Source organism: Pleurodeles waltl, chromosome 3_2 (genome assembly GCF_031143425.1).
Source record: "Pleurodeles waltl isolate 20211129_DDA chromosome 3_2, aPleWal1.hap1.20221129, whole genome shotgun sequence".
Lineage (NCBI taxonomy): Eukaryota > Metazoa > Chordata > Amphibia > Caudata > Salamandridae > Pleurodeles > Pleurodeles waltl.
The window spans coordinates 30,422,303-30,566,481 of NC_090441.1; the positions used below are offsets into that span (position 1 = coordinate 30,422,303).

Here is a 144,179-nt window from a genome sequence, read left to right on the forward strand (position 1 = left end):
CCATTGTGTAGTCTGGATAGGCTGTTACGTTACTGTTTTCTAGACTAATTGTACCTGAGGTTCTGAAGTATTGGAGAACTATATCTCTGGCTCTGTAATTTAGGAACCGCGCTATCAGAGGTCGGGGTGGAGCGCCAGGCCGCGGGGGTCTACCTGGAATTCTATGAGCTCTTTCTATCACTGGGACTTTGGTGATGCCCTGAATTTTCATTATGTTTTTCAGCCAGTTCTCTGTGAATTCCTCAGCTTTGGGTGTCTCTGTACGTTCTGGTATGCCCAGGAATCTGATGTTATTACGTCTGGAGCGACCCTCCGCTTCCTCGGCCCTGCGTTGCAGTTGCGTCAGTTCCATTTCCATTTGTGGAATTTTAGTTCTCATGCTTGTGACCTCGGGTTGGACAGTTTTTAGTGCTGATTTTATGTTGTTAACCCTGTCTGTTAGCTTGCGATGGTCTGCACGGAGTAATGAGACTTCCAAGACTGCAGCATCAACTTTTCCTTCTAGTGATGACTTGATATCCATTATTGCTTGCAAGAGTTTGTCAAATTGCAAGGAGTGTGTGGGCAGCATTTCACTCACCTGAAGAAGTGTTGTGATTTGCGTGTCGGAGTGACTTGCAGGTGGGGGGATGCCACCGTCCATGTGGGTCCCCGGTTTGGGGTGTTTTGGCTTGACCATTGAGTCACAAGGCGATAGTCACTGCTGGGCTGCTCTCTGAGACTGGTTTTGGTCAAAATTGCCAGGGGACGCAGGCTGGTTATTTAAAGTTGCTCACGTCTGAGTGACACATGGGCGTGGGACCTGATTGTGCCCCCCTGGGGAGCTACCGGGATCTTGTTTATATTTGTTTCAAATATCTCACTAGGCGAGAATCCTGAGTAGAGTCTTAGTGCGCTGCAGTATTTTGGTGTGAGCTAGTTTTGCCGGCAGGGGTGGGATAGCTCTCAGCCAACGTCACCGGTGTTTTAGGGAGTCATTGCCATGATGTACTGCATTTAATTGTTTGTCTGTTGGGTGGATGCTTTGTCCAATTTCAGTTGTGGGGGTGTTTTGTGAGGTCCGATTGGGCTTCTTGTCGATTGATTCGCCTTTGTGCTGAGTTCCCTTACTACTTGTTACCCCCTTCAGGCGTATGAGGAGTTTTCAGGTTGGCCTTTGAAATCCGGTGCAGTGCGTTGACAGGGGGAGAGCACTTAATAAATAGCTCTGTCAGCTTGTGAGTTCACACTAGAGCTCCTTTGTAGCTCCGTGTGTGGTGCCCCTGAGGGGTTGTAGGGACCTTGCTTGCTTTTAATCTTGAGTTGTTTATCACTGCGCGCTAGTGTGTTAATTATATTCCTTTTGCTATCAGCTTCATATGTATTCCACGTTCCTCTTTGATGGCCGATGCGCGTGCTAGCTCCCTGAGTCATGTCTTATTTGTGACCCCCCTATTTATTTTGCTTTCTTTTTTTCCCTTTTGTTTTTTCTTTTTCTTTTCCTTTTTTTTTGCTTCACAGATGGCCTTGAATCTGACTTCTGCACCGTCTGTGCGCTGTTTTCCACGGGCTATCGCCCGCCCGGCTCAGTCCGGCTTCCGGTTCTGCCCGGCAAGGCCTAAAGCCCAACTAGGTGGGCTGAGTCCAAATAGACACGTGGCAAGCCGACGCCTCTGGGCCCGCGCGCCCGGACCAGGCCACGCCCCACACGGCGACTAACCCTGGGGGCCCAGGTCCAGGCGCCCGTGGTGGGAAGGCCCAGCACGATTCACCCCGGTGGCGGGGGCAGATCCAGGCAGAGGACCGAGGGGTAAGCGCCCGGCAGCGGTCCACGCTCACCTGTTCACTGGTGCACACAGCCCCAGCTCCTCCAGCATGGGCGCGTCCGGAGTCAGCTGCGGCTCCCGTGGCACCCCACCACAGAGGGCCCGGCCTGGGTGCCCGCGGCAGGGAGGCTCGGTCACATTCGCCAAAGTGCCGAGAGAAGGTCCGGCACGGGACCCAGGAAGGCCGCGTCTGGCAGCAAGCGGCACCCACCTCCTTCACGGCGCGCGCGGCCAGATCCCTCCATTCCAGGTGTCAGCCACGTCGCTCACTCATGGCCGCAGGAGTCGCATCCCCCAGGCCCACACTCGTACGCCTCGCGGCTCCGGAGCACCCCTGTCACGGAGGGGGGCCTCCTCACGTCGTAAGCGCGGGTGAAAGGCATCGCAGGGATCAGGATTACAGCTGATTTTGGTGGGCTGTGAGCGGAGCTCCTGATTCAAGCGTCCGCTCCGGCCGCCATCTTAGCCACACCCCTCTTATGGTCTACTTAGCCGGTTTTCACTGTTGATTTCCCTGATAGTAAAAAATGTTGCCTGCAGCAAGCTCAAATTTGGTCTTCCATACATTGGAAAACACTTTTACAGCGTTTGTTTAGTAGTTCAAACCTGCTTCAGTTTGTGAACATGGGCTACTTTTTTAGCATTCTAATTCACTAATGGGGGTGTGGGCACTTTTATTTTGGTGCCCAAAACTATTTTCTGTATCACTCATCCCTGGCTGCCTCTACAAAGGTGCCTGCAACAGGGGGGCGAAGAGGGCTGGCACCTTTCCCTTTCCCAAAGAACAATTCAGGCCATTTGTTCACTTTTTAAGATTCTGCAAAGACCAAGACATTAAACGTAAAAAGGAACTTTTAGAAAAAGTATGTTTTATTTTTACCATGGTCCTTCTGTCTTTGTTTACTTTATCAGTCAAGGATCAGTTTGGCAACTCTGGAACACATACAAAAGTGCTTCCTTCATACATTGACTGTTTTACATATGTACTGACGAGATGAAAAATGCCAGAATTAGGTGAATTTCCTAATTTTAGCACCTTTTGGGACATTAAAAAACTGGTCATGTTTGTAACACCACAGCCGGGTGGCAATCCTAGGTGCAAAGTATCCTTAGGCTTGCAGGGAGAGCTCATGCATGGATTCTTACAAAGCAAACACCTAGGACAGGAAGTGTTTTTATGAGCAAGACAGGCATTCGGGGTGGGTATTTCCTGGTAGAATATTGAGACTGCCATTTTGCAGAACAGTCTGAAGAGTACTGGTCTCCACACCTAAATGCCCATGTGAGCCACTGGCAACCAGCCACACAAATTAAGTACTGCCCATTACCAACCCCACTATTACCAGTTCCAATAGCTCCTCATCCATCATCCTGGTCTCATTCCTTAGTTACTGAGAATCTGCTTCATGCTCTTAGAAGTTAAGACCCCACAGCCGTCACTATATCCATTTGGCACACTGCACTGAAGGCCATGGGCTGGGAGGGGAGGATGACACTGGTCACGCCCCTGGTGGGACATGACACACTTGGGTGTGAGACCTCATAGGCCTGTCCTGAGTGGGGGACTTCTGGAGGGGCAGCGAGGTAATCCCCTTCCCAGACCTTTAAACTGACTGTCAGCTAGCTCCCACAGCGATATACAGGTATATACAGATACTGCATGCCCTGGATAAAGGGATCCCTGAGGGAATAAATCTCCTGGCGTCCTCTTCTCTTGAAGATAGGCTGCTAGATGACTACCTACCCAAAAAAGCAATCTCCCTCACTTACCGGAAACTGCTCAATAACTCACCTGACACCCTGACCTGCTTGAGGGAGACTTAGGCGGGGTACCTGGGGGGTGTAGAGGAAGAAGAATGGCCTGAAGCCCTGGTCTCTCCTCGGGAGGCTATACAAGCCTGCTTCCGACTGGTACAATTGAAGATCCTTCATAGAAGTTACTATGCAGATACAACACTACTGAATATGGATAGAGTAGATGCAGCGTCTTGTCCAAAATGATATGGGCAGATGGGTACATATTTTCCTATGCTTTGGGACTGCCCAGTGCTGCAGACCTACTGGGCCAAAATGGTGGCATGCATGGCAAATGTCTGTGGGAATGGGCTGGAATTGAGGGTTAAGTAGTGCCTTCTGAATATCTGGGGAGACACAGATCTTACTTGTACGAACCACCCGTGGGTGACCGTGGGATTGATGATAGCGAAACAGAACATAGCTAGGCTCTGGGGAGGTGATAAAGTACTTCGTTTAGGAGAATGGAAAAGGGATATGGATTGGTGTATGCAGGCAGAGACGACAGTCTTTGAAAGTAGAGGTGTTCCAAATAAATGGAACAAAGTGTGGTGGAAATGGAACGAATATCAAAGGAAACTTGCACGCTCCTGTATCGCTTGCCACCTGACATGCTTGGGACAGTGTGGGAAGATAACTGCTGGGGAGGGAGGGGAAGATGGACATGAGTAAGTGCTTGCTGTCTCATTGATGTGTGATGCCACTATATTGAGCATAACTGCCCTCATATTTCATGTCACTGATTTACAAAGTTCTTTCTTGTTTGAAATGCCATGCCAATACAAATAACACATTAAAAAAGAGTGGAAGCCATCATTCCCTAATTCCTGTTGACCTTTTCTGCGAAAGTACTACCCAGACTAGCGGTGAGTTTTTGTTTTTAATATTGCATCAGGATGTTTTTGAGCGATTCTCCATTATCATGCGTGTGAGGTTACTTTGTGTGTAAGAGGACTTATACCTGCAGACCCATATTCGTAATAGTTCGACTGCATTTTCTCACTCCTGCTCTAGGAGCGCAATGTAGAATCAGCATGCATTAGTTTAAGTGGTGGTTATGGCCTGAGAGCAAGAGAAGGTCTGGAACATGAGTTTTGATTAGCCTGACCGCTAATCGATCACAACATCAATCGATCAGTCAAGATTTTTAGAGGGCGGCTAATCACCCACAAGGGTATCCAGGCGCTGCATGGCACCAGTCTTGTGAGATAAGCAGTTGGATCATTGTTCACAAAGCTAGCACCTTTTGATTAGTGTTTTCGTTCTGTAACAGCACTTTGGTAATCTGATTTTACTGTGAGTGGTCTTGTGCTCCGCTTCTATGGAGTGGAAGAAAGGGAAAAAGGAGAGGCACTGAGAAGAGCCTGGTTCTCCTGAAGGGCAGCAAGAGAAGTAGATCATGTCACAGGATCCAACAGTGGGTGGCATCCAGAGAAAGACTGAGGATGCAGTCTGTGCTACATTTAAAGCAAGAGATGGCCCCTCGTCACCCAAGCATCCTAGAGCAGTCGCTTGACCTATACCAGAATATTAGTGAATAAAGAGGTCAAGGGCAGATGTGTGCAAGGGAAGGGGCTAAGGGCCATATGTACTAACACATTTTCCCATAGACATAGAATGGGTAAAACCCTTTGATACATCTGGCCCTAAATGAGATACTGCAGCACCTTCGACAGGACCTGGCTTTCCAAGATGCTGAATTTTCCAATAACAGAGGTAAGAGCAGGAGTCTTTGCCTCTGCATGGGGCTATCAGGAAGGTCATGTCTACTAAGTGGAAGGAGGTAGATATGCACACTTGTTCCCACTTCCTGGAAAAAAGATATTCTCTGGTCGGAATTGCAGAGGAATTTCCACTGGTGGTTAAAGTTGACTCTTTGATGGCGGGATTGTCATTGCAGGGTATGATTACTTTTGAGAATGCTGCATTGACTGAGCCAGGAGATAGGTAGACAGACTGGGCTCTCAAAAGGACCAACGCTGCTTCAAATTTTTCAGTGCGAGCATCACTATAACATTGTGATTACTGGCGCAATATTGTTGTACACAATATCATTGACAAAAGTATTGGGTCAAAAATATCGTTTACCACAATATTATGCTTCTATACTTATAATGGTAAGTAGAAAAATATTGAAAACTATATTTGACACTAATATCATCCTAAAACAACAAAAATATAGATTTTTTTTGTTTAGAGTAGTAAATGTTAAATGTTTTACTATGTAAAATTAATATAATGTACAAGAAATAAATCCCACTACTATTTAATAGTAAATATAAATGTGTACTTATATAAAAACACAACACATGTATGTATGTGTTTGTGTATTATTATTAATATATATTATATTTTTAAATGTATATGTATATATATAGTAAAATAAATAATACAAATATTTGACATTATATATATTTTTTATATCTTACATTTATCACTAATAAAAAAGATATAAAGAAATATAACATAATTATTAATAATACTTATTTTGCATTATATTAATGCTTCATATTCTAAATGTATTAATATGAAAATACAGGTGGATGTTGGTGAGCTGTGTTTGTATTGATCTCTCTCAATATTATGGGCCTTATTACGAGTGTGGCAGCTACAATTGCGTCGACGGTCGTGCCTCCGCACTCAAGGCGGTCCGACCGCCCAATTACAACCCTGGCGGGCGGACCCACCAGGGGACCACCGTCCCCGCCGGGAACATTGTTCCCAACAGGCTGTCTGCGGTCTTGGTTGTAGTCAGCCAGGGTAATGCTAAACTCAGTGTCGCCTGGCTGATTACAACCTTGTTCTCCACCAGCCTTTAAATAGCGGTTTCCCCACCATGAAAAGGCTGGCAGAAAACAAGTGTAGAGGGCCACAGGGGGCCCCTGCATTCCCTATGCCCATGGCATGGGCAGTGCAGGTGCCCCCCTGCCCAGCAGCATCAAAATTTGACCTGTCTGCTTTGCAGACTGTGCACATTCAGAAGGTGCTGGTTGGCCCCCTCTGTGCCACGAGATGGCAAACAGCTCCTTTAAGCCGAGTGCTATCTCATAGCACTGTTCCTTCCGAACTGACTGGTGGGAACGCTCTATTGCAGTAGTTATATCAGACCTCTTTGATGAGTCGTCGAGGCTCTCGCACTAGTTGGCCAGGTCGAGTGGTATGAGGTGGTGGAGATACACTCTGATCGAGCACTTAGAGGGTCATTACAACCCCTACGACCAAAACTGATTGACGAAGGCCAGAGAGAGAGCACAGAATAGACAACCCCACCACACAGAGGCACACAACACCATCACCCACACAACATCCACGCACAAAACACCACACACCACTACACATCACCACACTCATCACCACATACACCACCCCACACAACACCTACACCATCCCATGGCACGGCAAAGACACCCCAGGTTCTCCGAGGAGGAGCTCAGGGTCATGGTGGAGGAAATCGTACGGGTAGAGCCACAGCTATTTGGATCACAGGTGCAGAACACCTCCATAGCTAGGAAGATGGAGCTATGGCGAAGAATAGTCGACAGGGTCAACGCAGTGGGACAGCACCCAAGAAATCGGGACGACATCAGGAAGAGGTGGAACGACCTACGGGGGAAGGTGCATTCCGTGGTCTCCAGGCACAACATCGCAGTACAGTGGACTGGCGGCGGACCCCACCTCTTCCCCCACAACTAACAACATGGGAGGAGCAGGTCTTGACCATTATGCATCCTGAGGGCCTCGGAGGAGTCGGTGGAGGAATGGACACTGGTAAGTCAAATTTTAACTATCATATCCCCCACCCTACCTGCATGCTATCACACACCCCCTCCCCTATCACTCCAACTCCTCACTAATGTACTAATAACACAAGCCACCCATCCCAACACCAAGCCCTGCATGACACAACAAAGCATGGACACCCCTCACTAAAGCATGCCCACTGCACATACCCATAACACCCCCCCCAACCATCATTCCACAAGCCCCCACACAGAAATGCTAGCACTGGGGTACACGCTCACCCACCCATTGCACACCATGACACACACACATGCAATAATCATACTTTTACACCCCTGCAGGACCACTACCTAACGTCACCAGAAAGGAGGGTCCAGACATCTCTACCCCACCCACAGAAGAGGCCCACAGTGATGACAGCAGCTCTGGCCAACTGGATCCAGATGACCAGCCCGGACCATCGTGGGCCTCGGGACAGTCGGTTCCCCTCGCACAGGCACAGCCCAACACAAACCTTCCACCCTCTGGAAACACCAGCACAGCACCCACCCAGCGGGCCCATACCTCCGTACCCAGGACACGTCAATCAGCTGTGTGTCCACCACTACAGGGAACCCAGGATAACCCACCACCCCAACAACAACAGGGACCTGGGGACAGTGGTAGTGGGCACACGGTCCAGGGGACGGAGGCCCAGGAACACAGGGGAACTGGGAGGGCTGCCGTGCGACAGGGGGCGGACAGGCCAAGGGAACCCACTCTCCACGAGGCCCTCTCCTCCATCATGGGAGCATACCACCACTCCCAGGAGACGATGGCTACGGTCCTGGACAAGTTTCAGGAGACCCAGCGCCTGCAGGAGGAACAGTATTTGGGCTTCAGGGAGGAACTCAGAACCATCAGCTCTGCCCTGGGCACCATCATAGGGGTGCTGAAGGACATACAAAAGACCATGAGGGACACCGTGGCACTCCAATGGGCCCCTGACACTAGCCTGGACGATGAACTGCCCACCACCTCCGCCGGCGCTAGTGGACAGGACGCCCCGCCACAGGACCACCACACCAGCACCCCACCCCCTGCAGACGGAGAACCACCCCGCAAGCGGTCCCTGAGATCCAGGAACAGGACAGAGCATGATGGCAAGACCCCCGCCAAGAAATGAGACCACCCTGATTGTCATCCCACTGTCCCACTTTGTAACCCTGTGCATATTGGAACTGCCTCAGCTCCACTTCCTATGCCCATATGGGCAGTGCACCTGTGAGACTAATAGACTGGACTCTGCCATGGACATTCCTCCTCCATCACCCCTCACCATTTTACCACCCCCTCCAATAATTAGCACTTCAATAAACACCCTTGAACCACAAAACAATCTGGAGTCAGTCTGTGATTTAGAAAATGTGTGTTAGCTATGACAGCGACAAAATCCGTTCTCAATAGTAATGTCAACATTCCTATGTCACACATCACAAGTCCATGAAGGATGCAAGCAGATGACACACGTTGGTAACCACACCTGTGAAACCGTAATGGAAATGTACATCTCAGTTACCAAATACTGGTTGAAATTGGCAGACAGGATAGAGGTAGAAGTGTGAAAGTACTTGTAGTAGTCAAGAAAGTGTTCTCACCTGTGTGTCACTGGAAATATTGCTGTATGACTGAGTCCCTGTTGTCAATGTCTTCTTCCTCTGCTTCCTCCTCATCACTGTCCACAGGCTCCTCAGCTGCCACAACACCGTCATCTGGACCATCCTCCTGCAGAAAAGGCACCTGGCGTCGCAAAGCAAGATTGTGAAGCATACAGCAGGCGATGATGATCTGGCACACCTTCCTTGGTGAGTAGAATAAGGAACCACCTGTCATATGGAGGCAGCTGAACCTGGCCTTCAGGAGGCCGAAGGTGTGTTCGATCACCCTCCTAGTCCGCCCATGGGCCTCATTGTAGCGTTCCTCTGCCCTTGTCCTGGGATTCCTCACTGGGGTCAATAGCCATGACAGGTTGGGGTAACCAGAGTCCCCTAATAGCCACACCCGGTGCCTCTGGAGTTGACCCATCACATAAGGGATGCTGCTATTCCGCAGGATGTAGGCGTCATGCACAGAGCCAGGGAACATAGCATTTACCTGGGAGATGTACTGGTCTGCCAAACATACCATCTGTACATTCATCGAATGATAACTCTTCCGGTTCCTGTACACCTGTTCACTCCTGTGGGGTGGGACCAGAGCTACATGGGTCCCATCAATGGCACCTATGATGTTAGGGATATGTCCAAGGGCATAGAAGTCACCTTTAACAGTAACCAAATCCTCCACCTGAGGAAAAACAATGTAGCTCCTCATGTGTTTCAGTAGGGCAGACAACACTCTGGACAACATGTTGGAAAACATAGGCTGGGACATCCCTGATGCCATGGCCACTGTTGTTTGAAATGACCCACTTGCAAGGAAATGGAGCACTGATAGCACCTGCACTTGAGGGGGGATTCCTGTGGGATGGCGGATTGCTGACATCAGGTCTGGCTCCAATTGGGTACACAGTTCCTGGATTGTGGCACGGTCAAACCTGTAGGTGATGATTAAATGTCACTCCTCCATTGTCAACAGGTCCACCAGCGGTCGGTACACCGGAGGATTCCGCCATCTCCTCACATGTCCCAGCTGACGGTGCCTAGGAAGGACAAAAGCGACCACAGAGTCAAGCAACTCAGAGGTATGTACCCACAGCTACACAGAACACGAAACATAATCCAAAAAGTTGTCTGTAAGAGTGTTGAGTCCAGGCCTAGGTATGTGTGACGCAGTTGAAAATGAAGCCATGTGGGCCCCTGAAATGGCGGCTGCCTGACCTCTAAACTGAGACAATTGGATGTGAGGTAACTGCGCTGGCGTTGTACACCGTCGCGGTAGGCGGTCGAAGACCGCTGCGCAATGCTGCATTGGTTAACATTGGACCCTATGGGTCCCAGGAGCCAATGACAAAGTGCGCCGGCGGTGATGATACGCACCGCTGCGGACGTGACCGCCATTTCCTATCTGTTGAATCACTCGATACCTGATGTTCGACAGGAGAGAACCTATACTGCAAGTGCTGCTGTGACCTCGGTCTGGAAGAGACAATGGCACGTGCGTCTGGGGAAAGGGCCCCTGCCTTCACTGCACAGGAGTTGGAAAAGCTCGTGGACGGGGTCCTCCCCCAGTACACGCTACTCTACGGTCCTCCAGACCAACAGGTGAGTACATAGGGTACAAGTTGTATGGGCTATGCCTGGGTGGAGAGGCCTGGTTGTAAGAAGGAAGGGGGCAGAGTTCTGTGAGCATGAAGGACTGTGAATGCATGTGCCACATGGCAAGGGCAGGGATGTGGGCCACTCACTTCGACGGTGCAGTTGGTAATTACTTCTCTTCTTCCCCTGTACAAGTCATGTAGGTCAGCCGCCACCAGAAGAAAGATATTTGGCGTGCCATCGCCAAGGACGTCCAGACCCTGGGGGTCCACCAGAGACGGAGCACCCACTGCCGTAAAAGATGGGAGGACATTCGCCGCTGGAGCAAGAAGACGGCGGAGGCTCAGCTGGGGATGGCCTCCCAACGTGGGAGGGGTGCCCGTCGCACCATGAACCCTCTGAAGTTCCGGATCCTGGCGGTGGCCTACCCTGAGTTGGATGGGCGCTTGAGGGCATCACAGCAGACACAAGGGGGGTGAGTACACTCTCATTCAGCTGACTTTGAGCGCAGTGGAGGGGTCTGGGTGGGGGAGGAGGGCTGTGGCTTTCCCTAGGCCAGGGCGAGTTCCGTAGGCTAGGCCCCTCCGTAATGCAGGCCATGTGCCACTCCACCCCACCTCTGTAGACTGCCAAGTACAGGTATATATGCCCCTGTGTCATCTATGTGTGCAGATGTCCACCACAGCCATGTAGGCCATATCCCAGGAACTGCATCTGTAGAGCCCAACAGCGCGGCATAGTGCAGGGGGCTGCTGTGTCTTTTTTGTCTGCCAACGGTAGCGGTAAGCCATGCACTCAACCTGACTTTCTTCTGTCGCCCCCCCCCCCTTTTGTTCTCTCCCTGTTCTTTTGTGCATCAGCATCATCAGGCGGAGGTACAGTGGCACCGGAGCATGAGGGGGCGGCCTCCCACATGGCCATGGAGGGCCACACCACGGACTCAGAATACACCAGTGGGACGGAGGGCGAGGGGAGCTTCACGGCGGTCACCGGATCAGCAACCAGCGACACAGACTCGTCCTCCGATGGGAGCTCCCTTGTGGTGGCGGCAACATCTGTGCCCTCCACTTCTACAGGTACAGCCGCCATCCCCCCTACCAGCACCGCCCTCCCAGCAGCCCCTCAGCCTTCGCCCCGTGCCCGCTCACTCAGGAGGGTGGGCATCACCTTCGCCCCAGGCACCTCAGCCCCAGCCCCTGTCACCTCTGCTGCCCTCAGTGAGGAGGCCATTGACCTCCTCAGGTCACTCACTGTTGGGCAGTCTACCATTGTGAATGCCATCCAGGGTGTAGAAAGGGAGTTGCAACACACTAAAGCATTCCTGGAGGACATTCATTCTGGTCAGGCTGCCCATCATCGAACCCTGCAATCTCTGGCCTCAGCACTGATGGCAGCCATTGTCCCTGTCTCTAGCCTCCCCCCTCCAACTTCCTCCACCCAGACCCAATCCCCTGTACCTCTGCCTATCCCAAGCACACCATCAGACCAGCCTGCACACACGTCAACACACAAGGGAAGCTCAGGCAAACAAAGGCACCACACATCCCACAGGCACTCACACAAGCATCACCCACATACAGACACAGCAACATCCACTGCCTCCACTGTGTCCCCCTCCTCCTCGTCTCCCTCCTCCCTCCCAGTGTTGTCTACACTCTCACCTGCATGCACTACCACTACAGCCACTAGGACTCGCACCAGCACACCGACCAGCACACCCCGCTCACCTGCACTCACCACCCCCACTACCATTTACACGTCCCCTGTGTCCTCTCCCAGTGTGTCTGTGACGCCCCGTCCCAAAGTACACAAACGCAGGCACACACACACCCCACATCCATCCACCTCACGACAGCCTCCAGAACATGCACCTGCACCCAAATCATCAAAAGTTACACCTCCTACAACCACCTCCTCTTCCTCCACTCCCAGACCCCCTCCAGCTACCCGTCCCAGTGTTCGTCAGAAACGTTTCCTGAGCAACGTTGACCTCTTTCCCACCACCCCTCCCCCTCCAATTCATAGGTCCCGTACTAGCACCTCAGCCAAACAATCTCCAGTACCAGTGGTGCCTGTTAGAGGTATGTGGAGTGCACCGGGCACCAGGGCAGCCAGTGTGACACGGAGACAAAGCACAGCCAGTCTCCCCCCGTGAAGGACCAGAAGTTGGACAGTGCCCGACGGGATAGGGGGAAGACTCCTGCCGGCAAAGCTGCTCACAAGGGTCCCGGGGGGAGTGTCGACTCAGCTGTGACTCCTCCCAAGGTGGGGAAGGGGCAAAAGAAAGCGCCAAAGTCTGGGAAGAGCAGCACGGCGGAGAAGGCCGCCATCATCCCCGCTGCCCAGGAGGCCTCCGCCAGCCCGATCGTCACTGGCCAGGACGCCACCGCCAGAGTCAGTGCCCAGGAGGGCAGTCCCATCGTCACTAGTCAGGAGACCACCGCCAGAGTCAGTGCCCAGGAGGGCAGTCCCATCGTCACTGGTCAGGAGACCACCGCCAGAGTCAGTGCCCAGGAGGGCCCCAGCAGCCACAGCCCTGCTGGGCAATGAGGGACCGCCATGGCAAACACCGCTGCACAGGTCAAAGACAGCAAAGTCAAGCACCGCTGAACAGGGCAAGCACCGCTGAACAGGGCAAAGACCGCCATGGCAAGCACCACTGAACAGGTCAGAAACTGCAAAGTCAAGCACCGCTGAACAGGGCAAGGACCGCTGAACAGGGCAAGCACCGCTGAACAGGGCAAAGACCGCCATGGCAAGCACCGCTGAACGGGGCAAGCACCGCCAACTCAAGCACCGGTAGCCCATGTGCGGCAGGGGCAGTGACGGAACTGGGACCGTCACGGGGAGAGTGATGCACTCTGGGCACCAGTCCCCCTCCAGAACCAGTGGAGAACAGCATCCACTACCTCAGTCCTTAACAGGATGAAGCACTCTGGGCACCAGTCCCCTTCCAGAACCAGTGGAGAACAGCATCCACTACCTCAGTCCTTAACAGGATGAAGCACTCTGGGCACCAGTCCCCCTCCAGAACCAGTGGAGAACAGCATCCACTACCTCAGTCCTTAACAGGATGAAGCACTCTGGGCACCTGTCCCCCTCCAGAACCAGTGGATACTGTCATCCACTTGAGAGACTGTAGCTTTGCACTCCCCAGGATAAAGCAGTGGGCAAACCACCCACTGAAAAGACTTGTAAGACTGTGGCGTTGCACTCCCCAGGATGGTACAGTGGGCAAACCACGCACTGAAAAGACTTGTGAGACTGTGGCTTTGCACTCCCCAGGATAAAGCAGTGGGCAAACCACCCACTATAGAGACTTGTGAGACTGTGGCTGTGCACTCCCCAGGATAAAGCAGTGGGCAAACCACCCACTGAAAGGACTTGTCCGACTGTGGCTTTGCACTCCCCAGGATAAAGCAGTGGGCAAACCACCCACTGAAAAGACTTGTGAGACTGTGGCTTAGCACTCCCCAGGATGGTACAGTGGGCAAACCACCCACTGAAAAGACTTGTGGGACTGTGGCTTTGCACTCCCCAGGATAAAGCAGTGGGCAAACCACCCACTATAGAGACTTGTGAGACTGTGGCTGTGCACTCCCCAGGATAAAGCAGTGGGCAAACCACCCACTGAAAGGACTTGTGAGACTGTGGCTTTGCACTCCCCAGGATAAAGAAGTGGGCAAACCACCCACTATAGAGACTTGTAAGACTGTGGCTTTGCACTCCCTAGGATTTACCATTGGGCAAACCACCCACTGTAGAGACTTGTGAGACTGTGGCTTTGCACTCCCCAGAATTTAGCATTGGGCAACCCACCCACTGTAGAGACTTGTGAGACTGTGGCTTTGCACTCCCCAGGATGGTACAGTGCGCAACCCACCCACTGTAGAGACTTGAGAGACTGTGGCTTTGCACTCCCCAGGATACATCAATGGGTATGGAGCCCCCTCGTGGATCTGGTGTGGTGCTGTCATCCGGCTGAGGTGCCCCCCCTTCCCCCTGAGGTGCCTGTTGTATTTTGATCTGATGCCCCAGCAGTGTTCTCTCCGTTTTGCTCAGGTATCTGATGTGGGCCTCTCCCATGCATTTTGGGGCCAGTGGTCCACGGACATTGAATGGTGCATACCTGCACTACTAATCGTGATGTATATTTTGTTGAATGTGTATATATATCTGTATATATTAGCTTACTGTATTTTTATACATTACAATGGTTGCACTCGTTTCCTTTTGTCTTTGCATTCTTCCGGGGGGGTTGGGGCTTGTTACTGTGATGTTTGGATATGCATTGGTGTGTGTGTTGTAGTGGGTGAGGGTGGGGGTGGGGGTGGGGGTGTTGCGTGTGTGTCCCTGACTTTTGCCTCCCCCCTCCCCTATGTCGTAGGTGCAGTACTCACCGTTGTCTTCGGCGCCGGCGTTGATGATGATCGTACAGGAGCAGGAAGACTATCACAGGGAGTATTTGGAGTTCCGGCTCCATGGTGCCCTCCTTCCTCGTGGAGTGTTTGAGGTGACCGTTTTCCCTTTGAAATGGCCGTTTCCGCCGTGTTTTTATCCACGGTGAATCCGCCCCGGAAAAGGTGGCGGATTGGTAGGTTGTGTACCTGTGGGCGGTACTTTTGTAGTGTGGTCGGGTATATGTATCCTTTGTACGTTTGCTTCAGGCGTTAGGCCTTTGTGCACTTTGCCCTGGGTGTATTTTTATTCCTTTGCTTGCAGCATTGAGCCCCTGTGCACTTTGCTCTAAATGCATTTTATTCAGCTTCGTACTGTTATTTTTCAAATAGACAGTTCTACGGTCTTGTTTTATTTTTCAGTATCATACTGTTTAGCCTACTCCTGCGCTGGAGTTCTCAATAACACATTCTTGCTCACTCTGGGCTCCAGTCAAGGATACAGTCTGGTACATTGCCGATAGAAGTGGTAGGAGTTTAGTCTTTGAATACATTCTTGCGTAGGGACATTTTGTGATCACACTGACATGTTAGTTATAAAAACACTTCCTTGTCCTAATACACGCAAGAGGGAGATTCCGACCAGAGAACCACAACTAGACGCTGACTGCCTCGTTGCAGATGCTGAACCAGATCACAGGCCTTTGCTCAGGTATGAGGGTTGATGGCTTCCCAGGGAATCTAAAAGGCAAGTTAGAAGCTTAACATGCTGTGCTCGAAATAGAACTAACTGAGAGAGAGTAGAATTTATTAACACCATGATAGCGTTGTTTTTATGTTTCACTCTCATAGTGACTATTTCAATCCTACTGTGTTGTATGGTTCTGGTTATTGCGGCTCACGCCTTATCATCTAAAATGCAGTCGTTTTATTAAAAACAATCTATAAAACTTAAACTACCTTTGTCATTTGTATATGAGATCATACTGTAAATGAGAGAGCTGGTTTGGATCTGAGTGACCACGACTTCCCTGAGAAGTTCCCTAGATGTCATGCGCTCGGCTGCCCAATCATCCCTTCCTCATGGGAGGGATAAGGCACTGCTAGTTAGCCGGAGCAAAACCGGATTTAGAGTGACAGAGGTCCTTCCAAGTGGGTCAGACTCAGTCCCCCACAACAGGAACAACTTTGCTACTTAGAAATCCAGTGGTCTCATTTAGGATAATGAGAGCCCACGCGACACTTTGTCTCCCGCCTGTCTGTTGGCGGTGACCGCCGCGCTGCTTGTCTGTACCGCCGTGGCGGTCGGAGTGTTAAAGTGGCTGTTTTTGTTGGCGGTTTCCGCCACGGTCATAATTCCCTTTTTTTTTTCGCCGTCCTGTTTGCGGTCTTACCGCCGCTTTAACACCGTCCGCCAGGGTTGTAATGACCCCCTAAGGGTGTAGGTTCTGATGCTTGCTCTGTCAGGCGGAATTGCCTCATTGAAGATTGCAGGAGCTGAGTAACGTTGAGGTAGGTGCTTGAAATGTGATGAGTATCAGGTGATATTTTTTCTGGGACGTTGGCCCATTACCATGTTTCCTTTTCATATCACCTCCCTCCCAGGTTCGACATCAAACGGAGTATCTGTTTTCCGCTTTTGTTTCTGTTTGACCAGGATCCAGTAATTTTCATCAAAGACTGTTTCCTGAGCTCGTCCTACCGAACAGCTTTCGTCTTCATTTTGCATTTTCGAGAAGTGTCCTGGGCCTGAACCTTATCAGTATTTAAGGATCGATCCACTATCCACTGTGGTGGTTTGGTTTGAATAGCTCTCCCAACCAGTAAGGTGACAGGACTTTCACCAGTTGTGGAATGAGAGGTTGAGCGATAAGCACGGAGGGCTTGGCACAGGGCATGTTTCAGTTCAATTGCCTCCATCACCACTCGCTGAATTCCTTTCTTGAGGATGCCCCTGAATCATTCAATAATGTAATTGGCTTGACGCCACAGAGGTGTGCTCTTTTGATGACTGGCATTCTGTTCAACTAGAAACTCCTTGAAATTTCAACTGTTGAATGGCGGACCATTGCCAGATTTGAAGATGACAGGTGTTAGACATGGCTGTTTTTGCAGGGTCATCTCCAAACTTTTTTTGCCTTCCTCCTTCGATTTTTCTGACCTCTTTTTGTTGACTTTAGAACTCTGAGCATTTTACCATTGCTGATCAGTGCTAAAGTGCATGTGCTCTCCCTTCTAAACTTGGTACATTTAATTTACCTGTATGTACCTTGTACAGTGGTATCCCTATACCCAGGGCCTGTAAATTAAATTCTACTGGTGGGCCTGTAGTGCAGCTTGCCCCACCCACAGAAGTAGCCTTTCAAACCTGTCTCAGGTCTGCCACTGCAGGACCTGCGTGCACAGTTTACTGCCATAGGGACCTGGCATCTAAATGTACTTGCCAGGCTTGGAACTCCCCTTTTACTACATATAAGTCACTCCTGAGGTAGGCCCCATCTAGCCCGATGGGCAGGGTGCTGTGTATGTAAAAGGTATGACATATGAATTTCTGTACTACATGTCCTAGTAGTGACAAACAGCTTATTTGGTTCCCCACTACTGTGAGTGCTGCCTCTCTTATAGGATTGCATTGGAAATGCCCTAACATATGTCTAAGTGGTATAGTCTGATCTATAAGGGGTGGCATAGGCATGCTTGGTCTGGTTGGAAAGGTAGTGGGAAATGCTGCTTAGTGGTGTAGGTGGTTGTTTATTACCATTATAGAAATGCCACTTTTAGAAAGTGAGCATTTCTCTGTGCTTATGACTCTGGTGTTTTGTAGCTTGCCTCCGATGCACGTCTGGGGTAGAATGACAGCTGGGCTCTGTGCATATTTCTCAGACAGCCTGTACACAGGGAAGGTGGAAGTGTCACAAAAGTGCATCTGCATATTGAATAGTCTTCCTGGGCTGGGAGAGGTAGAGGCGGGACACACCTGCATCTGTAAAGGCTGTGCCCTGATCTCACACAAAGGGCTTGTTGCCCCCTGCTGATGTCTGGAGCCAGAGCTGGGGGTGAAAGGGGGCAGTCTTGGAACCGGTCAGTGCTGGTAGGAACTTCTTCCCCTTTTGTGGAGGCTGCTCAAAATGAGTATAAGTACAGGGGGTTTTCCCTCACAGTTTTAGACAGTGCGTGGACCTGCCAGAGGAACCTGTTATGCTGCTGCGAGGAACTGCCATCAGAACTGACCTGTGGCCTGCTGGGTCACAAGGAGACCTGTTGCTGTGCTCCCAGGACCCTAATGTGGTGGCCTACTGCTGCTTTATTTTGCCTTGGACCTTCCCCAGAGATCTCCAGGGGCTGGGTGGTGTGCCCCCTTTCCCCGTTTGTACTACTTCAACACAGAAGGAACGCCTCAGTGTTTTCCTGCTTGAGAGCAGGGAAATCGCTTTGTGTTTTCCAAATTCAGCACGAGGAGAGAGCTTTCTTTCCTTGTGATTCCCATACCTGGAGAGTGCTCACCTGTTGGCTAAAGTGCGTGAAGAATGCTGTAACACTGAGCTACAGCCAGATTTGGGCCCGAAGAAAGCGCCTGTGTTGCATTGTGTGTGCGCCCCTCCCCCTCTTTAGTCACAGGGGAGGGCACGAGGAGTGGGAACACTAGTGGGGACAAGGTGTGCTTTGGGAGGTGCCCCCGGGGCACGGCAAGCACCTGCTTTGGTGCCCACACCATCGTAGCACAAGCTGCAACACAAAACAACGCCCACTCCCCTTAAGGGACCAAGGATGCCACGGACGCCAGACGGTCGGGCAGGAGGAAGGCGCTGCATGCCCCCGAGCCAGGAGGTTCATGCAGCTGAGTCCCAGAGTTCAGAGGAGAGGCGGAGCCGGCTGGGGCCACCCAGCCCTCACCTCGCCACATCACGGACCCTGGATGGCTCTGAGCATGCTCCCTGTACACAGCAGTGTCTTAGGGAAGAGTCCCTGGGGTAATCAGCCACACCGCGTGGACCCGGACGGCTCCCGTGTAAGTTCTATACGCAGTGGGACACGGAGAGATCTCCCTGCCATCGTGGTAGAAGTGTGTGTGCCCCCCATTTTCCCTTATGTGGCATACCTGTGGGGTCATTCGCCAGTGGCTTGCAGGACAGGGAGGGAACTACTGCACAGGTCACATGCCCTCCAGCCCCTTTGTTTTGGAATTGTGTTCACTGAGGCAGCCCCTGTGAGAAGAGTGGGGCTGTTTCCGATGGAGATACCGTATACTAGGTAATGGGAGAACTGGAGCTCCTGGAGTGGGGCCTGTGAATCCCTGTCTACCATGGGACCTGGAAGAGAGATGCAGATCCACTGTCACCTTCGTGAGTGAGGGGTTTGGGTGATTTTCACAGACGATGCATCCTTCCCTATGGTACTCTGCCCCTCACTACAAAGTGCTTGTTCGCATTCTCACCTGAGGGCTTTTAGTGTGCCATACTGGCCGCATGGGAGGGTGTGTCTAGGATGTATGCCGTATTGAAATGTTTTCATGACATGTGCAAATATTTTGTTGAAGATAATAATAATCTGCCAGTTGGGAATGTTTCTCTTTTATGTGCACTGATGATGATGTCTTGGATAACATGTTTATTCTGCCACCTGAATTTTGGGTGACAATGGCAACCTGACTACTGCTTATGTGGTAAAAAGCCCCATAATCTGTATGTTTACCTGGCTACTGCTTATTTGGACAGAGCACTAGTCACCTGTATAATGTTCTAAACTGCTTGTGTAGCAGAGTAGTACTGATACATGTAATTTTTGTTCTAATGATGGTTTATGCAAAACAGTTTATTTTTATATAACTTTTTGTTGTGTTTCCTTTGTGGTGTATTCATTGTGTCACATGTGTTGTGTGTGCTGTGCAAACGCTTTACACATTGCCTCTGGGATAAGCCTGACTGCTCGTGCCAAGCTACCAAGGGGGTGAGCAGGGGTTATCTTGGGTGTGTAACTACCTCGCCCTGACTAGAGAGGTGGTCCCTGCCTGGCTGAGGTGCATACCCTGGCCAACCAGGAACCCCATTTCTAACAGCAGGTATACGCCATGCCTCAAAGATGTCATCGAGCCACTCAATGACCTTGTCATGGGTAGTTGGATGACGTTTCCTCCACTACCAGAAAGCATGAATACTCATCATTGACTACCATGAGATGATGTCATTTCTCTAAGGTCCCAAAGAAATCAACAGTAACTCTTTCCCATGTCTGTGTAGGAAGGTCAGACATTGTCAATTGTTGTTGAGACACTTTAGGGGAAAGATCATTGCAAAAGTGACACCCCTTCAGTTCCCTCTCAACTCATTTGTCTAGGCACAGGAACCACATTCAGTCTCATAGTGCTCTACTGGTGGCTACAGTGCCACAATGCCCTTCATGAGCCAGTTTATTGACTTGCTGTCGAGCCTCTCAGCACAGCACCTTGCTTGGTTACACAGTTCATCCTGTACATTTGTAAACTTTTTTAATTCAATGTCATCCTCCAAAGGTCAAGCATTCTTTTTCCACGACTGAGTTGAAATGAAGTCTCTAAGAATGATCATGTTTTTATCTGCATTGGCAGCAGCAATGACCTGTTCAATGAATAATGCTGCCTGTGTGCTGGACTTTACCATGTATTCTTCAGCTGTTTTTGAGGTCATACTATGTCTGTGTAGAGGTACTGTGAAAGCAGGGGTTTGATCTTTACCCAGCTTGGCATCGTCACATAGTCGTACTCTTGTAGTTGCAATTCCCACCTCTCAATGCATGGGGCGATCTTGGCTTTAAGGTTCCCAAAGGTAGTGAGTAGTGCTTGGTGGTCTGTAATGCGAGTAAAACATTTTCTATTTTGAAAACACATGAAAATGTTTGTATGCCCGGGCAACAGCCAGACTCTCCTTCTCTGGCAAATAATAGGCCTCTTCTGTGTTAGACAGGCTTCAGCTGGCAAAGGCCACAATGTGTCTCTGAGTATTTAGATGACTGTTTTGTTTAGCAAGGATTGTCCCCATCTCCACCGGCCTTGCATCTACAGCAAAGCTGAACAGGTATGCACAGAACGAAGTTCCTGGAAGAAGGTGAATTGGTGCTTTTATGGACACTGCTTTATATTTCATGGTTGCTATGAATGATCCTTGACTCCACAATGGTTTAGAAGCAGCCCACTTGTACACCTTTTTGTTTGAATGGTTTAAGTTATGGCACAGGAGATTGGTTATTAAACTTCTCAAGAGGCATCATGTTAATCAACGCAACACTGTCTATGATGAAGGTTATGGGGCAATCGTTAATTTTTATTGTGATCTTGGGGCAGTGTCCAAAGGGCCTCTGTCGTTCCGTTTGATGATTTTTCTTTGTCATTAGTTCTTCCTTGCATGCAGCCAACCCAAAATGTGCCAGGCATCCTTTGGTTGACATGATCATTGCATCTCCATCTTCCTCTTTGGTGCTCGATAATGACATTGAAGAGTCTTTTCTGGAGGAGATTGATGATGATCAACTTTGTTAGGTTTCTACTTGTCGTAACTGATGATGCTCTTTAGCCTTGAGCAACGCAAAAAGAACAATTGATGGACGGAATGTAGAACAAATCAAACATTCACCCCCAGTCACAGTTCTGGGTTTAATCCATCAGTTGTTTTGCTCACCATGCCATTCCAGTTTGGACCCAGTCATATGCAAATCAGTCTTGACCCTGTTCCCCATGGGAACAGTCCAGCCCGAACTGCCAGACCAGGTCCTCCCTGGACCAGAATCAAGCATCCTGGGACCGATTTCGGGGTATCACCACTCTTCAGCCAGGCTAGCTTGAATCTGGTGGCATAGTGAGCACGGGACCCACGTCTGGGCATACCCTTCCCACTTGGGGTGACAAACGCAAAAAGAACAATTGATGGACGGAATGTAGAACAAATCAAACATTCACCCCCAGTCACAGATCTGGGTTTAATCCATCAGTTTTTTTGCTCACCATGCCATTCAAGTTTGGACCCAGGCATATGCATTCCATCCATCAACTGTTCTTTTTGCATTTGTCACCCCAAGTGGGAAGGGTATGCCCAGACGTGGTTCCCGTGCTCACTGTGCCACTGGATTCAAGCTAGTCAGGCTGATGAAGGGTGATACCCTGAAACCGGACCCAGGATGCTTGTTTCCGGTCCAGGGAGGACTTGGCTTGGCAGTTTGGGCTGGACTGTTCCCTTGAGGAACAGGGTCAAGACTGATTTGCATATAGCTGGGTCCAAACTGGGGTGGCATGGTGAGCAAAAGAACGATGGATTAAACCCAGATCTGTGACTGGGGTGAGTGTTTGCATTGTTCAGCATTCCGTCCATCATCCTTTTGTGTTGCTAAAGTTCAGGTGGTGGCAGCAGCTCGCTGATGGCAACTGCAATTTCTGCAAGCACAGGCCACTTGCTTGCGCTTAGGTCATCCGAGCAGAGGACATAAATCGCCACCCTGTATCTTGATAATAAGTAATGATCTGTTTCTCACACTTGATAACTGTCGTGCTTAGCTTTTTACATCATATCTGGATGTCACAGCCTTCAGCGTTTCGCTTGTATCAATGATGGCTCTGTTTTATGGCACACTACAGTCTCTTCTTTTGCCCTTGCCACTGGATTTTGGTGGGACATTTCAACGCTGTCCCTGCAGGGCCTTCCACTTCCTTGAAGGCCATATCAGGGCTGGAGCAATGCTACAATTCCATACTAACTCTGACCTGCTTCTGTTCGAGGCAAGCACACGTGGAAAACATAAGCAGTCTCCTGGGTTGTTGCAAACACTCAGAGAGAGCAGCTGCGTTTCTTTGGGGCATGTATCCCCTTACTGGTCACCAGTTGTAGCGTCCTCCCTATCCCAGGAGAATACAAAGACCGCGCCATACAGGAAGCTCTTGAGTGGACATCTTTATTCCTCAGCATACAATCACACACTAAATCACTGATTACATCATATTTGTCAAGAACCACACCTTAACATCTCCCAGTAGGTTAGCAATCTCTCTTCTAAGTCCACCCAGAACTGGGAGGGTCCTAGCGCACCTAGTCTCACGACAGCGGATAAAAGAATGGAGGGAGTAGGAAGGGTTACTCTGGGGACATTTAAACCCGTATTATCTTGCAGTTGTAAAACCCTTCTGTCACACTAACCTAACAGCAGGGGAAGGAAAGCTAACAAAATGTATTCCCTTCCTTTCTGATTCCCTCCGTTTCTTGGGTGACGGTTAAACCCTCAATACAGAGCAGCTAAGCCCTTATCTTTATTTTCTTTCTTTTTTTCCCTCTTGATTTAAAGGAAGAAAAACACACTGGAAACGGGCTTTCTGAGGCTGTCTCTTGCAGAGGTACTATTTGCACAGTGAGTTTAAAGCGAAACGAAAAGAGCAAAATAGACAAAAATGAAAAATTTAAAGAGAAAACGATATAAAAATCTTGATGTTCTGAAAACTTATATTCACCTCTGCACATCCATTTGCTTTTGCCCCAGGGGCTTCAGTCCAAGGAACGGCCATACCTTTCGAGGAAATGAGAGACTCAAGGGAATCTCCTGAACAGAAGAAAGAGATTGACAAAATATGACTGTAAAGACAAAGTGCTGCAAACGACTTTTTACTCGGAAGAGCTCACATTTAAATAAAATCTATGCAAGACTAGAACACTGTATTTCCAGTACCTCATTTCCGAATCCCAAATAGACCAAGCCTACACCAAGGTGACAGGCATGTGCAATGCAATCATTTGTGCATCCACCCCCCCCCCCCACACACACTCTAGGAACATTATCAGCTGCATCTGGGGGGGTCTGTCAGCTTACCATGGTTTCGTGGTGCAGCAGGATGTCTCTGTAGAGTAAGAATGGAGTGAATTAAACTTCAGTCTGGTTTGCGATGAGATGAAACTAATATGTTATTGAATGGGTTGATGTAGGAGGCTGGACTGGCTTGTAGTGAGTACCAAGGGGTACTTGCACCTTGCACCAGACCCAGTTATCCCTTATTAGTGTATAGGGTGTCTAGCAGCTTAGGCTGATAGATAATGGTAGCTTAGCAGAGCAGCTTAGGCTGAACTAGGAGACGTGTGAAGCTACTACAGTACCACTTAGTGTCATATGCACAATATCATAAGAAAACACAATACACAGTTATACTAAAAATAAAGGTACTTTATTTTTATGACAATATGCCAAAGTATCTTAGTGTACCCTCAGTGAGAGGATAGGAAATATACACAAGATATATATACACAATAGCAAAAATATGCAGTATAGTCTTAGAAAACAGTGCAAACAATGTATAGTTACAATAGGATGCAATGGGGAAACATAGGGATAGGGGCAACACAAACCATATACTCCAAAAGTGGAATGCGAACCACGAATGGACCCCAAACCTATGTGACCTTGTAGAGGGTCGCTGGGACTATTAGAAAATAGTGAGAGTTAGAAAAATAACCCTCCCCAAGACCCTGAAAAGTGAGTGCAAAGTGCACTAAAGTTCCCCTAAGGACAAAAGAGTCGTGTTAGAGGAATAATGCAGGAAAGACACAAACCAGCAATGCAACAACTGTGGATTTCCAATCTAGGGTACCTGTGGAACAAGGGGACCAAGTCCAAAAGTCACAAGCAAGTCGGAGATGGGCAGATGCCCAGGAAATGCCAGCTGCGGGTGCAAAGAAGCTTCGACTGGACAGAAGAAGCTGAGGTTTCTGCAGGAACGAAAAGGGCTAGAGACTTCCCCTTTGGTGGACGGATCCCTCTCGCCTTGGAGAGTCGTGCAGAAGTGTTTTCCCGCCGGAAGGACGCCAACAAGCCTTGCTACACGCAAATCGTGCGTTTGGCGTTTTTGGACGCTGCTGGGGCCCAGGAGGGACCAGGAGGTCGCAAATTGGACCTGCAGAGAGAGGGGACGTCGAGCAAGACAAAGAGCCCTCACTGAAGCAGGTAGCACCCGGAGAAGTGCCAGAAACCGGCACTACGAGGATGCGTGAAACGGTGCTCGCCGAAGTTGCACAAAGGAGTCCCACGTCGCCGGAGACCAACTTAGAAAGTCGTGCAATGCAGGTTAGAGTGCCGTGGACCCAGGCTTGGCTGTGCACAAAGGATTTCCGCCGGAAGTGCATAGGGGCCGGAGTAGCTGCAAAGTCGCGGTTCCCAGCAATGCAGCCCAGCGAGGTGAGGCAAGGACTTACCTCCACCAAACTTGGGCTGAAGAGTCACTGGACTGTGGGGGTCACTTGGACAGAGTCGCTGGATTCGAGGGACCTCGCTCGTCGTGCTGAGAGGAGACCCAAGGGACCGGTGATGCAGCTTTTTGGTGCCTGCGGTTGCAGGGGGAAGATTCCGTCGACCCACGGGAGATTTCTTCAGAGCTTCTGGTGCAGAGAGGAGGCAGGTTACCCCCACAGCATGCACAAGCAGGAAAACTGTCGAGAAGGCGGCAGGATCAGCGTTACAGAGTTGCAGTAGTCGTCTTTGCTACTATGTTGCAGGTTTGCAGGCTTCCAGCGCGGTCAGCGGTCGTTTCCTTATCAGAAGGTGAAGAGAGAGATGCAGAGGAACTCGGCTGAGCTCATGCATTCGTTTTCTAAAGTTTCCCCAGAGACAGAGACCCTAAATAGCCAGAAAATAGGGTTTGGCTACCTAGGAGAGAGGAAAGGCTACTAACACCTGAAGGAGCCTATCAGCAGGAGTCTCTGACGTCACCTGGTGGCACTGGCCACTCAGAGCAGTCCAGTGTGCCAGCAGCACCTCTGTTTCCAAGATGGCAGAGGTCTGGAGCACACTGGAGGAGCTCTGGACACCTCCCAGGGGAGGTGCAGGTCAGGGGAGTGGTCACTCCCCTTTCCTTTGTCCAGTTTCGCGCCAGAGCAGGGGCTAAGGGGTCCCTGAACCGGTGTAGACTGGCTTATGCAGAATTGGGCACATCTGTGCCCAACAAAGCATTTCCAGAGGCTGGGGGAGGCTACTCCTCCCCTGCCTTCACACCATTTTCCAAAGGGAGAGGGTGTCACACCCTCTCTCAGAGGAAGTTCTTTGTTCTGCCATCCTGGGCCAGGCCTGGCTGGACCCCAGGAGGGCAGCTGCCTGTCTGAGGGGTTGGCAGCAGCAGCAGCTGCAGTGAAACCCCAGGAAGGGCAGTCTGGCAGTACCAGGGTCTGTGCTACAGACCACTGGGATCATGGAATTGTACCAACAATGCCAGGATGGCATAGAGGGGGCAATTCCATGATCATAGACATGTTACATGGCCATATTCGGAGTTACCATGGTGAAGCTACATATAGGTAGTGACCTATATGTAGTGCACGCGTGTAATGGTGTCCCCGCACTCACAAAGTTCAGTGAATTGGCTCTGAACAATGTGGGGGCACATTGGCTAGTGCCAGGGTGCCCTCACACTAAGTAACTTTGCACCTAACCTTTACCAGGTAAAGGTTAGACATATAGGTGACTTATAAGTTACTTAAGTGCAGTGTAAAATGGCTGTGAAATAACGTGGACGTTATTTCACTCAGGCTGCAGTGGCAGGCCTGTGTAAGAATTGTCAGAGCTCCCTATGGGTGGCAAAAGAAATGCTGCAGCCCATAGGGATCTCCTGGAACCCCAATACCCTGGGTACCTCAGTACCATATACTAGGGAATTATAAGGGTGTTCCAGTAAGCCAATGTAAATTGGTAAAAATGGTCACTAGCCTGTCAGTGACAATTTGGAAAGAAATGAGAGAGCATAACCACTGAGGTTCTGGTTAGCAGAGCCTCAGTGAGACAGTTAGGCACCACACAGGGAACATATACATGCACACCTATGAGCACTGGGGCCCTGTGTGACAGGGTCCCAGTGACACATACATATAGGCCACAAACCTATGAGCACTGGGGTCCTGACCAGCAGGATCCCAGTGACACATAACAAACATACTGAAAACATAGTGTTTTCACTATGAGCACTGAGGCCTGGCTATCAGGATCTCAGTGAGACAGTGAAAACAGTGACAAACACCCTGACATACACTCACAAACAGGCCAAAAGTGGGGGTAACAAGGCTAGAAAGAGGCTAACTTCTCACACAACCCCCCCCCCAAACGAAGGACAATAAGGCTAACCTTGGCCAGTTGAGACTTTATTGTCTAAGTGGTGATAAGTAGAGAGTAGCTCTGCAATAGACTGGTTACTCCCTTTATCATCCACTATATGGTTACTTCCCTGTGGGGATGTAAACCACCCTGTTTGAAGTTTTTTAGCTAAGCAACAATGTGAAGATGTATTTTCAGAGTTTCTATCAGTAAGTTTTAGTTTAGAGCAGTGGGAATTGTCCACTGAACCTATTTGTAGTGATGGAAATGCCAGACAGGGATGCTGTCTCAGAAAAGCCGTAGCTGGGCAAAAACTTTGTCCATATGGCTGGAAGAGAGAACAGGGATGCTGTTTCTCTTGGGTTGGAGCAGGGCAGGGATGCTGTCCTATCAGCTCCACACTAGGGCAGGGATGCTGTCCTAAGTGTTGTGAGGCAGTGCAGAGTTTCTGCACTAAAGTTTCTCTGGGAGGGTTGGAGGGATGCTCCATGTTAACTAAAATGGTGCTCTTTTTCTCACCAATGTTAGTTATCCCACAGAGAGGTACTTCCACCTCAGGGAGTACAGTTTTGCCAACTGATGATTCCCTTGGAACAGGTGCCACCCCAGGAGAGGTTTCTCCCACCACAGGAATGGTATCCTGAATGGTAGGGTGGTTAGGGGATACTGTGATACCCGTTTTACCTGTTGATGGAGAGGGTTCCTGAGTTTTCAGGCCTTCTCTCCTTTGCTTTTTCATTTCAGTAGAAATGAGAGGGAACAATTCCTCAGGGATGCCCAGCATGGCTGCATGGGCATAAAACTCTACATCAGCCCAACCTGAGGCCTCTAGGTCATTACCTAAGAGACAGTCTACAGGTAAGCTAGGTGATACCACCACCTGCTTAGGGCCAGTAACTCCACCCCAACTAAACTGAATTATAGCTAAGGGAAGAAACTTAGTGGAGTTATGGACATCAATAATCTTATACTGTTGTCCAATGATGTGTTGATCAGGGTGCACTAGGTTTTCAGTCACCAAAGTGAAACTGACACCTGTGTCCCTGTAGGCCAAGGCCTCAACACCATTTATTGAAACTGTCTGCCTGTACTTATCCATTGTAAGGGGACAAGCAGCCAGTGTGGCAAGGCCAATGCCACTAGGTGTGACAGAAACTGTCTTGGGACTGATGACATCAGTTTCCACTATGGACCCATAAGTGAACCCAGCTACACCCTTAACTTGACTGTTGCCAGCAGTCCCACCACTAGTACCACTACTGCTAGGGGCACTAGAGCTTGATGTATTAGTGGTGGTAGGCTCAGGGGGTTTACCTGGACAGGACTTATCCCCTGGCCTATGGCCTCTGTTTTTACACACAAAGCACCAAGGCTTTTTAATGTGTGCAGGTTGGGAAGAAGAGGAAGAATTTGTTTTATCCCCACCCTCTGAAGAGTGTTTAAGATTTGAAGTGGGATCTTTGGTTTTACCCTTATCCCCATGCTTATCTTGAGATTTTTCACCATCTTTCTTCTTATTGCCATCTTTGTCACCCCCTGTATGAACTTTTCTGTTCACCCTTGTTCTGACCCATTTGTCTGCCTTCTTTCCCAATTCTTGGGGAGAGGTCAGATCAGAGTCTACCAGGTACTGGTGCAACAAATCAGACACACAATTATTAAGAATATGCTCTCTCAGGATTAAGTTATACAGGCTGTCATAATCAGTAACTTTACTGCCATGTAACCACCCCTCCAAGGCCTTCACTGCCTGGTCAATGAAATCAACCCAGTCTTGTGAAGACTCCTTTTTGGTCTCTCTGAACTTTATCCTGTACTGTTCAGTGGTTAAGCCATAACCATCCAGGAGTGCATTCTTAAGAACTTGGAAATTATTAGCATCATTTTCTTTTACAGTAAGGAGCCTATCCCTACCTTTTCCACTAAATGATAGCCATAGGATAGCAGCCCACTGCCTTTGAGGGACATCCTGTACAACACAGGCCCTCTCAAGTGCAGCAAACCACTTGTTAATGTCATCCCCCTCCTTATAAGGGGGAACTATCTTGTGCAGATTCCTGGAATCATGCTCTTTTGCAGGATGACTATGGGGAATACTGCTGCTGCCACCATGGGTATCTAAACCCAACTTCTGTCTTTCCTTCTCTAATTCAAAAGACTGTCTATCCAAATCCAGCTGTTGCTTTTTAAGCTTCAGTCTGGTTTGTTCCACCCTCAACTTATTGAGTTCCCTCTCTAACATTCTGTCATCAGGGTTGGTGGGAGGGACATTTCTAGAAACAGAGCTATGATGGGAATGAACAGAAGGAGACCTGTCCCTTACAGAAGCCAATTTAACAGCTTGGTTTACAGAAACATTACTACCAGTATGGTGAGAATATATGCTTTTGCTATGATGTGAGACAACACTATTTCTATGGTGTGGCTCATCATCATTACCATCTATGCTAGATTGTCTAGTAATGGGCAGGCTAGGAAGTTTCTTTCCTGAATCTTTTCCTGGGGGAGTCCCTGAATCTGATTGGGAACTATTAGGTACTTTTTCAACAGATGGGGCACCTATGGCCTTATCCTGTTCTCTAAGCATGTTAATTAATAGTTCTAAGGCAGGATTCTTCCCTACACTCAAACCTCTCTCTATACAGAGACTCCTTGCTCTTTTCCAGCTAAGGTTGTCATATGCAAGTTTGGACAGATCAACACTTTGGCCTGTGCCAGACATTTTTTAGAGAGAGTTAAAGTGATAGAGAAAGAGACAAAAGTTTTCAGACTTTTTGGAAAGACAGAAAAAAAACTTTTTAAACTTTTAAGAACTTTTTGAAAGTTTAGAAGTACTTTTCAGCACTTAGAAAAGAGTGAAAAGAGGAAATGCAAAACTTTTTGGCTATGTGTATATACACTGACCTTGTTTTGTATATTTTTCTCTTATGAAAAGTACAATGACAAGAGTGGTAAGTAGTCTCAAGCACTTATCCCACCACTGCACAACCAATGTAGGAGGCTGGACTGGCTTGTAGTGAGTACCAAGGGGTACTTGCACCTTGCACCAGACCCAGTTATCCCTTATTAGTGTATAGGGTGTCTAGCAGCTTAGGCTGATAGATAATGGTAGCTTAGCAGAGCAGCTTAGGCTGAACTAGGAGACGTGTGAAGCTACTACAGTACCACTTAGTGTCATATGCACAATATCATAAGAAAACACAATACACAGTTATACTAAAAATAAAGGTACTTTATTTTTATGACAATATGCCAAAGTATCTTAGAGTGTACCCTCAGTGAGAGGATAGGAAATATACACAAGATATATATACACAATAGCAAAAATATGCAGTATAGTCTTAGAAAACAGTGCAAACAATGTATAGTTACAATAGGATGCAATGGGGAAACATAGGGATAGGGGCAACACAAACCATATACTCCAAAAGTGGAATGCGAACCACGAATGGACCCCAAACCTATGTGACCTTGTAGAGGGTCGCTGGGACTATTAGAAAATAGTGAGAGTTAGAAAAATAACCCTCCCCAAGACCCTGAAAAGTGAGTGCAAAGTGCACTAAAGTTCCCCTAAGGACAAAAGAGTCGTGTTAGAGGAATAATGCAGGAAAGACACAAACCAGCAATGCAACAACTGTGGATTTCCAATCTAGGGTACCTGTGGAACAAGGGGACCAAGTCCAAAAGTCACAAGCAAGTCGGAGATGGGCAGATGCCCAGGAAATGCCAGCTGCGGGTGCAAAGAAGCTTCGACTGGACAGAAGAAGCTGAGGTTTCTGCAGGAACGAAAAGGGCTAGAGACTTCCCCTTTGGTGGACGGATCCCTCTCGCCTTGGAGAGTCGTGCAGAAGTGTTTTCCCGCCGGAAGGACGCCAACAAGCCTTGCTACACGCAAATCGTGCGTTTGGCGTTTTTGGACGCTGCTGGGGCCCAGGAGGGACCAGGAGGTCGCAAATTGGACCTGCAGAGAGAGGGGACGTCGAGCAAGACAAAGAGCCCTCACTGAAGCAGGTAGCACCCGGAGAAGTGCCAGAAACAGGCACTACGAGGATGCGTGAAACGGTGCTCGCCAAAGGAGTCCCACGTCGCCGGAGACCAACTTAGAAAGTCGTGCAATGCAGGTTAGAGTGCCGTGGACCCAGGCTTGGCTGTGCACAAAGGATTTCCGCCGGAAGTGCACAGGGGCCGGAGTAGCTGCAAAGTCGCGGTTCCCAGCAATGCAGCCCAGCGAGGTGAGGCAAGGACTTACCTCCACCAAACTTGGGCTGAAGAGTCACTGGACTGTGGGGGTCACTTGGACAGAGTCGCTGGATTCGAGGGACCTCGCTCGTCGTGCTGAGAGGAGACCTAAGGGACCGGTGATGCAGCTTTTTGGTGCCTGCGGTTGCAGGGGGAAGATTCCGTCGACCCACAGGAGATTTCTTCGGAGCTCCTGGTGCAGAGAGGAGGCAGGCTACCCCCACAGCATGCACAAGCAGGAAAACAGTCGAGAAGGCGGCAGGATCAGCGTTACAGAGTTGCAGTAGTCGTCTTTGCTACTATGTTGCAGGTTTGCAGGCTTCCAGCGCGGTCAGCGGTCGTTTCCTTATCAGAAGGTGAAGAGAGAGATGCAGAGGAACTCGGCTGAGCTCATGCATTCGTTATCTAAAGTTTCCCCAGAGACAGAGACCCTAAATAGCCAGAAAAGAGGGTTTGGCTACCTAGGAGAGAGGAAAGGCTACTAACACCTGAAGGAGCCTATCAGCAGGAGTCTCTGACGTCACCTGGTGGCACTGGCCACTCAGAGCAGTCCAGTGTGCCAGCAGCACCTCTGTTTCCAAGATGGCAGAGGTCTGGTGCACACTGGAGGAGCTCTGGACACCTCCCAGGGGAGGTGCAGGTCAGGGGAGTGGTCACTCCCCTTTCCTTTGTCCAGTTTCGCGCCAGAGCAGGGGCTAAGGGGTCCCTGAACCGGTGTAGACTGGCTTATGCAGAATTGGGCACATCTGTGCCCAACAAAGCATTTCCAGAGGCTGGGGGAGGCTACTCCTCCCCTGCCTTCACACCATTTTCCAAAGGGAGAGGGTGTCACACCCTCTCTCAGAGGAAGTTCTTTGTTCTGCCATCCTGGGCCAGGCCTGGCTGGACCCCAGGAGGGCAGCTGCCTGTCTGAGGGGTTGGCAGCAGCAGCAGCTGCAGTGAAACCCCAGGAAGGGCAGTCTGGCAGTACCAGGGTCTGTGCTACAGACCACTGGGATCATGGAATTGTACCAACAATGCCAGGATGGCATAGAGGGGGCAATTCCATGATCATAGACATGTTACATGGCCATATTCGGAGTTACCATGGTGAAGCTACATATAGGTAGTGACCTATATGTAGTGCACGCGTGTAATGGTGTCCCCGCACTCACAAAGTTCAGTGAATTGGCTCTGAACAATGTGGGGGCACCTTGGCTAGTGCCAGGGTGCCCTCACACTAATTAACTTTGCACCTAACCTTTACCAGGTAAAGGTTAGACATATAGGTGACTTATAAGTTACTTAAGTGCAGTGTAAAATGGCTGTGAAATAACGTGGACGTTATTTCACTCAGGCTGCAGTGGCAGGCCTGTGTAAGAATTGTCAGAGCTCCCTATGGGTGGCAAAAGAAATGCTGCAGCCCATAGGGATCTCCTGGAACCCCAATACCCTGGGTACCTCAGTACCATATACTAGGGAATTATAAGGGTGTTCCAGTAAGCCAATGTAAATTGGTAAAAATGGTCACTAGCCTGTCAGTGACAATTTGGAAAGAAATGAGAGAGCATAACCACTGAGGTTCTGGTTAGCAGAGCCTCAGTGAGACAGTTAGGCACCACACAGGGAACATATACCTGCACACCTATGAGCACTGGGTCCCTGTGTGACAGGGTCCCAGTGACACATACATATAGGCCACAAACCTATGAGCACTGGGGTCCTGACCAGCAGGATCCCAGTGACACATAACAAACATACTGAAAACATAGTGTTTTCACTATGAGCACTGAGGCCTGGCTATCAGGATCTCAGTGAGACAGTGAAAACAGTGACAAACACCCTGACATACACTCACAAACAGGCCAAAAGTGGGGGTAACAAGGCTAGAAAGAGGCTACCTTCTCACAGTTGAGGCTCAGTTTCTGACTTGGGTGTCAGCTTAGTAAGTAAGGACTGAGATGAGGCAGACAAATGAGGAATCAATGTTAATTAACCTTTATTACTTCAAGCCTAGTCTTCCTCGTCACAGTCCAGGTTTCCCATCCCACTCCATCCTTCGGAGGTGGAATACAGCTCCAAATTTGTAGAAAATCATGGAACAACAGGAAGTGGGAAACAATAGCTTTGACTCTTAAAGCATCGTGGGAGAAGTGTCAGGAAATCAAAGACATTTTGTGGGTAGGAGCTTTTGGTTTAGCTTGGGGTAAATCTTCTGCAAACAGGGAGCAGATGCTCAGTAAGTGAGGACTATGACAAGGAAGACTAGGACTCCAAGTAATGAAGATTACCAGGAAGAAACTGGGCCAAGATCACAGCATTTGTGCAAGCCTGTGTGTTCATGTTTTACCACATGAAAATCAGACTTATTGTCTTTGCCAATGCTTGTGTGCTTGTTTTATCAAAGTTCTTGACATTGTTGCGGCAATGTCCCTCTCCCTCTTTACTATTTGTTAAGTCAGAGGAAGGCAGTGACATTAATATAATGTACTCCCCTGCCTTACCTTATGGTTACCTGTGTTCTGTTTTTTCAAGAAGAACATTTTAACAGTATTGACATACATGGTGTCAGAGTGAATCAACGTGATAGTTGTATTTATTGGGCATAGTGGACTGATTTAAGGCATGAAATTATTGAATACAAAGCACTATCCGGTAAAAGGGGGAAAGAAGGAGATCTTCCGGTGGCTGAATTCCTCAAGATATCACCACAAAATTCGTGTTCAAATTCCAGGTTCTCTACTCGACTTAATTGTGTGACCCTATGCAAAGCCAAGCAGTCTACTTCATCTTGTCTCGTTTTAGCTGTGTATCAAATCTGAGACCACCTTGAACAAATTCAGTTCAGGGTGTACACTATATAAAAAGCCTCACATACTCATGGTTTAATAAACAATAATGATGCTCCACATGTAACATTGTTGGCAAATATACAATGGACATGACAAACTGACATTTCTTGGTTCGCTCTTGGAAGTGTTGTCAGAGCAATGGAGATGGGGAAGGGTACAGGTTTTGAAACTACTACTTTTTATAGATGTCAGTGCAGTGATAACATCTACGTGTGAAGTGAAACACAAGGTCTCAGGAAATAACACATTTTAATCAGAAAGATTCTTTTTACTAGTCTTGTTTCAGTTACATCCTTAATATTCTGATGTCTTGGCTTTCCCTGTGGCTTTTCTGGTTTGTCACCTTCAGTTTTCCTGCTTTTGCTCCTTGCTCAGCCTGTAGTAAACAAAGCTCACCTCTTTCTCTTAGGCCAGTTCTTTTTTATGTTACCACAGAAGAAGGCCTTCTGTATAAACACATTTCACAGCAGATTCTTCTCCTGCACTGTGTATTATTTATTTTGTATTTCGTTATGATACACACTTCTAGCTGCCAATGAATACTTGAGATATAATGCGTCTTAGCCACTGGCAAGTTATTTGGGCATTATTCAATTCCACTGTTTTAACTCTTCTCTGTCTTTACATAATGGTGTCACTCTTATGCAAAGAAGTTGGAGTTATGCAGCTCATTACCACTCATTGCCATGCATCCATTGTTTCAAAGGAATATTGGTGTCCCCTGTTCTTATTTCAGGTAGCCTACAAGGTGTCTCTGGGATAAGAAAATAGTATCTCTAACCACAGAAGCCCAAAAGGAGATCTCTGAGGTAAAAATACACACTCTTTAAATTAGCACTTCTGATTGCCACTGCCAAATTCTTCTGTGTATATTTTTTTCTAAGGTTGTGCAATGACGTACTTCGGGAGCTTCAGTGATAACTCACAGTAGTTTATCTGTAGACACAGCCCCACCATGCTAAACTGCAGCCCAGTCAGCTTCTCAAATGGCACCACAGAGTTTCCACTGGGTTCTTGAGTGTATAGAGCCTCACATGGTTCCATTGGTTCCTTCAGATTATAAGGTGTCTTTCCTCTAATATTATGAACAACATATTCTTACACTTAAAAACTATAACTCAAGATTAAACGAGAACATTTAAGCCCTTAACATATACTAAGCTTATGGAGAAATATATGCAACAAAGAGAAATAGATGCACAGCACCAAAGAGGTACAAAGGCAACCTAGAATAAAAACACATCTTACGAAGTAATGTATGTACACAGTAAAAGCAAACTTGTTGAACTATCATGGTAGAAATACTTACAACAGGACCAGTCTCAAATGTAACCCTCCAACCTCACTGGAACTCTCCTGGCTCTCCTATGGTCAGCCCTCGCGGGAACAGGCAGCTCCAAGGAAGGCTCTTCGCCCTTTTCCCTCTACTATCTCCTCTACCTAGCCCATATTTGCACCTCCTTCTGGACACATACTCTCTTCTCAACTCTTACGTCCACTCTCAGTTCACTGCCACCTATCTAAATCAGTCTGCTACACAATCGCTCTGTTTCTCTACACTCATACCGTATCTAATATGTCACCACGTACCTTCTGTTACCCTTTTGATAATTCTTGGCAACATTTCCTTTCACCACCTTTACTTTACATGGCTCTGTAAATTTTGAGAAACTGACACCAACCTTTCCCTGCTTCTCTTTTACCCAATCACCCACAAAAGAGCATCTAGTGTCCTTCTGGCATCAATTTCCTACTCACCCATCACATTTCTTTCAGCCACGCTGGAATCAACTTATTATTTACAAAAACAGTGTGCATCCTGTAGATTCATTTATGTACATCACTGCCCTCTTAATTTTCATTCTACTTTTCATTGCCATTGAACACTTCACTAACCTGTTTGCCTGCTCGACAACTCCTTTAGCCTGTGGATTGTATAAGGTGGTCCTACTGTGTTTCAGTCCATATCCCTCAAAGAAATCCCTAATTTCTCGAGAGATTATTTGCATTCTGTTATCCATCATGATGTGTGAGAACAAATCTTCTCTCCTAAATATGTTTCTGTAACTAGTTTTCTTTCTCAAGAACAGCATCTCACCACCTCGATCTATTTGGAATGTACATCCATAATTCCTGCAGCGAGTGTACTGATCCAGACAGACCAATAAACACCACAGTAAAATCAATCTACATTTTGGTCACTTGGACGTGGGCTTCAGTCTGCTAAATTCCCCCTGTTTCTCACACATCCAGTTCATAACCTGTTCGTCAAGATCAAGCACCAGAATTTTTCTTTCACATGTTTCTTTGTCAAATTTTCACCCAAGTGACATTCAGAAACCAACCTAATGGACTTATGCCATGTTTTTTAGGGGGGTATAAAACTCTCACCTCGTAAAATCACTCCTTTGCCACAAATACATAGTTCATTAAGAATTTTGAAATAATGTGTGACACTCACTGAAATGCATCTTTCTCGTATTCACCCATTCCTTACTAAAGTCTTATCTACCCTTAAGACAATGTCTGGCTCAAAAGGTATCAGCCACGCTACCTCGAATCGCATCGCCACACCTATCCTTGATGTCTTGCACATTTGCTAGAACTTCTTCCATCTTCAACACTTCATTATATCCCAGTTTTCTTTCTGGTAGCTTGGAGAGGCAATCAGCCACCCTGTTCTACCACCCCAAAATATACTCTAAGGAGTAACAATAGCCTTGTGGTCTGGCAGCTGGCCTCGCCAGTTTAACCAAACGTTTGACTGACCCACTATGTTTGAACTCTTTAACCAAGGGCTTACGATCAGTTCTGACTCCATATTTCATTTTGGACTTGGACAAAGATTTTAAAGCAAATATAACTGTCTTTTCTTTCCTCTCATGGGAATCCCCATGGTGCTCACATCTAGTGCTACAGACGTTTTCTTTTCTACATCAAAGCGTTTCAAGATGCCATCGCTGACAATGCTTTCTTTAATGTCCTTAGAAACCTGCCACTGGGCATCAGCTCACTCAAATTATTTGTCTTTTCATAGCAAGATCCGTAGATCCTCTGTCTTCTCTGCAAAATCTTTGACAAAATTAGTGTAATATTCTATTAGGCACATGAGAAAATTCAACTCATCTTTGCCTTCCCATGTGATTATCTCCCCTATGGAACCTACTAAGCCAACTTGCAGTCTGAGATCATGTACCTCAAGTATTCCACTTGTTCCTCTAAAAATATACATTTGTTTTTACATAATCTTGTTCCGGCCTTTCCCAACATATCTCACACTTGCTTCAGCACCATGTAGTGTTCTTTGACTGTCCTTCCAAAATCCAAGATGTCATCTTGAAAACCGATAGCCCTATTTTGGTCACTTAACACATCAGCCATCATGTGTTGAAACACAGGAAACAAGTGAATCGGAGCACATCTTCTGTAATAATAAAAGCTGAAAATTAGAAAGGCTGAAGGGAAAATCGATGACATGTAGATACCTAATAAGAACTGTGATTCAGACTAGAAATCAGCCAAGAATAATAGCATAGAGATGTCCTGGAAACACATCAAAAACATCAGTGGACTGCATCACACGTAAGATCGTGAATAGACAGTGGAAAATACACAATACAGACACTACAGAAAACCTTTCTGCAGTCAAACAGGGAAAAGCATAACAGACATGCTGGTCCCCACAGTACCTAAGACAACCTCGCCATTGAACAACAGAGATTATTGGACCTGCTCTCTGTGTGGCAACAGCAATATCTGCATTTTCACTAAGAGTACCAAAGAACTATATACACGATGGGAGTAATATGCGGATACAAACTGTCATAGTGAGTATGTCATTTATTTGATCACCTGACCATGCAATTAGAAATAAACAAAATAAGAAAAGGTGAACATCAAAGCACCATCCAATGCAAACATAAAACAATACAAATGGCAGGCACCACATAGAATTAGAAAACACTGACGATGATATTCAGTGGACTGTAATACATAAAATACAACTGTCACCAACAGCAGGCAGGGTACTGTTTCAAAAGGAACAATGGTGGATCTTTTAACCATGGTCCAACATCACAGACCTGAACAATGAAATTCCTTGGCATCAAGAATAAATGCCATTCCCATTATTGTCCCATACTTCAGTTCTGGGGCCTATATTTCAGTCCCTTAATGTTAGGAATGGGGTTTCTGGTTGGCTAGGCTATGCACCTAAGCCAGGCAGAACCCACCCACTCTAGTCAGGGCAAAGAAGTTACACGTCCAAGATAACCCCTGCTCACCCCCTTGGTAGCTTGGCACGAGCAGTCAGGCCTATCCCAGAGGCAATGTGTAAAGCGTTTGCACAACACACACAACACACGTGACGCACTATCACCACCACAAAGGAAACACAACACCAACTTATATGAAAATATACTGTATAGTACACAACGCAATTATTAGACCAAACACCACATGTCAGTATTATATTGCTGCCTTAGCAGTTGTCAGAATGTTACACATTAGTTACTCTGCAGAACGAGCAGTAGTCACATATAACATGCAGGTTACTTAGTATTCTGCAACATAAGCAGTAGTCAGGAAACACGTTACTACACCAAAGCACTTGTCATAGAAATATCATAAACGCCCATATTAGGAACACTATAAAATGTATGGCAAGTCAGGAAAACATATTAGCAAGTCATGCCCATAAAAGGAACATTAGCATACATATGTGTACTACATCATAAAACAGGTATGCAACATATAAACCAATAATGTCTCTAAAAAGAACTCATGCCATATATATATTGTCCCTTCCAGTGCCAGGAGAATGAAAATGGGGACCCCGGCACTCCTCTATGCCAAACTGGGGCCTCCCAATAGTTCTGGGGTTAAAGGGGGCGGCACGCATCCCTCTGGATTTTAAGACGGGCCCCTCACGTAGGGGGGGAAAGTCCAGAAAACAATCAGGGAAGGAGGGGGGGGCATCACGCACCCCTTCCGGTTTGTAACGGGCTCCTCCTTGGGCCTGCGATCTCTAGGGCCCCCACCCGGGGCTCCACTGGCCCTTCCACACGGGGGCACAACAGTGCATAAGAGCACCAGCCAGAAATCTGGCGGCACGGGGGAGCCTCTGATGAGGCTTCCATCCCGCCCGCCCTGCAAACTATGCCAACCGGCCCCCTCCTGGGCCCGCGATCGTTGGGAGCCAAAAGGAAAGACCGGCAGGACGGGAGAGCCTCTGATGAGGCTTCCTTCCCCGCCTGATCCTCTCTGGCCAGAAGAAAGCAGCTTGACGGTGATCGGCCCTAAGTCATGGCCTTCTGATGCCCCGGGGGCGCTCCTCTTAGCGAACCTCGCCCCGGGGGCACCGATAGGAGCACGCTTGCTCCGAGTTCCTTTCTTGGCATTTTCCTCGTGCCCCGGGAGTACCAAAGCAGCCTGTCTCAGACGCACTCGGATAATTCAGGAGCACGGGTTGCAGCGGTGAAACGGGTCACAGTGATGCACTTTCCCAAATCGCTAGGGCATCGTGATAAGCCCTGGTTGCGGCGGTGAATCCAGGCAACAAAACAAAGCGCTTTCAAAGAGCTAGCTTCTAAGAAGAAGCAGGGTGCCCTTCAGGCACTGGATCATGGAAGGAGCGCTCCTCATGCGCTTCTGAACATGGCACCCTGCCCCTGGGGACAATGTCAAGGGAAAAGGCCCACAGGTGAAAGGGCCCAGCAACAGGCCAGCACAAAGAGAATGTAAGCAAGTGGCAGTTCCTTACAGTGACCATACAGGTCACAGGTCAGCATAGCAGCAGCAGTCCATGGCGGTTCCTGGTGAGTCCTTCCAAATTGTGGGGAAAACTCCCCTGTACTTATACTCAGTTTTTACAGTGTTTTAGAATAGAAGGGGAGAGGAGGTTCCAACCAGTTACAACTGGTTCTGGGAGTGCCCCTCTCTCCTCCAGCACAGACTCCAAACATCAGTTGGGGGTAAATGACCCTATTGTGTGAGGCCAGGGCACAACCTTTACAAATCCAGGTGTGCCCCGCCTCTCCCTTCTATCAGCCCAGGAAGACTATTCAGCAGGCAGATGCATCTCTGTGACACCTCCAATCTCCCTGTGTACAGGCTGTCTGAAAAGTATGCACAAAGCCCAGCTGTCACTCTGCCCAGAAAAGGATTGGAGTCAAACTGCAAAACACTAGAGTCGTAAGCACAGAGACATGCTCAATTTTTGTAATAGTAATAAAAAATACACTTACACCAGTAAGCAGCATTTCTTATTACCATTACAACCATACCAAACATGCCTACGCTACCCCTCATAAATCAGACAATACCCCCTACATATACAGCAGGGCATTTCTAATGCAATCCTATGAGAAGGCAGCACTCACAGCAGTGAGACATCAGGTTGGGTTGTTGGTCACTACAAGGAAAGGCCATGCAACCTGGCACATGTCCTGCCTTCTACATACATAGCACCCTGCCCATAGGGCTAGCTAGGGCCTACCTTAAGGGTGACTTACATGTAGTAAAAAGGGAGTTCTGGGCCTGGCAAGTAAATTTAGATGCCAGGTCCCTGTGGCAGAAAACTACACACACAGGTCTTGCGCTAGCAGGCCTGAGACAGGTTTGAAAGGCTACTTCAGTGGGTGGCGCAAGCAGCTCTGCAGGCCCACTAGTAGCATTTAATTTACATGCCCTGGGTATAGAGATAACACAGTACTAGGGACTTATAGGTAAATTAAATATGCTAATTAGGTATATCATACCAACTTTAGATGGGAGAGCACCTGCACTTTAGCACTGATCAGCAGTTAAAAGGTGCTCAGAGTCCTAGAGCCAACAGCGAGATGTCATAAAGAATAGGCGGAATTAGGCAAAAAGTCAGGGGGTGAACCTGCCACAAGGGCCAGGTCCAACACTTAATCACTCCTAATGTACTTCTGGAAGAACCACCTATGTATTGTAAATTTCAGTTAATCATAACCCGCTATCTTCTGTGAGAGTGGTCCCTCATTACATTGCTCAATGATGGCACAGTAGTGCCCAAATTACTCCACTGTATTATTTATATTTTACATATAATGTATTCCTTCTAAATGCCAAGAATTACTCGCTCCACACTGCTCTTTCTGTTTGTCGTTGTACCAAATTAGATCTTTGATCAGTGCCGAAGCACCATAATTTAATCCATAAATCATACTTTCCATCACATTGTTTATACATGTTTTTATTAGGTATTTTCCTTAAACAGTGACGAATAAAGTACATTAAGTACCACCATGAAAAGGGTATTATTGTCCTTAAATATAGTTTTTGGGATGCACTTACAATAAACAACTTTCAGCAGAGAATTCGAGTGGTTGACTGTAGGGAGAGCAGGCCATCCGCATGCAGTTAGCAGGAGGATATTATACACTAAGGGGAAAAAGCTAAATCACAAATGGAGGTGAGTAATAATGAAGCCACAGCCCAGTGCAGCACATTTGACTACAGGGTGCAGAATCTTCATCGTATTGCACAGGAATCGTCTGATGTGGGCGCACCTCGTAATGTGGCGAAGAGTCCCTCTGCTTGCTGGGTATGCTCATAGTTACCAAGGGCCAGATGTATCAAAAAACGAAATTGCATTTCTTAAATAGCGAATTTTAAGAAATCGCTATTTAAGAAATGCAAAATGAAATGTATGAATTTTGCGATTCGGTAATAGCGATTTCTTAAAATTCACAAATGCTATTACCGAATCGCAAATAGAGAATCCGATCCCATTTGCACCTATGGGCCTATTGCGAATATTTTTGCATTTCCTAAATTGCGAATTCCAGTTAGGAATTCGCAATTAAGGAAATGCAAATGCCAGGGTGCTGGGGGCTTAAGGCCCCCTCTGCTACACCCCAAAAATATTTTTACGGACATGTGAAGCACACACATGCCTTAGGGGCATGTGTGCGCTACATGTCAATTTTAGAAATGCATTTAAAATGCATTTTTAAAATTTGCACATGGTTACCACCAAACTTTTGTTGGTGGTAATTGCATTTCCTAAATGCCCAATTCGCATTTAGGAAATGCTTGATACATGTGCTTAAGAAATCGCAAATAAGGATTCCTTATTTGCAATTTCCTATTTAGAGAATTGCAATTTGCGATTCTCTAAATGGGGTCGCAATTTTAAGGAATCGCTATTTTAGCGATTCCTTAAAATTGCACTGCGAATGCCTTTCATACATTCTGAAAGGCATTATTGCATTCGCAAACGGTCGAATTTTGCGATTCGCACCGTTTGCGAATGCAAAATCGCTTGATACATCTGGCCCCAAGTCCCTTGTAATTATGTAGTCACAATGTTGCCAGTCCAAGCTCAGCGGATTGCCTAACTATGCTGAACTACGTCTGAGCGTGAGGGACTTTGGGGGTTTCCAAGATGTAGCTGTGCACCTTTTGGCCTAAGTTAGGGTTACGTCTACGAATCTACACTCTATGCAGGGGCGCTGCTTGGTCAGTAAGATTATGAGGGTTTTAAGATTCAGATTTTCCAACAATCAAGTTGTCATATAACATCAAAATACATTTTATGACAAGCAGAACGCATGAGAGCGGCTTAAGGGGCAGTAGAAAGGGAGATGAATGCGGTTTGGAATGGATACTTAGGGCCAGATGTATCAAGCGACTTTGCATTCGCAAATGGTGCGAATTGCAAAATTCGGCCGTTTGCGAATGCAAAAATGCCTTTCAGAATGTATGAAAGGCATTCGCAGTGCAATTTTAAGGAATCGCTAAAATAGCGTTTTCTTAAAATTGCGACCCCATTTAGAGATATGCAAATTGCGATTCTCTAAATAGGAAATCGCAAATAAGGAATCCTTATTTGCAGATTTCTTAAGCACATGTATCAAGCATTTCCTAAATGCGAATTGGGCATTTAGGAAATGCAATTACCACCAACAAAAGTTTGGTGGTAACCATGTGCAAATTTTAAAAATTCATTTTAAATGCATTTTTTAAATTGACATGTAGCGCACACATGCCCCTAAGGCATGTGTGTGCTTCACATGTCCGTAAAAATATTTTTGGGGTGCAGCAGAGGGGGCCTTAGGCCCCCAGCACCCTGGGATTTGCATTTCCTAAATTGCTAATTCCTAACTGGAATTCGCAATTTAGGAAATGCAAAACCATTTGCAGCAGGCCCATAGGTGCAAATGGAGTTGGATTCTCTATTTGCGATTCGGTAATAGCATTTGCGAATTTTAAGAAATCACTATTACCGAATCGCACAAATCATACATACCATTTTGCATTTCTTAAATAGCGATTTCTTAAAATTTGCTATTTAAGAAATGCAATTTGGTTTTTTGATACATCTGGCCCTTAGTGAGGTAAAACAAAATATTTTGTAGGATAACAAACATTTTTGAAGACTTTGAAAACCGAGAGAGGAAGAGAGTGTGTGTTTTTGTCTGTGTTCGACAGACACCTCACCATAGACAACCCAAATCACCTTTACCTAACTATTTACCAGATAATACATTTATTGGTGTGGTGTAAACCCCCAAACACCCCCCTTCTCCACCGAAGCTACGCCCCTGATTCTGTGTTCGAGAATACAGGCCTAAAAGCCAACGTTTATAATCCAAAAGTGCTGTCCTGCCAGTTGTTTGCTGAAGTGTATCTTCACTGAAGTCAAAAAGCTCACAGTGTGCTGGCACAACCAACCCATATGATAGAAAACAGCAAACCCTTCGCCGCACGGGCACTGCCTAATCATACTCTGAGTCATTACACCTAGTCATTTGGGGTCAGATTTGCTCTATGCAAGCTTGAGCCTGGGATTTCTGTATACTTGCCTAGGACATTTCAAAATGTTAGCCCATTCTGTGCGTAGGTTCTGTTAAAGCAGTGAAACCTCATTTTTCATGTAGCTTCCATACGATTCTACCAAAAGGGAGAGATAGACCACATAAATCACATTATAATGCATTTCAGACCAGTGGGTTCCTCATGGGGGGATGTACTTTGTGTAAAATACATGTTTGGTAAAAGAAACTGAAAAAATCAATATTAATTAAAGGACAGTGAAGAAAGGCTGTATTTGTACGTGTCAACATTCTTGATCATCCTTAATTGTTTCACCTTCTACCCACCAGTTTATGATACAGGAAATTCTCAGTACACACCAATTCCGAAAACACGTTATCATAAACAGTAATGTTCTTATGCGGCTCTGAGTGAAACACTCCTTGAGGTCAAGGAATATATGACAACAGAGGTAGACTACCAATGCAGAGGAGAACGTACAGCTATTCACCAGGATAAAAGAGAGGACACAAACAAGGTAGGGAATGGGAACAAGACCGAGAAGGCAAGGCAATCCTAGTGTGTAAAGACAGGGAATGGATTCAATAATGGGCAAACACACTGGGTTGCTACTAAGGTTGTACACAGGTAAGACTCAGAATTTCCCACAGCAATAGGGAAACGCAATGTCACTGTGCAGATCACATATATATATATATATATATATATATATATATATATATATATATATATATATATATTCTGGTGACAGGAGAGTTCATTTGCTACGTGGTCAAGTAGCAGCAGCAAAGGAAGGACTTGGGCGATCAGGCCTATGACGGAGATGGAAGGAGGAAAAAATACCTTTGAAACCACCAACTCAGATGTGGAGGTTTTCCCACTGTAGTTATGTCAATGGGAAGGCACATCATGATTGGGCTGGCGGAAATATTGGCTATACTCCCCCCAACAGCCGCTTTTGCCTATTACGCTATCGACATGGGTGGAAAACTCTGGCAGAGATGGCGGAACACGGAGAGACTATAGGTCCATAGACCTGCCAGCATCTAAATAGAGTGGACAGACCACCTAGTAGGTGGACAGATTTACCAAAAGAAAAGTTATGGCGGGACCACATCCACCAAGTTCTAAATCAGACCCCAAGTATGCAAATGAGAAATTGGGGATCACAGATAAAAAACAAAAACAGCTTTTTCCCCAGGCTTCCTGGTTTCGATATATGCCATATTTGTTCATTTTACAAACAGGTAGAGAGCAAGCTTAACTGCAGAAGCACTTATGTAGCCTACTCTATCCCACTCCCATACAACCAATATTATGTTGAAAGTGCAAGCATACCATTAAAACAGCAGATAGGGGATTATTACCATGAGATAAAGAAGTTCTTAGTTGAAAAAACAATATTGGACCACTAAATAGAATTTCTTGAAGATAACAGTGCATCCTGTTTTTTTCACAATTGATCACATAGACAAATCATCACAAGGTGACAACAGAGAGCTAATACTTCACAAAAAAGAAAGTGAGTGCATCACCTGCATAAACAGCTCAAAACATGGGGGCCTATACACAAACTACAGTAGTACTATTCGTAAACGACAAAATAGACCTCCACCTCTGCCTCTCCTATCCTTCCACAGTGGCAGAGATCTCCCTACTCACAAACCTACTTCTTAATTGTGAATATGGGAGGGACAAGGAGGAGTGAATGAAAAATCGGGAATACTTATCATACAAAATAATGAGTGTTTAGGGAAAAGTAAGGGGGAGTTCAAGGAGGGACTAGTTACTACAAACATCCACTCACAAAAAAGTAAGTCCATCGCTATTCACAAACCATACTTCTAAATTTATGAAATGCCTGTGGGTGACAAAGCAGTAGTAAATTTACTGTAGCACAACCTTGGAGTAAGTGAAGCCCCACACATAGCTAATGACAGGTTCTGCAGCATACTTGCATAGAAAATAATGACAGTAGACACTTAAAATTACACCTGATAGGAAATAATGTTAAAAAAGAAACTTATTTTGCAAAGCCAGTCCGGGGGTACCTGTCTGTCCATTAGAGCTCATCTAGTCAGGAGGAGTGTGGAACAGGAAAAAGATTCCAGCAAACTGGGCATATGGCATGGCCTCAGAGACTGAAAAACGATGTGACAAATCATGAATTCTATCACCATTTCTAATTGGCGAGCCAGAAGAGGTCATGAAACCTCTCTGCAACCTCAACTGACCGAAGTCATGGACTACTCCAAATTCATACTGACTGTCGGAGAAAATTGTAACTTTAAGCTGTTCAGAAATACAGCATGCTGTAGTAAGAGCCACTAATTCAGCCACTTGTGCAGAAAATACTCTTTGAGGCCATGAAGCTTTGAGTATAGCAGAAATTGTGCATAAAGCTTATCCAGATTTCAATGTTCCAACATTATCTCTTAGACAGGAACCATCAACAAAAACAATTTGATTGTTTTCCTCTAACGGGGTATCCTGAATATCAGGTCTGGGTTTCGTGCACAATTCAGTAACCTCCAGACAGTCATGTTCAACTTCTTTCAGTTTCCCAATTTTAACAATGTCTATTGGGAGTAAGGTTGCTGGGTTAAGCACTGTACACCTCTTCAAGGTGCCATTCAGAGAGCCTAAAATCAACAGCTCATACCTAGTAAGGCATGTATTTGTCAAATATTGGGTCTTTGTTCGAGTGAGCAAAACTTCCACACAGTCAGGAACCAGGACAGATAAAGAATGTCCCACCACAATATTCTCACACTGTGTGAGTGGCAAACCAACCGCAGCCACTGTCCGCATACAGCCAGGTAAAGCTGCTGCCACTGGGTCCAAAGTAGCAGAAAAACATGCTACAGGGCGATTTACACCACCATGAACCTGGGTGAGGACAGAAAGAGGACAGAAATCACATTAATGACAAAACAACATACATGGTTTTGTGTAGTCAGGCTGCACAAACTCTCTCTCAGCTCAGAAAAAACTTTCATACATGCTTCATCAAAAGGCACTGGGTTAGAAATATCTTTGGGGGTCAGTCTCAGCAATGGCCTTGAAATAAGAGAAAAATTGGGAATCCATTGGCGACAGTAGCTCACCATTCCCAGAAACATCCTGACATCTCTTTGTGTAACTGGAGGATTCATTTGCAATATAGCTGTAACACACTTTATGGAAAATTTCCTTGCACCTTTTACTATATGGTGTCCCAAGTATTTCACTTCTTTCTGACAATACTGTAATTTCGCTGGGGACACTTTGGCCCTCATTATGACTTTGGCGGTCTTTTTCAAAGACTGCCAAAGCTGAGGGCGCCAGAAGACTGCCAGTCCCCCCACCATATTACAAGTAGTGCAGGATTTCTGCCTCATTTTGGGTGGAAATCCTGCAGTAGTCGTGCTGGCGGTTGGAGGCACATGGGCGTTTCTACCACCTGCCCTGCCCCGCTAAAAGGACTACACCAGCCATATTACGATTTGTGAACGGCCTGGCAGTTTCCTGATATAGGGGCACTACCAGCGGTGGAAGCGCCCGTTTCCTGCCAGACGACCTGCTCGCTGGACATGGTAAGTTGGGCGTCCAACAGGGGAGTGGTGTGTCAGGATGAGGGGTGTTATGTATGCATGTGTTTATGGGTGTTTGTATGCGTGTGTATATGCGTGTGTGTATGGGTATTTGTATGCATGTGTATGCGTGTGTGTATGCATGGTTGAATGCATGTATGAATGTTGAAGTGAATGCGTGTATGTATGCATGTGAGTGAACCAAAAGGGGTGGGTGGGGGATTCTGGTATGGAGGGGGGTGAGGGGTATTGGGCTTGCTGGAGGGGTCATCTGCTGGTGACAGGGAAGAAATTCCCTGTCACCGGTAGCCTTTCAACCAGGGTTTTCGTGGTGGTGGTACCACCGCGGAAACCCTGGTGGAAAGCCGACTCCTAATGTTGCCGGCGGTCTTTATTGGACCACCGGGTCGGAGATGCTCATCTCTGGCCCGGCGGGTCCTACCGCCCTGGCGGTATGAGTGAGGATGTGGTGGGTTGGCAGAAGCCAACCCACCGCACTCATAATGTGGCAGGCTTCAAAGCGAGCCTGTTGGCGGTGGGACCACCACCGCGAGTCTGGCAGTCATGAGGCCGCCCAACTCGGAATGAGGCCTTTTTGTCCATTTTCATTGTCCAAATGATTCAGTAAGGCAATAGTATCCTTCGTCTTTGAAGCAACCAAAAGATCATCAATGTACTGAACTAATGCTGATTGGAAAGGCATTTCCAATGATTCCAAATTCTTTTTCAACACCTGATTAAATATGGATGGAGACTCTGAAAAACCTTGTGGTATTTCATGCCTACAGTATACACAAATGCAGAATTTAAAACAGAAAATAAACTGACTGTTAGAAACAGGGTCTTTGGTTGGCAGTCAGGTTACGCCCCGTCCAAGCAAGGACCCTCACTCTAGTCAGGGTAAAGAAGAATCACCCTCAGCTAACCCCCACTCACCCCCTTGGTAGCTTGGCACGAGCAGTAGGCTTAACTTCAGAGTGCTAGGTGTAAAGTATTTGTACCAACACACACAGTAACTTAAGGAAAACACTACAAAATGACACAACACAGGTTCAGAGAAATAGAAAATATTTATCTAAACAAAACAAGACCAAAAGGACAAAAATCCACCATACACAAGTTAAGTAGTCAATTACAAGCCAAAAAGAGCCTTCATGTGATTTTACAAACAACGCTAACGCTGTTAGCGTGGAAATGTACCTGGGCACGTCAAAAATAACCCTGCAAGGATGAGTGTGAGTCAAAAGGGGCTTGCAATGCATCAATATCACTCACGAGTTAGACCGTGCATCATTTCTCCTTCAGTCGGGTCGGCGTGCATAGTTTCTTGGAAAACCTGCCGCACAATGATTTGAAAACCACGCAGCGCGGGTTGCGATCTCACCAGCCTCCGTCAGCGATGCTGCGTGTCATTTCTCCAGCCACGAGCATCGATTTTTCAGCCGCATCTCAGAGTTGCATTGATCTTTTCCCCGCACGGCGGTCTGTGCGTGGATTTCTTACTCTTGTTCTGCCAGCTTCTCCTTTCAGGGTCCCAGGAACTGGATGGGCACCACTTGGCAGGGTAGAAGTCTCAGCAGAGGCTCCAGGTGCTGGCAGAAAGAAGTCTTTGCTGTCCCTGAGACTTCAACAACAGGAGGCAAGTTCATTTTCAAGCCCTTGGAGAGTTCTTCACAAGAAGGAAGGCACACAAAGTCCAGTCTTTGTCCTCTTGCACAGGCAGAAGCAGCAACTGCAGGATAACTCAACAAAGCGCAGTCATAGGCAGGGCAGCTCTTCTTCCTCAGCTCTTCAGCACTTCTCTAGGCAGAGGTTTCTATTGGTTTCCAGAAGTGTTCTAAAGTCTGTGGTTGTGGTTGCCCTTCTTATACCCATTTTGCCCTTTGAAGAAGTAAGCTTACTTCAAAGAAAAGTCTCTCTTGTTTGTGAAATCCTGCCTTGCCCAGGCCAGGCCCCAGACAGGGGGTTGGAGACTACATTGAGTGAGGGCAGGCACAGCCCTTTCAGGTGTGAGAGACCACTCCTCACCTCCCTCCTAGCACAGATGGCTCATCAGGATATGCAGGTTACACCCCAGCTCCCTTTGTGTCACTGTTTCTTGAGAGGTGCAACCAGCCCAACTGCCAAACTGACCCAGACAGGGAATCCACAAACAGGCAGAGTCACAGAAATGGGTTAAGCAAGAAAATGCCCACTCTCACTGCTTTTAATTAGGAGCACCTATATGATAACAAAATAATAAAAAAAGATGCATAATGCAATAAATCACTATTGATATTACAAATATATGTTTGTATACTTAGAATTATTTAATCACTAAATTACCGTGGAAGTCTAGGTTACTTCCTGTCCTGCCATTTGATAAAGTTTTGTTTTGACCAATGACTTTGTGTTTCACCACTGCGCATATTAGTTGCTCAATGTTCACCAGTAGCACATGGTATGTTTTGTTCAGTTTAGCCGCCTATTGGCTTTGACATGGCATTAGCCATTACTTTCTGTATTCAGTTTAGCCGCCTATGGGCTTTGACATTGCATTAGTCTGTATTCTGCCTATTGGCTTTGACATGGCATTAGCCATTACTTTCTGTATTCAGTTGAGCCGCCTATGGGCTTTGACATTGCATTAGTTATTACATTCTGTATTCTGCCTATTGGCTTTGACATGATATTATACCTTGCATTTTGTATTCAGCTCAGCTGCCTATGGGCTTTGACATGATATAAGATATATTGCATTTTATATTCAGCTCAGCTGCCTATTGGCTTTGACATGATATTATATATTGCATTTTGTATTCAGCTCCGCTGCCTATTGGCTTTGACATGATATTATACATTGCATTTTATATTCAGCTCAGCTGCCTATGGGCTTTGACATGATATAAGACATTGCATTTTGTATTCAGCTTAGATGCCTATTGGCTTTGACATGACACTAGACATTGCATTTGATATTTAGGTTAGCTGCCTATTGCCTTTAACATGACATTGCATTTGATATTTAGGTTAGCTGCCCATTGCCTTTAACGTGGAGTTAGACATTGCAGTTGAGAATCCAAGCTGTATTTTTCCAAGCTGTGTTTTTGCACCAGATGAACCAAGATGTTTTGCTCTCACAGTAGACTAGACCTGATAAGAGAGGGTACATGGGCGTTGTTTCTCTTCCCTTGAGCTTGGGAACAGGAGTAGTCTTGGAGACCTGGCCAGTCTCCAAAAGGCTTGCTCAGTTTCCCAGGTCTGAGAGGAGGGGGCACACCTTTGTAACGAATGTAACAGGCTGCAGAGAGTCAGATTCGAATCTGCCGGACCTCGTGCTGGAGCTTGGCGCAGGCTGCCAGCAATCCCGTGTGGGTAGATGAATCTCTCTTTCTCGCGGCTGACAGGGGTCCTCAGCTTGCAGACCTTAGAAAGATGAAGCTGTGAATAGTTCCCACACGGTGAAGTATTTGTTTTGCTTTGCATTCAATATTTTATAAATATAACCTGCTGTGTATATTGCAAACTGATATATTTTGTTTGATTAACGGGGACTTGAAAGCTACTAATTCGTCATTCATAAATATTAAGAATTAACAACAATAAAAGTCATTCTTTGACCTCAGAAGTGCATTTCTGTTGTGTTATGTTAGTGCTTAGAAACTAAATAAGAGAAAAGCACTACACTTCCCCCTTGCATTGACCATTAATTTACTTGCATTTACTACCCTGGTCAAAAGGGTTAGAGGGTACCAGCCTCATTGTTGTTACTCACTTTCTAAAAGTGGCATTTTCAAACACACAATCTTAAAATCAACTTTACTAAAAGATGTATTTTTACATTGTGAGCTCAGAGACCCCAAACTCAATGTCTACCCACTCCCAAAGAGAATCTACACTTTAATCATATTTAAAGATAGCCCCATATTAACCTATGAGAGAGATAGGCCACACAACAGTGAAAACCAAATTTAGCAGTATTTCACTGTCAGGACATATAAAACACATTAGTATGTGTCCTACCTTAAACATACACTGCACCCTGCCCATGGGGCTACCTAGGGCCTACCTTGTAAGAAAAGGGAAGGTTTAGGCCTGGCAAGTGAGTAAAACTACACACACAGGCACTGCAGTTACAGGTCTGAGCCATTTTTACAGAGCTACTATTGTGGGTGGCACAACCAGTGCTGCAGGCCCACTAGTAGCATTTGATTTACAGGCCCTGGGAACCTCTAGTGCACTGTACTAGGGGCTTACCAGTAAATCAAATATGCCAATCATGAATGAACCAATTACATACACATTTTGTATAGGAGCACTTGCACTTTAGCACTGGTTAGCAGTGGTAAAGGGCCCAGAGTAACAAAAACAGCAAAAACAGAGTCCAGTACACATCAACAACCTGTGAAACAGAGGCAAAAAGTTAAGGGAGACCACGCCAAGGATGAAAAGTCTAACACGTGTCCCCCCCAGCTGAAAGTGGGGAGCAACTACCCAACCTCATGGGAGTTCTCATCACTAAGGCGGAAGAATCTGGACAGACCATCAGCATTGGCGTGTTCTGTACCAGGGCGGTGTTCCACCATAAGTCCATCCCCTGTAGGGAAATGGACCACCTCAACAATTTTGGATTCATGAAGAGGCACTGAGAAAAATGCTTGTGATAGGTCCACCACTGTGAACCATTCTGCATCACATGGGATCTGAAACAAAGTCACTGCTGGATTTGGTACCACTGGACAACATTTGATCCCTATATCATTCATTTTTCTCAAATCTTGAACAATTCTAAATTTCCCACTTGGTTTTCGCAAACCCAGAATAGGAGAATTACATGGGTTGCTCAGCACTTGTTTCAGAACTCCATGCTTCACAAAATCTCCAATTACAGGAATTACATCTGGTGACCATATGGGACTGCGGAGTTTGCGGGAAGACTGTAGTAGGCTTGAATATAACTTTAACTGGATCAACTCCTTTGATCAGACCAATGTCTTTCCTAGAAAGATCCCAAACATTTAATGTAACTGTACCTTGTAAATGAGTTGGCAAATCTTGTATTATAAATGAAGGATAGAAACTAATCAATGGAAATATTCATTAACTGAATCAAATTCAATTTGGATAAAGGAATCATCATAATTATCTTCACTATTTGTCTGAATAGCAATTCCATCATCTGTACAGGCAATCAAACATTTTGTTTTGCACAACAGGTCTCTTCCCAGTAAGGAAACTGGACTTGACTCACAGACTACAAATTTGTGCAGTCCTTAAAAATTTCCAATTTTAACAGGAATCAGTTCAGTAATTGGATTCTTCAGGGATTGATTTGAACCCCCAACAATTTGCACTGTTTTCCCAGAAAGTGGCATATTAGGGACATCTGCAGTTCTTACTGTAGAGCATGTAGCCCCTGTATCAGCCAGAAATTAGACCTGATGTCCCATAACTCTCCCAGAAACATAAGGCTCCTTTCTATCCACCTCTAATGAAGCTGCTAACACACATTCTTCTTCATCTGAACTCTCACTCATTAACTCATCATTTGATTCATCCTCACTATGAAGTGTGAATTGTTGCACCATGCGATTATTTTGATTTTACTTTTGGCCTGTGTTCTGCTGATGAAGCATCATCTGCTGCTGTGATGCCATTGGAGCTTGAGGTATTTGCATTTGCTGCAACTGAGGCTGTTGCATTTGCTGTGGTACCTGAAAACGGGGAGCATGCATCTGTTGCATCAGTTAGGGACTTTCCATTTGCTGAGGAATCTGCATCTGGTTACTCATGTTTTAGACATTCAGATTTTGACCTCTTATTCTTGGACCTCTTAAATTTGGGGAAAAGTTGTTATCATTCATCTGTGTAACAACACCTTTTTGTACCACCGTCGGACACTCCTGTTTCCAATGCCCGATACCCCCGCCAACGTGGCAAGGTAACATGCTTTTCATTGTCTGCATATCACCTGGATTAACAATAGTATTCCTATTGACGCAACGGTTTCCATTTCCATTTCCACCACGGCCTCTACTTCTTGCCTGGTTCTGACACACTTTCATGTTTCCCTGTTGTGGAACAATTCCATGCATTCCTGATTGTGCCACTTTAATGTGCATCACCATTGCCTTTTTCTTCAATTTTTTCTGCTTCATTTCAATCTCATCACTACAATATTTAGCAAATTGTAATACTTCATCAACCGGGTTTGCTTGCGAGCATATCAAATTAAGCATCTGGCTAATTTCTGGTCCCAACCCGTCAACAAATCTGAACACAAAATGAATCATGTCTTTGTTTCTGTACAGCTGTAATTTTTAAATGCCTGCAACAATCTCTCATAATAAGCATGTATTGACTCTTTTGCTTCCTGAGCTGTCCTGCTGACTCTCTGCCAATCGATACCTTAAGAAGAAATTCTCATTTTCCAAAATTCAATCACTTTGTCCTAGTATTTCGTTACCTCCGGGGATGGTGCACCTGCAACTGGATCTCGTGGACCCTCTCTAGTTGGCCAGTCAAACTTCTTTTGCACTCGACCCATAAATCAGCTGGGACAACTATTTCTAACAAGGTACTCAGATCTTCGCACAAGCATTTTGCAAGCTTCACAAATCTATCTGTTTGCTGGTACCATTCCACTGGTTTCTCTCTCAGTCTCGGGTAGTCATTTGTAAATGACAAAATATCACTCCTGCTCCAAGGAACATGTACATAATTCCCTCCCGGAATTTCTCTCATTGGTAATATCTTTACTGGATCATCAGTCTGCTGCGCATCAACCTTTGAATTTACCGACCCCTTTTTCTTCTGATCTCTTTTCTTTACCCATCTGCCTTCCCATTTTTCTAATGCTCCCCATGTTTGAATACTCTGAATTAATTTTCTTATGTGAATTTTTATTCCTGGCATTCTCATATTCTCAATATCCTTTGAATCAAATTCAATTTTTTTTTTTTTTTAATCTGTTTATTGCTTTTTTATCACATAACAGTCTGGATATACATCCAGGCACTATAATATTATGCACAAAATTGTGCCAGCACAAGTTAATACAACCTATAGCAAATCCTTTAGTCCAAAGACCAAAAGAAAGAGGAAAGGAAAGTATAGAGTTATACGATAGTGAAATATAGTAATTGCTCATGAGAGATCCCACAAGGAGAGGGGGCAGGGACCTCCCAGCAGGGAGGAAGCACCCATGAGGGGGTAGAGGTGGGAGTGGGGGTGGGGCCACACCCTATCTCCGGTGCAGACAGCTAGCCACACACTCTTCTACGCAGGGTGTAGCGCAATGTGGTGTCCCTGTCACCCTTTAATGTATTTCTCACTTCTAAGGCCTATCGCGCTATTATTGTTGTCCTCGTGAATCAACCCTATGTGAAACTTCAGGGAGCAACTGGGGTTCTTTCAATTTACTTTACACTTTCACCATAATGCCCCGGTCCCAAGTGCCTACGTGTCATGTGTGAACAAATCAGTGGAGGCCTCAAGGTGGCCGAGTGTCATCTTTATTCTCTAATCGAATAATGAGGGAGTCCCACGTATCCACCCCTTTAATTAACACCCCTCTGTCTTGGAGGGAATGCAGTACCTGTGCCTCCGCTCTTGTCCAACGCAATAGGTCCCTCGCCCATTGATGTTCATTCTGCACACTCAGAGCCTTCCAGTACATTGCAAGTAGGTGCTTGAATAACACGAACGCCAAATCTATGCATCTGTTTACCTGTTTCCCCCCTCTGTATCTTGGTCAGATCCCCAGTAAACAGGATTCAGGTGTGGGGGATACAGAGTGGCCCACCCAATCAGCCATCAATGAGGTTATGTCTTGCCACGCCCTCAGCACTAGGGGACATTCCAATGTCATGTGATAGAAAGTGGCATCTGAGGCACCACATCTCGGACACTCCTGGTCAGCCTGCGGGAACATGCGACGGAGCCTATGTGGCGATAAGTATGTTTGGTGTAGGTAATTAAACTGTGTGTATCTGAATCGAGGGTTACGCAAAACTTCATGCATTGTGGTGAGCGCCACACTCCATGCTCGCTGTGTCAACGGCGCAGTCAGTACCCCATCCCATTTAGCCTTTGCCTGAACTTGTATTTGCTCTGGGTATGCTAGCAAGGTTCTGTATAGCCTTGATATACTGAGTTTTGTGTCCCAGCAGTCCAGTAAGTCATGTAGGATAGGGGCTGTCGGGGGTTCGTGGTCCCCGCATTTCCAAGTGGAACGTACTAGCTGGCGCAGTGCGCCATATGCTATGAACCAACCTTGCCCCAGATCATGTGCACTTGCCAATGCCGCGTAAGGCAAGAAGTGCCCCTTCTCAAATATTTTCCGTATTGTCTGTATGCCTTTAGCGGGCCACGCCGTCAGTCTGTGACTTCCAGCCACCGTCCCAATATTCGGTGTGGCCCACAGAGGTATCCTGGGAGAGTACTGCGTGGGCTGGGTCCCCAATGACACATATCAGTGCCAAGCCCAGCGAGCCACATCCAGTAGGGTATTGCATGAGTGCAGTGGGACCTCATGGACAAGTAGCCATCGTAGCACATTAGTGTGTCCCAAAGTATTATGTACCATCTGCGCCTCAGAGCCCAGTGGGTCCTGTAGCCAGCACACCACCCACTGGATCTGCGCAGCTGCATAGTACAACTCGTAGTGCGGAGCGCCCAGACCGCCTATGTCAGCGGCTGGTATATTTTAGTTAGCGCTACACATCGACGTCCATTGCCCCACACCAGGTCAGTCAGCAGGCTCGTCAGGACTCCAAAGAAAGATCGGGGGAGTATCAGAGGTAGTGCAGAAAAATAATACATTAGCCGCAGGAGTATGATCATCTTTGCGATCGCCACTCTACCCAGCAGTGATAACGGGAGAGAGCACCAAAAGGGTAGAAAGCCCCTAACAGACCTAATCACGTGCGCCAAATTGCCCTCTTTAGGGTTATCGGCTTCATGGTATATATTCACCCCAAGGTATTTGAAAGTGCTATAGCACCACAGCAAAGCACAGGCCAAGATGGTTGGGTGTTGAGGTTCCAGAGTCGTGCTCATCCGGAATAGACAAGACTTTGACCAGTTCACCCTCAATCCAGAGAGATCCCCAAATAAGTCCAACAGTCTAAGCAGGTCTGAAAGGGACTCTGTAGTTTCGTAAGTGTATCAATGCGTCATGAGCGTATAGAGAGACAATGCAATATGTGTTTCCATCCTGTATGCCCCAGTCCATGGCCCTGGTCTGCAGCCGCACAGCCAGGGGTTCAATCGCCAGTGCAAACAGTATCGGGGAGAGAGGGCAGCCCTGTCTTGTGCCCCTTTCTATATTCAACCCATGGGATATGATACCGCCCCGTTTTAACCCTTGCCATCGGGCCAGAGTACAGAACCTTTATCCACTTAATGAGTATATTAATGAAGGTGTTACGGCCAGGTATAAAGCCAGATTGGTCTGAGTGCATCAGCAATGGTATCAACAGGAGTAGGTGGTTAGCCAACACCTTCCCCAATAATTTGCAATCCGAGTTCAGCAGAGACAAAGGGCGATACGACCGGACGTCTAGTGGATCACGACCCGGTTTGGGAAGTACCACTATTACCGCCTCCCGCTGTGACTCCGGGAGTCGGCCCACCTCAAAGGCCTCTTTCAACATGTCCAGATATGGCATGAGTGTTTGTGAAGAGAATGTATTATAGTACTCCATAGGCAGGCCATTGCTGCCCGGAGCTTTATTATGGGCTAACTGACTTAGGGCTTGCTGAATTTCTTCTAGGTCAATTGGTTTCTCCAGGTCCTGTACCTGCATTTCATTGAAGCAATTCAGTTGGAGCCCCTCAAAGACATCCTCCATCTGTTGTGATTGTGGGGAGGGACATGCCTGGTGTAGAGCACAATAGTATCCTTTGAAGGCTTCGTTGATTTCTGATTGAGTATTAACTATGACTCCCGAGTCAAGCTGTATAGCCCCTATGGGAGTGTGCTGCTGTTCGCCCTTCAACAGCCAGGCCAACAGTCTGCCAGATCGGTCTCCCTCAGAGTGCGCGCGAACTACATGGTGGCGATAATCATATTGACGCAAACGTGAGTCTACCTCGGTCCAATGTGTGCGTGCCATGTCCAGATTCTCCCATGCCACTGTACCCATTGCAACGCCACATTCCACGGCCCGGAGCTACCTTTCAGACTTCTGAAGATCCTGCATCAATGTACGCCGCACCCTCCCCCCCCGGCCACCGATATGCACAAACCCCGCACCACCACCTTGTGCACGTCCCATTCAGTAGCCCGGGAAGATGTTGTTCCACCATTAAGTGTGAAGTAAGCTGTGATATGATTGGCTAGTTCTTTACGAAAAGGAGGGTCCAGTAACAGGCTTGGTTGTAATCGCCAGAAGGGGACACGCGTGTATGTTTTACCCCATTGGATGGGTGCTATCAGAGGACAATGGTCCAATATGGTTTTTGCACATATGTGGAGCTGGTAAAGGTGTGTGTCAGTTTGCGGGAGCTGAGCAACAAGTCTATTTGAGTGTGGAGACAGTGGACCGGGAAAAAAAAGGAATACTCCCTGTCCAATGGGTGTAAGTACCTCCACACATCATTGAGCCTTCGCTCAGACAACCAAGATTGCAGCATTTGGGAGTTCTTCCTGCAAGGCGCGCCCATGAGAGGGGGGTGAGACCTGTCCATGTCTATGTGTGGTACACAGTTCAGGTCCCGCCCCATATACTAGGTAGCGAGGGATCTCTAAGTAATTGTGAGGTGGTTGTTAAAAAAAATTCCCCTTGCTAAACATTTGGCGCATATAATCCCGCTATAACCAGTGGTCTCCCATCTAGGGACCCCTCGATCAGGACATATCTACCCCCGTCATCTATTGTGCTGTGCGCGACTGTATAGGGGACCCCTGGGGCTATCCACACCAGGAACCCCATAGCAAATGCCGATGTCCCAGTGTCATACACCAGTCCCGACCATTTCCTGCTTACAGTCCTAAGGTCCGCTGAAGTGAGGTGTGTCTCTTGCAATATGGCTATGTGTATTTTGTGGCGTTTCATATATGCATGCACTCTGTTGTGCTTAGTGATGCCAGCCATGCCCCTCACGTTCTATGTTAAGATATTATAAGTAGTCATGTTAGGTGGCGTGAGGGGAAATGAGGCTTGTCATACACCGCTGTGTGGCAAGACCAGGTCGATAAGCAACCCCAGTCACCCCGACCAGTGGCGCCCCCCACCCCTCCCATCCCCCCCACCGAGCAAGAAAAGAGTCACAGATAGAGAAATAGTGTAGTGACAAAGAAAACTTACAGGGCTAAGCCCAACTCGAAACATTGTGGCACAACAGGTGCCAGTATGAACAACTGTTCGAACAGCTCCCTTTTGGAGACCCGTGTGGGTGCGGGGAGGCGTAGTCAGAAGAGATGCGTGAATCCCGAGCCGCGGCACGCGGCAGTCAGAGTGTGTTCCTGCGTGGTCTCAGGTGCTCCTGCGCCTGCAAGGATTAAGGTAACTCGATCTTCCCCGGGGCATGAGTCTGCAATACCACACGCGCAGATCCCCTTCTCGCGTGCAAGAGTACCGTCCATCCTCGACCGCAGTCCGGCGAGCAAGCGCATGTACACCTCGATTACCATGAGTCTCTGGCACAAGAGGTTGCAACTTAATCACAACGGTAGGCGACCTCAGATGTCGTAAGACGCACGCGGGGTGAGTTCCGGGCCGCCCAGCTGCGGGGAGGCAGGTGGGCTAGGACTGCTTTGTGTTGAGGTCGAGTCAGCTGTTCCAGACTCCCGGCAGCCTGAGGCCTGCGCCCCCACGAATAGGCTAGCCACTTTCAAAACTTCTGCCTGATCGTCTGCCGCTTGTGACCTTGACGGGAGCGCCTCCATCCCTGCCCTTTTCCTCCTGCGGGTACGAGGGGTAGACCAACCCTCCTGTCTGGTATTTTCCTTGGTCGGGTCCACTAAGCCCTGGGCATGCAGCCATGTCCAGGCGTCCTCCGGAGTCAGGAAGATAAGAGTTTTCTCTCCATTAATCACACGGAGGCGAGCCGGAAATAGAAGTGAGTAAGTAATGTTACATTTGCGGAGTAATTGTTTAACTCTCACACACGATGCACGTTTACGCTGCACCTTCACAGTATAATCAGGGTACGCAGTAATGACACAATTTTCCATTCGGATGGGGCCTAGAGATCTGAAGCACTGAAGGACCTGATCTCTATCGCAGTAGTTGAGGAAACATGCAATTAGAGGTCTTGTTGGGGCCCCTGGTCACAGTGGTCTACCCGGCACCCGATGCGCCCGTTCTACCACCAGTGCAGAGGGCACATCATGCATCAGAACTGTGTCTCTCAGCCACTGTTCCAAAAACACCTTGGCTTTAGGTGTCTCTATACGTTCTGGGAATCCCAGGAATCTGACATTGTTGCGCCTCGAGCGACCCTCTGCACCTTCAGACCTACGCTGCAGTTGAGTGATTTCCTCCTCCATCTGTTGAATTTGAGTTTTCATGTTAGTAATGTCTGGTTGGACTGTGCTGAGCATCGTCTCAGTATCAGTGACTCTACCAACTAATTTACGGTGATCTGTGCGGAGTAGATTGACCTCTAGTGCAACTGAGTCAATTTTCCCCTCAAATAAGGTTTTAGTGTCCATCACTGCTTGTAGTAGCTTGTCGAACTGTAGGGAATGAGCTTGCAGTGTTTCGCTCACCTGAAGTAGGGTGGTAGCTTGGGCATCAGGAGCGCCCGTTGGGGGAGGTGCGTCGCCATCTGCATTGTGTTGTACTTTGGTCGACTTCGGTTTAACCTGGTTGCTCGCGATGGTGACAGGCAATTAATCTGTACGTTGCTCTTATCCCTCGCCGAGAGGCCAATCCTCGACCTAAGCCGCAGCGAGTTGTGTGTTGGTGGTCACCATGGGCCAGGGCCGTACACTCGTTTTCAGCATGCCACAGGCTGTTCTCAGGATCTATGTGCCCTATGTCCTGGTTAAGCTGCTACCCTCTCTCCGGCCCGTTGCGCTGTGTTGATCCCAGAGGAGGCCCCAAATGTGGCGCGGTACTTCTATAGGACCTCTTGTGGCATAAGGTAAAGCCATCTGCTCACTGTGTGACGTGCAACTCAGCAATTAGCCACAGTGCCCCTGAATCCGCTCGTGCAAGCTATAGTAGCGGCGCCGTTACTCACAGTTTCATGTCCATGTCAACATTCCTGGTCCCAGGTCTGGCAGGAAGGGAGGTGGGTCCCCCGTCATAGCTATTCACTGTGTGCCCCGCTATGAATGTCCAGTGCCCTCCGTTTGTGATAATGCGATCCAATGCAGAGCTTCACTACGGACTGGGCTCTCGGCAAGGTCCTATATTGCCCGTGTGAATCCACTCTCACTCGCCAATGATGTAGCGCGTCAGCCCGCTCTCTCCGTAGTCTTCTCCGAGAAGGAGAGCAGCCGCCAGCCACCGGCCCACTGCTCATCCAACCGCTGGGGCGCAGACCCAGCGCAGCTCGCCTCTCCTTCTGGGTCCCCGAGGGCCGGCGCACCAAAATCAGGCCCTGAACAGTCGCACTCCAGCGCGGATGCCTCCCTCTTTTCTTCTCGGGGCACCGGGCCCTTAACGATCCTTCAATAGCGGCACCCCCACCACCACACAGGCGGCACCTCTCTCACCCAGCCGTGTCTCACTGCTCCACCCAGGGCTTCCATGCGCCGAGGCCCTCATCTCAGGGTCCGCGGCCCGAGGCAGACAGCGCCCTGTCTCCGGGCGCTCGGTCACTTCCTGCGGTCCTGGGGAGCACCGCACACCCCAGGTCTGGTGTCAGGACCACACAGGGCAGGATATTTGCCAAATTTTTATCACCCGTGAGCAGAGCTCTTACATTGCATCCACTCCGGTCATCATCTTGGCCACGCCCCAAATCAAATTCTAATCTGTAACTTTTCCTCAGTGATTTTGATTTCTCAATCTCAATGTCATATGTCACTGTCATATTTGTCTGCCAGTTCTGACAATTTCTCATGTGCAATTCCTGCTCTGTTCGTGACCACTATACACATATCTTAATTCGTCTTCATTATATGAATCAATTCTATTTAATTCTAATGTTCCCTCAATCATTTAACTTAATTCTAATTTAAGTCATTTGTTTTTGCTCCACGGCTTATTTTTTGTATCCAGTCTGTTAAATGTTGGGCTGATAGACCTTGCAATGAAAAATTATTATTTTCATTAGACATCTGGTTAATATTTGGTGTCTCAGGTGTCATTAGGAAAGAATTTCAATTTGCATTTGAATTGTCTGTGAAGACCTGGGATTTGTGGACCTGTCTTGTCAAAGGTCTGTGTTAATATTATCAGAGACTTGAACAATTTGAGAAACAGACAAGATGAACAGATCAACCAAACACTAGAGATTGGACCACACAGACAGTGGCCAACAACAAGTATTCATAAAGCTATTGAATAAGTGCAGAAATGTAGTCATCCTTATTACGTAGATGTATGATGAGGAAGCATGGAGACTACTCAGTGTGTCATACTGCTACAAAAAAAATTGATAGGGACTTATATATCAAGACAGTGTTGTAATATGTTGTGTTGTTGGATGAGTGGAAATTAAGAGGGCTGATTGAATACGAGAAATTGTAATTTCTCAAAAACAAACACTAAATAATATAAGCCATCTATTTCTTCCCCAAAGTCACAAACAAGTCCTCTATACTACATGTCAGACCCATAGTGTCATGCTTTGACAGTCTTTTGGGGGCCACCTCACATTGTATTGATCATTCCCTTGCAAATGATGTAGAGAATCTCACATCTTATGTCAGAGAAAGAATGGAGTTTCTTAATAATATGGAAGATGTCCCATGGCAGGCAGACTACCTCATGATGGGAAAAAATGTGAACTCACTCTGTATTTGCATACTTGTATACTTGCACCTGTTGGCCTCCAATTTATATTTAAGTCAAGCTCAATAAATTATCTTGAGTAGAAATCTACTATTTAGGCTGAATTTGCAAGCAATGATCACATCGAGAAATTGAAATGCCTTGAATGTGTACTGCCAGGAATGTCAGAGTAATGAGAAAACTGCATGAGATTACTGTAGAAATGAGTATACAATGGATGTCATTTTGTAGCATGCAGACCCCTGATGAAGCTCTTCTGTCCAGGAGTGTAACACGTTCTTCTTTCTCTGTTTAACAAGCAATTGAAGTAGCAATAAAGAGATTTTAGTTTATGAGATCGAAAATCATGAAACATTTCTTGGACTTAATAAACATTTTAATTCTGTGATTGACAAATGTGTTGCTTCAGCTTTATTTTGTTATTTTTGATTTATTGTGTCTTGGCCTGCTGACTCAAGGAGGTGGGCAATAATCACATACACTGAGAAGAATGCATTGGTAGTGCGGCTCAATTTACCTTAGCTGACCAATCTTTGACCCTGTCTAGTATATTTGTTTATACACCCACACACACACACAGAGATACCCCATAAAGATGAATGTAAATCGATACCCTACTCATACAATAATACTGCAATTCGTAACAAACAAAATATGAGCTCTTCAAACCCATCTTATCTGTGGCCTTGAACACTGTATGAACTTGGGCTATCCTCAGTCTAATTTTTGTACTAAGAAACACCTTTTTCCCCAAGATAGAATTTGTAATAATTATGAGGTGATGGAACTAAGGGCCTCATTACGAGTTTGGCGGTCCAACCACTGGACTGCCAAACTCACTCACTGGGAGGATGCCACCACCATAGCAGTAACGTTCCCCCCGAGCGTATTACAATTTGCTCACCAGGCTGACAGGCAGGAACATTGTAATATGCGCTCCCGCTGGGCTGACCGGCAGGAACAGTGTTAGGATATTGGCCTCAGCTCCCTTAATGGAGCCGAGGCCGGTATCCTAACACTCCAGTACCTCGGAATGCACCTTTCTGCACAGCACAGCAGACAGTGCACATTCCGAGGGTGCTGGGCAGGTGTGTCTGTGCTGGGCAGGGGGGGCCACTGACCATGTCGTGGGCAGTGCAGGGGTCCCCCTGTGGCCCCCAGCACTTCCATTCTGCCAGCCTTTTCATGGTGGGCTCACTGTCATGAAATGTTTGGTGGAAAGAGGGGTTGTAGTCAGCCAAGCTGCGCTGAGTTCAGGCTTGGCTACAAATTTCTAAATATGTAAAGCTCCCCTCTTGCAGATAAAACACTTTTTTACCTTTGTTCTCTGACTTACCATTTTAGACTGTAGGTCTGTGTAGGAAGCTGGCTCCGTATATACTATGTCAAAATGAGATATAGTGTGCACAGAGTCCAGGGGTTCCCCAAGAGGTTTGACAGAGGCAATAATAGACAATACTAATGCTCTATTTGTGGTAGTGTGGTCGAGCAGTTAGGCTTATCAGAGGGTAGTGTTAAGCATTTGTTGTACACAGACAAGCAATAAGTGAAAACACACACTCAATGACTTAACTCCAGGCCAATAGGTTTTTATATAGAAAATATTATTTTTTAAATTTATTTCTAGAACCACAAGATTCATTTAGCAGATAAGTACATCAAATGAAAGGTACTTTGTATAGTAATACTTAGGATTTTGAATAGATTCAATATTGTACACATTTTTCCTAAAATGGCAAAAAAGCTATTGTAAAAGTGGACACTACAATTTTCAACAGTTCCTGGGAGAGGTAAGTAAAGTACAGTTTCTACCTATGCCCCGGAGTCTGAACTTACGCAACCCCAAGGCAACCCCAAACACCCAGCACCAGAAACACAGGGCCGGTCAGGTGCAGAGGTCAAACAGGAGCCAAAATAACATGGGCGCCTATGGAGACATGGGATACTCTGGTTCCAGTCTGCTTGCAGGTAAGTACCTGCATTGTCGGAGGGCAGAACAGGGGGTTTGGAGGAGTACTGATGGGGCCCCAAGTAGGCACAAAAACCACACCCTCAGCGGCACGGGGCGGCCGGGTGCAGTGTGCCAACAGGGGGTCGGGTTCTCAATAGAACTCTATGAAGGGACCCGGGGGTCACTTAGGTGCTGCAGGCAGGGCACTAGGGGCCTCTCGGGCAAGCCACCAACTGGGCAAGGGTGAGGGCCGCCTGCTGGTTGTTGCTGCACCGGTGGTCAGTTTCTCACGGGCCTGGGGGCTGCGGGTGCAGTACTTCTCCGGGCGTCAGATATCTTCGTCCCTGGCAGTCGTGGTCAGGGGGGTCCTCGGGATTCCCTCTGCAGGTATCATCGTGGGGGTGCAGAGAGGTCAGCCCAGGGTGGACACGTTATCAGAGTCGCCTGGGGGACCTCTCTGGATAGTTGGTTTCTCTGGACATGGGCCGGGGGCATCAGGTGCAGAGTAGTTGGACTCACGCTTCTGGAGTGAGGTGAGAGTCCCTTTAAAGTTGGTTGCTTGCTCTTTTCTTTGGACAGGTCCACTGTCCACGGGAGTTTCTTGGTCTTTGGTGATGCAGGCAGTCGTCCCCTGGAGGCATTTCAGGGGTCACTAGTCCTGCAGAACACGTGGCTTCTTTTCTTGCAGATTTTCGAAGCAGGAGACGGGCTGGTAGGGCTGGGGCCGAGTCAATTGGTGTATCCTTCTCTTCTCTGCGAGATTTTCAGCTCAGCAGTCCTTCTGCTTTCTTGAGGTCATCAGGAATCTGAAGAGCTGGGTTCAGGGTCGCCCCTAAATACTAAATTTAGGGGTGTGTTAGGGTCAGAGGGCAGTAGCCAATGGCTACTGTCCCTGAGGGTGGCAACTCTGGGGAGGGGGCACATCCCTATCCCTATTGGTCCTAATCCTCCAAAACAAGATGGAGGATTTCTCAAGGAGGGGGGCACTTCAGCTCTGGTCACCTTAGGGGAGGATCTGGCTGGAGGGGTGACTCTTCCTTGTTTTTTTTCATTATCCCTCTGGACTTGCCACCAAAAGTGGGGCATTGTCCGGGGGGCGTGCATCTCCACCAACTGGAGTGCCTTGGGGCACTGTAACACCAGACTTGAGCCTTTGAGGCACTGCCATGTGTTACAGTTTCTGCAGGGGGAGGTGTGAAGCACCTCCACCCAAGACAGGCTTTGTTTCTGAAAACAGAGTGCACAAAGGCACTCACTCCATGTGGTCAGAAACTTGTCTGGAAGTGGCAGGCAAGCACAGACCTGTCAGCCTTGCACTAGCAGTTGGGCTCACATACAGGGGGCATCTCTAAGATGCCCTCTCTCTGTGTGCATTTTTCAATAAATCCCACACTGGCATCAGGGTTTATTGTGCTGAGAAGTTTGATACCAAACTTCCCAGTATTCAGTGTAGCCATTATGGTGCTGTGGAGTTTGTAATGACAGACTCCCAAACCATATACTCAGTATGGCTACCCTGCACTTACAATGTCTAAGAATTGACTTAGACACTGTAGGGGCATATGTCTTCTTTAAGTGCTTGACCTGGAAAAGGGACATGAAAATACTGTACTTGACTTACTTTTGCTTGATTCCTTTCACCTAGATTCCTCTCCTTTATATCTTCTTAGTGACCCTCTTCCTCTGCATTCTTTCTATTTCTAAGAATAGCCTCATCTCAGCCTCATGCCTGTCTGCCTTAATCTCTCCTATTGTAGTTCTGCAAAAGGCTCACACCTCATTTAATAGATCACAATCTTGCATGCTTTAAAATCCTATCCCTGCAAACTAACATTACCTAATTTCCATCAACCTGTCTATCTCACCAACCAGTCACCTGAAACCATATAGCTCCCACTAATGATAACACCTAACTGGTATTATTATAATCTATCACAAACAGTGCTTAATGTGTAAATAAAAACGTGCCGATGCCCAAAGCCCTCCTCTTAAACATGCGGCTGCTGCAATTAAATGTGCAAGCATGGAATACTGAGGAGGCGAAATCCTGAAGCCATCTCGGGCCTCTTTAATCCATTTACAGCCACTCCCTGACCCTTCAGCTCACTCTTGCAGCTTTCTGCTTTCTCCCACTGTGACACTTTTTCGTTTTTCTCTTCCTCTGTCTTTTCCACATGTGTCTTTTGCTCGCAGTAAATGCTTGAGGCAGACAAAAAAGTGCCAGCCCTCAAAAATAAGTGCTGGTGCTCCACACCGGAAACAACAAGCACAAATTAAGCACTGATCACAAAGTAACTGGAGTAAATGCATGCAATTTTTTTTCTTTAGAGTACATGACTAATCACATACCCAACATTTAACCACTGGATTAACCACTAACGTTGGGTTCCAAAGTAGCGTGCTACTCCCCGTAAAGTGCTTTAATGCCTCATCAGGGGTAATAAGCGCTATATAAATATACTTACAATTACATTACTGTTGCCAGAATCCACCAGTTTAGTGCCTTCTCTGAGTTTGTTGGGCAACAATTTGTAATGTGAAATCAATACGTGCAGTAGTGGTTGTTCAGCTATTTACCACTAAAGAAAGAGCCTCTTTTAAACCCTGATGAAGGCCTTGATAAAGAAACGGGTCGTATAGGATACCAAATACTCATTTCTTTGTGAAGGGAGAGTAAAGAGGCACGTGTAGATGCCTTCCGTTGTCCTTTACTGGAAAAAGCCGTAAACCGCTGCACAAATGTACTGAAACTCGACAGCAGAGGGCTTTCATTTAGAATTAATCCAATCACCCAGGCTAAAGTGTCCTTGCTTAAGTAAGCTAACATAAAAGTTACCTTATTTTTGCCAAAATTTTTAATTTACATTCAGTCATAAATGCTTGGATGTTATCTGGATCCCAGTGAATTTTTCCATTTTTAAGTCTGGGAACACATAAGGTTCTGCTCCTGTCAGACTTCTAACTATATTACTCCCTTCTGTATCTGGAGTGATACTAATACAATGAGAAGTAGCAGGATCAGTGGAGTAATGCAAAATGATAGGGGCCCGCTGCAGAATGTGTTGACGGGCTCCTCTGAAGCTCCCATGTCTCACAGATATTTATAGGCCTTGGGCTGAATGGGGACCCTTCTGAAGGGTTGTGGGCCCCCTTGTGCCACAGGAGCCTATGATACACCCCTGACCGGTATTTAGTGCTCCCATGGCTGTGCTTTGAGGGTTGATCACTTGATTTTATTTCTCTAGGAGATATACGTGCTGTTGCTGAGTGACTTCAAGATTATGATGGATGTTATGAATCTTTGTCTACTTCCAGATGGACTTTCTTCAAATGCCCAAGTGTAGTGTAACTCATATATGTATGTACTGGTTCTATTCTGTATGTTTTCCAGATGGCCCAAGCCTAGTCCTGCTACCATTCTGGTGTGATTACAGCTGTGAGAAGGCTGATTAGAGATTTCATTGCTAGATTTAGGATCCCCCTTCAGGTAGGAAGTGGCAATGTATTTTGTGTTTACTCTAGTAAAGTAACTGAGCAAGGCCTTACAGATCAAGCAACATGAGTGCCTTTTCCTACAGGGTATTGGCCTCAGACTCCATTTTATATGGGTCTAACAATCTGCCACGAACACAGTAATTTGAGAATTTGGATGTTGAGGTCAATCCCTGGTTCTTCCTCTAGTGGTTACCTTAACCCCTTACACTTGCACAAGGATCTTAAAAAGATCCAGGCTAAGGAGAAAAAGGGGTAAGGAGGGAAAGACAAAGACACACTCCTGCAGGGTGGTGTTCAGAAAACCAGGAATGTATTTCGAAGGTACATCACCAAAGAGCAAAACCATGAAACGTCAAGGTCTCCACCTATGGATGCGAGAACACAATTACCATAAGGCTGACACATGAGGATAGGAATTAGACTTCAAGGTAACAAATTGCTGAACTTACCCAGTGCAAGCAGTGAGGACACTGCAACTAGCCTGCAGCATATAGCAGATGCCACACAGGAGCCGATGATGAAATGCCCGCTCTGCACCAGAAGAGAGGAGGCCTGATCAAACTATAGTGAATAGCAAAGAGTCACAACAACCCCTTTTGCAAGCCAAGAAAACACTATATAGGTGAGGATGAAATGCCTGGTTTGCCCCTATTGACCTGGAAGTGTTTCAGATTGTGCCGGATCTCTAGTATCTAGGGCTGTTTGTGTGAATCTGGGATGCATAGTCTTTTGGCTACAAGTATTTATTTTCCACTGTGTGACTCTTTTTTAAATTCCCAGTCTTGTGTGTCATGGGTTGGGCTGCCCTATAGGAAAATCAGGCAGCACCCGATAGACTTGTCTGACAGGTCAGTGTGTGGACATATTTTTCTTTGCTGTTCGTGAGCCTGTTATATGGTCTACCGGGCCTTTTCGAATTGTTGATTTTTCTGACATTAAAACAAAGATTGCCTGTAGCAAGCTCAAATCCATCCAGACTTCAATGCCTTGCAAAGTGTGTATACAGAGTGCCTTTACTAGTTCAAAACTGCCCCAGTTGGGCCACTTTTTTAGGTATCAAATTTACAAATTGGAGCCACTTTTAGTTTGGTGCCCAGCAGGGATGGTTTCTCCTTTAGGGCTGAGGGGCTGTATCCCTCTGAAGTTCCTACACATTTATATAAAAAAATATTAAAGAGATTAATTTTGTTTCAAGATGCAATTGTGTCTCTACACAAATCCATGCATTTAAGTCTGGGCTGTCTGTCTTAGGTTGCCTGCCCCGCCTCGCTTTGAAGCAGGAGATAGAAGCCAGGCCATAAGGCTTGCCTTTCTAAAGCCCTACGTTTCCATTGTGGTCTCTGGTGGTATCCACTGTAGGCCAGTGATGCTTTTTGCAAAATGGTTTTTGGCGGTTGGAGTCTTCATCCATGCTGAGGGCAGACATCTGTCATTCACAAGCATAGATCCCACCCTTTCCCATTCGTCATGCAGTAGGAGTGGATGCAAGCTGTGTGATTGGTGCCTTGTCCTCAGTAAAGGTAAGTGTTATAATGATAACGTGGGTTATTTATATTGCGCTGAGACCCCTTGTACTCCACTGTGATATCCTAAGCCCTGGCTGCAGATTGCTGGCCTCTTCAGAAGTGGAGTTTTCTATGTTTGTTGCCCCACGAAATTGATCCAAAAGACGAGTAGGGTTTGTGTTCCCTTGTGTAGTTGATACAAATATCCGACTCAATCTCAAAGCAAGAAATCTGTGCTTACAGTAAAGGCAGTTAGTTATCGGTGAAGAAACTGGCCCTATCTTCATGCCCTTAACAACAATGAATGTTAAAAACATTAAGGTAATGTGTGTCAGCAATTCAGATCCTTTCTTATTTCACCTTTTACTTAATGTTGCATTCCCTAAGAGAGTTAGCTGTTTCATCATGCTGTGTTTCTGTATTTTTTTGTGCATCTGATTACTCTTGTATAGTGCATATTTTGACTTGTGCCAGGTGTTTAGGAAAGGGCTTTGGTTGAGAGCGCTGGCGCTGAGGCTGAAGGCCAAGCAAAGTGCCTGTCAGCGGGTTGGGGTCTCTAAAATGCACACAGAAAAATGTTCATGTATTCCAGTTACAACTGAAATTTAGTGTAAATGTGTGTGAAAGGGGTGCACAAAGGTCAAAAGAAGGCAAAAGCAAAAGGAAATAAAGCGCTTAACTTAAATTTGAATGAGTTTAGAGTATGTTTGGAGTGGTAAAATGAGGGAGATGCGAGGAAGTGCATTCAGGGAAGACTGAAAAGAGGGTACTGAAAAGGAAAGCGAGGAGGTGGAAAATGTGCAGATGGATGAGATGTGCAGAGAAAAAGGGAATACATATCAACCTAACATAAAGCACACATAACTGAAGGCCATACTCCTTCCACAGGCCTCAATAATGTTTAATTCACATTTTCACAATTTCAGAATTGAAACATTTCCAATGTTGTTTATTTATAACAAATTATTGTTGTTATTCATTTATCTTAAACAACTAACAACAACTGACAAAGCCAATGGTACTGGCAGGGTTTAGGTGTATGTCAGTTGTGTTATATTTCTGGATGCAATAGCATCTCAGAGAAAAAACAAAATACAGGTCGGGTGGAACACTGTGGAAATCACAGAAATTTATTTTACATGTCCCTTTTAGAGAGCCCCCACTTTTTTCATCCCACTTAAAAACTTGTCTGTGCATATTTCTCTATGACTGATTGCAGCCGTTAGCTGCGTGTGCCTCCCGATAGCTGTTAGAGCATTTTCTTCCAAAGTTGATGCTGCATGTAGCGCAAGACACCGGGCAAACACACACTTTAAAGGGTTGAAGTTGTCACGCTGTACAATTTGCACTTTAAAGTAACTGTTGATCATATTAATGCAGTAAGATATGGGGCAGTTTTTAATGTGTTTAATATTTCAAGACTATAAGTTTGAACTGCTTTATCAACCTTGCTTTCTCACTAAATTAATTTTCTTTCCTTTCCTATGTTTTGTCCATTAAGCTTGTTCGCTTCACTCGCTGCATAAAAGTCATACCCAACTTTTACACTCCACCGCTTTCAAACCTCCCTATTTTCAGTCCAAGTCCAACCCTGCCTTTGCCCGACCTGACAGTGACTCAAAGCTCCCTAATTACCTTCAGTACAGGTTTCATCTCACTGTGATGTTGCTACATTAGTTTCTAGCCCCTGCTGGAGGATTATACTTACTGCTATGCATGCGGGTTGTGCCCTGCTGACTTGCTGGCCTCTCATTATCGCCGAATGTTAGTGGAGTACTTCAGGAGCCATGGTGATGATGAAAAACCACAACGCAACAATGATGAACTGCAGGCCAGCCAGCTTCCCTCAGACCGTCCACGGAGCTCTTGAACACAGAGTGAGAGCATAGGGCCTCGAAGGGTTCCATTGTTCCTTAAAGGTTAAAGGTACATCAGGATTTTACTGCCCCTGAGGCGAATTTCCATTTCTCCCCGTTGTAAAGGGGGCAACTTTTGCCACTTCTGAGGGAAATCTGGCATCTCATCCCCCCTCCCCATTAATTGTTTTTCCTAGCCATGGTTGATTTCTAGCTGAATGAAGAATGGCCAGGAATGTCGGCAACATGTGCTGTTAGGTAACGTATGAATTCATCTTGGGAACCAATAATAATTATTTTACCATATCTGCTTGTTTTCACTCAAAATCATCAGTGTTCAATTCTGCTTGGCAAACCAAGTCATTTGTGGTTATTGCCATCTGCTGGCTCCAACTACGAACTGCACAGTGAAGTCATTTCTACTGACTGCCAGATTGGCACATGCAGATCCACAATGCGGAATTTAGATGAGTGTTATTGTTACTGCCTAGTGTCTGTTTTAATTCTCACTCTATGTCATTAGACATAGCAGCTCCTTTCAGTGGTCCAGGGTATGATTTTTCAAACATTCCAAGCGCCGACCAGCGTTTTATTTGGTTTGTGGATGGAGGAGTGCAGTCAGTAGGGTGTGAGGGCCAGTTTCAAAGAATGGTGAGATTGTTTTGGGTGTGAGAGGAAGGAAGATTAAAGCAAACTTCGTAGATGTTTTCTCAATCAGTTGGTGTGAATACCCACTGACTGCAGGCTTGTATGTGTATTAAATAGCTGTCAGCAGCAAGGGCTGATGGGTGTCTCAATAAATAGCAAGTTAATTGCATATTCGCTCTATGTCTCTAAGTGTTGCATGCATAGAGGGTGGAAAGGGCTATGCCAAGAGTGACAGGAGATGTGGAGGTGCAGTAGTCTTGCTTGAGGTACCTCTGCACCTAATGTTGACTTCACCTGAACCCTAAATGCCCCGGCTACTTACCGGTCCAGGTCTTCCTTGTCACAGTATTTACACTACGAGATTTAGCCCCCATACACAACTCTACAAAGTTTAAGTCAGCCTACTAGCTTCCCAACCCTCCAAGATCTCCAACTTCCTCTTCCCTTAATATCCTGATAAAAGGAAGGCCGGCCCGCCCTCATCCTGTTTCCAAAAGCCACTACTAACAATGAAGCCAAATATTCAGGGCTGGGAGGGATGGGAAACTATACTGTGGCCAGGAAGACCTGGACTCAGAGTAATGAAGATTACCAGTAAGTAACTGGGGCATTACCTCCTTGTCTGCCTTCCTTGTCCCAGTATTTACACTATGAGCTGATACCCAAGTCAACCAGCGTCATTAACAACAGTGCAAAGACAAAAGAAAACACATATACAAGAGCTCAAATGTGACATAAATGTTTTAATGTGCAAAACCCAAAGGACAGTGCAACACCCTGAAGGAATCAGAAACTGGAATTCAACATTGACGTTGCAAATGACATAGAGGCACCATCACTCACGTCAAACCTATAATGCTCCATGAAAAGATTTGGGTAGGGCCAAGTAGCAACTCTGCAAATCTTCTTCATTGACACACCTTTGAAAGCAGCCAAAGAAGTAGCCATGGCCCTAGTCGGTCTGGCCTGAACCTGGCCGACCACTCTTCCCTCCTGGGAGTCATAAGCCAAAATAATAGCCTGCTTAGTCTATCTACTTAGAGTAGAAGTGCAAGGTTTTACACCATTATGTACCGAGCCAGAAGTCGCAAACAGTCTGTCCACCTTCCTGAAAGCCTCCGTCCTGGCCAGATAAATCAACAATGCGCTTTTTACAGCCAACAAATGTAACACATTTTCTTCCATAGAAGCAAGTTCTGGGCAAAGGAACCACTTCCGAGGACCTGTGAAAAAATGAATGAACTTTAGGGGTGAAAGTATGGTCAGGCCTCAAAACCACACTGACACTCAACACCCACAAAAATGGCTCAGATCAGAAAAACAAGCCCAACTCCCCATCCCTTCTAGCAGATACAATAGCCACCAGAAAAATAACTTTAAGGGTCAGGAATTTCAAATCCACTGACTCCAGTGGTTCAAAGGGTGTACCCTGTAAAGCCCTTAAGACTAAAGGTAAATCCCCAGACAGGGCGTCACCAATGGTTTTGGCCTTTTAAAGAAAAAGCATCTGAACAGTCTTGTATTCAAAGGATCTAGATGATCCAACAAAGGAGATTTAAAAGCTTTTAGTGCTGCCCATTGAGACCTGATAGAAACCATCTGAAAGAAAATCTAGAACCCTAATTGAATCCAAATCCATCTTGATTCAATCCCTTTTTTCCACACCATTTGGCAAAATGTAACCAATGACGCTCATATGCCCTCAATGTAGAAGGTCTCCTAGACTGTTGGAATAAGTCACCCACTATAGGGGAACAACATTTAGCCAGTAGATTCACCCTCTTAACAACCAAACCTAAAGACGCAACCTCTGAAGCACTGAGGTCTGAAGCTGGGGCCCCACAAACGGGTACGGATGATGTGCAATTTCCCAACAAGGTTGGACAGCCAATTCCAGCACAAGAGGAAAACATGGCCGCCTCTTCTACTCTGGAATTAGACGAAGCACCAAAACCCCTTCCCTCCTGATCTTCTGCAATACCTTGGGTTTTAAGGAATTGGGGGCAAGGCATACATTGGGCCCTACTGCACCTGATCGACATGGCATACAATTGCCAAGCCTCCTGGCAGGGAATAATTGTGCAGAAGCAGGGCACCTTTGCATTCTCCTTCGAGACCAACAAATCTATCTTTGGTTGCCCAAACTTCTTCCTCAACTGCAGGAACACTTCTTCTTCCAGTGACAAGGACCTCATGGAGGGGAACACCCGACTCAACCTGTCTGCCATCCAATTTTCCTTCACAGGCGAATAGATCGCTGTCAAAGAATCGAGCTCTGCCTCTGCAAATTTCCTGACTCAAGCAACTGCGAGACTGAAGCCTGCATCCCCCCTGGTGATTCAGATAACTCATGACCACTCTGTTGTCCATCCTGGTTTGTACACGGTGACCCAACAATTGAGGAGCAAATGCAGAAAGACCCACTTGGACCACCTTCATCTCCCTCAAATTGGACGAACGGGCAACCTGGATCTGTGACCACCACCCCTGGGCTGTCAGACCATCCATGGTTGCGCCCGAAACTAGCTTGCTGGCATCCGTAGTCACAAATGGCGAAGGTATCACCTGAAAAAGTCCACCTTCCAACAGATTTTGCTCCATCACCCACCAAGACTGGAATTTCCGTGCATAGTCCTGAGAGTTTGCCCCCCAATGAGACAACAAATTATTTATCAGGGTGTACAAATGCAGTCGTGCCCAGGGCAGCACCAAAAGGGAAGCTGACATCAGACCCTAGAGATGCAACCACTGTTTGACTGGTGCCATTGAAAGCAGCAACAACTCCTGAACCTCCGTCATCAAAGTTTGGCGCCTCTCCATTGGAACAAACACCTTCCCTTCCAGTGTCCTGAAATGTGCACCAGTGAATGTCAGCTCCTGAGTCAGCAAGAGACAGGTCTTCTTTAGATTCAACAGGAACCTATGATCCTGTAGTACCATGCAGAACTCCTGCTCATGCATCTCCACCTTAGAAAAAGAAGAAGATGAAATCAGTAAATCATCAAGGTAGGAAAACACCTGAACACCTCTGGCATGCAAGAGCCCTATCAGTGGAGCCAACACTTTAGTAAAGACCCTTAGTGAAGAATTTAAACCAAAAGGCAGTACCTGGAAGTGATAATGCTGACTATGGACACCGAAACAGAGAAACCTCTGAGAGCTTTGATGCACTGGCAGCTATAGACATGTATCCTCCAGGTTCAAAGAGGCCAGAAAGTCCCCCAGATTTATCAAAGGGAGAATGTTCTAAACCTACCAAGAAAAGGCTGATTATTCCTCCCCTATTTTGTAGAACCAAAAACCCTTTTATGTTCAAAAACTTCCTCTTAGCCCACTTCTCTGGAGCCAAAAGTTTATGGTCTTCAGCAGATTTCTTAATCATGTTCTCTAATGGGGGGGGGGGGGGGGGGGGGGGGGGGCAAACAATTTCATACCAGAAAAAAGAACCTTCATCAACCATGATGTCTAAGTAGCATCAGCCTTCCAAGGTTGTAACCATAACTGACGGCTGATACAATGGTAGAACCTACAGTAGACACAGTAGCACCTAATGAGTCAAAGGAAATGTCCAACAACAGGCTAACTTGCTGTTCCATCAATGCCAAGGTAGGAGAAATATCCACCCCCTGACCTAGAAACTCCGCCAGGGACTGAGAATCCTTCATTAAAGATATGGCATATGAGGAATATATTGACACCCTAATAGAAGAGTTAGAAGCAGCAAAAGTACGCTTTACTGCTGCATTCAATCTCTTATCCAAAGGATGAGGTGGTGAAGCATCCTCAAAAATAATTGCACCTTAGATGCCAAACCAGCCGTCAATGAATCCACTTTAACAGCTGCCGAAAACGTATCCGCAAAGTCGTGTGAAGGGTATCTTTTAGCCAGAAATCTGGGAAAAACATGCTTATCCGCTTTCCGCTCTGATTCCAACCCGTTCATAATAGGTAAATGAAGGAATAGGGATTCAGGGTTCTTCTTATGATATTGGGAAAAGAAATCCCCTGACTCATCTAGTGGAACAACGTCAGGAAATTTTATATTGTGCCTAATGTGTTGAAGGACCTTCTTAAATTCTGGACCTTGCACACATCGCCCCTTTCCCTCGTCCTTCTCAGTGTCGGAATTAGCAAGAGCCACATCCAAGCGAGGCTTTTTAGGGGAGGATTGCTGCTCCCTCTCCTGAAAAGCGCCAGCCACTGCTGCTTGAATCATCTCTTGAATACTTGCTAATGATGGCTCAGTCACTGATGGCCCAGGCTCCTCATCATTATCGGTGCTCTCTGCAGCCTTGTCGCCGAATTCTATGTCGCCAAAGAACAAAATGCTCAGTGATAAAAAGCAGACTTCCCGCTTTTATAGTTGCTAGGAGACCTCAATGACACCCACAACGCATCACCATCACCTAGCAACTAACTAGAGACCCAACATGCAAAACGCCCACTGCCAGGCATCTTAACGTACCGCAGCTTGCCGCTCGCGATACACTCACCTGCTACAGCAGTGCCGCCGTGGTAATCAGCCAACAATGCACTTGCCGAGCACAGCGTCTTAGACATGTAAAGCAGCGTGTGGTTAGCTGTGTTACCACAAAAAAAAAAATTTGCTCACTGAGCATTGCGTATAAATCTACCTGCACATCTCCAAGAGCCGCAGAAAATACTTGAGTGCGCTACAGTAGGACAAACAAGCACACCGCACCCAGTGGAAAACCGAGTGCATCTTATCAGTCAAATCTGCCCACCAGAGTATCAGGGCCTGCTAAAGAACAGCCTCTAGACACAGAAAACGTACCTGCATGTCCATTGTACTTCCCGCACCTTGAAGAATTTTACTTCCGAAAACCAAAAAACCAGGATGAGGGCGGGGCCTGCCTTCTTTTAATAAGGATTTTAAGGGAAGAGGAAGTTGGCCATCTTGGAGGGATGGCAAGCTAATAGGTTGACTTTAACTTTATAGAGTTCTGCGTGGAAGGGGGTAAAGATCATAATGTAAATACTGAGGCGAGGAAGGTAATGCAGTCAATACTATGGTTGACAGCGTGAGTGTGTGTGGTTGATGGTGAATGCTGGGCAGTCGTCTAACGATGAATCATTCTCACACCACTCTTACACAGCATGCAACGTTAAGCAACGTATTTTGCAGAGAGCTCAGGGTGAAAAGCCCCTCGACCAGGCAGTGTGTTTGTAGGGCTGGTAAAAATAAAAGCCTGGTATAATAAAAAATACATGCTCTTTACTTAATGCAAGGGTACCCTACACTTTACTGGAGAAGTTTTATGTTATTTTATGGCTTTGCTTAACGGTTTCCAAGCACACCTTACAAAAAAAATGCTGAGCTCCCTAGGACGTTGCACTCAGGCAACCAGAGGCAACAAGTTAAAAAAAAAAATAATTAAAGATAAAAGTGTCCATCCACGAAATGTATACTGTGTGAACATACATAAGACAGACAGATATGCGGAGTGTTCTTGAGATGCCAACGGTAGGTGGACGCTGTCAACACTGATGGGGAGTGCGGGACCGGGATGTTTGGTCCTGAGTGTTAGAGTCACCCACGGCATTTCTGAGATTTAGAAAAACATTTAGGGGCAAATTTATGAAAAGTGGCACATCATGCTATGATTCGCCACTTTTCTTGCACCCCCATTGCGCACCCCCAACGCCACCATGTGTGCGCCATATTTACGATACAGCACACCATGGCGCACGTTAGGGAACTAAATTTTGATGCTAGTTTGGTGCTTTGCAGGATTAGCACCAAAAATATTGACGCTAATCCTGCAAAGTGACAGGAGGCCCGTTGAAAACAATGGGAGCCTCATTTTAACAGCTCCCTTAGGCAGGCATTTAAAATGACACCAGAAATGGAGCAGTGGAATTTCATAGATTCCACTGCGCCATTTTTCTGGGCCTCCTAACGCCAAAACACCCCACTTGTATACATTACGTCTGGTGCAGGCATAATGTGGCGCAAGGGTTTACAAAGTGGCGCAATGCATGAATTGCACCACTTTGTAAATATGCCGCATTTTTTTTGCCACCCTAACTCCACATTAGCATCCAAACAATTATGTTAATTTGGCGCAAGGTGGCGCTAAGGGCCAGCAACCTAACTCCACATTAGCATCCAAACAATTATGTTAATTTGGCGCAAGGTGGCGCTAAGGGCTTCTTAAATCTGGCCCTTAGTTGTCATCCAAAAAAGGTTGCAAAAAGAAGCAACAACGGTTTTAAAGATTTTAAAGACATATAAAACGTCAACTTTGATACTTTAAAACTGCAAAAGCTATTGTAAAAAAACTGTAAAATGAGGCTTTTGAATGGCACAAAGAAGACATACTCACCTTGGCCTCCGCTATGAGTCGCCGGGAGAGAGAAACCACTCCTGGCAACTCCGAGAGGTCTGGCCCTTCCAGGCCCAGCATTATAGGTCAGGAAAACAGACAGGTTTTACAGGGCAGAATTCACACCTGGAAAATCCATGATGACTTGTCCGGCCCCCGCAAGACCAGACATAGCTGGCAAATTATTATGTGTGACATTTTCGACCAGTACTTCCCTTTTAGCCAAAATCTGGTGCATTCTGGGCCCTATAGTACACCTTCAAGGTTGTAAGTTTAGGGTCTATATAACAGCAGTCCGCACTGTATTGGAGTGCTTCTTTACCATTCAAATCTTATCTTTTAAAACATAGGTGTGATATAATAAAGGACAAAGGAGATGTAGCAAAGGGTTTTTTCCTATTCTGTGTCAATGGGAAAATGTGTTTGTACATATGGCCCATAGTGTTGGGTCTCCTGCTAACATAGTTTACAATCCCTAGTCCCAGTATCAGCATCAGACTAATTTCCTCTATCTCCAGCTAGAAGGTGGTCACCTGATTTAAAATGTAAGTGGAATTGGCATACCACTGCCTGTAAAGAGACCATCAAATACATTTTGTTTTCTCCTAAAGTAGATGTAACAAAAATCACTTTACCACTCGTGTCTATACAAGACAGAAGCTACACACCTGTGCATGACCTTACATGGCTTCAATCTATGGTTGGTCCTACTGCTGCTCTGCATCTGTCCCAGAATATTTTTTATTCATTCACCACCATGACCTCCTCTCGGGCATTTATAATGGAAGGTCTTTTATTTCATCCATTTGTAACTGTTCCATTAACCCCTTTGCTGCCAAGCCTTTTCCCCCTCAGGTGCCAAGCCTGTTTTTTGGCTATCTGGGGCAGTTTGCGTTTAGGCCCTTATAACTTTTTGTCCACATAAGCTACCCACTCCAAATTTGCGTCCTTTTTTTCAACATCCTAGGGATTGTACAGGTACCCAGACTTTGTGGGTTCCCCTGAAGGAGACCAAGAAATTAGCCAAAATACAGCGAAAATCTCGTTGTTTTTAAACAAATGGGGAAAAAGGGCTGCAGAAGAAGGCTTGTGGTTTTTTTCCCTGAAAATGGCATCCACCAAGCGTTTGCAGTGCTAAAATCACCAGCTTCCCAGCTTTCAGGAACAGGCAGACCTGAATCAGAAAACCCAATTTTGGCATTTTACTGGGACATACTCCATTTTTACTATTTTTTATGCTTTCAGCCTCCTTCTAGTTATTGACAGAAATGGGTGTGAAACCAATGCTGGATCCCAGACAGTTAAACATTTCTGAAAAGTAGACACAATTTTGAATTCATCAAGGGGTAATTTGTGTAGATCCTACAAGGTTTTCCTACAGAAAATAACAGCTGAAATAAAAAAATCCTGAAATTGAGGTGAAAAAAAACAACCATTTTTCTCCACGTTTTACTCTGTAACTTTTTCCTGCAATGTCAGATTTTTGATCGCAATATACCGTTACATCTGCTGGACTCTTATGGTTGCGGGGATATATAGGGCTTGTAGGTTCATCAAGAACCCTAGGTAACCAGAGCCAATAAGTGAGCTGCACCTTGCAATGGGTTTTCATTCTATACCTGGTATACAGCAATTCATTTGCTGAAAAATAAGTATCAAGAAAACCTTTGTATTTCCAAAATGGGCACAAGATAAGGTGTTGAGAAGCAGTGGTTATTTGCACAGCTCTGAATTTAGGGGTGCCCATACTAGCATGTGAATTACAGGGCATTTATCAAATAGACGTCTTTTTCACACACTGTCTTACATTTGGAAGGCAAAAATGTAGAGAAAGACAAGGGGCAATAACATTTGTTTTGCTATTCTGTGTTCCCCCTAGTCTCCTGATAAAAATGGTACTTCACTTGCATGGGTAGGCCTAATGCTCGCGACAGGAAACGCAACATGGACACATCACATTTTTACATTGAAATCTGACTTGTTTTTTGCAAAGTGCCTAGCTGTAGATTTTGGCCTCTAGCTCAGCCGGCACCTAGGGAAACCTACCAAACCTGTGCATTTTTGAAAATTAGACACCTAGGGGAATCCAAGATGGGTGACTTGTGGTGCTCTCACCAGGTGCTGTTACCCAGAATCCTTTGCAAACCTCAAAAGTTGGCCAAAAAATACTTTTTCCTCATATTTTGGTGACAGAAAGTTCTGGAATCTGAGAGGAGCCACAAATCTCTTTCCACCCAGCGTTCCCCCAAGTCTCCCAATAAAAATGGTACCTTACTTGTGTGGGTAGGCCTAGCGCACGTGACAGGAAATGCCCCAAAACACAACGTGGACACATCACATTTTCCAAATGAAAACAGAGCTGTTTTTTTCAAAGTGTCAAGCTGTGGATTTTGGCCTCTAGCTCAGCCGGCAAATATGGAAACCTACCAAACCTGCGCATTTTTGAAAACCAGACACCTAGGGGAATTCAAGATGGGGTGACTTGTGGGGCTCTCACCAGGTTCTGTTACTCAGAATCCTTTGCACACCTCAAATTCGTACATAAAACACTTTTTCCTCACATTTCAGTGACAGAAAGTTCTGGAATCTGAGAGGAGCCACAAATTTCCTTCCACGGAGCGTTCCCCCAAATCTCCCGATCAAAATGGTACCTCACTTGTGTGGGTAGGTCTAGTGCCCGCAAAAGGAAATGCCCCAAAACCCTATCTGGACACATCAAAATTATCAAATACTAGACTACCAGTTTTTGCGGGAGGGGGGACCTGCGTTTTTGGTCCTGGGCTCAGCAGCCATATAGGGAAACCTACCAAACCCAAACATTTCTGAAAACTACACACCTGAGGGAATCCAGGGAGGTGTGACTTGCGTGGATCCCCCAATGTTTTCTTACTCAGAATCCTTAGCAAACCTCAAATTTAACTAAAAAATCATTTTTTTCCCACATTTCTGTGTGGGAGCACCGCACCGGGACAAATTTCCTACTAACCAACGTTTCCCTTCATCTCCCGGTAAAAATGATACCTCATTTGTGTAGGTGGGCCAAGTGCCTGTGACAGGGAAGAGCCAAAAACATGTCAAAATTGAGAGGGAACCAAAGCGGGTCCAAAAGGGCAGTTTGAAAAAAAACATTTTTTGGCTGACAAGTGGAGCAGACTTTTTATCGGTATAGATGAGACAATGTTGGGTGGTAGGAATTTTGTGGATTCCTGCAGATTCCAGAAGGTTCCATCACAAAAACGTGGAAAAGATGTGTGATTTCCAGCAAACTTGGAGGTTTGCAGGGCATTGTGGGTAAGAAAATGGTGCTGGTGCATGTGAAGCACACCACCCTGGACTCACCCAGATGTTTCGTTTTCAAATGTGTCTAAGTCTTGTGGATTTTTCTACAAGGCAGAGTCCCAAAGTCCAAAAAGTGCAGCCCTCACCATTCCAAGTGGGACGATTTTGAGAGTTAGCCAAGCTCTCATGGCCCAAATGTAAAACCAAACCCCAAACTAATCAAATGTCCTCTTGCTTGCCGTGGGATAAGATGTTTTAGTGTGAAGGGGAGAGCTGAAAGACTGTTACCCCCTTCAGTTGGGGTGGGGGCATAGCCATGCCTATACCGGTTGGCAGCCATCACCATACTATTTTTTTTTTTTTAACTCCTTGGCATCTAGAAGACTTTCTGCCCCGTGTGTGGATCGGAGGTAATTGCCCTATCCACCCACTGGTGGGCAGAACAACTTTGGCCCCATTTATTTGGGGTGGGGGTATGACCATACCCCCACCCTCTTATTTTGAAAAAAAATTCTTCCCTGGTCTCTGGTGGGCTTTCGATGCGCCTTCCAAAAATAGGCCGATCTGCTCCCAAGGGGGGCAGATATGGCCAACAGTAATGTGCCCCCATGGGGAGCGACCCTTGCCCAAGGGGCTGCCCCCCCCAAACAAAAACACACACATACACACACACCAATCCCTAGTGCCTAAGTGGTTTGTGCCCCCCCTGGGGGCAGATCGGCCTAATAGAAATAGGCCGATCTGTCCCGAAGGGGAGGCAGAAATGGTCAAAAAACAATTCCCCCCCCCCGGGGGAGCGACCCTTGCCTAAGAGGTCGTTGCCCTTAACAATATAAATAAAAAATAAAAAATCCCTGGTGTCTAGTGCCTTCTGCCCCCCCTTGGGGCAGCAGAGGCCTAATAAAAAAATTGCCCCCCAGGGAGCGACCCTTGCCTAAGGGGTCACTCCGCTTATCAATCTATATATTTTTTTTAATCCCTGGTGTCTAGTGGTTCTCACCCCCCCCCCCCCGGAAGGCAGATCGGCCTAATTAATATAGGCTGATCTGCCCCCGGGGGGGGGCAGAAAAGACCTAATAAAAAAATGTACCCCTGGGGAGCGACCCTTGCCTAAGGGGTCGTTCCCCTTATCAATATAAATAAAATAAAAAATCCCTGGTGTCTAGTGGCTCTGCCCCCCCCCCCCCGGGGGCAGATCGGCCAAATTGATATAGGCCGATCTGCCCCCAGGGAGGGCAGAAATGCGCCTTAAATAAAATGCGATCGTGCTGCAGGAATGCACAGAGATACATGAAAAGGGAAGGAAAAACCTTTCCTTCCATTTTCATGCCTCTCTGCCTCCCCTGCCCCCCGTACAGAGGAGAAACTAATCAGTTTCTCCTCGGTCGCGCTGGAAGCATTGCTTCCAGCGCAACAGGAGTTGACCTCTGATGAGGTAAGCGTGCGTTGGCGTGCTGACGTCATCAGATGTCACTGGGGGGTTGGGGGGTCGGGGTGGAAGGGGAAACGATTCCCCTTCCAGCCCTGCCCTGGGGGGATGGGAGGGAGGCCCTCAGGGGGAGCTCCAGCGCTTCCCCCGAGGGCCTTTACCAGGACGTAATGATTACGTCTGTGGCGCCTCAGCGCCGCACCACCGGACGTAACCATTATGTCCGTGGTGGGGAAGGGGTTAAAACATATTCTGCTCCTGAACCTTTCCCATTTAATCTTATAATCACAACATCTAGTTATAGGAATGGCAGCTAGGTAGTTCCATTAAATGAGACACCTCCAACCAGTCTTGGATTTGAAGTCAACAGAACCTTGCATCCTGTGGATTTCATCTCTTGCTTGCGATGTTGAAAGTGACATTAACTTTAATTGTAATGAAACGTGGTTGTAGCTAAAATGCCGCAATTTGATGATGGTTTGATACTTGTATATTTTCATACACATTGGTGACCCTTTGAGACAAAATGTGTGAAGCTCCCAGACAAAAGACTAAGTAGAAGTAACAAGGTCTCCTAGGGCCAGGGCGGCCAATGCATTAGCTCTCTTAGTGGACACTGTTTCCAATCTTGGGTTTTTGTGCATCAGTATAATGGCCGCCGGGTGTTGTAGTCTTGGTTTGCTTTCATTAAGCTGTGGAATTTAGAAATATTGCCTTAATGTGTTAATTGATCAACAAATCCTCCCACCGCAGATGGGGAAAAATCACCAAATCACAATGGACCCAGTCCCTCACTACCTCACAACCCGAAACCTCAGCAGTTCTCAACCAGGCTGTCTGGAATTTCACCACCTAGATCTTCAACGACACCGACAAAATCTCCAAGCTGAAACCAGCCAAACATATCAAAAGCTTGAAACAAGCCAGCTGGTTCTCACCAGAGCTGAGGACTTCCAAGCACAGTTCCTACCAACTTGAGAAACATTGGCGAGCCTCCAAAAACCCCTCTGACAGAGCCACATACAAGGCAGCACTCAGCGAGTACCACGGATGCATCAAAGAAGCCCAAAAAACTGCCATCACCAACCGCATCAACTCAGCGGCCAACCACACCAAGGAACTCTGCAAGATCGTCAAGGACTTTGCCAACCCTCATACCTCAAAGAACACCATCCACCCCACCCAGGAACTCTGTGACTCTCTCTCAGACATCTTTCACAGCAAAATAACCACAATCTACAACAACTGCAACCCCTAACTTCCCACCCTCAGTGCCGCCAACCGCGGACAACCAAGAACCACCGACCAAACACTCACCACCTGGATCCCTCTGATGGCACAGAAAACCATTACCATCATGTCGTCTATCCACTCCGTAGCCCCAATCCACTCCGGAGCCCCGACTGACCCTTGCCCCCATCATATCTTCAACCTCAGTGCTGACCCCATCAGTACAGAACTCACCTACATCCTCAACACATCCATCTTCACAGCTACCTTCCCAAACAAGTGGAAACACGCAGAAGTCATACCCCTCCTGAAGAAGCCTTCGACTGACTCCAGCGACCTTGAAATTACCGACTGATCTCCCTCCTTCTTTTCCCCACGAAGATGCTCGAAAAGACCATCAGCAGGCAACTCACCGACTACCTGGAGCTCAACCAACTCCTCGATTCATCCCAATCCAAATTCCGCACAAAACACTGCACGGAGACTGCGCTGATCGCCGCCACAGACAACATAAGGGCTCTTGACGGCAGAGAAGCAGCTGCCCTGATCCTCCCAGACCTCTCCGCCACGTTCAACACTGTCTCCCACCATACCGTCATCGATAGACTCCACGCCATCAGCATATGGGAAAACGCCATCAAATGGATCACCTCATTTCTATCAAGATGATCACAAAGCATCCGACTGACTCCTTTCTCCTCCGCACCCAAGATCATCACCTGCGGTGCACACCAGGGATCCTCCCTCAGCCCCGCCCTGTTCAAAATCTAAATCACTCCCCCCTCGCAGACATCGTCAGAGCCCACGGCATAAACATAAACCCCTATGCCGCCGTCACCCAGTTCATCCTCTCCCTCACTAAAGACTCAACCAATACCAAATCCAACTTCCACAGGGCAATGACTGACGTAACAAATGGATCAGAGACAGCTGTCTCAAGCTCAACACCGATAAAATAGAAGTGCAAATTTTCTGTAATAACTCCCACACTTGGGACCACAACTGGTGGCCTGCTGAACTAGGACCCACACCAACAACCCAGGCGCGCAGCCTCTGCATAATCCTTCATAGACAACTGACCATGAAACACCAAGTTAACACAATCACCTCGACATGCTTCCACATCCTCCATATTCTATGAAACATTTTCAGATGGATCACACAGGCCCTCGTCTCCAGCCGCATCAACTACTGCAACGCCCTCTACACCAGACTGCCCACCCAGCATCTCAGGAGACTCTAGACCATACAGAACACTGCAGCTAGGCACATTCTTGACCTACCCACCTCAGAGACTTTTATTGGCTCTACATCCAGAACAGATGCCTGCTCAAGACCCTCATGCTCGCCTTCAGAGCTCTACATAACCAAGGACCAGCCTATATCAACCTCAGCATCAACTTCCAACAGCCCGAAAGACACCTACGTTCCCCTTCATTGGCCCTCACACACATCCTCTACATCCCCCGCAGGCAGACCTTTCTCCTACACTGCAGCCAAGACCTAGAACTCTCTACCTCTCCACATCCGAACACTACCAACCCTGACAGAGATCCGAAAAAAGCTGAAGACCTGGCTTTTCAATGGAGACAAGGCACCATAGCACCCAGAGACCCTCAGAAGTGATAACACGCGCTCTACAAACTACTGATTGATTGAATGTAACTGTACCAATGCTACCAAGTTGTGCTCATCTTTGACGTGTAAAGATTCACTGTCTTGCCCGGCGCCATAGACGAGAATACTTTAATAGCTTGTTCAGCTCTGAGTTTACATTTTTGTATCAGTGTGACGGTTGAGTGTGCGCTAACCCACGCTTTCAGTTTCTGAACGTGCATAGCCCTTTGCTTTCGGTTTTGTCACATGATTCTCATTGGCGCTCTGTATATGAAAACATATTTTTTTCTTCTCTACATGTGTGTGTTAGCGTTTATGCTCACTGTGTGACAAGGGATCCCCTTAACACCCAGCTCTGTGATTCACATTTTTTTTCTTCTTTTTATAAACAGCCATTTTCAGACTTCTAATTCAGCCTCAGCACAGATTTTTTAAACAGAATGAATTAGACCACCATATCTAATAACACCGTGCAGTCAGGGGGCGAGGGAGGAACTCTGGAAGAAAGTCAATGCAGGAGGGGCTCTTTGCAGACAGTGGCTTGAAGAGGCACATTGTGCGGATAGTGAGCAGAGCAAGGATACTGTGCAGACAATATATGTCGGGTACCTGAAATGCCAAAATAGCTGCTGCAAAATCCCAGTCAGGTTTCTTAAAAGGTAATGGTACTTAGGAAGAATAAATCACAGTGCACTACTGTACCCGTAACCCTAGTAAGGCTTGGTAAGGGTCAGGCATATGTAAGCTTCCGAAAGGATGGTAGTGCTTGGGCACAGCAAGAAACAAGTTAGGCGAGTGGTTCTGATCGGCATGTAGGGTCGGTGCCGTGTCAGCCACAAAGCAGCGCCCTAGGGTTGTGGGTTGAGGAAAATGTAGACTTATTTTTTCATTGTTTGGATATTTATTACCTGCCCTTTAGTGTTCAGTGTCAGGTGTATAAACACCGTGAAACGCTTTGCCAGAACAAATGGAACGTGTACCCTGTTAAGGAAAGCGCATCTAGGGTTATAGCGTGAAGCAAGGCGCTTTAAAACGCGGAAAGTGCAGAAAGACGCCTGGGAATAGCTCTACCGCTAACCCTGCACTTCTTGAAATGTTTGCAGACACCGACAAATAAAGAGACTGGTGGGTTTCCAGCCACAACAACCACGTGCAGACTTCCACTAAGGTGACAGCTGTGAGAGGGGCGGAACACTGGTGCTTAATGTGTGTCGTCAGTAGAGGTGAGCGAGCCACTGAAAGCTTGAGCCAGGCTCGAGCATAAAGGCTGGCTCTGGCTCTGGCTGAGCTCGGAGTCCTTTTGGAACCCTCGAGCCCATAACAAACTAAGGGCCTGAATCACGAAAAGTTAGTGCTGACTTTGCGTAATTCTTTTACGCAAAAGCAGCGCAAACTTACAAAATATAACGCTAACTTTTCATAAATAAGGCCCTAAGTCTGCAAGTGGCTTCTGCCTGCCACCTACCTCTGCCCAGAATGTGATAGTAGAGGGTGTGCCCTCAAGCAGCAACGAAATGATTTAAGTCTTCAATATGCTTGCAGTATTTTGCATTTTATGTAATCCATGTGAGATAATAAATTTGTCATTTTGGGGGGGGCCTGTATAAATTCTTTCATGTTTGACGTGAAGCACAGTATAAAAAACTTTGAAGATCAATGGGTTAGGAAGCGGGAGAGATTCGGACCGTGAAAGCAAGATGGGTTCACAGATTCTTGAACTGAGGGGTGGAAAGAAAGGGCGGAGGGGATTACAGGGGACGAGGTGGGCGGTGCAGCCCCATCACCACGAGATCGAAGAGCACGAGAGAGAGCTGGTTAGACATCACATGCCCCTGGCCACTGGAGCATTTAGTTCCTAGTTCTCACAGTTTGTCTCCACACTATCACAATCTCCCCGTGAAAGATGAATGTGGTCTGGTCTGGAGTGGTGTACAAATGGTGCGCACTTAAAGTGCTGTAATACCTTTGGGTTGAGTTCCTATTATATAAACACTATAACAAATGCAGAAAGTAAAAACAAAGCGTTTAACTAAAAAGGAAATACAGATACCCATTAAGTAGGTAATTTGAAGAAAGTGAAACCAGAAAACCTGGATCAATCTCGGCTTAAATTGTGTGATTTTAGGCAAATATTTTATTTTGGCAAACCTCTCTTTTCTTCATTGTCGGTTAATAAAGCACTTTTAAATATGTGAGTTCATAACACCAGTCATATAAAACCTATTCTGATTGATTTAATAGACTGTAATGCTGCTCTATAACAATCAGGGCCAAGTACAGGGTTTACATGACAGCTGTCTTGCCTCTAAGTTCACTTTTGGTTCATACTTAAAACTACCACTTTTAATAAGTATTTCTTAGTGCAGTGCTGTAATGTGACATACTAATGTCAAAACACTTGTGAACCATTTTTTTTTAATTTTGAAGAGGCGTTGTCATATTTTACGTGACATACATTTCCGTGCCTCGGCTCCTGAAAGTTGCTCAAAGATCCAAGCCAGACTCTTGGCTCGGCTCCGGCTCGTCTTTCCCTATTATTCCTTGTGAATGCAATACGTTTGTAAGCCAAACATACGGCGATAGCCCTACAGCAGACATGGTTTGGGAGCGGCTCCGGTAATGAAGTTTGAAACTATCAGGACGTGGAACTGTGTGCACCTCTTCTAGTTGGTTCTGTAGCCGGTGTTTACTCAGTACATCAGTCCCGCGCGCAAAAGAGGACCCGCCCGGTCACCTCGCCCGAGATCACAACCAGCGTACCCTTATGTCCTGACTCTCGCAGAATTTCAGGTTGGATGAGCCCAACCACCTAGTGGTAGGACTGTTAATTGTGTGTATCCTTCCGCCTAGCTGTGGGACTGTTAATCACTGAGTTACAGGCCCTACGCACCGCCAAGTCAAACATTGTCTTCCATCATCCCAGGAGAGGCTTCTGGACTCACCCATTTACCACCGCCCTCAGCCTTACATTACCTTGATGTAAAACCCATCATTCAATTTTAACGTTGTTGCTGGGGAGGTTGCAGGACACCTAAAAAATGGATAAGAGCATACATATGTGTTTGTCTCAAAAAGCACAAATTTCCAAGGCAGTCCCTGGCATCAAGGGAATACTTTGTGTTTGGCTTAGAGTATTAGTGCTGTTTTTGAAAGATCAAAATGCTGTCACTCACAGTGAGGTTAGCCAATGGCTCAAGTGGACTGACTTTTTGCCCCCTGCTGTAACACTACAGTGGGTGGAAGAAAAATTTGAATGACACAAAACAGACCATTGAATGAAGAGAGCTGGCTGAACGCCTCCGAAGGTAATTACATTACGCCTACAATTTTACTAAAATCAAATGTCTTAGCTAATGCCAGACTTGAAAAATGCATACAGGTTTGATTGGTTTGTTTCTCCTGAAGTGGTTCCCTAGTCCATGTCGGGAACTTCTTCAGAGACAAACACATTAATGACAGAGCGGGCCTGTCATAACACAGCAACTTGATGGACTTGACCTCTCTTACCTTATGGATACTGCTGCACAGATCCACTAGGTTCGAAGCCTGTAACTTTTGTAATTTATCACAGACTTGTAGTCTGCATTTCTAGCTCCTTTTGTGAATGTGGTGCTTTTTAGTTATTTGTAAATTACTCATCTATAGAGGAACAAATAATTTAATTATGTATTATAGCTTAAACCTACTTCTGGACCACATTTAGTGATGCTGGCATGGTGGCTGCTCACCCCGGTAAATTGCTCTACCTTGTTTGTGGTCTGTCACTTAGAGAACTCACCGCCTGTATTGTGCCTTTTTCTAGGCCCTCTCAATATTTGTAATAAGAGAATAAAAGTTAAATTGGTTTGGGGCCTTTTCTCTTGGTCTGTGAGCAATAAGTGCTAACTGCCAGTCTCTGTAGGGGTATTGTTTTCACTACTCGTGTCCCAAAATACTACTTTATTCCAAATAGATAACCAAATGATTTCCTTTGTACTTTTGATTCTTCATGGGGAGCTCTCAAGGCTAGTAGAGGGACTGGAACTCAGATACAGAAAGATATAGTAATCCATTTGATAGCCAGGCAAAGCTATATATTTTAAAAAGACTACAGGTCTTTTTGAGAGGATGTTGGTATGCAATAAAACCACAAAAATGTATATATTTATGCTTATTTATTTATAATGCACTTGTAGTACACCAGACGGGATTCCCGCCACATTTGTGAAGGAGTATCTCATCTCCCAAACTCTAAATAAGAGACTTAGGGACAGATTTTTTTAGGTTCAGGTTTGTGATTACCAAATAGCAATTTTTTGCGACTCGCTATTTGGTAATCGTAAACACCCATGTACAAAAGTATGCTTTACACTTTCTGTGATACCCATGTGGGTAGCAAATAGACCTACCTCATTAATATTCATGAGGTAGGCCTCGCTTTGCGACCCATTGGAAATTGCAAAAATCACAGGGATGGTGGCCTGCTGGGGTCAGCAGACCACCATGTCTGTGTTTCATTTTAAATGAAACAATGTTTTTTTTTTTTTTTAAGTGCAGTTCATTTTCCTTAAAGGAAAATAGGATGCATTTCAAAAAGAAAAATGAAAAGATGTATTTTCATTTTTTTAAGAATAGGCAGTAGTCTGTGAGACCACTGGCCTGTTCTTAAAAAATATTTTTACAACCATTCTCAAAAGGGAAGGGGTCCCCTGATGGGGTCCCCTTCGCATTTACAAATGGGTTACCTTCAATTTGAAGTTGTTGGTAAAATGCAAATGTTTTGCAACAGCACTTTGGTCACCAAACATTTACACATACCACTGCAATTAGGTATCAGGAAGGGACAGCCTGAACATGCCCCTTCCTAATACCGACTTTCAAACCCAATTTGCGATTCAGTAATAGGTTACTGAATCACAAATTGACCCTTTCTACATTGAAAAATGCCCTTTTTCGTTTGCAAACGGCCTGATTCTGTGAATAGAGCCATTTGCAAATGAAAAAAACTTTATATATCTGGCCCTTAGTTTGTTTCCACCAGGCGTTTAATTCTTGCTCCCTTCTGTCCGTTTGCTGTACCAATATCCACTATTTTCCTCCTTATTGTGGACCCTTACAAACTCTTCACTTCAAAGCCAGGGTACTTCCTCGTAAAACACTGCCTCTCCTTCTATCCTTATCCTTGATTCCTCTCTCAGCACTGTCCGTCTCCTCCAACTCTCTCTGTTTAGAGCTGGCCATAGTCATGCCCAATACATTGTGTTCCATGTGCCCTGTTATCTGGAGGATCCTGCACCTCACGCAACATTGTCCTCCATTCCACCAGGTCCCTAAGTCAGTTTGTCAACCCATCTACAGTTTTTCATGTGTTTTTAGGGTCGAGCTTGCAAACGCTCTAGCCTGTTGTAATCTCTCTGTGGGCTTCTAACCACGCCCACTCTTGCTATTCATTCTTTGTTGTGCTTGTCTTAAATGCTTCATTTTTATAGGTGCATTTTGTGAAATGTCCCTCCTTTGTGTGCTGAGTTCCCTCCACAGGCATTTTAACTAAGTGAACATTTCTGTTAGCCCTGACACTACATCATGCTTCCTCCTGTTACAGCGTGTGATGGCCCCTCCTCCAGTTTCGGTTTGCCTTTTTATACCCAGCCGCGATCGTTTGAAGACATTCACACAGGGAGCCAATAACTCTCTCGCTCACGCTCATGGCGGCGGTGGCGCTTTGAATCGGCTCGCTTATGTCAACTGTTTTACTATTAATTTTCAATTTATGTGGTAAGAAAAGTCCAGTTAGGGATTTACAACACGAATAGCTCTAACTCGGGCAAATGCGAGACCTACTGCATTTCAAATGCTTGTTTTCCCTACCTACTGCTCAGTGTTCCATGTCCTTTCCCACAAACGTAGCTGGGCAGTTGCAGTCTGAGCCATTGAATTGCTACCCGTCGCTTCACTTGAACTACTCGTAGTGTTGCGTATTTCATAGTCTCTTTTTTTCACTGATGTATGGACTGATGGGCACTGCTCTAGTCACCAACCACAGCCTCCAAGTTTTACAGGTCCATGCGTGATGTGCTGCTCTACTCCAATTTTTTCCTTTGAGTCCTTGGACTTCTAGTCCTCGATGCCCAAGTAGTTTTGCTACTGTCTCCCACCAAGATCTGTTCAATCGTGAACACAGCTGTGTCATGAGCACAAATCTGCTCTGGACGGTTTATATCTAAGGCACTCTCTTGGCCTAGCTGGGTGGATTTCATTGAATGTCAGTGGTTTTTCGATGCATTTATATAAAACTATAAGAAATGTTGCAAATAGTCATGATTTTCTAAAAATAGCCTTTAGCTCACCCTTTGTGCTTTCAAGGTCTTTTATTCAATAATTACTACATATTAACTATTTACATTACTGTATTTTTGTAGCTTCATGATCAGAGAGTGTAGTGATTTTATGGAATTGTGATAGCATTGAATTATTATTGTTTTGATGTTTCTATATGTTGTGCCATCTTGCCTACTGGTAGGCCCGTTTGTGCTTTAAAATATTTAAATAAACAAATTAAATAAATGTTTCCTTTGAGCTTTTCATATAAAATTGACACTACTGAGCAACCTGCGGCTGTGAGGAGATTGAATTATATAAAAGCAACAGAAAGAAAGTGCACTATCCAGAATTAGCCTTAATTATACTTTGGCCAGCTCCTCGTGGGGGGCAGAATCTCCCATGGGGCCTACTGTACAGGTTAGTCCAGTGTAGCTAAAAGGAAGGGGTGAGCTTTGTAGTTTCAGAAAGACCTGGAAAAGCAGACGAGCAGCACAACGATCTTCATTAGATGTTCAAACAGTGCGAACACTGAAAGAATCCAGACTAGTTTGTTCTTAGTTTTCCATGGCAACGAGTGCCTTTAAGCAACGTTACATTCAGTGGTAGTTGCCGGCTGCAGCAGAATCCATGCTGTATAGAGAATGTGTATTTTCTTATTATTCATATTTTTGTATGCATTAGTTCATGCTCTTTATTGGAACCTTTATCCCATTGATGCAGAGGGTGAGTTATTTAGTGTTTATGGGTGTGATGCTCAAACCCCTTACATTCAAATGCAATCTATAGGTTATTTCAGGGGTGGAAGGGTGCGGAGTTCAAAAGGTGTTTAAAACCAGATGTAAAAGTATGCATGTTTTCCTAAGTAAGACTGTGAAGATGTAGCATACAATCAATCGAAGGGTGCTTGGATTTTCTTCAAAGCACTTGAACCCATTGCTTACTTTGTAAATAAAAACGTGCCAGTTCCCAAAGCCCTCCTCTTAAACCCACAGCTGCTGCAATTAAATGTGCGAGCATGGAATACTGAGGCAGTGTAGTTCTGAAGCCATCTCGGGCCTCTTCAATCCATTTACAGCGACTCCCTGCCCCTTCAGCTCACTCTTGCAGCTTTCTGCTTTCTCCCATTGTGACACTTCTATGTTTTTCTCTTCCTCCATCTTTCCTATATGTGTCTTTTGCTCGCAGTAAATGTTTGAGGCAGAAAAATAAGTGCCGGCCCTCACAAATAAGTACAACAAGCACAAAACCTCATAACTTTTTCTCCACATAAGCTATCCACGCCAAATTTGCGTCCTTTTTTTCCAACATCCCAGGGATTTCGAGAGGTACCCAGACTTTGTGGATTCCCCTGAAGGAGACCAACAAATTAGCCAAAATACAGCAAAAGTGTTATTTTTTTTTTTTTAAATGGGAAAAAAAGGGCTGCAGAAGGCGGCTTGTGGTTTTTTCTCTGAAAATGGCATTAAACAAAGGGTTTGCGGTGCTAAAATCACCATCTTCCCAGCTTTCTGGAACAGGCAGACTTGAATTAGAAAACACAATTTTTCAACACAATTTTGGCATTTTACTGGGACATACCCCATTTTTACTATTTTTTGTGTTTTCAGCCTCCTTCCAGTTAGTGACAGAAATGGGTGTGAAACGAATGCTGGATCCCAGAAAGCTAAACATTTCTGAAATGTAGACAAAATTCTGAATTCAGCAAGGGGTAATTTATGTAGATCCTACAAGGGTTTCCTACAGAAAATAGCAGCTAAAATAAAATAAATATTGAAATTGAGGTGAATAAACAGCCATTTTTCTCCACGTTTTACTCCGTAACTTTTTCCTGCGATGTCAGATTTTTTGAAAGCAATATACCATTACGTCTGCTGGACTCTTCTGGTTGTGGTGATCTATAAGGCTTGTAGGTTCACCAAGAACCCTAGATACCCAGAGCCAATAAATGAGATGCACCTTGCAATGGGTTTTCATTCTATCCTGGGTATATAGCAATTCCTTTGCTGAAATATAAAGAGTGAAAAATAGGTATTAAGAAAACTTTTGTATTTCCAAAATGGGCACAAGATAAGGTGTTGGGAAGCAGTGGTTATTTGCACATCTCCGAATTCCGGGGGGCCCATACTAGCATGTGAATTACAGGGCATTTCTCAAATAGACATCTTTTTTACACAATGTCTTACATTTGGAAGGAAAAAATGTAGAGAAAAACAAGGGGCCATAACACTTGTTTTGCTATTCTGCGTTCCCCCAAGTCTCCCGATAAAAATGGTACCTCACTTGCGTGGGTAGGCCTAATGTTCGCGACAGGAAATGCAACATGGACACATCACATTTTTACTTTAAAATCTGATATGTTTCCTGCAAAGCCCTAGCTGTAGATTTTGTCCTCTAGCTCAGCAGGCACCTAGGGAAAACTACCAAACCTGTGCATTTTTGAAAACTAGACATCTAGGGGAATCCAGGATGGGGTGATTCTCACCAGGTTCTATTACCCAGAATCCTTTCCAAACCTCAAATTTGGCCCAAACAACACTTTTTCCTCGCATTTTGGTGACACAAAGTTCTGAAAACTGAGAGGAGCCACAAATCTCCTTCCACCCAGCGTTCCCCCAAGTCTCCCGATAAAAATGGTTCCTCACTTTTGTGGATAGGCTTAGCGCCCGCAACAGGAAATGCCCCAAAACACAACGTGGACAAATCACATTTTCCCAAAGAAAACAGAGCTGTTTTTTGCAAAGTGCCAAGCTGTGGATTTTGGCCTCTAGCTCAGCCGGCACCTAGGGAAACCTACCAAACCTGTGCATTTGTGAAAACTAGACATATAGGGGAATCCAGGATGGGGTGACTCTCACCAGGTTCTGTTACCCAGAATCCTTTGCAAACCTCAAATTTGGCCCAAAAACCACTTTTTCCTCACATTTTGGTGACAGAAAGTTCTGAAAACTGAGAGGAGCCACAAATCTCCTTCCACCCAGCGTTCCCCCAAGTCTCCCGATAAAAATGGTACCTCACTTGTGTGGATAGGCTTAGCGCCCGCGACAGGACATGCCCCAAAACACAACGTGGACGCATCACATTTTCCCAAAGAAAACAGAGCTGTTTTTTGCAAAGTGCCAAGCTGTGGATTTTGGCCTCTAGCTCAGCCGGCACCTAGGGAAACCTACCAAACCTGTGCATTTGTGAAAACGAGACACCTAGGGGAATCCAGGATGGGGTGACTTGTGGGGCTCTCACCAGGTTCTGTTACTCACAATCCTTTGCAAACCTTAACATTTGGCCAAAAAACACTTTTTCCTCACATTTTGGTGACAGAAAGTTCTAGAATCTGAGAGGAGCCAGAAATTTCCTTCCACCCAGCATTCCCCCAAGTCTCCCAATAAAAAGGGTACCTCATTTGTGTGGGTAGGCCTAGTGCCCACAAAAGAAAATGCCCCAAAACACTATCTGGACACGTCAAAATTATCAACTACAAAACGACCTGTTTTTGCGGGGGCACCTGCGTTTTTGGTCCTGGGCTCAGCAGCCATGCAGGGAAACCTACCAAACCCAGACATTTCTGAAAACTAGACAGCTGAGGGAGTCCAGGGAGGTGTGACTTTCGTGGATCCCCTAGTGTTTTCTTACCCAGAATCCTCAGCAAAATTTAGCTACAAAAACACATTTTTCCCACATTTCTGTGTGGGATCACCGCACTGGGTGACAAATTTCCTACCACCCAACATTCCCCTCAGTCTCCCGGTAAAAATGATACCTCACTTGTGTAGGTGGGCCAAGTGCCTGTGACAGGGAAGAGCCAAAAACATGTCGAAACTGAGGGGGAAGCAAAGCAGGTCCAAAAGGGCAGTTGGAAATAAAACATTTTTAGGCTGACAAGTGGGGCAGAAGTTTTATCGGTATAGATGAGACAATGCTGGGTGGTAGGAATTTTGTGGATTCCTGCAGATTCCAGAAGGTTCCATCACAAAAATGTGGAAAAAATGTGTGATTTCCAGCAAAGTTGGAGATTTGCAGGGCCTTGTGGGTAAGAAAATGGTGGGGGTGCATGTGAAGCGCACCACCCTGGACTCATCCAGATGTTTAGATTTCAAATGTGTCTAGGTCTTGTGGATTTTTCTACATGGCAGCGTCCCAAAGTCCAAAAAGTGCAGCTCTCACCATTCCAATGGGGACGATTTTGAGAGTTAGCCAAGCTCTCATGGCCCACATGTAAAACCAAAACCCCAAATAATCAAATGTCCTCTTGCTTGCCATGGAATAAGATGTTTTAGTGTGCGGGGGAGAGCTGAAAGACTGTTACCCCCTTCAGTTGGGGTGGGAGCATAACCAGGCCCATACTGGTTGGTAGCCACCACCCCACTATTTTTTTTTTTTTTTAATTCCCTGGCATCTAGTAGACTTTCTGCCCCCCTCCCCCGGGGGTGTGGATCAGGGGTAATTGCCCTATCTGCCCACTGGTGGGCAGAACAACTTTGGCCCCAGTTATTTGGGAGTGTGGGTATGGCCATACCCCCACCCTCTTATTTTGGAAAAAAATCTTCCCTGGTCTCTGGTGGGCTTTCTGCGCCCCCCTTGGGGGCAGATGGGCCTTCCAAAAATAGGCCGATCTGCCCCCAAGGGGGGGCAGATATGGCCAAAAGTAGTATGCCCCCATGGGGAGCGACCCTGGCCCACCCAAACAAAACCCACACATACACAGACACCAATCCCTGGTGCCTAAGTGGATTCTGCCCCCCCACCCCCCAGGGGGCAGATCGGCCTAATAGAAATAGGCCTATCTGCCCCCAAGGGGAGCAGAAATGGCCTAAGATAAATTTGTCCCCCACCCCCAGGGGAGTGACTCTTGCCTAAGGGGTCGCTCTCCTTGCGTGAAATTGTCCCAACAAAAAAAATCCCCGGTGCCTCGTGGTTTCTGCCCCCCTTGGGGGAAGATCGGCCTAATAAAAATAGGCTGATCTGCCACCAAGGGGGGCAGAAAAGGCCTAAACTAAATATGCCCCCCTGGGAACGACCCTTGCCTAAGGGGTCGCTCCCCTTGTGTAAAATTGACACAAAAAATAAAAATCCCTAGTGTCTAGTGGTTTCTGCCACCCTTGGGGGCAGATTGGCCTAATAAAAATAGGCCGATCTGCCCCCAAGGGGGCAGAAATGGCCTAAGTACAATTTGCCCCCCAGAGGAGCGACCCTTGCCTAACGGGTCACTCCCCACATATAAAAAAAAAATATATATATATATCCCTGGTATCTAGGGGGTTCTGCCCCCCAGGGGGGCAGAAAGGACCTAAAAGTAATTTGGCCCCCTGCGGAGTGGCCCTTGCCCAAGGGGCCTCTCCCCTCATGTCAATTGCAAAAAAAAATAATCCCTGGTGTCTAGTGGCTTCTGCCTCCCTTGGGGGCAGATTGGCTTCATAAAAATAGGCCGATCTAAAATGGCCTAAAAGTAACTTTGGCCCCCCCCCAGGGAGTGACCCTTGCCTAAGGGGTCACTACCCACATATAAAAAAATTAAAACAAATTATCTCTGGTGTCTAGGGGGGTAAAAATAAGTTGGGCCCCTGGGGAGCACTCCCCTCATGTCAATAACAAACAAAAAACTCCCTGGTGTCTGGTGGGTATTTCTGCTGCCCGGCAGCAGAAATGCTGACAAAGACATCAAAGGAAAGGAAAGGACTTTCCTTTCCTTTGATGCCTTTCTCGGCCCCTCCTCGTGATCGGAGGAGAAATGCAAAAGCATTTCTCCTCCGAGCTTCCAGCGCGGAGGGGCAGGCCTCTGATGAGGTCAGCGTGCAATCACGCTCTGACATCATCAGATGCCACGGGGGGCTAGCGCTCCCCCCAGTAGCCAGTCCAAGGACGTAGCGTTTATGTCCTTGGCACCTCAGCAAAGGATGTAACCATTGCATCCCTGGCTGCTAAGGGTTTGAACGTGTTTTTGATAATGACTGGTACGAGGGCCTGTCAGGGGGTAAAAATTAGGAAAAACTATTTTTATCGGCCTGAGAATTGACCACTTTCTGTCCTTGCATATGATTCACATATATTTAATCAGTACTTGAAATTTAGTGAGGCACAGTCCTGCCTAATTAAATGTTTGAAGACGTGGTGGTAGAACCAGTAGGCAGTGCTTAATCGGAGGGGAGGTTTCCGGTGCATGGCACCGGCAGTTTAATTGGTAACACCAGAACGTGTGACAGTCTGCCACATGGTGTCGCTGTTTGTCTAGTTGTTTATTATTACTACACTAGACATCAAAAGAATGACTAATACCTGGCGCCCAAGCTAATCTTATAGCTCTGGGGCCTGGAATAGTCTGAATTACCATACCTGTAGAAATATGATACTTAGTAGTTGTGTTGGCATTGTCATCAGCAGCGCTGGTAGGGCAATGGGTCGTGCAAATACAGTGGATTCCTGATTTATTTATTTATTTTACATATAAGAACTGGTGTTAGGCATTTTTTTTAATGATCAAGTCTCAATATACATAGTCACAAAGCTATGGAGGGGAATATCCGTAGTATGGTGCGGAATTCAGGGCTCCTGATCCATAATTCCTAAATGAAAATCTCTCCCCAGGGCCAAGATATCATCTGCCCTCCACAAAGTGCACTTGAGCAAGAAGAACCTTAAACATGCAGCAAAGTGACCATTTATTTAAGATGAGATCCTCTGGTAAAATAGCTATGTGTTCCTACTTCTCGCTACCCCCTTAACACAATTACACCTTTCATTATCTTCCTTTATTTCTGTAATTTAGCACTTTCAGCTGACCCCCTTACTCTATAATCTTGGTAAAACCTTTTGAAACATTTAGGGGCAGATTTATGAACAGCGGCGCTGCACTGAGTGCACCGCCACTTTCTCTAGCACCCCTTGGTGCTCCCCCCCCCAACACCACTATGTGTGTGCTGTATTTAATATACGGCGCACCATGGCGCTAGTTAGGGAACTAGTGTCAAACGTTTTGACGCTAGTTCGGCGCATTGCAGGATTAGCATCAACATTTTTGCAAAGCACTCAAATGCCCATTGTAAACAATGGTGTGCCTCCTTTTAACGCCTGCTCTGTGCAGGCAATAAAAGTGCTGAAAAAAATGACCCAAAGAAATCTCTTAGATTTCTTTGCGCCATTTTTTCGGCCTCCCTAATGGGGGTACGCCACATTTGTATACATTATGCCTGGTGCAGGCACAATGTAGCGCAAAGGGTTACAAAGTGGCGCAAAGGTTGCATTGCACCACTTTGTAAATTTGTCGCAGCGATTTTGGCTTCGTTGGGCCACATTAGTGTGAACAAATGGCACTAATGTGGCGAAAGGAGGCGCTAGGGGCCCTTAAATCTGCCCCTTAGTGTCCTACACCTTGCTGTAGCACCGTCACAAGAAGAAATCAGTCGAGGCTCTTCGCCAACGCTCTGCATTTTGAGGCCATGCTCTTCTGTTAATACTTGTTTTGTGTGTTTTTGAAGTACATAAACATACGTGTCTGTTCCTTCTACTAACGTGTCAACACCATTCGGTGGCGCCACATATTGTGTTTTCCTTTTCTCCAGAAATTCCAAGCTGTTTCTTCCATCAGATATCAAAGCAAGGCCACGCAAGCATCCCATGTGCCTGCCTTACTGTACAGCGTCTCCATCATTGCCTCAGCTTTTCCATTCACCAGTGGTAAGACATGACATTTTCCCTAGCAACAGTGGTTCTTTATTATGCTTTCAATGTGAATTTTAGTTTCCTCTTTAATTTTAATTTAAGCAGGTTGCAAATAGTATAGTTAGGAATTAGTAACAAATTACAGCCGTTTTCCAGACTACAACGTGGAGAGGAAATGTGCTCTCTTGGTTGCTTGAGTCTGTCATGAGAATTAAACGGGCATACCAAAAGAGCATATAAAGAAATAAGATATAGATTAGGAATACAATTTTCATGATATTTCACAATAAGCTAAAAGGGCACTACATTGAACATCTGCTAGAATACATTTTTGGGTAGTCTCTGGAAAAATTCTAAAATTTCATAAATGCAAGTGAGGGGGGCATAATTTAATATCTGATCATGTTAGCATTCAGCGTGAAGACTGCTTCACAGGATAGGCCCTGCCTTTGCTGCCATTTATAACGTTTTTTTTAAACGTTTTTGAAAGCGCCATGATAACTGAGAAGATGATTGATAGATGAGGCAGCAGCTGCAGCCCGTCCATCGGGCCAAGGGGCCACGCTCCCTCAACTTTGCCCCTCCAGAAGAGAGTCTGTCAGGTTGAGAAAAGGTCAGCCTGACAGACACTCCTCATTTTCAGGTCAGGCAGCAAGGAACTAGACATGAAATAAATGCACAGGCTCTTGGATGCCTGAGCTCAACTTTGCTGGGCTGAAGATGTCACAGCTCCTGTGAGCCTAACCTCTTCAGCTCAGCAAAGGTCCTTGAGGCCCTCCCCCTCGGTTACAAGGGGTAGCATCACTCATTGTCATGGACCTGGGTGCTTCAGCTTTAAGCCCTAAAGTGCCCAGGGGCGATTACCAATCAGTGACACATCATCACAGAGTTTTGTGGGGTCAGCAGCAGTCTCACTGACCCCATCCCACTCTGTGACAAGGCTAGGACTGCTCCCTTCCCTCATTGGCTGACCTAAGGCCAGGCAATGAGGGAAGGTAGCAGTCTCAACTCTTCTGGGCAGAGCTACAGGTAAGTGTGATTTTCTTTTTTTTTAATTAATGTTTGGTCATGTGTGCATGTGCGCATTTATGTTTGAATATTTGGTATGAGTGTTATGAATGGATGTGTGTGTGTGTGTGAATGAATGAGTGTGAGTGTGTATGTGTGCATGTGTGTCCCTTCCAGCCCCACCTCCTAAAATGAAAATTTTCCTAGCTAACATGAAGGAAAGTTTCAATTCTATTAAGGATTCAGAGGCGAGGATTATGCATTTATTTCTTCACTTTTAATTGACAGCAGTTTCAAAGAGTATAAGCAGAAAGAAAGATAATATTCACTACACATCCCATGAACCTCTGGGAAAGAGTAGTCATGACAACCAGTAACCAATCCCAACACAGTCTGTATAAATAAATATATATATATATATGTTTATATACACACACACACATATATATAAATATATATATATATATACATAGAGAGAGAGAGAGAGAGAGAGAGAGAGGAGATGATGTCTGTTCCTCTTCTTCTTCTCGACTGTAGGAAGTTTATGTTTAAGCTCCAGTAGTTGGTTTTTGAGTTGGAACCTACGGGAGAATTGAAATCCATTAAATCAGCCCTGAACTATAATTCTAATATGTTGATTCAGAACATGTCCAATCATGAACAGAATATCAGATCCTGGTAAAAACTAGGCCATAGTATAAACAACCTGAAAATTCGAACATAATTAACCAAAAGAATAAATGCATGCATTTCATAATCTTGGAAAAAAAAATCAGTTCACAGCATGAGCACTTGTAAAATTCATGTACAAATCAATCCAATGGAGTAAGTGTAAGGAATACTTCCTGTTACCCAAGGATTTTTGGGCGGGTATAGTTATATTATGAATATGCTCTGGGAGGGATAATCCTTGCTTCTGTGTCCTTAATAGAATTGAAACTTTCTTTCACATTAGCTAGAAAATGTTTCATTCCATCTCAGGACCGAAGGTGGGAATTATGCAAGTTCAAAGCTTACCACTAAGGATGCGGCATCATATATAGGTTTGAAGTAAAACCTTTAAAAGGTGGACTCTAATGACCAATCTGCCCTGTTCATAATGTCCTCCAGTCTTTTACCTACCTGGATGGCCTTAGATGCCATGGCCCCCCTTGTGCAGTGAGCCCCAAAATGGTGAACATCAATTCCGGCTCTGCCATAATCCACTTTACCCACCTGGCGATGGAAGGAGATAAAACTGCCTTGAAAGGCTTCCTGACAGCAATCAGGAGTTGTCTCTCCACCTGCGGCCTGATATCGGTGGTCATTTCATCATATGCCTTAATGAATCTAACCACACAAAGCTTAGGTGAACTCTCAAAAGCCAGGAAGGTTACTGACCTGATATTTTTTTTGGTCTGTCCAGAAATAGTAAGGGTGACACCCTCTGGTGAGATATACAGGGTCTTGACATCTGAAACTCTCTTGCAAGAGACCAAGCAAAGCAACATGGCTGGCTTCGCTGAAATTTCATTTCTAGAAAGGTAGTTGTTATCTTGCCAACTTAAAATAAAACACAGAACCAAGTTAACATCCCATAACCCAGAGTATCTAGGCTCTGGAGGTCTAGACATTCTGATGTCCTTCATGAGCTTACAAACCCAGCGTGTTACCCCCACCGGGATGTTGTTAATTTGCTGTCCCTCAGAGAATGAATTCACCATGCAATCATAAAAGCCCAATTAAGCTAATCCCATGAGAAAATTCAGGATGTCCGTAACCGGTGCCCTCAGGGGATCCGTGTCTCTCTCCACACACCAATAATCCCATCTTCTCCATGCTGCTCAATACCTCTTGACAGTACTGGAATCCAAGCCTGTTATATGAATTTCTCAGCGTCGACCTGAAAGTCTGCCACCTTACCAACATCACATTAAATCCTCCATGCCATGAGCCTGAGATGGCCCCGCAAGACCAAGGGATGTTGACAGCCATGAGGATCCTGAAGGATTTCTGAGAATGATGGGAGTTCAATCGGCACCTCCCAAGTTAGTTCCAACAGTGTCAGGACCAGGGCAGGGATTTCCAGATTGGAGTCACCAATACCATCGAAGCCCTCTGATGTCAGATTTGAGCTGCTACCCTGGGTATCAACAAGAACATTGGGAAGGCATAGGGCTGTTTGCTTGCCCAGTCCTGTAGTAAAGCATCCACTGCCATAGCTTCCAGATCCGGCAGCCAGTTGACATACTGTGGAAGTTGAGCATTCAGTCTGGAGGTGAACAGATTCACACTGCAAGGGCCCCTTAGGTCCTTCAGAGCTTGGAGTACTGAGCGATGCAGCTGCCAGTCGCTGGGATCCATGATGTATTGGGAGTTCAAATCTGCCATTGTGTTCTGGATTCCCAGAAGGTATTTCAGCATCACTGAAATCTGGCATTGGAGGCAGTAGTTCCAGAAATCCTTTGCCAACTCCGCCAGTACTTTCAAACGTGCATCCCCAGTTGGTTGATGTATTGGACTGCTGATGTATGGTCCATCCACAGGAGGATGCAGCATGAGACTCTGTCCCTGCTAAGGGACTGGATCACAAAGGAGTCCACGAGGAGTTCCAGACATTTGTTGTGAAGGTTCATCTCCTTCTCCATCCAGCTGCCACCCCTAGAGATCTCACAACATCTGGCCCCCAACCCCAACCCCGGCCGACTGGCATCTGGCTCTATGATCAGGTCTGAAGAGAACTCAAAGATCACTCTGCCGTTCCATGCCTCCATGTTGTCTATCCACCATTGTAACTCAATGCTGGCCACCATTGTCAGTGAGATTAGCTCTGAGTAGGTAAGGCACGGTGAGCTTCCTTCAGGCGCTGCAGTGCCCTGTAGTGCAGGGGACCTGGAAAGATAGTTTGTATTGATAACGACAACAACCCAACTACCCTGGCAATCTACCAGAGACAAATCCTGTCCTTTCTCAGTACCTTGATCAATTCCTTCTTGTTCTTGAAAATCTTTGAATTTTGCAAGCTCAAATTAGCTGAACTGAAATCAATGAGGAAACCCAGAAAGGTCATGTTCTGTGATAAGGTCAATTTTGATATCTGACAGTTGATGATGAACCCCAGGTCCTGAAGGAGTGCAAAAGTCACGTCAAGTGCAACAGCAGCTGTGAACCTGATTCGTCCATCAGGAAGATGTCGTCCAGGCAAATAATCAACCTAGATCCCTTCAACCTGAGGATGAAGGAGTTTGGTGAAGCACCATGGTGCTGATGACAGTCTGAATGGGAGAGTTTGAAACTCATATATCTGCTCCCTCCAAACGAATTGCTGGAAACGGCAATGCGAAGTGAAGATAGGGATGGTGAGGTATGCACCCTTGAGGTCCAGGCATACCATCCAGACGTCATGCAACAGGAGGTCCCTCAAGAGGTGAATACCCTTCATCTTAAAGTGGGGATACACCAGCCACTCGTTGAACTCTCGCAAATGTATAATTCGCTGGAATCCTTTGACTTTCTTCTGGGCCAAGAAGAGGTTGCTGAGGAAACCACGAGGATGCAGTACTAATCTTCAGATTGCTGCCTTGTGCAGGAGGTCCTCTACATCTGAGTCGATCGAACTCATGTCCTGCTCCGAAAAAAACCACAAGGGTGCTGGTCTTACCAACTGTACTGGAGATCCGTAGAACTCTATGTGGTACCCATGTTCCGTCTCTAGTACCCAAGAGTCCGAAGTGATTTCTACCCACTTGTGAGTGAATTGTTTTACTCTTCCCTATAGGTCTGGAGAAAAAGAAAGAATGTTGCTTGCCATTTAATCCTCGGGCGCCGCTAGCCCCTCCTTGTGCAGCACAGTTGGCTCTGCCTTTTCCACCCCCCTGTTGGGGGAGAAGGCACCCTGGTGGCCGTCGTTCCATCCATTGTTCCTTCTGGCTTGGCCTCTCATATTGCCTTGTTGATAGGAGTGGCCAGGGGAGCGACCCCTTCCTCTTCCGACGCTGGCAAAAACCTTCCCCTGGAAGATTTTCTTTATTGAAGTCTGGGTGGAGAACGTGGCCACAAATTTTCCTAGTTCTTTTACAAATGGTTCCCCAAACAGATTGCCCTGTGCTATAGCTCCTGCTTCAGATGTGAACAGTTGCCCCGATCTTTATCGAGTGACGTCTCTCTGCAGAAAGAGCACAGTTGGCGTTGCCCAGAGGGACACACCTTCCTTGCCCAACCCACCACAATTGTCTGGAGGTAGTGGAGTGCCTAACTGTTTAGATTGCTCTGCTAGTTCAATAATTTTGGTGAGTGAGCCATGGACATCCAATAATTTATCTTGATGCGCCCTCTAAGAGCAGTCAATTCCTTTTTTGGCATCTTTCATGTATATTACAAAGAAAGTACACATTTTAAAATCTATGTCAGGGGCTGGCACTACTTTCCCCCCTAGGGAGTGTCTAGGGCACTCCACTCATAAGAGGGCGTTCATTTACTTATCCAGTGGTTGGCAAATTTGACTGGCCACATTGTTTGCCATGTTTTGTTCCGGTAGCCTTTCGGAAGATTGTGGGTGGTACCATCTGGCTCAAACATGTCCACCAAGCTCGATTCCTTTTCAGTAGAGTCAGAGGCAGCAGAACCGGGGCTCCAGGATTGCCCGGAATCATGATCCTCATCTGAGGAGCCGTCCTCATCAGTGTCATCCTGCCCTTTTGCGGGGGACCCCCCATCAGAGTCAAAATCCGGCACAACAATGTTGTGGTTTTCTGCAGGAAATTCATCCTCCTGGTTGTTAATACATGCAAACTCTTACGGAAGGCCTCTCCCAAACAATCAAAGCCTTCCAGGTGCCCAGTGTCACGTTTTTGGGCCCTGTGTGTTCCTGTTGCAAATAGCCTGCTGGGCCCTGCCCCTGCGTCACTAGGGTTCCCTGAACCCCCAGACACATGGTTCATTCACTTGTTCCTGCAGGGGAGCAAGCGCTTTTGAAATAGCCTTTGAGAGCAGCTTGTCAAACTTTGCTGAAAAGCGGCGCTGAGGGGGCTATTCCTCCTCTGACGCAAAATTTGGGATATATTCATGGTCCCTGAAGGGCTCCATGCCCTTCAGGATGTGAGCACCAATACTTTAAAGTATTTTCACCCTATAGTGTACTGTTTTATAGGGGAGCCCCCTCGCAGGTGGTCTGGGAACCAGCTAGTTTTTAAAAACTACTCGGTGGCATTCAGGCAGCATGGCCAGGAGGTCGAGAAAATGGACACTGACCATTGCAGTATTGTCAGTGAGGGTTGGTAGGGAATAAATCAGCTGAAGAAATCCCCCAAAAGGACAATCCTTACCTGAATTCCCTAACGTGCATCACGAGCCTGTAGAGCACAGCGTGCTGCTCGGGCAGGTCGCGATTTGCGTCAGAATCCTCCGGTGGCATGAAACAGCACCGGCTAGCAGACCTGCTGCATATCAAGAAGACGTGCTCGGGCCGAAGCCTGCTGCACCATACAGTTATAAATAGCAGTAATCAGCACCATGAGCAAGCGGCAATCAAAACAGCTAACACTATGCTAATAATGCCACCATGCTACAATCAAACAACCCAAGAATTGGTAACAAAAGCATTTGACTTAACTGACGAGCAGTGAAGAAAGAGGAAGAGGAACAGACATCATCAATATATATATATGTATATATATATGTATATATAGATATATATATCTATATATACACACACATATATATTTATGTATATAGACTGTGTTGGGATTGGTTACTGGTTGTCATGACTACTTATTCCCTGGGGATTATGGGATATGTAGTGAATGGGTTTTTTCCTTTTAGCTTACAGTCTTTCAAACTGCTGTTAATGAAAAGTGAAAAAATAAATGTATAATCCTCGCCTTAGTTCTAACATAGAATTACTGGCTGCCACTGTTGATTTTTTACTTGAATTTCCGCCCCCATTGCAATTTGAGCTTCCTACCTGGAAGTGGGCGAGAAGCAGCTGCAGCTTTCCATGAAAGCACAATTTTCAGAAGACCAGTACAGAAAAGGGTTTGATTTTGACTGCTTTGACTGTTTTGCAAAGTTGCTTGAGCTCAGGTAGTGACTCGCCATCCCTACATCAATTTATTCACTATGTCTTCCTCTTCATCATCTAAACTTAGATGCAAAGTTTGAACATCTAATCTAGTACTAGAGTGGGTTAATTTCAGATACAGCTTCAAATACTGGCTGGCGAATTATCAGCAGATATTAAGATGGAAGTGTAACCTTAGCCGATGCTCTGTTTTTATATTCAAAATATTCTCCCATTTTGGTACCACATGGCTTACACCTTTCCCAGAGCCACTTCAAAAGGCAATCTCAGGGTCGGATTTTAAAGGCGGGCAGTCGGGTATTGGCCGATGGGCCGGAACCAGTGGGGCGTTTTTTTGTAAGCCCTCTGTCACCTGGCCCACAGAGCATTGCTGTCTTTGCCACCCCCTCTGCCAGGCAATTGTAAAGTAAGGTGGGCTGACTGTCAGGGTAGCGACTTGCGTCACTAGGCCTGCCTTCACAGACTTCAGCTTGGTCCCTGTGGGGATGGACAGACCCCCCAAAAGCAGCGTTCCTTCTCCCCTGCCGGTCTGTCAACAGGAAGAGACAAGAAGACTAAAGGGACGGGAAGAATAAAGCAGCCTCGTCGGAGGGCTCAGTGTCAGGTGATATGGCCGTTGAGCCATCTTCACTTCAGCCCCCATTGCACCCCCACCTACGAGGCCAACCCAGAAGCTTTGTTCTTTGCTTCCTTCCACCTCTGCCAGGCCATAGCCCCAGAGGCGGAGGATCGTTGCCCTCCTGCCAGAAGAGGCAAACAAAAAATGTAATGATAACAACATGCTTATTATCATTTCATTTTTTGTTAGGAGCTAAGTCTTGGGGGAGTGGCTATAAAAAAATGGTGGAGGACCAGGAGGAGTGGTGGGCACTGCTGTCAGTGTGCATGTTGGTTTGCCTGGCCGTCTTATGATGGTCAAACTGACATGTGCGTTGACACCTCTCCAACCCAGCTGAATTGCAATTCAGATGCTGCTCTCATGGGTATAACCTGCATGAGAGCATCGTCTGGATTAGCCAATGGGGAGTCTGGAAGCCTGAGTCTGTGCGCACACACACACCAAAAGAGAGGCATGCGGCGAATGACGACAGGCAGGTACGCAGCCCCCCTGCGGGTCAGTTGTTGCTCTGGCTGTAGAGTCATTCTCACCTCGCACCCCTTGGATTTGACCCAGCCCAGAAGTACTGTCTTTCCCCTGGCCCCTCACCGACTGGACCATCACATCACATTTAGGCCTCGTGGACAGGGAGAGATAGAGTAGGGACTTTGCTGGGGGCCAGGTGTTGTCACCTCATCCCCAGTGCCTTTCCAGGCTGAGCTTAAGGTAGGGGGACAGGTGGGGGAGTGGGTGTGTTTGCATAGGCCTCGCTGTGAGGCTACCTTGACCAGAGCTGCCAACTTTGGAACTCAGGAACTATGTTGGAGTCCCGGTGTTCGCTAAACCTCCTGTGATGCTGGGCAAATTACTTAATTTGCCAAGGTCTAAAATAAAAACAAATTTGATCTCCTCTAACAGAACTGGTGCTCATGTAAATAGATCCAATGTCCTTGGGACCAGTCCAAACTACATAAAGCTGCAGAAAACATTGAAAAATAACCGCCCATTGTTCATGTTTTAAAATTCTGCTAATACCAGAGCATGATAAGTAAAAGACGAGTCTTAAAACCCTTTTCCTTTTTAACATGCCGCTTCTGCCTTTGTTAATTTGATGATCAGTCACAGATTATTAAGGCAGCTTTAGAAATGAAAGTGCATTTGCCTTAGGGCTACTGTTTAAAGTACATACTGATTAGGATTCAGGTGATCTTTGTCATTTTCATTCCCGTCTGGATATTAAAATACCCGTCAGATCGGGTGTTGTGGCCCTAGGACCATTATATTTCACCTTGCCCGCCTTGCCAAAACGTAGTGCTTCTAGTTTTTACCCACTTACTGGTTCTATAAGCTATAAAATGTTAAAGTTACCAAACATTTCTATAAACATGAGTCCAATAAGACTATCAATTGGTGTTTCATGAAAGGGCACGATTCAGGAATGTGGGCCACTTTTTTGAGAGTGCCCGTGAGTGATTGTGATCCCAGTCCGACCCTGCGCAAGCTGACACTACAGACAACAGTGACGGATTTCAAAAACCAAAATATGCAATAAAGAGTGCCTTTTCTTTGGCCGAAACAATCTTAACCTATAGTCACAACAGAAACCATGAGTTTGATCTACTGATAACAAAATGGCTGACCTTGGAGCCTTCACATCTAATGTGGATATGGGCATATGGTTAAAAAAATGTGAGTTGATACTAAAACGTTTATTTATAGCTTGCATTTTAACCTACGAATGAGTCTACTGGCACTATTGACAAATAAAAGATCATTTTAACCTCAGAACTAGGAAAGGATAAATGTACTTGTTGGCCTTTAAAACTGTGACCTTGTGGTCAAAAAACATGAATGCTTTAGTCCACTAAGCAACCAGGGTTGGCCGGTGGGAAAAAACTTTGTGAACGAGTATCAAAAAATAGGTAGCACTTATGTGGGCCATCCTTGTCTGGCCCACGAAAGACACGTCATTATGAATTAGATTCATGGTGCTGCCTCGCCTTCACTCAAAGCCACGGTTCTCACATAGTAAAGTTCACATTTTTAAAAATAGTGTGACCAAACTTCTTCCTTAGTGCAAGAAGGCATTTCTTTTTACTTTTTACCCGAGCAAGGGGGAGTGATAAATGTGAGCACCAGCTGGGGATAGCGGTATGTGGTTCCTCTTTCGGCGGAGGTGTGAATCTGTGTTTCCCTTGCTAGCACGAGGCCAGCAGAGTGCGGGAAGGCTGGTGTGAATGAACCGACACCTCTTCCGACTACAGTTTACACTTGGGCATTGCTTTGCAAGAGCTGCATTAACTCTTCTGATGAACTCTATGACTGTGGTATTAGGTTGCATCTAAAACAACACGAGTGTACTTGCATTCACTGAAGAGGGAACATGTGGCAAGACCCTCGGTGGGTTGAAAGCAGGCTGGCAGGGAGGAACATGCGCTGCGAGGGCCAAATCACTTGTGTCCCAGATCAGACACATATCTGAGCTCCCAAAAGGCAAGACTGTTCCCATTTGCAGAAGATCCCTTCTGAAATGTGCTTCTAAAAACCTGTGACTTTTTGATGATGTACTCGCAAATAGGGCTGCAAAACCCAATATTTTGCCCTTATTATTTTAAACAGTTCATTCTGCTTCCCTCTCATTCACAATCTTGTTAACCATTAGATGTTTGAAACGGCCTCTTCCTCTTACAAACACAATCCGTTCAGAATGGCACACATCACACACTGCAATATGAGTTTCTCCCTCCGCCCCTCACAGAGCCTTCCGAGCACCCCCATATGAAGCAGGGGTTCTGTTTCTTATTACATTATCACATACTAGTCCCATCAGCTAAAAACTGGAAGCTTCCTGAAGTTGTTTTTGTGTCGCTCTCAGCCCAAGTATTTTTTTGGATAATTGTTGTAATCGTTAGTTTGTTTCTATGTTTAATTTTTCATCATGGTATAACTTTCTGTGATATTCTTCTTATAGGTTGTGGGATTTATTGGGGCATTCGGTGGGTAGTTTTTTAAAAATAAATATTGTTTATTTAGTCTCCAAATATTTTATTTTAGCTTTACTGCTCATTGAAATTATTATAATTTACTATAATAACAAAATCATTTTGGGGTGGGATCATACTTGGTTTTCGGTGATATTTTGTTTATTGATTTTTTTTTTTTTTTTTAATTACTATATTAAAATTTCCATCAAGTTTTAAATGAATATGCATATATGTATTAAAATAATTATTGATGTTCAGACTTGATTAATTTTATTTGCTTTCATTTCTGAGTTTACAAATATTAAATATAATACATGCACCTTAGATCTTATTACACCTTTTTTAGAATGATACTTATAAATGTATTCCTGCATTTCTCTAATGTAGTTTTAAGCTTATATGATATTTAAAAATTAGGAGGACAGGATTGGTTTTCAAATCTTTACTACTTTTTAACAAAACTAAATTTAATGTGAAAAAATGTGTTTGGTGTTTGGATATTAACTTTGACATCCCGGTGATATGTAGTATTTGATGATACCAGCAATATTTGTGACTGACGTACTCCATCTGTATTTGTCCACAGCCTTGAAAAAGTCAATTCTGACGAAACACGTGTCGGCTGTTGTTTTCCGAATATGAGAATTGTATTGGCTCTTTGACATCATGCCCATTCTTGCCTTACTGGGACGTGTTTTCCGAGACATCACAGAGGAATAAAAAGAAAGTTCTACATACCTGTGACGTGCCGTGGTTTCTTTTCTTCTTACATACGGACTGTGGCCTTTTCAGGCAACAACCTACGCACCCTGTGGCTGGGTGCCAAACCGCTTGGGCACTCCTTCCTTCAACATAGACTTTACTGCCACGGATTCTCCACATATATGTTAGTCTAAACTCTGGAAGTGTGCACCATCTTCACACATCCACTTTGTTTGTAGTTAAATATGTATTTTCCCACCATCTGTTGGTCGGGAGTTAGAATAGTAATTTTGACCCACTCTGGCCCGCCAAGATATGTGCACCTCCGCCATTGTACGTAGCACTGGAGTTAGAATAGTAAATCTGCCCGTCATCAATGATACCCTGTTTCCTCAGTGTTCGTGGCACTGGAGTTAGAAGAGTAATTCTGCGCATTCCCCACATATATTCACTTTCCTCAATGTCAGTGGACTGGAGTATGAATATTAAATCTGCCACCCCTAAAATATATGTACTTTTCCCATTGCTAGTTGTGTTGTAATTAGAGTGATAAATATGACTCCTTTCCATTTATATGCACTTTCTCCAATGTACCAAGTTGTATGCATTTTTCTCAATGTTCGCTGAACTAGAGTTAGATCAGTAAATCTGACCCCACCCACCTCAAATTTATGCACCTTCCCATTACTAGTGAGACTGACTCTACTCCCAAATGTAAGCACTTTTCCCAATGTTTCTGAGTCTGAGGGTAGAATAGTACATTTGATGCACCTCTCCCCAGTCATAATCAATGTTTCCAATGTTGGTTGTACTTGAATAAGAATACTACATTTCACTCCCTTGCCATAATTAAAGCACTTTCCCCAGTGTTCCAGAGGCTGGGGGTAGAATAGTGAATCTGACATGCTCGCTCATATGTATGCACTCTCCTCAATGTGTGTAGGACTGCAATTAGAGTAGCAAATCTAGTCCCAAATATATGAATTTGTAGAACTGGAGTTAGAATTGTAAATGTGACCCCCTCCTCAATTGTATGCGCATTTCACAATGTTAGAGGGGTAAGTGTTAAATAATATATCAGAAAACCACCCCTAAATAATTGCAATTTCCCCAATGTTAATTGGACAGGAGCTAGAAAAGTTTATTTAACACCCCATAAATATATGCACTTTTCTGAATGTTAGTTATACTGAAGATATACCCCCTACGACAACCCAAATGTAGGCATGTTCTTTCCCCAATGTTCAAATGACTGAATTTAGAATAGCAAATTTCCCCCACACTTCAATTTTATGCACCTTCTCCAGTGTTCAGGTGACTAGAGCTAGAATATTAAAACTGTTCCCTCCAAAGATTTGCATGTTCCTCAGTGTTAACAGGACTGGAGTTAGGATCATATATCTAAATCCACTCCTTTTATATGCACTTTCCTCAATGTGTGTAGGACTGTCTTGCAGTTGTGCAACTGTCCCCATCATATGAAATTGTTCTAATGTTAATTGTACTTGAGTTGGAATAGTGATTCTACCCCTGTGCAAATATTTGTACCATCTGAATGTTAGTAGGACTGTACTTTGAATAGTAACTCTGAACCCCTAGCCCCCTGCCAATTATATAGATTTTTCCCAACCTTCCAGGGACTAAAGATAGAATAATAAACCTGCCCCCTTTCATTATATGCACTTTCTCGCTGGCGGAGAACATGGTTGTAATTAGCGCGGCGGCGCTGACTTCAGCGCTGCCCGGGCTGATCACAACCAAGGCCACTGTCAGCCCGTCGGGATCAGAGATCCTGGCGGAGATGTGGGTCTTTTGGCAGGCCAACCGCCAGACTTGTAATGTGGCGGTCGGACCGCCACGGCAGTCCAACCTTCACCGCAAGTCTGGCGGTCTTGAGATGCCAGACTTGTAGTCTGGCCCTTAGGGTCTGATTTAAATTTCGACAGGGAGGTTACTCCGTCACAAGGGTGATGAATATCCCTTCCGCCCAAATCTAAATCCCATGGGAAACAATGGGATTTAGATTTTGGCAGACGGGATATCTGTCACCGTTGTGACGGAGTAACCCCTCAGCCGAAATCTAAATGCCAGAAACCTTTAGTGTGAGGTCTCATCTAGCCTGTGTTCAGTGTTGCGAAAAGCTCTGAGCGGAACAAACATAGTTCTCTTTCCTGCCTAGGGTGCAACCTTGTCATGGAAGCCTTAGCACCTTGGACTTGAGGCAGAAAATATGATTAAGTCACAAGTTTTCCAACTGTTGGGAAATTTCTGGTCAGTGCTGCTCCCATTAGCTTCTTAGGCAGGCTTCTGGGCACCAGGTCTCTCTCCAGTCAGGGCTCCTGCAGGGTCCAGTCCTGGGAGATCACCTGGGTCCTCTTTGAGTCCTTTTGTTTTTTGTGTACCTGAAGCAGGCAAACAGGAGGTCAATCCTTGGCAAGGAGATCCAGTGCCTGGGTGGCAACAAGATTCAAGATTCCTTGACTCCTTAAAGAGTCCTCTTCTTTCAGCAGGTGTCGTGAATCTGCTTTGGATGTTTTGATGAAGTGGTGGCTGAACTGCCGTATTTATCCTGTGCACCAGCCGATGAGTGCAGCAATTCTACAACCCAATCCTAATTATTATCTCACAGTCCCCCATCTCATTCTGCTGCACTTTCTCTTTTCTTTACTGTAAAATTACCAGGAGAGCCTGTTTTAATATGGTAGGTCCCTTCTGCCACCACCTTCTGTCTTCAGCTGCTTAGCTGCTCCCCTATTTATATGAGCTCTCCTCCAATCAGATGGTGTTGAAACCTGTTCTCCCACACTTTGACTGGAGGTTAGCTATCTGGGAGGGTCCTGTGACTGAATAGGAGAAACCCTCCCTAGCATTTCCAAGTCAAAATAGGTAGTGCAAAGGCTATTATTTTTTCTCAGCTGTGCTGCCCACTCCTAGATAGCTAATTCCTGCTATGTGGTCACTTGTTAACACCACCCTTCCTTGTTGGGCTCATAGGAAGGCTATTCTTTTCCGTGCCCAGTTTGTTAACTCTCCCAGCCAGTGATGTGTATTCCAACTCTGAAGATGTGTAATAGAACTTGTTTTCAGCTTGTTCTAACTCACGTAATGTAAAATACATTTATATATGGTTACTTCTCCACTCAATTTATCAAAAATCTGATTTCACCACTAAATCCCTTTTTTTAAATGTAAGATTATAGCTTTGAGTGACATTGTTAGCATTTTCCCAAGACACAGAATTACATATTTTAATCATACATAAACATGCCCTATGGAAAATGCATCTGGACCTACATGGAACAATAGTGTTTAGGCCTTCAAGCACACTTTTTAGATACCCTTAGAGCCACTGTTTTTAATCTATTAGGCACTCTGGGGGTCATTCTGACCCCGGCGGTCAAGGACCGCCTGGGCCGGGGTCGGCGGTAGCACCGTCAACAGGCTGGCGGTGCTCCGCCGGGCCGCGGCCAGAAGTGGAAAGTCAGCGGTGTACCGCCGACTTTCCGCTGCCCATGGGAATCCACCATGGCGGCGCAGCTTGCTGCGCCGCCATGGGGATTCCGACCCCCTCACCGCCATCCTGTTCCTGGCGGTTCCGCCCGCCAGGAACAGGATGGCGGTGAGGGGTGTCGTGGGGCCCCTGGGGGCCCCTGCAGTGCCCATGCCAATGGCATGGGCACTGCAGGGGCCCCCGTAAGAGGGCCCCACTTTGAATTTCAGTGCCTGCTCAGCAGACACTGAAATTCGCGACGGGTGCTACTGCACCCGTCGCACATCCTCCACTCCGCCGGCTCCATTCGGAGCCAGCATCCTCATGGAGGGGTGGTTCCCACTGGGCTGGCGGGCGGCCTTTTGGCGGTCGCCCGCCAGCCCAGTGGGAAACCCAGAATACCCGCGGCAGTCTTTTGACCGCGCAGCGGTATTCTGGTGGTTCCCTCCAGGCGGGCGGCTCCCGCCGCCCGCCGGGGTCAGAATGACCCCCTCTGTCTTATGGGTTTACAAGCTACACATTGGGGAGGGCATATAAATATTTTTCCAACATGGTGAAGCCACTTTTCATTGCCATGTCTCCTTGTAGTGCCTTTAAACTGAATCCCAGCCAGAGCACAGTGGTGATCTTGCCATGCATATATTTTGGTTATACGTGTGGGTGGTGTAAATACGCACTGCACCTGACATGTGACATTTAACCTTCCATGACATGGGTGTATTTTAAGCACCATCTACAATGGATTTAGACGGAGGTTAAATAGATCAACTGAGTGAAACAAATTTTACAATTATCACTTTAGGGCCAGAACACACACACTGTGGCACTTACAGTGTAACAGTGCATAGAGTCCTAATGCCAGAAAAGGCGAACAGGTATAATAATTATTAGATGTTTCTCTTATGGTGATGTTTTTACCACTTTAGGGCCAGAGCACACACACTGCAGTGTAACAGTGTACAAACTTTTAATCCCAGCAAAAAAGGGTCAAGAAAATTTTGAAAAATCTGGAGTGACCATGTAGAAAAGGCGAATAGGTACATTAATTATTCAATGTTTCTATATTGGTGTGTTTTTTTTTTTAACTTAGCACATGAGAATATCATTAGTGATAGTGTAATTAACTGTTTCACAGTCTTGCCAACAACCATAAGTACGTGTGCTTCAGACTTGTGTGAGGCTCCCAGAGACTGAGAGGTGTTAACATACATCCAGGAAGCCACGTTGGTCATCTTAAATCAGCCCAACGACCTAGAAATGGGGCAGCAGGAGCTGAGAAGAGCAGGAATGAGGGTGATCTCTTGCTGCTGAGGGCGAAATTGATATTTTAATTACTTGTTGCTACATGATGCAGCAGTGCACCGCTTAGCCTCCCCAGAATGCCATGCGTTGTATAATAAAGAGTGACCCTGTGTTCCTCAGAACCAGGGTAAGCTGACAGCATACATCATAGCATTCTGTCTGATTTATGTTATAAGCTGGTATACACTTATGCACAATAATGATACAAATCACTTTATATTCATTAAAAATATATGTATTTTGTATCACCTCCATTTGGAAATGAAAATTTGGACAGCCTAAAAACTGATTAACATGTTTATACACATTGCCTTTTTGTTTACGCTCACTTTGTTCTTCACAAGCACTTTTCACATTGCGTACGGCGCACCCATCTGATATGTTGTTTGTTGTTTCCTTACTGAAATTAACTGAGTCGAAACTATATATATATATATTTATCAAAAACGAAGTTGTCCTCATGTGAAAGCGCACTCCCAACAGGTTATATAAATGGGCAAAAAAAGCAAAGCCAGCCACTCACAGTGAATTCTTTAAGCAGTTTCATTATTCCAGGCCTTAGGTGATAAAATCATCTTTGAACACGTGTTTTTAGGTCAATCCTTTCTTCAGCAGAGAAAAATATTAAAGTGTTTCACCCTCGTAGGTGCAGCCAGTGCTGGAAGTGTTCCAGGCATTTCTTTCTTTCTGAAAAGACCGGCATGGCTTCAGCTTGTCTAATTATAGGCACCTGATTAGTCTTTCTGAATACCAGTCCGCCCAAGTGGGCCTCTCAAGTGAGTAACAGTGCATGCTGGTTGTGGTGGTCCTGCAATTTTTTCATTTTGCCCCAAGTGGGTTGCTGGAGCCAAAACGAAATAATGAACCAAAGTGCAAAACCTTTGTAGGCGAATCCAAAGGAAAATTGTCACGTGTTTCTAGGTCAATCCTTTCTTCAGCAGAGAAAAATATATTTATATATATATCTGTGTATGTGTGTACATTTTTGTGTATTTCAGCCTTTGGGTGTTCGGTGTGAGTACTGCATGCTCAGGATGCCATTCACACCCTGGCGCATCAACCGCTGCTTGTTTTCATCAAGGGAGTTGTAGTGTTTAACTTGTTAAAACTAAAAAATACAATAAAATAAGTAAAAGTATAATAACTTTTTTAAGACCCCACTGAGGATGCTTCGGAATGTCGGGGTGGCCGAACAGGAGGACTGCCTAGGATTGAGTCGGCATCATACCTCTTTCTTCTATCCCCATATACTTCCCGTCTCTTTATCTCACTGCTTCTATTTCCTTCCTGCATTCTCCCTTTGTCACCTTTTCCCGATCTTTATCTTCCTCCTCTTTCTCCCTTTTCTGATTTTGTCTCTCTATTTCAAAATCTGCTAACGAAAAATAAGTCTCAGTTCATCAAAATGAATGGCGGTGCTGACCACTTGCAACCAGTGGCAGAAATTATGTACTGAGGAGATCGGTTTAGTGGCAGTAACAAGCAGGGTTCAGTCAGCAGAGCTAAACATTGCTTTCATCACAAAGTGACCTGTAGCAATTAGGGGAACAAAGGTCCCCAGCGCTAAGGAGTTCTAACATCTCCATTTTGTGCTTTTCCTGACTGCTGCTACCTCATTGTCTTATCAACTATGCATTTTGTGATGTTCTGATTTAAAGGGAGTATTTCCTTTGTTGGAAGCAGGCAGCATAGAAATGCAGGGAATGAGTGACGCATCTGTGTGCAGAGTGCATCACCAAAAGGCAGCGTGAAAAGTTACCAGGAACCCTAGCTGGTTTAGTATTTACCTTCAGTAGATTATTCTACTTATAATTTAATAATCCTTTCTCTCTATTTGAAAGTTCATTCTACTTTATGGATTCTGTCAGGGACTCTCTTTTGGGGTTTACTTATGGCATTTGAATGATGATGACCATAAGGAAATTTAGGTCTACGGCGATTTTGGTAAACCAAAACAGGATTTCAGAAACTAAATTAGAACTCATGCTACTGAAAAGTAGCACTTTTACATTAACATCTCAAAATAGATGCACAGACTCAACTCGATCTAATAGTGATCATTTGTACTATTCATAGTTTTTACCCAAAACGTAAACACAACCAGCTAAATATTTAAGCTTGATAATCCCTGGAGTCAAGTGCAGTACGGAATAATTAGTCTTTTATAAAACAATCTAAAGATTTTTAGAAGAGCTTTTAAAATTTTCAGAGCGGTTGGTTGAGATCTGGTCCTAATTGTTCAGGTTCTAAAATCTCTCCATCTAATTTAAATCTGTGCACTCAAGGACTTGTGAGTCCCATTTCATCTCGTTAGAGTGGTCTCTCGTTCATCTGGTGTTACAGTAAATGTCTATACTCTTTCGCATACAAGGAACCATTTTGGGAAAGCTAGCTAGCACGATTTATAGAATATGCTGGATGGGACAAGCACCCTGGTTAACCGTAACCCTTAAGGGTTTTACAAGGGTCCCCATCACTGTACCCTCTCAACCTCCCGTTTTAAAAGATGATTCATCTGTAAATTTACCAAGTGGTTATGTCCAGACACCAGAAATGATGTATGCTTTACATAAAGTTCTTTGCTCAATCCTCAGATTTATCGAAACATTTGTCATGGGCTGAATCGTATATACTTAGCCGATCAAATAATCCTCCAATTTCTAAATGTCTGAAGGCTGTCTAGACTGAGGTGAAAATATCACTACTCGTAATGACAACTCGACTCTGGAAATAGAAATTAATTGTTGTTTAGAAAATACTTGTTACCCTCTCTCCGAAATAGAAGTAAAGATCAAGCAGAGACGAGTAGACGCTTTTTAAAAAATAACTCCAAAAATAATTCACAGAATATTATTCACTCATTGAGGAATGTGTTTGAGCAGAATCACTCGGTCGTTATGAGTAGTTCATAGGGGTATCTAACTAGTGCCATAAGGTTAAATCCAGCGTTGCCTTTCCCACCAATTTACCCTGTCTTTCATGTACAAAATAGAAATAATGATTCATGAAGAAATATGACTGAAGAGTTTTGTTTTGTTTTGTTTAAGAATTGGTCTCTTAAGAAAAACAATCCCATACATTTATATTTCATGAACTTAGTGATGCTGTATTGTCATTCACTGTTTCCAATGTAACATCCTTGCCAAGTAATTTGATTAGTCTACCTGCTCTGAGTGAGGATTCCAATGATGAGCTAAATCCCAGGCTGCTGAGTTTAACCAACTCAATTGCCTTCACAGGGTGACAGGAATGTTTTAATGAATCTTGAGGCTGTATCACATTTGAGGCAAAGCGAAAGTGGAAGTTTAACTACCCATGCAAAGGAATACGTCAATCAGCAGATAGAGACCAATAAAATGTATACAATGTTAGATTTTTTGGATTTGCTTGCTGAGTCAATTCGATCATTGAGCACAGCTAGAATATTGGGTATACCAACCTGTCAGAAAGTGAGGCTGAAGATACCTCTTACTGCCTAGTGTGATTTATGCACTGGAGGCGATACTGTAAATTCGCTCTTGCTTGGTTCCTTTCAATTAAATAAATGTTGGTGGTCCTCGTGCAGTGAGGGTGCTGTTGGGACTGAAGCTGTGCATAAGGAGGATATGTTGCACAGCAGCGTGCTGGCAATAAACTATGATTCCTAACAGGACATAAACTCTTGGTGCTCTAGAAAGATGGCAGCAATCTTGGATTATCGGTTATAACTCTCCTTGTGGTTATTGCTACAATGTTATTGAAGTCAGGACCTAGGCTAAATAGATTCCTGATTTCCTTGCGAAGAGCTATTGCTGTCCTGAAGATTTATTTGTATGGCTAAGTGTACTACATCAAAGTATCCTGAAGTTCTGTTGTAAATGAAAATAAACGTTGAACTATTCTCTTGAAGTTTTGTTAAAACTGGGGTTATAATCCAGTAACTGTAATCTGTCAAAAAACAAGGAGGGCTCTCAAAGTGGATTACTGCGGAAGTATTTATAAATGAAAAAGTACACGTTCTACAGAAGTCAAGCAGAAACTATAATTAATCTTCTGCAAGAGTATGTGTATTGTAAAAGCTTATGTTTTCAAGATTGATTCTTATTCTGTCATTCTGTCAAACTAGTATGTTGGAAATAAAGTCATGGTCTTCATTTAACCAGCTGAAGTGGTAATAATGACTGTATCATATTGTTTTGGTTTATATTTTCCTCCTGGGAGTACTTGTGGCTATCTGCTTAAAGAAATGTTGCAATTAATGCAAAGATAAAGAGAGTCAATACAAATATCTATGCTTGATTTTAATGCAATCATTTTAAACCAAATATTGCAAGTTATATCAGAAAAAGAACACGAAATAGTGATGTTTATTCCTGGTATAGATTTGGATAAGTCCCTGAATGCTGACAACTGATCAATCAGGGAATTTGTAAAGTGCACTACTCACCTGTGAGGATCTCAAGCCACGGGGTGTAGCGGCGCAGGGGCGAGAGCCAGGGGTTCACGCGCTGGGCGCGGTCCAGGCACAGACGGGCCCAGACGGGCTTGCCTTTGGCGCAACTTTGGTGCGCACGCTGTGCAGCAGCTGCCATTAAGTAGGGAGGGGAGGAGGAGAGAACAGCTGGGAGGCGGTAGCGGGGATGAAAAACGGTGTGAAAAAAAGGGGCGGGCCGCTGGGGCAGCAGGAGTGCAGCGTGAGAGAGGAGGGGGGCCGCAGGAGCAGCAGCGGCAGGAGTGCAGCGTGAGAGGGTGGGCACAGGGGCAGCAGCAGCAGGGGAGAGAGAAGGGGGGAGAGCAGGAGTGAGAAAGAGAGTGGAGGGAGAAGTGCAGAAGTAAAGCAAGAGTCAGAAAGAGCACAGGGGAGAGCGAACAGCAAAAAGGGGCACGGGGGCAGGCACAGAAGAGAGTGCACACAGAGAGAGAAGCAGACAAAAGGAGGAGAGAGGCAGCCTAGTAGGAAAGCAGAGCTCTCCCACTAGACACCAGGGATGAGGCGCAGGCAGATGCCTGCGGGTGGAGGAGGGCCTTGAACGCCTGATAGGGGTCAGGAGTTCAGAGGAACAAGGGCTCTACTTAGCAGGTGGAGCTACGGAATCCAGAGCAGTTCACTGACCAGCTCACTGGTATTGCTCTGATGAATAAATACCTCAAGGGAAAATAGTTGTGTCATAACTAATGTTAAGCAAAATTGTATTTTGTTACATAATATTGTCCTACGTCAACTTTCACTTAAACTCGCAATGGACCATGGAAACAAACCTTAGTGACCATAACATTTAAATTTTCAATTCAAATCATACTACTCTACTGAGCATTGATTTTTTGACTTTAGATAAAGGTGATATTCTTCTTGCGATTGCAGTTAATTATACTTGCAAGTTAATGTTTCAGTTTCAAGGAGTTATTCCTACCAAGTAAGGGTGCTTGGATCTCTCGGCCCCTCGAGATTAGTCCCTCTGACAATCTATTAGTCAACAGAAAGAGACTGAACAAATGGCTGTTCAGCCCATAATAAACCTGATCGGGTCTGCATGTGTGCTGAGGGCAATCTTTAGGCCAATGTAGAAATAGTTTTTCAATATTGTTATTTTAACGCTAGTGACGACCTCTAAACAGACAATTAATTAACAGTAAAATGGTGTTGGCACTGACTGGTCTCCAGTTTAAATAAATGCTTAAGGAAGTGATACTGAGCTTATTTTCAAACTCATATTGTGTGAGCACAGAAGTACTAGGCTTGGTTCTTAATCCATGAAGCTGAAAAAACAAGAATAACCTTCGGAACTACTGGCTTTTTTATCAAGGACTGGATGCTGTGAAAGTCTTCTAGTTTTCTTCCTCAGTGCGCAAAGAAAGGTCAACCCCTCCAAGTAGCTATTAAACCTCCCTGCATGCTATATACGCGTTCAATAAATGCATTAAAAGGTGAAAGGTGCCTTCATAATAGGGCCTCACTTAGGGAAAAAAGCCACAAAGGGCAGAAAAAATCTCCTTGGCAATATTGGTAGTTCTTGATTGAAGATGATGAATGACGCTGGAGTTTACAAGCAAGGCGACAACACTGCTCTGAGTCAAAATAGAGAAGAGCCAACCTATACTCTTCGTGACAAGGGTATTAAATAAGGAATACTGTTGCAGAAAAAGCGACTAATGTTCAGGACAAAAAGTACCAAAGAGAGCAATGAACATGAAGTAAAATAAATGTGTTGCACTTGAAGTAGCTCAAATGTGGCTGCACCCCTACACATTACAGAAGAAATGTAACATATACACTCTGAGACTTAACCTTAATAATGCAGCAAAGCATCAAATTATATTATTGAAGGTGCCCTCACTGTAGAACTAGTGTTTTTATTTGTATGTGTGAGCTCCAATGTTTAGCGTTAAAATTTGTAATTCTCTGTCATATTTAACCTTGTACTTCGAGATAATGCATTTGTTGAAAGTGCAGTGCCCATGCGTTTATGATTTCATTGGTCATGTTTTGCATTTATTCTGCTATTATGCTTGCAATTATAAGAGTGTTAAAAGAGCATGTTAGTTGTGGCTTGCTAAGTTTTAATGTGTGGAATGTATTTCCTGTGCTTTGCTTGCTCTCGTTTCGCAGGTGCACATTTGTTGTTCATGAGCTGGAGAAAGGAGTAGTTTTGTATTAGTGATAGCGAGGCCTGAGACAGAACTTCTTGGCAGAACTTACGTGTTTGGCAGTCTGTGCACCGCCATGGCAGCAGTCCAACCACCATTGGCTTGGCGGTCGGAACACTGTATTACGATGTTGGTGGTCCTATACAGCAAAGACTGCTGCGGTCCCTCTGGCACCGCCAGGCACCGCCGAATGCCGCGGTTGCAAGTCAGGACAAACAGGCCGATAGAGCCAGTGTTTCAGTCGAACCATAATGATGTTGTACACCACCAATGTGACTGTGAAGGTCCAACCACCAAGTCCCAGCAGGTAAAAACAGAGAGTATAAAGGAAGCAACTCACCTGTAGGCAGCGTTACACATCCTGTGCCACTGTGGAGCCCATCACACACGTCTTGCCGCTGCTCATCAAAGGTGCCTAAAATCCATGCCGACGTGGGTGCAACGGACTGTAAGAACACACACCTACCTGTGTCATGAAGCTCAACAACAGATCGTCGCGCCATCATCCACCTGAAATGGGGGTCACGCTACAGGCACCAAGTACATGTGTCATTGTGTCCACAGTAGGAGTCATTTACAAAGGACACATTTATAGCCATTAAACACCCCCTTTGGGCAGGTCACTGATACTGCACAGCCACACTCCACAAAAACACATGTCTGCCCATCTCGGGCACAGGGCCAGTGAAGTGTGCAGAATAGTGGGACACACAATAGCAACACCACAGCAATATCACACATAACCCAAAGGACACTCACCCACACATTGATCACCTGGTATAGAATGTCATCAGATTGAAGACACATATGTATGGATGTGCCATTTAACCCAAACACCCCTCCCATGAATCAGCCCAGCAATAGACCCACACATCGCACACATTGCAACACAATGGAAGGACAATTGGATGCACAATAGTTAGAGAGATAAATATCCAAAGCTTAGAATGCAAACAATACCTACACAATAGGGATGGAGCATCAGGAGCACTCATGGAAGGATGCTGCCCTGGGCACGTTATACTTTGCACATGTCCCTAAAACAACATTTGCACAGGAACTGGCCCTTCAGGTTTCTCAGGGACAAACAATAGTAGAGCCAAGTGACATGCTTATCTGCAAAATGTGTAAGTGCAAGTCAAGAAAGCACATACAACAGCAACAGCACGGGCCATACACATAGAAGATGTAGCTGCGAGATACGCACGGTAAAATGGACACATGCTCAGTCTAATGTGAAGGAAGCGAGCACAATTGAACACCCTCCATGTGTGGACAAACAAAACTCGAGCTTCCACACATGACACAAATGTACAATCCATATCAGGGGGCAAGTCTAACACCATACATGCTGATATTTGACAACAAAAGATGAAATACTTACTATACCAAACATAACATAATTCAATGAAATTTCAATTGGATTAACAACCACATATCCATACAGGCAACATCAACCATTGCATTGGGTGCCACCAGCACCTCCCACAAAGTCAGATATTGCAAACAGCAAATGGATCAGCAATCAAGGTGAAACACACACAACTGTAGGCATACAGCACAAGTTATTCAAGAACAACAAAAAGGTAGAAAAGTAATTGCAGGACAAATGTGTAACCAAAAAAACAACAACTTGGGTCAAGGCAGAGGAACGAGGGAGAACATGCCGGCTGCATGGCTTGCAGTGCGCTAAAGTACTCACGGGTCTCTCGGCAGGCGCTCACGCTGGAGCCGAATTTCAGGGGATCCGCTTGCTTTCCTGAATGGGAGCAGCTCCGCAAGTCCGGAGGGACGTATCTGGGGGTTTTGATGTCCCCCCGAAGCTGAGCTGGTTGAGGGTGAGGTCGGAGCTCAGACGTTCCAGACGACTTTCGGCTCGGGTTTCTTTCCGGGGCAAGATCGGCAGAATCAGCACAAGCGCTGACAGGCTGCCGGTTGATGGTGGAGAATCCACTAACTTTGCACAAAGGTGTTGTGCAGGGGAGGCTGCAGCCTGCCTCCGCCCAGTAAAGGATTGGACTATTGTGGTGAGGTAGGAGGTGGCTGGAGGGGGGAGAGACAGCTGGGACACGCTCAGTCCATAGTGGCCTCTGTGAGGTGTAATAATCCACTAGACAGGCAAGTTTTACCTAGTACCAAAATTGAAATTGGGGAAGGAAGTGAGAAGGGTGCTTTAAAAACTGTTAAAAATATTAAAGTAAAAAAAAAAAGCTTGTACTACTAAACCCAATAGCTTAAAGTTGACTCCATCTTTAAAAACTTTTCTTAAAGTGAGGCCTCCAGCTAAGTCTGCTAAAGAGGAAGAAGGAATGAGTGCTAGCGTTTTAAGAGCGCTGGGTACGGAGGGTGAGGGTGGACACCAAGTAGAAAGCTGCCCTTATAAATTGCGACAACAGTCACTGATGGCGTCCCAGGAATCTGCTGACTTTCAGGAAAAGAGTGGGAAGAGCACCAGTAACGAGGTTGTAGTACCTGATATTGCCAACCCTTCAGTACCGGTGCCATCAGGAAGCGAGGCACCAATCATGTCTACCTCCCCTGTCTTTGGCCCCCATCTCAGGCTCTGCTTTAGTTGTAAACAATTCGGACTCCTCTATTGAGAAGGCATTCTTGGCCTTGTCTAAAGATGTAAAAAGGGGGTTCGCGATTTCTGAAAATATTCAAGGAGAAATAAGGGAGGCTTGTGGAGCCTTGGGAAAAAAGCTGGGCCTCCTGGTATTAAGAACACAAGCGTTAGAAGAGGCAGTGGAAGTAATGAAGGATGAAATTAGAGCTCATAAAGGAGAAATCAACACATTAAAGGGAAACGAGCAGATTTTGCAAAATAAGCTGGAACAACTGAAAAATAATTCTAGAAGGAACAATTTGAGAGTGTTGAATGTTCCGGTAGGAGCGGAAGGCGAAAATCTTAAAATTATTTTGAGCTCTCTTCTAAAGGATTCACTTTTGTTGGAAGAAAGTCCGGAAGAAACCGCAAATGATATTCAGAGGATTTATAAGGATCCTTTTAAGAAAAAATCAGATAGCCTCAAACCCTGGAAGATTTTGATAAATTTTCAGACATATATTTTTTGAAAGACAAAATCCTGACCTTGGAGCTTAGGCAGAAAACACTAAAGGGAGATCCTTTTACATTTGAGGTCAGGTCAGATCTGTCTAGCGTGACTATAAATATGCAATGGGAGCTTGGGAGGCAGATGGATGAGTTCAAGAAACTGGGTGCATCTGTACATTTGAGATTTCCAGCGACCCTCATGATTATGTATGATAACAAAATGTATAATATAAGAGTGGTTAAAGCAGCGGATGAGCTACTGGAGACTCTTAAAGACAGAGATATTGAGAAATAGCCGAGGGTACTACACCCACCGAGGAAGACCCAAAGGTGCTTCATAATTGGGCCATTATCGGTCCATATGAAGGGAGGGTTCTCCAAAGGTGGGAAGGGGGGATACGGTGGGGTTGGGAGGTTTGGGGAGCACTGGGTGGGGAGGAGATGGGAGAAAATTTGGGAAAAAAAAGTCCTGTGCACCTCAGAAGTCGTTAAACAAACCACAAAAGATAGATAGGAAGGGGGTAGCCTGAGGGACCGGTCATAACCAAGGTTTTCAAATGTTGTCTTAGAATGTGAACGGCATGAGGGTGAGAGGTAGAAGAGACGGATCTTACAGTACCTGAGGGATTCACCCGCCCAGGTTTTGATACTGCAAGAAACTCATTTAACCGGGAATAAATGTAAAGAGTTGTTTAGAAAACAGAAATGGGTCTGTCTTTGTGTATGTACCGAACAGGGTTTTAATACTAGAGGGGTGGTAATACTGTTTAAACATAAGATTGATGCAGTAATATTATAGGTCAATACAGATAACACAGGTAGATGGATAATAGCTAAAGTACGGCTATTCGGAAGACTCATTACGTTGGTTGGATATTATGGCCCTAACTGTGATGATATATGTTAGACCTGACAGCCTTAGGGTAGTCACCCCTAACTTTTTGCCTGCCTCCCTCCATTTTTTTGGACACTGTTTTTGCTGGTTTATAGACTCTGCGCACTTTACCACTGCTAACCAGTGCTAAAGTGCATATGCTCTCTCCCTTAAAACATGGTAACCTGGAATCATACCTGATTGGACTATTAATATACTTATAAGTCCCTAGTAAGGTGCACTTTATGTGCATAGGGCTGGTAAATTAAAAGCTACTAGTGGGCCTGCAGCACTGGTTGTGCCACCCACTTAAGTAGCCCCTTTTTCCTTGTCTCAGGCCTGCCATTGCAAGGCCTGTGTGTGCAGTTTCACTGCCACCTCAACTTGGCATTTAAAAGTACTTGCCAAGCCTAGAACTCCCCTTTTTCTACATATAAGTCACCCCTAAGGTGTGCCCTAGGTAACCCCTAGGGCAGGGTGCTGTGTAGGTAAAAGGCAGGACATGTACCTGTGTAGTTATATGTCCTGGTAGTGTAAAACCCCTAAATTCGTTTTCACACTACTGAGAGTCCTGCTCCCTTCATAGGCTAACATTAGGGCTGCCCTCATACACTGTTGAAGTGGCAGCTGCTGATCTGAAAGGAGCAGGGAGGTCATATTTAGTATGGCCAGAATGGTAATACAAAGTCCTACTGACTGGTGAAGTCGGATTTAATATTACTATTCTAGAAATGCCACTTTTAGAAAGTGAGCATTTCTTTGCACTTAAATCCTTCTGTGCCTTACAATCCACGTCTGGCTGGGCTTGGTTGACAGCTCCTTGTGCATTCACTCAGACACACCCCAAACACAGGGTACTCAGCCTCACTTGCATACATCTGCATTTTGAATGGGTCTTCCTGGGCTGGGAGGGTGGAGGGCCTGCTCTCACACAAAGGACTGCCACACCCCCTACTGGGACCCTGGCAGACAGGAGTAAACTGAAAGGGGACCTGGTGCACTTCTTAGCCACTCTTTGAAGTCTCCCCCACTTCAAAGGCACATTTGGGTATAAAACAGGGCCTCTGCCCTACCTCATCAGACACTTGCTGGAGAAGAAACCTGAACCAGAAACTACATCCTGCCAAGAAGAACTGCCTGGCTGCTCAAAGGACTCACCTGTCTGCTTTCTACAAAGGACTGCTGCCTTGCTGTTGCCCTGCTGTCTTGCTGAACTCTTGTCTGGCTGTGAAAGTGCTCTCCAAGGGCTTGGATAGAGCTTGCCTCCTGTTCCTTGAAGTCTCAGGACCAAAAAGACTTCTTCCTTTCACTTGGACGCTCCGTGCGCCGAAAATTTCGACGCACAGCTTGTTTCGCGGCGAGAAAAACGCCGCACACCGACGCTGATCGACGCGACGCCCTCGGGACGATCGAGACTTCGACGCACAACCTCGCAAGGACAAAGCCGCCCGACTTTCCAGGAGAAATCGACGCGACGCCTACCGTGAGCGCGAAACTTTGACGCACGGCCTCGCAAGGACAACGCCGCCCGACTTCCAAGGAGAAATCGACGCAACGCCTGCCGTGAGACCAAAATTGCGACGCACGGCCTCGCAAGGACAACGCCGCCCGACTTCCAAGGAGAAATCGACGCGACGCCTACCGTGAGATCGAAACTTCAACGCGCAGCCCCGCAGAACGACGCGCAGCCGGAAAACAAGCAGGAGAATCCACGCACAGACCCGGGACATCTGGTAATCCCCGCGACCCACAAAAAGAGACTGTCTGCGCGCCGGCAAACGACGCCCGACTTCCCCGCGTGGAAAAGAACAACGCAAGTCTGTGTGTGCTGAGGAGAAATCGACGCACACACCCCTTTTTCCGCGCATCTCTTCTCCTGTGGCCCTCTGAGGAGATTTCCCACCAGAAACCAGGTACTCTGTGCTTGAAAGACACTTTATTGCTTTTTAAAGACCTAAGACACTTTATATCACTTCCCTGTGATATTTCTACAATTTTCCATTGCAACTTTATTCTTTTTGACCTACAATTATCCTGATAAATATTATATATTTTTCTAAACACTGTGTGGTGTATTTTTGTGGTGCTATATGGTGGTATTGTATGATTTATTGCACAAATACTTTACACATTGCCTTCTAAGTTAAGCCTGACTGCTCGTGCCAAGCTACCAGAGGGTGGGCACAGGATAATCTTGGATAGTGTGTGGCTTACCCTGACTAGAGTGAGGGCTTTTGCTTGGACAGAGGGTAACCTGACTGCCAACCAAAAACCCCATTTCTAACATTGGTGATCAGCGGTGAGGATAGGACTTGTATTTGTGCAGTGACATACAGTAGCTAAGTATTTCACTACCTACCCACAGTTGAAGGTCAACTTGGTTTTTTCTCTTTTTGAAAATCCGTTTTTTTTCCTGACAATTTTCAAAAACTAAATCCTCACTCAACATGTCTCTGACTGGGTCTCAGACAGGGGACTTTGACCTAGTCCAGTTGGATACATACACGGTCAAACAACTAAGAGGATTCTGCAGGGCATTAAGGGTACCCACCCAAGGGGCCTCCAGAAAGGAGGACTTTCAAGTGGCGCTGAGGGCCTGGGCAGAAGCCCATTTAGAGGATGATGAGGAAGAGGAGCCAGAAAATGGCCCCTCAGAAGGATTTTCACTATCTATGGATGGTGTTACCACTGCAATTGTGCACCCTTCCAGACCAGGGAGCAGTGTCTCCATGCAAAGCCTGACCGCAGAGGAAAGGAGAGAGGAAAGGGAGTTCCAATTGCAAATGGCAAAACTGAAAATTGAGGCGCAACAGGAGGAAAGGAGGGCAGAAAGAGAAGCCAAACAAGCTGAGGCTGAAAGAGCAGCCAAACAGATTGAAGCTGAAATAACAGCCAAACAGATTCAAGCAGAAGCTGAAAGGGCAGCCAAACAAGCAGAAGCTGAAAGAGCAGCCAAACAAGTGGAAGCTGAAAGAGCTTTGGCTGAAAAGAAACTATTGCTGGCTCATGAACTGAGTCTCAAGGAGCTGGAGATCAAGGCAAGACAGTCTGAATCCAGCAATAATGGTGGCAGCATACAGACAGGACCTGCTGGAGAAAAGAAGGTTCGTATACCCAAAAATGTGGTGCCCAGTTTTGTGGTGGGAGATGACATAGATAAATGGTTAGCTGCTTATGAAGTTGCACTAAGGGCTCATGAGGTTCCTGAAGGGCAATGGGGGGTAGCTATGTGGGGTTATGTGCCGCCATTGGGGAGGGACACACTTCTCACATTGGATCCACCGGATCAAAACACCTACCCACTCCAGAAAGCCACTTTACTTGCCAAGTTTGGGCTGACCCCTGAGGGATACCGTCAGAGGTTCAGGGACAGCACCAAACAAACCACACAAACATGGGTAGATTTCTTTGATTTCTCTAGTAAGGCACTGAATGGATGGGTGCGGGGCAACAAAGTAGCAGATTATAAAGGTTTATATGACTTGATCCTGAGAGAGCATATGCTTAATGTTACTTATACAGATTTGCGCCGGCACCTAGTGGATAGTAAGCTGACTGATCCCAGGAAGCTTGCTGAGGAGGCGGACCTCTGGGTTAGCACCAGAGTGTCCAAAAAGGTACCTGGGGGGGACTCCCACAAAGGTGGTCAGGGTTCCCAACAGAAGAAAGAGGGGGGAGATAAACTTACAGATAAGGAACTCTCTAAAGGCCCCCAAAAGAATTCCCAGGGAGGGGGTGGCAACCCTTCCTTGTCCAGATTTGGGAAAAAGCCAGGGACATTTGACAAGTCAGGAAAATCTAGCCCCAAATGCATGGAGTGTTACCAATATGGTCACTACAAAGGCGATCCACAGTGCCCCAAGAGGGCACCGTCCACTACCGGACAGGCACCTGGGTTGACTAGTGTAGCACTCGGGGGGGAGATGGACCCAACTAGCTTTGGGGAGCAGGTAGAGATTTCCCTAGTGTCCCTGGGAGAAGGAGAAATGGTGCCCAAGGCCCACATGCCCAGAAATACTTCCAAGTACCGGCAGTGGGTCACCATTGATGGGCAGAGGGTGGAGGCTCTGCGTGACACCGGAGCCAGTATGACTACTATCAAGAGTCAGCTGGTGTCAGCAGAGCAGATAATCCCTAATACATTCCACCAGGTCAGAGTAGCTGACAATCGCGAGAGTCACCTACCGGTGGCTCTGGTTCCCTTTGAGTGGGGGGGGGTCTCTGGTACTCTGAAAGTAGCTGTGAGTCCTGCCATGCCTGTAGATTGTCTGTTAGGCAATGACCTTGAGCACACTGCTTGGAAAGAAGTGGAGCTCAGGTCTCACCTGGAGATGTTAGGGTTACCTGAGTGGGTCTGCATGACCACACGGTCCATGGCTGACCGAGAGGGAAGTCAAGGGCATCTGGAGCCTGGAACGATGGCCCAGAGAGCTGCCAGGAGGAGGGACCAGGGGTGCGGGAAACCGGCCCCAGCTGTTCCCACAGTGGCTGACGGGGCTCCTGAGGAGGAGGCTTCCGAGCCAACTGGGGAAGACATTGCCGCCCTAGGTGACTTACCTGAGCTTGCTGGCTGGCAAGTTGAGGGTGGACCCACCAGGGAGGAATTCTGCAAGGCGCAGAAAGAATGTCCCACTCTAGAAGGTTTGAGGAAACAAGCCTCAAACCAGGCAGCCGGCGACGCCTCTGGCGATCACCACCTATATTGGGAGAATGATCTCCTCTACAGTGAGCCTAAGGTTCCGGGCTTTGGGGCAGCACGTGTGCTGGTGGTCCCCCAATGTTACCGAACCTTCCTACTGGGTCTGGCTCACGACATTCCCCTGGCAGGACATTTGGGGCAGGGCAAGACCTTTAACAGGCTTGTCACCCACTTTTATTGGCCCAAAATGAGGACACACTCAGACAAGTTCTGCAGATCCTGTCCTACCTGCCAGGCCAGTGGTAAAGCAGGAAAAAGGGTTAAAACCCCCCTGATTCCACTTCCTGTCGTTGGCACCCCCTTTGAAAGGGTGGGCATCGACATTGTTGGTCCCTTGGACCCCAAAACTGCCTTAGGCAACAGGTTCATCCTGGTTTTGGTGGACCATGCCACCCGTTACCCAGAGGCAATCCCTCTAAGGACAGTAACTGCACCGGTGGTGGCCAGAACCCTGATGGGGATATTTACCCGTGTGGGATTCCCCAAGGAAATAGTGTCTGACAGAGGCACTAACTTCATGTCTGCATACATGAAGTCTCTGTGGGATGCGTGTGGTGTAACTTACAAGTTCACCACACCCTATCACCCCCAGACGAATGGTCTTGTGGAGAGATTCAACAAGACCCTGAAAGGCATGATTGGTGGCCTCCCTGAGGCCATGAGGCGTAAGTGGGACGTCCTCTTACCATGCCTTCTCTTTGCTTATAGAGAGGTCCCCCAGAGAGGGGTAGGGTTCAGTCCCTTTGAACTTCTCTATGGGTACCCTGTCAGGGGACCCTTAAGCATTGTCCAGGAGGGATTGGAGAAAGCTCCAAAGACACCCCCTCAGGATGTGGTCAGCTATATGTTGGCCCTCCGCAACCAGATGACCCGCTTCTGGAAAGAAGCCCAAGATAACCTTGAGGCCAGTCAAGAGGTGATGAAACAATGGTATGACCAGAAGGCCACCCTGGTAGAGTTTCAACCTGGAGACAAAGTGTGGGTAATGGAGCCAGTAGAGCCCAGAGCTCTCCAGGACCGCTGGTCTGGCCCATTTGAAATAAAGGAGCGGAAAGGGGAGGCCACTTACCTAGTGGACCTCAAAACCCCTAGGAATCCCCTAAGGGTGCTCCATGTGAACCGACTAAAAGCTCATTTTGAGAGGTCGGAGATCAACATGCTTCTGGTCACAGATGAAGGAACGGAAGAGGAGAGTGAACCTCTCCCTGACCTCCTCTCTGCCCAAGAAGGTGATGGGTCAGTAAGCGGGGTCATTCTGTCTGACTCCCTGACTCTAAATCAGAAAGGAGACTGTTATGAGCTGTTGGAGCAGTTCTCCCCCCTGTTCTCCCTTACTCCTGGGCTGACCCACCTCTGTGTTCATGATATTGACACAGGTGACAGTCTCCCTGTGAAAAACAAAATTTACAGGTTGTCGGATAAGGTGAAGGCCAGCATCAAGGAGGAGGTCTCCAAGATGTTGACTCTAGGGGTCATTGAGAAATCCAGTAGTCCCTGGGCCAGCCCAGTGGTATTGGTCCCTAAGGCTACTGCCCCAGGTGCGAAGCCAGAACTCCGGTTCTGTGTGGACTACCGGGGTCTCAACTCAGTCACACGGACTGATGCTCACCCCATCCCCCGAGCTGATGAGCTCGTGGACAGGCTAGGCGCTGCCAAGTTCCTGAGTACGTTTGATCTTACTTCAGGGTACTGGCAGATCGGCCTAACTGAGGGGGCCAAGGAAAGATCCGCATTTTCAACCCCGGATGGCCATTACCAGTTCCGGGTGATGCCGTTTGGGTTGAAAAATGCCCCCGCTACCTTCCAACGGTTGGTTAACGGGGTCCTAGCTGGCAAGGATGCCTTCTGTGCAGCCTACCTGGATGACATAGCTGTCTACAGTTCCAGCTGGGAGGAACACCTGCTTCACCTCAAGGAGGTGCTTCAGGCCCTACAACAGGCAGGCCTGACCATCAAGGCCAGTAAGTGCCAGATTGGGCAGGGTTCCGTGGTGTACTTAGGACACCTAGTGGGTGGTGGCAAGGTGCAGCCACTCCAGGCCAAGATTGAAACTATCAAGGCCTGGCAACCACCCCGAACACAGACGGAGGTGAGAGCCTTTCTAGGCCTCACGGGATACTACCGCCGATTTGTCAAGGGCTATGGTACCATTGTAACACCCTTGACAGAACTCACTTCCAAGAAGCAACCTAGGTTGGTGAATTGGACAGAGGCTTGTCAGAAAGCCTTTGACGCCCTGAAGGAAGCCATGTGCACGGCCCCCGTACTCATGGCCCCTGACTACTCCCAGGAATTTATCGTGCAGACAGACGCTTCAGAGCATGGCATAGGGGCAGTCCTAGCACAGCTGAATGAGGAGGGCAGAGATCAACCGGTAGTCTTTATTAGCAGAAGGCTATTACCACGGGAACAGAGGTGGAGTGCTATTGAACGAGAAGCTTTTGCTGTGGTCTGGGCACTGAAGAAGCTAAGACCCTACCTGTTTGGGACTCACTTCCGGGTTCAGACAGACCACAGGCCCCTCAGATGGCTCATGCAGATGAGGGGTGAGAATCCAAAACTCTTGAGGTGGTCCATTTCCCTACAGGGGATGGACTTTACGGTGGAACATCGCCCAGGGGTTGACCACGCCAATGCTGATGGTCTCTCCAGGTACTTCCGCCTTAGCGATGAGAGCTCCCAGGAGGTCGGGTAGCTCTCCCCACTTTCAGCTGGGGGGACACATGTTAGACCTGACAGCCTTAGGGTAGTCTCCCCTAACTTTTTGCCTGCCTCCCTCCATTTTTTTGGACACTGTTTTTGCTGGTTTATAGACTCTGCGCACTTTACCACTGCTAACCAGTGCTAAAGTGCATATGCTCTCTCCCTTAAAACATGGTAACCTGGAATCATACCTGATTGGACTATTAATATACTTATAAGTCCCTAGTAAGGTGCACTTTATGTGCATAGGGCTGGTAAATTAAAAGCTACTAGTGGGCCTGCAGCACTGGTTGTGCCACCCACTTAAGTAGCCCCTTTTTCCTTGTCTCAGGCCTGCCATTGCAAGGCCTGTGTGTGCAGTTTCACTGCCACCTCAACTTGGCATTTAAAAGTACTTGCCAAGCCTAGAACTCCCCTTTTTCTACATATAAGTCACCCCTAAGGTGTGCCCTAGGTAACCCCTAGGGCAGGGTGCTGTGTAGGTAAAAGACAGGACATGTACCTGTGTAGTTATATGTCCTGGTAGTGTAAAACCCCTAAATTCGTTTTCACACTACTGAGAGTCCTGCTCCCTTCATAGGCTAACATTAGGGCTGCCCTCATACACTGTTGAAGTGGCAGCTGCTGATCTGAAAGGAGCAGGGAGGTCATATTTAGTATGGCCAGAATGGTAATACAAAGTCCTACTGACTGGTGAAGTCGGATTTAATATTACTATTCTAGAAATGCCACTTTTAGAAAGTGAGCATTTCTTTGCACTTAAATCCTTCTGTGCCTTACAATCCACGTCTGGCTGGGCTTGGTTGACAGCTCCTTGTGCATTCACTCAGACACACCCCAAACACAGGGTACTCAGCCTCACTTGCATACATCTGCATTTTGAATGGGTCTTCCTGGGCTGGGAGGGTGGAGGGCCTGCTCTCACACAAAGGACTGCCACACCCCCTACTGGGACCCTGGCAGACAGGAGTAAACTGAAAGGGGACCTGGTGCACTTCTTAGCCACTCTTTGAAGTCTCCCCCACTTCAAAGGCACATTTGGGTATAAAACAGGGCCTCTGCCCTACCTCATCAGACACTTGCTGGAGAAGAAACCTGAACCAGAAACTACATCCTGCCAAGAAGAACTGCCTGGCTGCTCAAAGGACTCACCTGTCTGCTTTCTACAAAGGACTGCTGCCTTGCTGTTGCCCTGCTGTCTTGCTGAACTCTTGTCTGGCTGTGAAAGTGCTCTCCAAGGGCTTGGATAGAGCTTGCCTCCTGTTCCTTGAAGTCTCAGGACCAAAAAGACTTCTTCCTTTCACTTGGACGCTCCGTGCGCCGAAAATTTCGACGCACAGCTTGTTTCGAAGCGAGAAAAACGCCGCACACCGACGCTGATCGACGCGACGCCCTCGGGACGATCTAGACTTCGACGCACAACCTCGCAAGGACAAAGCCGCCCGACTTTCCAGGAGAAATCGACGCGACGCCTACCGTGAGCGCGAAACTTTGACGCACGGCCTCGCAAGGACAACGCCGCCCGACTTCCAAGGAGAAATCGACGCGACGCCTGCCGTGAGACCAAAATTTCGACGCACGGCCTCGCAAGGACAACGCCGCCCGACTTCCAAGGAGAAATCGACGCGACGCCTACCGTGAGATCGAAACTTCGACGCGCAGCCCCGCAGAACGACGCGCAGCCGGAAAACAAGCAGGAGAATCCACGCACAGACCCGGGACATCTGGTAATCCCCGCGACCCACAAAAAGAGACTGTCTGCGCGCCGGCAAACGACGCCCGACTTCCCCGCGTGGAAAAGAACGACGCAAGTCTGTGTGTGCTGAGGAGAAATCGACGCACACACCCCTTTTTCCGCGCATCTCTTCTCCTGTGGCCCTCTGAGGAGATTTCCCACCAGAAACCAGGTACTCTGTGCTTGAAAGACACTTTATTGCTTTTTAAAGACCTAAGACACTTTATATCACTTCCCTGTGATATTTCTACAATTTTCCATTGCAACTTTATTCTTTTTGACCTACAATTATCCTGATAAATATTATATATTTTTCTAAACACTGTGTGGTGTATTTTTGTGGTGCTATATGGTGGTATTGTATGATTTATTGCACAAATTCTTTACACATTGCCTTCTAAGTTAAGCCTGACTGCTCGTGCCAAGCTACCAGAGGGTGGGCACAGGATAATCTTGGATAGTGTGTGGCTTACCCTGACTAGAGTGAGGGCTTTTGCTTGGACAGAGGGTAACCTGACTGCCAACCAAAAACCCCATTTCTAACAATATATAATCACCCAGAAAGCGGTTTTGTCAGCTTTTGGACTTTCCTGATCTAGTATTAATGGCAGGAGATTTCAATGTAATTTTAGATAGTAAGCTTGATAGATCAACAAAAAGTAGATCAGCAGTTAATTCCAAATCTCAGCAATTTTTGTGAAGGAAAATGAGGGAAAGGTACGATTGGTGGAGGGACAGAGCGGGTCTGCAGCGGGTCTTTTCATATAATAATAAAAAATACAGTAATTCTTCATGTATTGAGTATTTTTTGGTGGACCAGGCATGGTGTGATGCGGTAGAAGATATAGGGGGTCATTCTAACCCTGGCGGTCCGAGACCGGCAGGGCTAAAATGACGGAAGCACCGCCAGCCTGTTGGTAAAGCCGCAGTCAGAAAACCGGATCCGGCGGTTTCCCGCCGGATTTCCCCCGGCTGGGTGAATCCGCCATGGCGGCGCTGCAAGCAGCGCCGCCATGGGGATTCTGACCCCCTTACCGCCAGCCTGTTTCTGGCGGTTTACACCGCCAGGAAGAGGCTGGCGGTAACGGGTGTCTAGGGGCCCCTGCACTGCCCATGCCACTGGCATGGGCAGTGCAGGGGCCCCCTAACAGGGGCAACTGCACCCGTCGCACACCTGCAACACCGCCGGCTCCATTCGGAGCCGGCTTCAGTGTTGCAGGCCCCCTTTCCGCTGGGCCGGCGAGCGCTAATAATGTTAGCGCCCGCCGGCCCAGCGGGAAGGTTGAAATGGCACCAGTGCGGCCAAATGGCGGTTCCCGCCAGGCGGGGGCAACCGCCGCCCGCCGGGGTCAGAATGACCCCCATAGTGTACCTTCCCCCTCACTTATCGGATCATGGAGCTGGAGTATTAAAAATGAACCTACTAAAGGAGAGCGAGGTGAACCGATGGACGTTAGATCGTACTTTATTGTTAGATGAAGAAGTTGTAACCAAGCTGTGTGTAGAGACTGAGGAGTTTTTTAAGGAGAATCTAGGTTCAGCCTCATTTAATGTAGTCTGGGACGCTTATAAAGCAGTGATACGAGGGGTAATTATGAATATTGCTAGTTGCAAGAATAAGCAGTATAGGGCAGAATTAGAGTATCTAGAAACAGAGATGAGGGGATGTAGAGAGCAGTTATTGAAGAGTACGGATGAAAGGGAGAAGCTGGTGGAGCAACAAAAGCTGGACACTATCAAATAGCAATTTGAAGGCCTTTTACAATCAAGAGTTTCAAAGCGATGGGAGGCAAGCAAGTTGGTGCATTTCAAATATGGGGAAAGTCCAGGGAAGTTATTAGCATGGAAAGTAAAAAGGGATCAAGTGAGAAACTGCATCAAGGAAGTTAAGTTAGATCGAGGGGGAAGGACCACAGAGAGTGAAAAAATAAATAGTGCCTTTTTGCAATTTTTTTCCCAGCTTTATACTGAAGGGATAAGGATTGGGGAAACAGAGTTTCAAACTTGGGGGGTGATTCTAAGTCTGGCGGGCGGCGGAGGCCGCCCGCCAGACTTCCCTCTCCAAAATACCGCTCTGCAGTCGGAAGACCGCTGAGGGTATTCTGGGTTTTGCACTGGGCTGGCGGGCGACCGCCAAAAGGCCGCCCGCCAGCCCAGTGCAAAACTACCTTCCCACGAGGACGCCGGCTCTGAATGGAGCCGGCGGAGTGGGAAGGTGCGACGGGTGCAGTGGCACCCGTCGCGAATTTCACTGTCTGCAATGCAGACAGTGAAATTCTTTGTGGGGCCCTCTTACGGGGGCCCCTGCAGTGCCCATGCCATTGGCATGGGCACTGCTGGGGCCCCCAGGGGCCCCACGACAACCCATACCGCCATCCTGTTCCTGGCGGGCGAGACCCCGCCAGGAACAGGATGGCGGTATGGGCTGTCAGAATCCCCATGGTGGCGCAGCGAGCTGCGCCGCCATGGAGGATTCAAATGGGCACTTTTTCCACTTCTGACCGCGGTCAAACCGCCGCGGTCAGAATGCCCAGAGGGGCACCGCCAGCCTGTTGGCGGTGCCCCCGTCATTTTAGCCCTGGCGTCCTTGGACCGCCAGGGTTAGAATGACCCCCTTGGTTAGGGAAGGATACTCTTCCTACGTTATCACCAGAGCAGCAGCTCTGGTTAAATAAACCTATTACGTTACGTGAAATAACAGCTGTCTTAAGGAGTAGTAAAGGAGGGAAAGCCCCAGGCCCAGATGGTCTCCTGGGCAAACTGTATAAAGTACTGGAGGAGGCACTAATACCATTCTTGTTAAAATGTTCTCTGAGGTTTTTTGGAATGACTCTCCCATTCCAGCTTCCTGGAATGAGGCAATCATTTCACTGATTCTGAAACCAGGTAAAAATCTGGTTAGGTACAAGTCATATGGACCCATATCTTTGTTGAATTGTGATTAGAAGCTATTTGTAAAGATATTAGCGGATAGATTAAATGCCACAGTGAAAGATTTGATCAATGTAGATCAGAAGGGTTTTATGAAGGGTAGGCACCTACATGGGGAAACATCCTGAACAACTAGGTCTAAACCACTACTTGCCTGAACCACTACTGCTAAACAACTACAAAGTCGCTACAACTAAGTACTGAACAACTACTGTCTAAACAACAATTGTGCCTGAATAACAATTGCCTGAACAACTAATTTTAAGGTAAGGTTTTCTTTTTGTTTTTTATGGTTTATTAGTTGTTTAGAATATATATTACAATTAGTTGTTCAGGCAATTGTTATTCAGGCACAATTGTTGTTTAGACAGTAGTTGTTCAGTACTTAGTTGTAGTGACTTTTTAGTTGTTTAGCAGTAGTGGTTTAGGCTATAGTTGTTTAGGAACTAGTTGTTTTGTCACATATTCCCTACATGAGCTTACGCATACTCTTGGGGCAATAGATCTGGCAACCACCTATAAGATCCCTTTAGGAATCATAACTCTGGATGATACAAAAGCCTTTTTATAGGGTCAACTGGGACTATTTAACTCTAATGCTGAGGAATCATAATTTAGGAGATAGCTTTTGTAGGGCTATAGGATGGATCTATCAAGTTCCCTCTGCTAGAATTTTGATTAACGGGAAACTAACAAAGCCCTTTAGGATATGTAGGGGTACTGGACATGGTTGCCCTCTATCTCCACTGTTGTTTGATTTGTATATTGAACCTCTCGCTAGCAGAATAAGATAGGATCCTGAAATAGTCCCCTTTAAGTGGGAGCAGTGGGAGAGGAAAGTAGCACTTTATGCGGACGATTTAATGGTGTATACCACAAATTTGTCCACCGCACTTCCAGCCGTATTAAGGTTAGTTGAGGATTTTGGCTCTGTTTCTGGCTATCAGGTGAACTCAGAAAAGACCAAAATAATGGCATGAAATCAAGAAGGGGAGGTACGGCAGGGGAAGACTGAAATTAGGTATTTAGGTTTAGTTGTCACTCAAGACATTGAGAAACTTGCAGTGAAAAATCAGGAAAATATTTTAGAGGAGTGCATTAACTTAATGAAGGGATGGGCTTATGTCCCGCTGACGATATTGGGGAGGGTAAACTTGGTCTAGATGATTATTTTGACCAAAATAAATTTCATTCAGAACGCTATCCTGTTACAAATGAATGGCAGGTACCTCAATAAGCTTCAACAAGCTATAAACTCATTCATCTGGGCGTGCAAGGGTGCCAGAATTGCATGGAAAAAGTTGCAAAGGAGGAGAGAGAAGGGAGGCCTATCATTGCCGGATTTACAACTATATGCATGGGCCTTCCTATTGAGGAATTCAAGGTTCTTATTTGCCTCGCCGGATGATACAGTGATGGGCGCTATGTTTAAGGCTATGACACAAACTATCCATGGAGCTGCAAATCATTTTCTTTTTAAGTTTGGCGATCCAAAATTATTCAAGAAAATAAGACTAAAAGTATTGAAGGATGCAGCAATGTGCAAGGTTAAAATGATCACTAAGATAGCTTTTTGCAACCAGCGGGCTCCGATTTGGGACTCTCCGGGCACACCAGAATGTTTGAAAGACGCATTGGCCAAACCAATAAGGGAAGCTGGTCTGGAATTTTGGGGTGAACTTTTAAGGGAAGCAGTGTTACTCGCCTGGGAAAAATTAAGGGATAAAACTGGGGGCGCTCTGACCCGGATTAAATATACCCAAGTGGAAGCTTGGGCACAGTCCATTCAATTAAGTCGACAGGAGGAAATCCCTTAGCAGAAGATCTCTTTAATGGCTCCTCTAATAGTAATAAGGTCTCAATGTGGTACTGGGAGATTCTGGAGCTAATTGATGGCGACTTCAAATTGCCTGAGCAGCTATGGGGAGGCATCATGACGAGGGAATTGGCACAGGTAGGATGGCAAGAATCAATGAGAATGAGTTTTGAGGTAATAAAAGCTGCCCCGTTGAGGAAAAATCACTTGTATGTGATACATAGATCTTATATTACCCCGGCAAAAGTCACTAAAATAAAGAAAGGGGAAGTGGTAGACTGTGCTAAATGTGGTGCCCCAAATAATACTGATATCCATATGTTTATGGAGTGTCCAGCAATTGTTTATTTTTGGACTGAGGTGGCAGGAACATTATCGCAGGTATTAGGGAGGGGAATAATTGTAAATCATCCCCTCATAATTTTTGGGAAACCACAAGATCTGAAGGCTTGGTCTAGGGAAAATAGGAATTTGCTGTCTATGCTATTCTTTTGGCTAAAAGGAAGATCTGCTTGAAGTGGGTTATGGTGTCCCCCCCTCCCCCTCCCATGTACAGGAGTTGGTTTAAAGCTCTTCTGAATACAGCCAAACTAGATTTAAAGGTGGGTGGCCCGAGCAGAGACTGAAGAAAAATAAGTTATGGGCTCCTCTTCTGGAGTGGGCCCCCCTTCTGGAGTGGGCCCCACGCAGAGACTGAAGAAAAATAAGTCAACAACTTGAGTTTATTGAATTGAAATGAGGAAGATCAAAGGCCATTGGCTAGTCCACAGTGTCCATGCACATTACTATGTCCACATTTGATTTCAATCACTGCCCAGGAACATCCACTGCCCGGGAACCTCCACAGGAAGGGGCATCAAGTGGGCAGGCAGGCACCTTAGGGATCATCCTTTGGTGAGGTGGGCTCGGATTTGGATGGGTGGATTTGGGAGAGGAGTCTGTTGGCTTTGGGAGGGGGTTTAGAGGTAACAGGGGAAAGGCCAAGGTTGAAAAGGAAAATCTCTTTGGGAAAACTGGTAGGGTAATAAGAAGGGGTTGGGGATTTGGAGGTTGAGGGAGTGGTTGTCTTGTGTGTGGGTGTAGATGCCTTGGATGTGTGCGAGTGTGAGGTATGATTCTGTCTGTGTGGTGGGTGTCTGTTGCGTGTGTGAGTGCAGGCATTTGTGTGTCACGGGGGACTGGGAGGCGGAGGTGCTGGCTGATGAGGGAGTGGTGGATTTGTGTGTGTGCCTGTGGGTATGCTGGATGTGGTGGATGTGTCTTTGTGTGTTGGGGTGGTGTCTGCAGGTGTGGCTGATGTGGTGATTGTGTCCGTGTATGTTGGGGTAGAGTCTGCAGGTATGGCTGTTGTGGGAATGTGTCTGTGAGTGTTGTGCTGGTGTCTGGGGGTGTGGTGTCTGAGGTTTCCGGGTCTGTGGGTTGTGAGTTGTTGATTGGGTGTATGGTGGGTGTGGTGGAAGTGTAATTGGCTGCTGTAGTGGTGTCTGTGGGTATGCTGAATGTGGTGTGTGGGTCAGTGGGGGGTGCTGTGGGTGTCTATTGAAGTGGTGACTGATGTGGTGTTTGCAGGTGAATTTTGAGTCCCTGTGCGCTGGTGTGTCTTGTGGTGTTTGTGTCGATGTTTGGTGCTTGTGTGTGTTGAGGTGGGTGCATGCAGATGTGCCTGTGTGCTTGGGACAGGTAGGGGAATAGGGGATTTTGATTGGGAAGAGTGAGGTGGAGGGGGGAGGAATGCGGGGGTGACTGGCTGCCGTTAGTGAGGAGGCCAGAGCCTCAAAAGACCTCTGTAGGCCAGGCATTGCACTATCAATGCCTTCCAGGAAAGTATTTGTCTGCTGAAGTTAGCTGGCCAACCTCTGGATGGCATTCACAATGGCAGTTTGCCCCATAGAGATACTTCACAGGAGGTCAATAGCTTTCTCACTCAGGTGGCAGGGGCATAGAAGCCTGTGGCAAAGGTGACGCCCACTCTCTTGGGTGAGCGAGCACGGGCAACTGGGTGGGAAGCAACAGGGAGGGTGCCGATAGAACTGGGGTGGTGGACAAAGATGGTACAGGAGTAGGTCCTGATGGGTCTGCCACCACTAGGGAGTGACAAATGGAGGTAGAATCTGATGATGACGACATTGATCCTATCTCCTCCGTGGCACTCGCCTCACCCTTCAGGCCACTGGGTCCCTCCGTGTCAGTGGTGTCATGACTGGAAGTGCCATGTTCAGATGCTTCCCCACTTGGTTGTGCTCTGTCTCCCTCTCTTGTCTGGGATGATGCTGCAAACACAAAGAGGAAAAGGGTCACCACATGTTCCTGATCACACTTGAACAACAGCTGTGATTAGCAAACATTACATGATGTCAAGTAAGAAACAGACTACATCAAAGTGCCTCCTACATGAACCATACCACATGCATGCATCACATCTCAACTGTCAACACCTGCCCACAGGAAAATCAGGATCTCAGACAACTACAAATGCATGAGTGAAGTTGTGCAATCACAGAACCATTGAACAACTAGAAGACTACATCACCTTAAATGCTTTGCCTCATGGAGCATACCTGAGTTACCTGTTGTCATACAATAGTAGGCCAATGCAAAGTTAATTCCCACAGATCCCACACAAGGTCATGCAGACATCTATTTGTCACAAACACGATGACACAACAATAAGAAATAATGCTCCAAAAACCTGACATGTTGGTGACAGCAGTACAGTAGCCTGAAGAAGGTGACATGGAAATGAACATATCACAGTGAAAACATATCAACAATGCATACTTCACCATATGTAATTTGTCCTAATGGAGTCATGGAGGCAGTGCTTATGTTGTTGAGATATGCTACACATTTGGCATGCAAATGTACACTGTAAACAAAATGTGCCAATTGTCAGAGAGATATGAATAAAAAATCCCATACACAATGAATGAGCAAGCCCCAGGGAAATCACCACTAATGTCTGGCAACCCTTACAATAACATATTCTGATTGCATCAGTATACAACATTAGTCCTTTGTATGTTGGAGAGGCCCAGAGATTTGAAAGTACTTGCAGAAGGCCCTCGACATGTTGCCAAATTATAAGCTACATCACTCTCTCCATTTTGGTCCTACAAACCCAGATGTGCATAGAAGAATGGTTGCACACAATAACGTGATTTCAACATAACTGCAAGTCAATCCATGTGCATGCCAACAGTCAGGTAACAACACTTCTCCATTACACATGTGCAGTGTACTTTGCCACATGATGCCACATTAATGGCATGGAAATGCACATTGTGTGTAAAACCTCTAGTCCTACCCATCATGCCCCTCATTGCTACAGCAGTTGTACATGCCAAGTGACATGCTATGATGGGTGAGGGTATGTGTGAACCAACAATCAATGGTGACACACTCCTGTCTGTGGCACCACATGAAATGTAGCCCCATTGCAAATGTCCTATTCCAAACATAGGTTGGCATGCACATACATGTGAGGGAATACAAAAATCATCCCATGAACACAAGTACACAATGCATGAAACAGCAGTGTACACATGTCGTCAAAAGAGAAAGGGACACATGCTAACACGTAGCTACAAGGAATGTTGGCAACAGTGATGGCACATAAATCATGTCAATAGACATTCCCCACATACCAAGGAGATGTTTTGATCTGTAGCTGCACCCAAAGAACAATGTATGCTCTGTCACCTGTATGATCACCACCTTTGACATGACAGACAGTAGTGAGGCACAAGTACTCATCACACACTGAAGACAAGTGGCCACTGGGGGGCAGATGCCAGTTTACTCATTTGACCAGACAAATAGCTGGGAACAGTCAGAATTCACTTCTTTGTCTTTGGCCTCTAACACCGAAGAGTAGTGGTCTGTAGCATAGAATTTACATCCAC

The 144,179-nt window shown here is 46.2% G+C and overlaps 1 long non-coding RNA gene across 1 annotated transcript; it reads left to right on the forward strand.

The window, feature by feature from the left end:
• Positions 1–18,723: 18,723 nt before the first annotated feature.
• Positions 18,724–111,087, forward strand: LOC138286745 (uncharacterized). Its single transcript, XR_011202047.1, has 3 exons — positions 18,724–18,982; positions 99,599–99,713; positions 110,933–111,087. It is a non-coding gene; the product is annotated as an uncharacterized lncRNA (long non-coding RNA).
• The last annotated feature ends 33,092 nt before the right edge of the window (positions 111,088–144,179 follow it).